Source organism: Rosa chinensis, chromosome 7 (assembly GCF_002994745.2).
Source record: "Rosa chinensis cultivar Old Blush chromosome 7, RchiOBHm-V2, whole genome shotgun sequence".
Lineage (NCBI taxonomy): Eukaryota > Viridiplantae > Streptophyta > Magnoliopsida > Rosales > Rosaceae > Rosa > Rosa chinensis.
In genome coordinates this window covers 63,495,770-63,639,948 of record NC_037094.1, presented here as the reverse complement: position 1 = coordinate 63,639,948, position 144,179 = coordinate 63,495,770, and the positions used below count along the sequence as shown (strand labels likewise).

At 38.4% G+C, this 144,179-nt stretch overlaps 6 protein-coding genes, 6 long non-coding RNA genes and 1 pseudogene across 16 annotated transcripts; 4 read left to right on the top strand and 9 right to left on the bottom strand.

Annotated features, from left to right (window-relative positions):
- The first annotated feature begins 1,576 nt into the window (after positions 1 to 1,576).
- LOC112180341 (probable leucine-rich repeat receptor-like protein kinase At1g35710) lies at positions 1,577 to 6,282 on the top strand. The gene is made up of 2 exons (XM_024318872.2): positions 1,577 to 5,428; positions 5,703 to 6,282. Exons 1-2 carry the CDS (start codon positions 1,636 to 1,638, stop codon positions 6,083 to 6,085), a joined length of 4,176 nt encoding a protein of 1,391 aa, XP_024174640.1. The 5' UTR covers positions 1,577 to 1,635; the 3' UTR covers positions 6,086 to 6,282.
- A 7,016-nt stretch (positions 6,283 to 13,298) lies between these two features.
- Positions 13,299 to 19,014, bottom strand: LOC112179685. Of its 3 annotated transcripts, XR_005803771.1 has the most exons (5): positions 18,650 to 19,014; positions 18,277 to 18,345; positions 17,621 to 17,713; positions 14,537 to 14,663; positions 13,299 to 13,668 (listed from the first exon to the last, which is right to left on the bottom strand). It is a non-coding gene; the product is annotated as an uncharacterized LOC112179685 (long non-coding RNA). The 3 variants fall into 3 exon arrangements; XR_002927851.2 differs by lacking the exons at positions 13,299 to 13,668; positions 14,537 to 14,663 and adding an exon at positions 15,911 to 15,971; XR_002927850.2 differs by lacking the exons at positions 13,299 to 13,668; positions 14,537 to 14,663 and adding an exon at positions 16,464 to 16,711.
- Positions 19,015 to 24,253: 5,239 nt separating this feature from the next.
- Positions 24,254 to 27,144, bottom strand: LOC112179377. The gene is made up of 5 exons (XR_002927732.2): positions 26,058 to 27,144; positions 25,835 to 25,960; positions 25,251 to 25,386; positions 24,595 to 24,658; positions 24,254 to 24,528 (listed from the first exon to the last, which is right to left on the bottom strand). It is a non-coding gene; the product is annotated as an uncharacterized LOC112179377 (long non-coding RNA).
- A 6,046-nt stretch (positions 27,145 to 33,190) lies between these two features.
- Positions 33,191 to 36,127, bottom strand: LOC112179378. 2 transcript variants are annotated; one of them, XR_005802763.1, is made up of 5 exons: positions 35,814 to 36,127; positions 34,100 to 34,627; positions 33,944 to 34,013; positions 33,568 to 33,666; positions 33,191 to 33,472 (listed from the first exon to the last, which is right to left on the bottom strand). It is a non-coding gene; the product is annotated as an uncharacterized LOC112179378 (long non-coding RNA). The 2 variants fall into 2 exon arrangements; XR_002927734.2 differs by having other exon boundaries at positions 33,944 to 34,627.
- A 712-nt stretch (positions 36,128 to 36,839) lies between these two features.
- On the top strand, positions 36,840 to 38,230 carry LOC112176250. Its single transcript, XR_002926873.2, has 3 exons — positions 36,840 to 37,386; positions 37,673 to 37,837; positions 38,171 to 38,230. It is a non-coding gene; the product is annotated as an uncharacterized LOC112176250 (long non-coding RNA).
- Positions 38,231 to 42,321: 4,091 nt separating this feature from the next.
- LOC112178846 lies at positions 42,322 to 44,252 on the bottom strand. Its single transcript, XM_024317091.2, has 4 exons — positions 43,775 to 44,252; positions 43,601 to 43,683; positions 43,271 to 43,470; positions 42,322 to 42,671 (listed from the first exon to the last, which is right to left on the bottom strand). The coding sequence occupies exons 1-4, from the start codon at positions 44,023 to 44,025 to the stop codon at positions 42,543 to 42,545; spliced, it is 663 nt and encodes a 220-aa protein (XP_024172859.1). The 5' UTR covers positions 44,026 to 44,252; the 3' UTR covers positions 42,322 to 42,542.
- Positions 44,253 to 63,334: 19,082 nt separating this feature from the next.
- On the bottom strand, positions 63,335 to 65,158 carry LOC112178845. Its single transcript, XM_024317090.2, has 4 exons — positions 64,729 to 65,158; positions 64,554 to 64,636; positions 64,259 to 64,458; positions 63,335 to 63,607 (listed from the first exon to the last, which is right to left on the bottom strand). The coding sequence occupies exons 1-4, from the start codon at positions 64,977 to 64,979 to the stop codon at positions 63,479 to 63,481; spliced, it is 663 nt and encodes a 220-aa protein (XP_024172858.1). The 5' UTR covers positions 64,980 to 65,158; the 3' UTR covers positions 63,335 to 63,478.
- Positions 65,159 to 76,343: 11,185 nt separating this feature from the next.
- LOC112178384 lies at positions 76,344 to 78,188 on the bottom strand. The gene is made up of 5 exons (XM_024316539.1): positions 78,121 to 78,188; positions 77,138 to 77,237; positions 76,798 to 76,887; positions 76,562 to 76,693; positions 76,344 to 76,454 (listed from the first exon to the last, which is right to left on the bottom strand). The coding sequence occupies exons 1-5, from the start codon at positions 78,186 to 78,188 to the stop codon at positions 76,344 to 76,346; spliced, it is 501 nt and encodes a 166-aa protein (XP_024172307.1).
- Positions 78,189 to 79,627: 1,439 nt separating this feature from the next.
- Positions 79,628 to 81,408, top strand: LOC112179914. Of its 2 annotated transcripts, XR_002927958.2 has the most exons (3): positions 79,628 to 80,311; positions 81,079 to 81,152; positions 81,255 to 81,408. It is a non-coding gene; the product is annotated as an uncharacterized LOC112179914 (long non-coding RNA). The 2 variants fall into 2 exon arrangements; XR_005802956.1 differs by having other exon boundaries at positions 79,629 to 80,311; positions 81,079 to 81,408.
- A 3,028-nt stretch (positions 81,409 to 84,436) lies between these two features.
- On the bottom strand, positions 84,437 to 87,011 carry LOC112180590 (annotated as a pseudogene).
- A 19,178-nt stretch (positions 87,012 to 106,189) lies between these two features.
- LOC112179363 (RING-H2 finger protein ATL54) lies at positions 106,190 to 107,377 on the top strand. The gene has a single exon (XM_024317763.2). The coding sequence runs from the start codon at positions 106,229 to 106,231 to the stop codon at positions 107,276 to 107,278; it is 1,050 nt and encodes a 349-aa protein (XP_024173531.1). The 5' UTR covers positions 106,190 to 106,228; the 3' UTR covers positions 107,279 to 107,377.
- Positions 107,378 to 121,250: 13,873 nt separating this feature from the next.
- Positions 121,251 to 123,474, bottom strand: LOC112178781 (transcription factor bHLH96). The gene is made up of 3 exons (XM_024317001.2): positions 122,701 to 123,474; positions 122,128 to 122,574; positions 121,251 to 121,511 (listed from the first exon to the last, which is right to left on the bottom strand). The coding sequence occupies exons 1-3, from the start codon at positions 123,175 to 123,177 to the stop codon at positions 121,419 to 121,421; spliced, it is 1,017 nt and encodes a 338-aa protein (XP_024172769.1). The 5' UTR covers positions 123,178 to 123,474; the 3' UTR covers positions 121,251 to 121,418.
- Positions 123,475 to 134,235: 10,761 nt separating this feature from the next.
- LOC112175927 lies at positions 134,236 to 136,225 on the bottom strand. Its single transcript, XR_002926711.2, has 6 exons — positions 136,196 to 136,225; positions 136,022 to 136,097; positions 135,666 to 135,726; positions 135,271 to 135,321; positions 134,812 to 134,904; positions 134,236 to 134,502 (listed from the first exon to the last, which is right to left on the bottom strand). It is a non-coding gene; the product is annotated as an uncharacterized LOC112175927 (long non-coding RNA).
- Between the last annotated feature and the right edge of the window lie 7,954 nt (positions 136,226 to 144,179).

The window sequence follows — 144,179 nt, the reverse complement described above, 5'->3', positions numbered from 1 at the left end:
GTTTAGCCGTTTAGAGAATGTGCTCAATGTAGGTAGAATATAATTTATTTATTTTTATTGGAAGAATGTGATTTACAGTTTTGTACATATTTATTAATTTTTTTTGTTAGTTATATTATTAATTAAAAGATTTTTGTGGAAGTTTCAAAATTTACACATTTTAAAAGGAAGGGAGTTTGCTTTCTATTTTTCAAGAAAATTCTATTATGGAGTGAACTACCAATTTCAGCAGATTTGAGCCGTTTAATTATAATAGAAAAATATTTTAATTATAATAGAAAAATATACTTGATGTTATCCAACCATCCATTCATGTTGTTGCAAGTGCACGTCGGTGTACTCAATACTGTCTCATATTTTTCATTTTAAATAATTTTTTTTTTCGAATCAAAACCCAAATCGGATGCCAATATATTCATCACAAGCCAGAATAGGCCGTTACATACCCTTCCGTTGTCATTTTTAATAATTTGACAAAGGTATCCTCGTTTTTAATAAGGGTGCGGTTATTGCCACCCTACCATTTTCTTTGTTCACCATACTTGCTAATTACACCCTACATTTTAATTTCAATTATTAAATTTACTTATCTAAGCCATTTCTCTTTACAAAAATATCCTTATATGACATATCCAATTGAAAAAAAATGTTTTTAACGAAAATCTCTTATTTAATTTATACCAATAAAAAAACTAAAATATATTAAAATTTCCTAATAAAATCATAATCTATTTCATAAAATTAAATCATAATCTAGTTTACCTTCATTTTTTAATTTTTTTTTTTCAATTTCAGTGTTCTCTATTTCAATCCATGTAAAAAATTAGTACGTTTCTTAAAAAAAAAAAAAAATTGTAAGTCTAGAACTATGAGCAAGGAAGATGAGATTGATTTTTTTTTTTTTTTTGTGTTTTAAATTTTTACTTTTGGTATTCACAAATGGTATTACAAAGATTTTGATAAAGTTAACACTAATGATTTTGTGAATTGAATAACGAATTAAAGATGAGAAGGCAACAAAAAGACAAAAAAAGAGTAATAAATTCAAATTTGGGTGGAGAAGATAAAGATTAATGTTATCTAATGAGAAATTAAGTAATCTTTGTATTTAATTAATTACTTATGAATTAGTCATTTTCCTCACATATTTGGATTTTAGAAAATTAGTGTACTTATTAGTCATTTTGCACTTGGGTAATATAGTCTTTCAATAATTCAAATATTTGTAGGATGAACTAAGAAAATTGTAAGGTGACAATAGCCGCACCCTTTTAATAATTTATAATAAGAAATAGACATCATAAAGAGAGTTGAAATTGTTGGACGGAAATAATATTTTCCCAAACGTGAATCATGAAAATGTAAAAAAATGTGATGAGTGGAGACCGGGGTGAACCTGTGACACGCCCCGGGCCCCCACCAAACGTTATTCATATTGTAATTAGTAATTACATTGTTTTTTAATTGAACTTGGAGACGAATTACATGAAATTATAGTTTTATCAGGCTAGTGCGTTATGCTATGGAATATGCATGAAACAAGCAAATATTTAATTATTCGTGCTAGAAGAAAATTTGCAAGTGGCATTATAAATAATGCCTTGAACTACAATCCTGTACCCACAAACGAAAGCCATGAGATCTTCACCTTATAATCACAAAGTATGCTCTCCAGCCTCCCTGATCTTCTATGTTCAGCTGCTTTCCTTGTTACCATACCTTGCTTTTGCTTCTGCTAATTCAACTGAAGCAGAAGGTCTTCTCAGATGGAAAGCCAGCTTTCTGAATCGAACTGAGAATAATAATCTCACCTCCTGGACTTACCTTCCTGGCGGAGTCACCAATTCATCAACCCCATGCAATGATTGGACTGGTATTTCATGCAACAGAGATGGATGGGTGAACCGGATAAACCTTACCAATTTTGGTATACAAGGTACGCTACATGAATTTCCATTCTTGTCCTTCCCTCATCTTGAATATGTTGACCTCAGCCTGAATGTATTCTTTGATACCATTCCACCTCAGATCAGTTCTCTCTCCAAACTCATCTATCTTGATATTTCTTCTAATCATCTGACTGGGACAATCCCACCAGAACTTAGTCTTCTATCAAATCTTAAAGTCCTGCACCTAAATGAAAATAAGTTAAATGGCTCAATTCCCAAAGAAATAGGCCAACTCAAGTCTCTTTACGAGCTTGATCTCAGCACCAACAATCTAGAAGGGTCTGTTCCAGCTTCTCTCGGTAATTTGACCAACATGACCCACTTGTATCTCTCTCAAAATCAGCTTTCTGGTGCCATTCCTCCAGAGATAGGAAATCTATCTAGCTTGATCCACCTGGTCATGGATGACAACCATTTGACTGGTCCCATCCCACATCTGATCAGTTCCATCTCCAAACTCATCCATCTTAATCTATCTTATAATATGATCAACGAGACAATCCCACCAGAAATTGGCCTTCTATCAAATCTTGAAACCCTGCACCTAGATGCAAATCAGTTAAATGGCTCAATTCCCAAAGAAATAGGCCAACTCAAGTATCTTTATGAGCTTAGTCTGGGCATCAACAATCTAGAAGGGTCTATTCCGGCTTCTCTGGGTAATTTCACCAACATGACCTACTTGTATCTCCATCAAAATCAGCTTTCTGGTGCCATTCCTCCAGAGATAGGAAATCTATCTAGTTTGATCCACCTGGTCATGTATGACAACCATTTGATAGGTCCCATCCCTCCAAGTTTTGGAAACTTGAAGAACTTAGTTTTACTGTTCTTGCGATTGAATCAACTGTCTGGCCTAATTCCCAGCGAGATTGGGAATCTGAAATCCATTCAGATGCTGTCATTCAATGAGAACAATTTAACAGGTCCAATACCTCCAAGTGTAGGAAACTTAAGAGGGCTAACCATATTGAACCTGTTCAACAATCATCTTTCTGGCCTCATTCCCAGTGAGATAGGGAATATAAAATCCCTTCAGGTGCTGGTGTTGAGTGACAACTATTTAACAGGTCCAATACCGCCAAGTGTTGGAAACTTAAGAGGGCTAACCACATTGTTCATGGACAACAATCAACTTTCTGGATCTATACCCTCAGAAATAGGAAATTTGAAGTCTCTAGAGAAATTAAGCTTTTCTAGTAACACTCTTCGATATTGGTATACAGATAGACTTGCTAGTTTTCATCTGAAAGAGAAAGGGAATGTGAAACTATCCTTGGCAATGAATCAGCTCAATGGTAATATGAGAGACCTTAACCCTATAAATAAGCTTTCAGGAACTATCCCTAGAGAGATAGGGCACTTGAGATCTCTTGTATACCTAGATTTGTCTGGTCATCGACTCCATGGTTCAATTCCAATATCATTTGGTGATCTGACAAATCTTACCTTTCTCGATCTCTCTGGAAATAAGCTTTCTGGTACTATTCCTAAAGAGATAGGGAACTTGAAATCTCTTCTCATTCTAGACTTCGTCCATAATCAACTAAATGGCTCAATCCCAACATCCTTAAGTAATGTGAGGAATCTTGAAATTCTCCGTCTATCTTCAAATAAGCTTTCTTGCACTATTCCCAAAGAGGTAGGCCACTTGAAATCCCTCACGACTGTGGAATTAAACTTCAATCAACTTAGTGGTTCCATTCCCACTTCATTTGGTGACCTGAGCAGCTTAAAAATCTTAAACCTCATGAGCAACCAACTCTCTGGCTCAATCCCTCAAGAAATAGGAATTCTCAAGAACTTAAGTGAACTACAACTGGGTGATAATCAGTTTGTTGGTTACTTACCCCAAAACCTTTGCCAAGGTGGATCTCTTAGCAATTTTTCTGTAACCAATAACTATTTGATTGGTCCAATCCCCAAAAGCTTGAAAAATTGTACGAGCTTAATCAGACTCCGTCTTGATGGGAACCAATTGGAAGGCAATATATCACAAGGCTTCAGCGTTTATCCGAATCTTGATTATTTAGATTTGAGCAAGAATAACTTCTATGGTGAAGTCTCACACAATTGGGGACAATGCCCACAGTTGAGAACCCTACTAATTGCAGGGAACAACCTTACTGGTAGCATACCACCTGATATTGGCAATGCAACCCAAATTCATGTACTCGATCTTTCTTCTAATTATTTGGATGGGACTATTCCAAAGGAAATTGGGAGGTTGACTTCTTTGGTGAAGTTGAGGGTGAATGAAAATCAACTTTCTGGTCCTATACCTTCCGAATTTAGATCATTGGCTAATCTTGAATATCTTGATCTATCCACAAACAGATTCAATGAGTCGATTATACGCTTTGTAGGTGACTTCCTCAAATTAAACCACTTGAATTTGAGCAACAACAAGTTTGGAGAAGGAATTCCATCTCGTTTGGGGATGTTAAATCATGTTTCCAAACTAGATTTAAGTCACAACTCACTTACTGGTAAGATACCATCAGAGATTAGTAATATGGGCAGTTTGGAGAAGCTGAATCTGTCCCACAATAATCTCTCTGGTTTCATTCCAGCGAGTTTTGAAGGCATGCACAGTTTGTCATCCGTCGACATTTCCTACAATGACTTGGAAGGTCCACTTCCTAACAGCAAAGCATTTCAAGATGCTCCCCTAGAAGCATTGCAAGGGAACAAGGGCTTGTGTGGCGAGGGTGGAGCTTTGCAACTCTGCAATAGACAAAGCTCTAGAAAGCACCAGAAACAGAAATTTCTAATCACATTCTCTCTTCTAGCAGCACTTGCACTTCTAGCTGCTATCTTCGCAATTGTCTTTGTGATTAGAAGAAAGAAGACGCACCGAAATGGGGAAGAAACCAATACGCATGAAGAAATTTGTTTTTCCATATTAGGTTATGATGGAAAGAAGATGTATGAGGAAATCATAAGGGCAACACAAGATTTTGATTCCATATACTGCATCGGAAAGGGAGGACATGGGAGTGTATACAGAGCAAATTTGTCATCCTCCAATATAGTTGCTGTGAAGAAACTCCATCTGCTATGCAGTGATGACAATAATGTTCAGAAGGAATTCTTGAATGAAATCAGGGCACTCACTGAGATGCGACATCGAAACATTGTGAAGCTTTATGGTTTCTGTTCACATAAGCGACACTCATTTTTGGTGTATGAGTATCTAGAAAGGGGTAGCGTGACTGCAATGCTGAGCAGTGATCATGAAGCTCATGAATTGGGATGGAGTAAGAGGCTTAATATTGTGAAAGATGTTGCTAATGCTTTGTGCTATATGCACCATGATTGCTTGCCACCAGTTGTACATCGGGACATATCGAGCAAAAACATTTTGCTGGATTCTGAATACAAGGCCTATGTTTCAGATTTTGGCACTGCTAAGTTCTTAAACCCAGACTCAGCTAATTGGACTGCCCTTGCAGGCACATATGGTTATATGGCACCAGGTAAATATTGTTTTCCCATGTTCTCTTTTAACTCAAAATCTTTATGCTTTTATTTTAGGCCAATGATTATTTTCATGCCTTACTAGCATATCTAAGGTTTCATTTTTCCACCACTTAGTCGCCAAATATTTTATTGTATGTAGTGACTGAATATGTTTACCAATTAAAGACTTTGAACATGTAATTGGGATAAGCAATTCTTCAGCATTGTCTTGTTTAACTAACATTGTTTTAAATACTGATAACTCCATTTTAATGAGCTTTTTTGGCGCAGAGCTCGCTTATACAATGGAAGTAAATGAGAAATGTGATGTCTATAGCTTTGGAGTATTAACATTGGAAATAATTATGGGAAGGCATCCAGGAGATATCTTCGCATCTTTATTACCACAGGCATCGTTGGTGTCATCATCATCATCAACTGCCCATCAAATGCCGGTTATGGAGTTTTTGGACCAGCGCATTTCCCCTCCTTCACATCAAGTTGCAGGGGAAGTGCTTTCTCATTTTAAGATAGCATTTGCATGCTTGAATTCCAGACCAGAATCTCGTCCAACAATGAAACAAGTTTCTCAACTCCTCTCAACTCAAAGTCTGCATTTGTCCAAGCCATTACGTATGATAACTTGTGGTGAATTGCTTGTTCTCAATGCTTAGACTACTTGAGAATCAGAGAATCTATGAGCCCTCTTCCAATGATTGTCTATCCAGGCCATTAGAAGCTACGTACTGTTTCCGGTCATTTTGCGTGTTGTGGTTAATAGTTTAATGATAGTGCTTTCTAGTTAGACTCTTTTTTCTTCTAAGTATGAACAAAACAAAGATTTCCTTGTATAATTTTTGGCTTTTTCAGATGTGATTGTTTTTGGTTTTTGTAATAACACCATGATCAATCTATACCAGCATGAACACATGACCAATGATGTAGATGCACACAAGGAACACAATCCCCAACATACAGCCAACAACACTTATCAGAAAGTACAAGCATGCCTATCTTTCACATATGCCACGTTGATCAGAAAGTATATGCGTGCTTATCGTTCACATGTGCTGCCAAGACTCATATTGTACAGTACTATGCATTCACAAGTGAAAGTATTTCAAAGGGTCTATAGGGTCTACACCAATCTAGAATTCTCTATAGCTTGTATAAATATATGTAACTATTCATTGTAATTTGAGTCAATTCAATACAATATAATTTCTCATCAAATTATCTTTCCAGCTCTAGCTCTGTTTCTTCATGGTATCAGAGCACTAGCCTAACGGCACTGATCCAAAAACCCAACACTCTCTCTAAACTCCTCAACCATGGTTAACCCAGTTTCCAATGCCTCCAATTCTTCTCCCTTACCTTCAGATCCTTCCTCGATTTCCCCAACCCATGTCTCCAACTTTTTCCCACTCAAACTCACCAAAGATAACTATTTGCTCTGGAAAGACGTGCTCACCCTTGTTCTCCAACACTATGACATGTTCAGCTTTGTTGATGGCTCATAGCCATGTCCACCCCCTCAGCTCAATAACCAAGTCAATCCAGCTCACTCTCAATGGCTCAAGAAAGACAGGACATGTCACATCTGGCTCATCTCCTCTTTATCTGAGCAGGTCCTCCCTTTAACTGTTGGCTCCACCACTGCAAGAGCAGTTTGGGTTACCCTTGAGAGGAGATTTGCAGCCATCACCAGATCTCATGTCCTCCAACTAAAAAGGTGCATTTCAACTCTCCAAAAGGGCTCACATTCCATCACCGACTATCTCCAACAAGTCAAAGCCATGAGTGACTCTTTAGCCGTTGCTGGTGCACCACTTGATGACATAGACCTTGTTGCTCACATCCTCCAAGGACTCCCCCATGAGTATGAATCTTTCAGCACCTCTATCCGTGTGCGCGCAGAACCAGTGTCAGCTGATAAGCTTCATGGCCTTCTACTCAGCCATGAAATCGACTTGGAGCAACAAAACACTCAAAATCACAACTTTCTGCCCATCCCACCCACTCATGCCTTTGTTGCCACCACTTCCACCAGACCACGCCTCAATACCCGTGGCCCTTACTCTCACTTTCGCCACAACCCTCGCCCACGACCTCCACCTCCATCTGCTCCTCCTCGCTATGACCCTGAAAATCCCACTCTTCCTCTGCTACCCACTCCTCCTTTTCCACTAAATCCCAACCTTCACAACCGCCCCAGGCCTCGTTGTCAGATTTGTGGACTGAACAACCACAGAGCTCCTGAGTGTTTTCATCGTTAGAACCATTCCTACCAAAGTCGCACTCCTCCTGCCCGCTTCTCTTCTCACCGCTCCTCTTCCAATGGCTCCACCCGCAACAATCACTCTGCCCTATTTACTGAAGGTCTCAAAGACCCAAATGATGAATCCAACTCTCTTTGGTACCTTGACAGCGGTGCCACCAATCACATCACTGCTGACTTGAACAATCTCAATGTGCACAATCGCTACTATGGTTCCTCCACTGTCACCACTGCCAATGGCCAAGGTTTGCAAATACACAACACTGGTTCCTCTATTTTCTCCTTCCCTGACTCCAACTCTCAATTTCGATTAAACAATATCCTTCATGTTCCTCACATCTCTCATAACCTTCTTTCTGCTAATCAGTTTGTATCTGACAACAACTGTCAAGTGACAATAACACCTACTCATTGATTTGTTAAGGATCTACTGGGGAACCTACTGTTTCAAGCCCCTACTGATGGACGTTTATACCCCATTCGTCTCAAGAAACCCAAGTCTTCACCGATTGCATTGCTCACTTCCGCTCCCTCTTCCTTGTGGCACCAGCGTCTAGGACACCCGTCTACTCAAACTCTACAACGCCTCTATTCCAGTCATCAACTTAAAGTCCTTGGCTCTAGTGGTTCTTTTTGTTCATCTTGTCAATTAGGTCGAAAGACCAAGTTACCTTTTGTTCAATCAAGTTGTACCACAACATTTGCTTTGCAATTAATCCATTCCGACGTTTGGGGTCCCTCTCCTATTCCATCAATTACTGGCTGCAAATACTATGTTGTGTTTATTGACGATTGGTCCCGATTTACATGGTTATTTCCATTAAAATGCAAATCTGATGTGTTTGGCACATTTCAAAAGTTCAAGCTCTTAGTTGAAAACCAATTCAATACCAAAATAAAGACCTTACGATCTGATAATGGGGGTGAATACAAGAGCTTAGCCTTTCAAAATTTTCTTTCCCAAAATGGGATTGCCCAACAATTCTCCTGTCCTCACACTCCGGAGCAAAACGGAATGGCAGAACGTAAGCACCGTCATGTTATTGAGCTCACACGCACATTGTTTGCCCAATCCGGTCTCTCATTCAACTACTGGGCTGAGGTTGTTCTCACCTCAGTCTATCTTATCAATAGACTCCCATCTTCTTCCCTTCAATTTCTTTCCCCATTCCAGAGGCTTTTCAATCGCCCACCTGATTATACCTTCCTCAAAACATATGGGTGTGCCTGTTACCCATGGTTAAAGCCCTACTCCACCCACAAACTTGATTTTCGAAGTTGTCATTGTATCTTTATTGGGTATGGGACCAATGAAAAAGGCTATAGATGCCTTGACACGAAAATCGGGAAAGTCTACATCTCACGCCATGTTACCTTTGATGAAGGCTCTTTTCCATTTCAAACTCTCACTCCTACATCCTCACCCACACCACACGCTCTGCCTTCTCCTTCATTACTCCCATTACCACCTGCACACTTCACCCCAACCCTGCATTTACCCCAATCACCACCACCACCATCTCCTAATTCACATCCACCAACTCCACCACCCCCTTCCCCTACACCACCTCCTCCTTCACCATCACCTCCACCCCAACTACATCGCAGACCACAACCACAATCTGGTCCTCCTTCCCACCCTATGCAAACTCGCTCTAAAAACAACATCTTCAAACCCAAGGTCCTCACCACTAAATACCCATTTTCCAGTGCCTTCTTAGCTTCCAAATCTCACCTCCCTACACCTCAAACCTATCACCAAGCTTCTAAGGACCCTAAATGGGTCAAGGCTATGCAAGAGGAAATGGCCGCACTACATCAAACCGGAACTTGGCAACTTGTGCCCCCACACCCTTCTCAAAACGTAGTGGGTTGCAAATGGGTCTTCCGAACCAAACAACGAGCAGACGGCACCATAGAACGCCATAAAGCTCGATTGGTAGCCAAAGGATTTCACCAACAAGCCGGCCTTGACTACCAAGAAACTTTCAGTCCTGTTGCCACCTCCACCACCATTCGTGTTCTATTATCTTTAGCCGTGCAACATGATTGGCCAATCTCTCAATTAGATGTCTCTAATGCATTTCTTCATGGCCATCTCCACGAGGATGTCTTCATGACTCAACCTCACGGCTTCGAAGACAAAGCCCGACCTCACTACGTGTGCAAACTCCAAAAATCACTTTATGGGCTTAAACAAGCCCCGAGGGCTTGGTATGAGGAATTGCATCAGTGCTTACTCTCACTCGGCTTCATTGCCTCCTCAGCTGACCCCTCTCTCTTTGTCAAATCTGATGGGTGCCTCACATACCTCCTTGTTTATGTCGATGATATTATCTTGACTGGTAACTCTCCCTCATATTGCACTCACCTCATCAATCAACTCAGTCAACAATTCTCCATGAAAGACTTAGGTCCTCTTCACTTCTTTCTCGGCCTGGAGGTAACATGCAACTTTGACTGCCTCTATCTTTCCCAGGCCAAATATACCCATGATCTGCTCTCCAAGCATAATATGTTGGATGCCAAGCCTACTTCCACTCCTAAAAGCAACGTTAAACTTGATACAGTCACTGGTCACCCTCTCACTGACCCATCCACTTATAGGTCAATGGTTGGGGCACTCCAATACCTCACCTGGACTCGCCCCGACATATCTCATGTTGTCAATCAAGTGTGTCAACACATGCACTCCCCTCGAGCTCCTCATCTCGTTGCCGTAAAGCGAATTTTTTGCTACTTAAAGGGGACACCAGACCTTGGCATCAAATTCACCAAGGGACCCTTTCTTCTTACAATCTTTACCGATGCTGATTGGGCTGGTTGCCCCATCGATCGTCGTTCAACTTCTGGTCATTGTATATTTCTTGGTAACAATCTCATCACTTGGCGTTCCAAGAAACAATCATCGGTCTCCCGATCATCTACAGAAGCAGAGTATCGTGCCCTTGCTAATGCTGTAGCAGAGGTTCTTTGGTTGTGTTATCTATTTCGAGACCTTCATATCTTCCTTCCTCATGCACCACTCTTCCACTGTGACAATATCTCTGCCATAGCTCTTGCTGCAAACCCCATTCTTCACCACCGTACAAAGCACATAGACACTGATTTTCACTTTATCAGAGAACCTGTGGCCAACAAATCTATTCGTCTCTCTCATGTTTCCTCTACTCTCAATCTTGCTGATGTGTTTACCAAGAGCCTCTCCAAACAGCAGTTCTACCTTCTCATCTCCAAGCTGATTTCCCGGATACTGTTCATCAGCTTGCGGGGGGATAATAACACCATGATCAATCTATACCACATGACCAATGATGTAGATGCATACAAGGAACACAATCCCCAACATACAGCCAACAACACTAATCAGAAAGTACAAGCATGCCTATCTTTCACATATGCCAAGAACGTTGATAAGAAAGTATAAGCGTGCCTATCCTTCACATGTGCTGCCAAGACTCATATTGTACAGTACTATTCATTCACAGGTGAAAGTATCTCAAAGGGTCTACAAGGTCTACACCAATCTAGAATTCTCTATAGCTTGTATAAATATATGTAACTATTCATTGTAATTTGAGCCAATTCAATACAATATAATTTCTCATCAAATTATCTTTCCAGCTCTAGCTCTGTTTCTTCAGGATGCAGGAACTGTAGCTTTTGCAGGGTTCTTGTACTCATTAATTATTCCTTGTATTTTCTCTTGGCAAGGTTTGGTCTAGCCCCCCTTGCTATATATCTTTTTTTCTTGATTATTAATAAATTCGGGTAAGGGCGCTGAGTTAGCTCTTACTCCGCTTCCCTTAAAAAAAAAAAAAGTAGATATCATAAAATCACTTAAATCTTGATCTTTTATTTTCTCTTAGTTTGATTCTATATTTGTACTTCAGAATTCAGACAAATACCTACTTGTTATATGCACAAAGACAACATCATTTATGAATCAGAATTCAAGTTTCTAGACCCTAAGATCTCAAGAGTACGTAATACTAACAACTTCTACTGTTAAAAAAGAAAAAAAAAGAAAAAAAAGGTGATAATTAGGGAACACGAAAATTCCACAAAGTAAGACAACGACAAGAATATCTTGGCAGTGATTTCAGTTTATCTATGCGATGGCAGCTTCCAAATGTGTCTTGGTTGGAGTCAGATTAGCATTTGCACATGGATCATTAACTAATCTTGAACATATTGAGTCCAAGCTTTACTGGTGACATGTCGAAATTAACTACTTCAATGAGCAACAAGTTATCCAGAAAAATCTTGGTACTTGCTATGTGACATTAGTTTTTAGCAAGGTTCTAAAAAATGTTAGGTGCTAGTCGAGCGGAAGCTCGGGGACTAGCGCCCAGGGACCTAGGCAGGAACTATGCGGTTTTTATTTTTATTTTTATTTTTTAATTTTTTATTTATTTCTATAACATATAATTATATAAATAAAAATATAAAAAGTATTATAATGTTTGAAAATAGTAAAAATTTGGATAAAATGTTCCATGAGATATTCAACAACTCAATAAGACAACAACCATTTGTCCATTTGCTACCAATAGTCCAATACATTTGCATATTACCAAAACTGGCACATAATAACAGACTAGGTAAAAAGGCCCGCACGATGCTGCGGGTTTTTAAGTTGCAATAATAATTGGTATATTGTAGCAAAAAATGAATGAGAAAACAAAGAAGAATAGCAAAAACTTTTATGTATATTGATCAGTAATGTACAAAATGTCTGCTATCTTGGTTGATTGTTTCTTAGGGACCATTAACATTACAAAAAACATAGAGAATGGTCCTGACAACCAGTGCTTATATGTACATAGCATGACATTGTTTTTCAAGGACAGTTAGCATTACAAAAACCCATAGATATTGGTCCTTATCACAAAACAAAAAGTTGCATTGCAAAGCAGAAGTGATTAGGTAAGGTATTTGGTGTCAGATTGAACCAATGTAGTTGTGCTGGTTTGATCTGATGGTTCAAAGTTGTCACTGAAATATATAGAGCACATGATATATATAAAAGATTGGGTCATTAATTAAGGGATGCTTAAATTGAATGGACAGAGTAGATATAAAATGCAGAAAATAAGTGGATAGGAAATTTAACGTGAGGATTTTAAAACTTGCCTTTTTGGGTTCTTACTTGGTTTTGCTTTGAACAATTCTTTCCAAACCTAAGAGGATTTCGCATGGAAGTTGTTGGTTAAGCGTGAACATGATAGTAAGAGGCTCCGTCAAGCGTCGAAAGCCATATGAGATGAGCTAGAATCCACTAGCAATTACGGGCACAGCCGTAAGAAACATAGAGAAACTTCTCTAATATTTGGTTTTTTATTGATAACTTGAATAAAAATTACAATCTAAGAGGTACCTTATATAGGGCACATAGCATAAACCTAATACAACTAGAAAACATAAAGAACAATTTATTGTAGGCTAAAACTAGGAAACCTAATTAAACTTGATTAAATAAAAATCAGAAATAAAATCCTAGATACTAAAGAATATTATGCTTGGAATCCCAATCAAGATTTTGCTCGAGAATTCCGATATATCCAAAAGAGTAATTTATGATTAATTCCATCATTAAGAAGCCTATTTGAATACCAATTTCCAATATTCAAATTATTCTTCTTAATGTGAAGACGCTTCTTTCTTTTCAAGATTTTTGGTTGAAATTGGCTAAAATCTCGTCCTACATCATTCGATATCTTGGGTTGGTGTGAACTTGTGAACATCTTTGTATATCCCCTTTATAAGGAAATCTCATTTTGTTCCTGGCTTCAATTTTAGCAGTTTGACTTCCTTCTAATTAAAGAATTTCTTGTGGTCTGATCCTTTGTTTTTTTGCAGCTTTTCTGGATAATCAAGTCTTCACATGAGATTCCAAAGATTTCTTCTGCTTCTTTGCCCATTAAGACTGCATGTGCTTGACCAGTCTCATCTTCAATGAGAACAGTGACTCTGAAGCTGCACTAAGATATGAATCAAATTCAGGGATGTGGGGAAGTAATTGCAGGAACTAAATAGAAATGATACTGACATGAAGCAAAACTGAAGAATAGGAATATTTCAAAGCTAAGAAAATATGAATCTCAGGACCATTCTCGAAGCGATATAGGTTTTAGACCAAAGAACATTGAAAAGAACATTATAGTAAATGGTCAGCAGCATATAAAACAGAACTGAACCGTGGATTTTGCATTGACTATATTTCAGCCCACAAATTGAACCAATACATCACCAATGTTTTGCATAAATTACCAGAAGATAGTAAATGTATTTTCCCCCAAAGCGAAATAGGCTTTAGACCAAACAATGTACCAAGGAACATTATAGTAAATGATTAGCAGCATAAAAAACACAACTGAAGCGTGGATTACAGATTAAGTATATTGGAGGCTACAAATTGAACCAATACATCACTAAGGTTTTGCATCCATTATCAGATGATACCATGTCAAATTAATATATAGTTTGATTTTCGTGTTTTAGCCCAACTAATTGAATCCCCTCCATGGCTAATTAAATTACTTAATTATGTTCTTATAACCCATTCTTACAATGTGCAACCCATTGCAACTCATTCTTACAATGAGCCATGAAGAAATTCATATCCTGGAAAAGTAAACAGAAAAGCACACGATTCCAATGCCTAATGGAAGATTTTGATCAGTAATAATGAGATTAGAACCAAATTGGCACTATTTCTTGAGATGGGTAAAGTTAAGAAATACCATTCTTTCAATACCAGCCACCAAATCATTCGCAGATGATTTTCTAAATTTCAAACAGTAATGGGTAATACAGAAAAAGCTTGATGGAATCTGAAAGTTACCTGGATATTAAGATGCATGGAAAAAGGGATAGGTAATTGCTCTACGGCCTCTACCACACTCGACTTATGCAAAATAGGGCAGCAACTGTGCTTGAACATGATCAGTCCAGCAGTGTTCACAGCAAAACTGAAAACAACCAAAAAAAGATCAGCATGCCAGCAAATTTCCATCCAGAAAATACCAACTAACCAGTATAGTGTTTGAGTGTTCATATTTCATAGACCGGAAAGTCGACATTGTTGAATCCAATCGCACCCAGTTAGTAAAATTTAAATCCCAAGTTAATCTATAGACAATGGAAACGGATTTCATCAAACTCATTCATATCACACACAAACCCAATTCAAAACAGGATATATCGTTAAAGTTCATAATAGTACAATTACTTCAGACATGATCAACATTCTAGATTAGATTACATGTTTTTTTATTGTATTTTGAGGCAAACAATATCCTACCAACTAACAACCAAATTCGGAATCAACCATCATCGCTTCAAATTTGCAATTATTTACTGTCCATGCAATCAAAATTCCAGATTAACCTAAAGACTAAAACTACTATGCTGTCAACAAATGAAAAAATTCAGTATCATCCACCAATTTTTCAAGTTTGAACTGATTTGGAATCCAAATCACGACCTCTCTATGAAACGAATATATCTTAAAAGTTCCAGCTAAGAACATCAGAATTCGAATATGAACAAAATCATTACCAGTATTATCCCTAATCGACTTAAAATACAAAATCAATAGTGGAAAAGAGCAAGAACTCAATTGAGAAGAGCCAAACTAAATGGAACATTAGTCGTAGGTATGCAGGAAATTAAACAAAGATCCACTCTGTAATGACCAATAGTGCGATCATACAATCAATCATCCCAAAAAGCATGCAGACACAAGAAACCCAAAAACTCAAAGGATTCAATGATCCCCAAAAGCATGCAAACACAGGAAACCCAAAACCTCAAAGGAAAAAAAAAAATTACCCATTTTGACTGCTTCCCGTCCCCCTCTTCCTTTTCTCTGAGCTATCTACCTTCTTCCCTTGTCAATTTTATATATTACCAATCAGATGACTCTAGCTCTTCCAATTATGGGAAACAAATGAAATTGAATTACTAACCTTATCAATTAGCAAAGAATTTCAAGCTCATTTATTTTTGATCTCGAGGACAGAGATTTGGGGAGAATTAACTTTGTTGGTCCGGTAGGATACGATTGATGGTTTTGAAAAAGATTTTGGGATGATACAATTCTGGTGTATCAGGTTTGGGAGAGCAAAGAAGGGTGTGCAGATGATGATAGTCTGGAAGAGTCGAGTAGACGACGTCGGTGTCGTCCTTATCACAGAATAAGGACGAAAATATAGTACTAGAAAACCCAGCCGCGCGATGCTGCGGCACAAAAAAGTTTCAATGTTCTCTTGTCCAAACTGTAGGATAGAATTCAGAATAAAAAAATCCTCACAATTTACCCAAAAAAAAAAAAACTACTTGTAGGATAGAATTATCTTATGGTACATAAACAGCTACATAGTTAATTTTTGGAGTTAATACACACTATCAAAGCCGAAAGCCCTAAAAGGAAATTTGCAGCTTAGCTTCATACTGCATTATTTGATTCCTAGGAAGAGAAAGGAAAATGAAAATGAAACCCAGATAGGACCCCAAATGGAATAAAGATAGGACTCAATTTAAATACTTATGTAACGGTAATCAAATGATTTCTTTATTTGGTAGGTGATGAGGATCATTGTCTGACACACTTTTAGACGGTTTAAATTTCCTCTAAGATTCTTAATCATAGTATTGTTCATTGTTGTGATTAAGACAGAAAAGCGAGATTGCAGGAGACTAATGTTCAGACTCTTGCTATCTATACTGTCAAACTGAATTGCAGGCGACTTCGTTAATGCCTAATTCTCCACTCATTAACAAAATGGTAACAAAGACCACAAACACCCTCTTTCAAAAGAAAAATATCTAGGTTTTATTTCCTGCTTACAAATACACTAATTTTAATTGGTTCTGTAAAAACTCATGTGCAGACAATTGCAGGGGCAGTTAGAGACTGGTTCTATGACCGAACTCCATTCCAAAAGATAAACTGTCCTTACTCTTGCAATCCTACTTGCCATGCTCTGAACACCGAAAGCGTACAAACATGTAACCCCTATAATAACAATTTGAAACCTCAGAAAATCATTTACAATTACCACCTAAATACGTCCCTTTTTTTTCTCAAGAAAAAAAAACAGTGATTAAATGGCAATAATATAGAATATAATGGTGAAGAAACTAAGCAGTTTTGTCTGCTATTAGTTTAATTAGCCTAATTTAAATACTATGAAACTTTGTCATTCATAGAATTAATTCTGATACATTTTTGCTTCCAGCTATGCATTCTAATAGCTTAATTCGGATTGCATAGTGATCAAAAAGCTTACATAGCAGACAATATGATAATCAGAATAGCTTTTATTTTGTTTAATGATTGAAAACCTTCAAACTTTGAACTGTTTACAACTTCCGATCCAAGATTTTTGTGGTTAAAAAAAAAAAAAAAAAAGAAGCAAAATAACACTGAAATTGTTTGGAACAAACTAATCTAATTGTCCAAAAATTTGATGCCAGTCAAGAACATTAGATAACAGACACCAGAATGACTTTCATTTGATTTAATAATTAAAAAGGTTCCAACTTTCAATTGTTAGCACAGTATAAAACTATTAATAGGTAGATGCTAGGCTACCAACTAAAAACACGAACAACACTAAAACAAACTAAGAACAAATTTCATATAATCACATGCAATAAGACAAAACCCAAAAAAAAGAACCACCCACTGAAATTGACCAAATCCCACAGATTAGACCAATTCTGATAAGAAGCATGACCTACATTTACATCGAAAATAGAAATTAAGCGAATACAAAACCAAATAGTTTGTGCTGGGATTGATCCAAAAAATAAAAGATTGATCCAAATAGTATGCACTTGGCAAAAAGGTATCAGCAAATAGTAATATCATTAATTCTGTAAGCACTGTTTTATACATTCCTACTAGTTTAGCTACTGTTACCTTTTCTGCTATCAACTGATGTGCTCTTTTCTAAGTTCTAAGATTCTTCTCTAACTGTATTAGCTGCCTCTTTTGATATGCTTATGGAAATCCCTGCAGTATATCATATCTAGAGGTTAAATCCATGTCAAATCTAACTTGAACACAAATTTGCTGTAAACATAAGTGAAAGCAAAAAGAAAAAAATAGAAAAACAAAGGTTTGAAAGTCAAATTGAGCAAACACTGATTAGTTAATGACATTTCTAATAGTAGCTGCACATATTTTCAGCTACCAAGCTCTATTACATATATAGCCAAATAGCCAAGATCCAAAACCCAGCAGAAAGAAAGAAAGGAACCCAGCAAATCATAACTCCAGTTTTCAGAAGATCATAAATAGCTGAGACCCAGAAAATCATTCTTACCTACCACCCAAATTCACCCCCTTCCTCCCCATATCAAAACCCAATAATTCCAATAGCTGATAAGAAAATCTTTGCTTTTATCTTACATCTCTTATAAACTGAATCACATCAAACTCCAAATTCAGCAACCCAATAAACACCCGTAAATAAACATGAGTAATCAGATATGGTAAATAGTATTTCAAATAAGCAAAAGCTGGCAACTTGTTTTAACTGACATATACTGGGCAACAACTCACAGAAAAAGTACCTGGGATGATCAATTTACTCGATTTCCCTCTTCTTCTTCCTCTTTTTGTTCTTCTTCTTTTCTTTTCTTCTGTTTCAACAAAATCCCAAACGAAAAAAGGTTTTATGAGCTCTCATCAAACATAAAGCCAACCTCTATCAAGCCTTTATCCATGGCTAAAATTCATCTCTAACAGCTAATAATTAGTAGCCATGAATCTGAACAAAAAAAACAGAGCATTCGCAATCCAAATTTCAAATACCCACCAATTAAATTTTTGATTGGGTTTTTCAATTTCGAATCGTACTTCAAAACCCACAAAGCGTTCACCATGCATGGCAAACCAACCTTCCAAAATTCAATAAAGAACTGAAATTTCAGGCGAAGTCATTACCTCTTCCCATCTCCTGCTCTTCCTCTCTCCCAGATCGGCCTCACTCTCAGATCGGCCTCACTCTGTCGCTCTCTCTGTCACAGAAGATCGCTATTACGAAATCCAGACGAACCTCTTCTCTTCTGCTTTCGATTCCAACAACCCAATCTCCTCTTCTTCCTCTCTCTCGGATTAGCTTTACTCTCTCGCGCCAGTCTCAGAATGAAAACACCATCGAATAAGAACACTTCTGATACATGGCTGATAGAGGCTTCCCGAAGATAGTAGATTGGGTATTTCGTAATTGGTACACGGCAGAGCTATCCAAGACGTACATCTCCTTCCTCTCTGACTCTCTTTCGTTCTTTCTCTCCTGTATGGCTCTCTCGATCCTTCTTGATCTCTCTGTTCGTGGAGCAAGCAAACAGAGCCACGTGGAAACCAACCAAACCAACCAGAGTGCAAAAAGCAATGGCAAACTGTAATTAAGGAGAAACATAAGGGCAAAAGCGTCACTCCATTTCAAGCCCTTATGAACAGTGGGTTCAACTTTAGATGTATGTATAATAATTACATTACAGAAACATGTCTTGACTTTTTTACTGCTTGACATGGTCTTTCTACTCCGGTGGATCAGTGGATGTACCTATGAGAAGTTGTGCCTTCTCAATTAGGCCAAATGAAGAAAACAACGAATCAACATACAAAATTTCATCGTCCAACAGCCACAACTATAGTAATAGCAACATATATATAAATACCATCCTAGCAAGTTTCACCATACAAAACCATATACACCAGCAGTAGCTAGTACTACTATATTTCTAACCCTTAGAAAGTAGAAACCATCCACCATGGCTATGACGATGAGACTGATTCAATGATTGGTGATCATATCAGTAACTACACACACACAGAGATGAGATAGTAATAACAAATTAACAAATAACAACTATGAAGTATGAACAAAACTGGAAAAACTGAAATCGAACCCAGAATAACAAAACTAGAAAAACTGAAATCGAACCCAGAAATGGAAGATTGGAAGTATCGAATGAAGTCACTGAACCCAGCCTTACCCAGAAATCCAAATCCGAAATCGAACCCTCAAGTCTGTAAGTAAAGTGAGTAACCAAGCAACTTACCCAGAAATCTGAAATAGAACTCAGCCTTCAAGCCTTCAAGAATCTGAAATCTAAGTATCGATTGAACCCAGCCTTCAAGCCTTCAAGTAAGCCTTCAAGAACCCAGAACTCTGCTTGAGCCTTGACTCTTGAGGACACTGCAAATTGAAAACCCAGTAACGCAGTCGCAGTAAGAGAACGATCGATTGAAGTTCATAAAGAGTGAAAAACACAAACCCATAAACCCAGACTTACCAGTTACCACCGTCAGTCCGTCATCGTCGAAGAGAGAAAAGGCCGTGCCGGAGAGAGAGAGAGAGGACCCAGAGGAGAGACGGAGAGAGGATGTGCGCAGTGGCTGATCCAGGATTCAATTGTTGTCTAGGCTAATTAGAAGTGCACAATTTTTTTTTTTTTTGAGGTTTGGAACCCAGTGGGAGGCTCATCCTCACGCCTTTATTATTTTCAATCAAAACATACAACGGATGGGACATAAAACCAAACCCCGTACATTAAAAACTACAAGCATACATTTGTTGTAAAACAACAATAAATTAACTAAATCGTACTCTCTGAGACCCACTCACTTCAAACTCACTAATCACATAATCATTATCAATGCTATCGGCAAATTCTTTTTCGATGTAGAGAACCATCAAATCATCAAAAAACTCATCTTCTATCTTATTTTGAAGTTTGTTTTTTATGATGGTCATAGATGAAAATGCTCTCTCTGTTGTTGTTGTAGAAACTGGCAGAGTCAGCACAAGACAAATCAATCTATAAATCATAGGAAAGAATGCTGACTTTCTTGATTCAACTAACCACCGACACAAATCAGACACAGTAGTTGTGTTGGCAAATCTTGGATCCTTCTTAATATCTGCTAGAAAATACCCACACTCCATATCTAGAGCAAGCATATCATATGATGTAAAATCATGAGGATAAAACCTCAAAGCAAGATTGCAAACATCTTCACATTTAAATGATCGAAAATTATCACGTGGATCAAATGTAGCACTAAGAATAAAGAGCTCTAACGAATTATCTATAAATCTACTATCCAACTCTGCCAACTGAAAGTCTATCACAGCATTAAGTGTATTGACCCGATAATAATGCTCATTTGTAATATTTTGTTCACAAGCCCTTGTACTTTTCTTGTAAGGAGCAGACATATCTGGCATAATAATATCATACTGACAACAAAATGATTCAGTCCTCATAATCAAATCATCCCAACCATCTTCTCTCATATCTTGAAGTTTTGATTTTGTTATTGAAAGAAAATTGAGAGCATTGAAGATGTCTATGGCTTTTTTTTGCAATGACTGACACTCCCACTCCCACTTCTAATCTCATCGACACTATCACTTGATGGAGTACCACTTGTAAACCATGACAAAAGATTTTTGTACCTCTTGGGTTTCCGGTGATCTGTCATTATATTCAATACATATAATATTATATAGATACCATGCCACCATTAGAATTATACAACTACAACTAATTATACATTACTATTAGTTACTAACTAGCAGCAGACTTTAATGTCTAATGGATTTAATATGTGCCTCCTTAACATATATATAATTCTAATGGGTTTGTGAAAGAATATAAAGTTAGTAACACTAACCAGATGGAAAGGGAATCAACAGCAATCTCGGTATTATGCATAAACCCAGACACTATTACCAAAACTCTCAAATAAAAATTCTCCAATCTGCAACACAAAATGCACATCTTTAAATAAAAAAAAATCACAACATAATCAGAAGCCAAAGAAAGCATCAAGAAATCCCAAAGCCCAACAAAATTACAAAAGCTCATTCACTTATTGTTACTTGATTTTTTCTATTTTTTTTTAGCCAGTAATTTATCATCAAAGACATCAGTCATTTTGCATTCAGTCGGTAATTCTAACTAAAAATAGTTACAATCATCAATTCATCAAAGCCTCATAGGCTATCCACCGACTGACCGAGACCAACCATGATCAAGAATTCAAGATCCTCAGTTCGGCAGTTCCTCACTCCTCAGCGGCTCAGCTAACATGGAATCTCTATCTCTGTCTCTCTCCGCCACTGGTAGCACCGTAGCAAACAGAATCGGCGACGGCGAGACTCTCGATCTGGGCCGACTGGGCTAGAGGAGATTTGGGAATCTGGGATTTCTTTGAGAAAGTCATAAAACCCCATTGGGAAAAACAAAGCAGGAAGAAGAACAGACTCACAGAGATGTTAAGATGTATCAAAAATTCAAAACAGGGGAGATCAATAGAGCTTCATACCTCGTTTACTAGAAGGAGAAATGTGTGAACTGCTGTGATTGTGAGTCAGTGAGTGTGACTGTGTGAGGCACTAAGGCTGCGAGTGGTGAGGAGCTGCTGTGATGGATAATTTTTTTTTCTTTGGGCTGGTGTGGGCTGAAAGGTAGAGATATATATATACCTAAGGGTTTTTAGCCCAAAATCTTGTCTAGGCCTAAGCCTATATAACCTTCCATGTCGGTCCGCCCCTGGCTGTGCGGCGAGTGTTTAGGTCTCGGGTTTGGTTTTGTCGAAGATTTATAAAAAAAAAAAAATATATATATATATATATATATATATACACACACATTACCGAAGCACCTAATCGCCGACCGCCTGGCACCTTCTAGCACCGCCTAGGCCGCCTAGGCGGCCGACTTTCTACCCAATGGAGCAGCAGCCATTGCGAATGATGACGAATTGATCTTCCTTAATGTAATGCACTTGGTTGGTTCTCCTCTGAGCTATCCTTGATGAGAGTTCTCTAAATAGGCAGAGCAATGTATTCTCAGATGCAGGTAATGATAGCTAGAGCAGGGACCAAGTGGTTCCTTATATAGGCCAATGAGTCTAGGTACCTTCCCATAAAGGTTTCCTATACCGATTAGCAATAGGAACAACATTCCTGATTCATGTACATAACCTAATGTGTTGAGGTATGATCAATTATGTATGTTCCCATAATAAACTGGGAATCCTAATTGAAATATCAATGACAAGTCCGATTGCTTGTTCTGCATCAAGAATAGCAAGTTGCTTGTTCCTTAAGTTGACATTGATAAGTCCAAATAATCTTACAGTCTCCCACTTGGACTATCATTGTTCAACACAGCAAGAATGCTACTTAAGTCAGATATAGCAACCATGAAGTGTGCGCTGGACTAGCCATGGATTTCAACTTGTTCCTGAACTCAGTCAATCTGCAATTGACTTTAACAGATAATGAGAAAACAGATACTTAACTAAGTACTAGCACCTCAACATCATGTTGAAGCAATCACAGACCATAGGAGTTAAATTTGTGTACATGAAATTGTGCTTAAATAAATGAAAACATATATATTAGCACACATAAGGTCCTTATGCAGGATTCAAAATAGAATCGTTCAAAATTTGCTTACTAATACAAATCTGCAAGTTCATGTCCTATATTATCAAGCATTAAGCTGCAAACCAATAGTCTAAATCTTGAAAACTTGCAAGTCAATAATATATGCTGAAGGCGTGATAAAAGAACTCAAGGAAAAATAAACTTCTAGAAATAATTTTTACTGCATCAAACAATTCTCAGCTTAATTAAAACATGCTTATAAAATAAAAGTTTTTAGCTCCCACTAAACTACTGAATCAAGGCTCTCCAAAATTCCCATGTTTTTGACATGTACCTGAAAAGATGCTACTGCAATGGCCTTTGTGAGTGGGTCTGCAAGTTGAGCAAGAGTGCCGATCTTAATTATTTCTATCTCATGGTTTCTCACACACTATGTCACCAAAGCCATCAGACGACAGATTATATCTGTCGTCTGATTCATAAAATTTCTGTTGTCTCCTGGCGTGATGTCTCTTAGTCCTTCAGACGACAGATATTACCCGTGGTCTATATTTCACTCAAACAACATAGGCCGCCAATAATCTGTTGTCTGATTATGGTGAGATAAGCCGAATTATGACTTTCTGTGGTTGAAAATGTAACGAAACGACAGTTATATGTTGTTATAAAGGATTCTACACAACATCTTTTCATAAATCTCTATCGTTTGTATTTCATTAAGACAACAGAAATCTGTTGTGTGAATATATGGAGATTTCAACTATCTTGGATTTTTTCTGTTGTGTGAATCAATTGTGGACAACATAAATTTTTCATGTTCTATTGTTTCTTTTTTATTAAAATGACAGAAATATGTCGTCCAAATATATAGAAGCTTGTACTTTCTTGGGTTTTTCTGTTGTGTGATTCAATTAGAAACGACAATTCTTGGGTTTTTCTGTTGTGTGATTCAATTAGAAACGACAATTATATATCGATGTATATGACTGTTAACAACATAAATTTGCTTGAATTCTGTTGTTTGATATTGGTTTGGATGTCAGCTTTATTTGGTTTGTATGTCTTAGCAAGAGCAGTTGCACAACACCATATTAAGAAATCTGGTCTGCAAAATTTAATTGTAATTTATGAAAGAGAAACACTTCAATCACATTATCACTATAATTAATTTCATTTGAAAATGTACAAGTATCCAAATCCCATTACATCAATCAATCAAACTATAATTCTACAAGTTAAACCCACATAATATGAAAATACCAGATCATCTAGTGCTCTAAACTGCTCTCTCGACTAGCCACACTTCATCTTTCTTAAGCTTTCGACCAGCCACATAATCCAATACCTTTGCTAAATAAAGCTGATATATGATTGGCACTTTCAAGTCTCCTCTAAAGCACTGCCTGAACCTTGCCTGCATGCACAAAATTGTTAATGAAGAGCAGCCCCCTGGAAATAAATATATTATGTTCCACAATACCTTGCAATTGCAGAAAGCTGACTCTGATCTTCCTTTTTATTCATTAACTTTCCAAGGGCAAAAACTGCAAGTACAAACAAAGAGTTAGAGATCATGTACTCATTGCTCAATTACTTTTTATTCATAAACTAGTCAATTGCAAATACAAAGCATGGCTTAATAACCTGAAATGCCAAAAGATATTCCTAACAGCAGAGCTACATATTTGTGGGAGTATGAATGCAAGTATAAGTATTTAATGTATACTAAACAATTTCCATCCAAATAATACCAAAATGCTAGACGAATTTTCCATAATTTAGTTCAGATGAAAAAACACAACCCGCCTTTGTTACTGATATTGCAGTAAGCTCATCTATGGGTTACATTGGGACTGTTAAGATCTAAAAACCCTCTTATGTACTTACTATGACATACTATAACCCAATATAGAGAAATGACAAAAGCATTTCGTAGCCGCCTATTTCAGGATGTGTGATGCAGATGATAGATAAAGATGGACTAAATCACTTCCATAGCTTCAAGCACTTAACATGGCTAGCTAAAGCTACCATGGCAGTAGAACTTGACGCTGCCAAAGAAGATACTAGCTTGTCATATGCAGCTATTTATTTATCATATAACAATAAATAATATGATGTTAAAGTAGGGTATACCGAGATAAGCAAAGCCAGCTGCAGAGGAAGCCAATTCATAAACATACTAAGCTCATGGTATCTAGATATTGCACATATGTGGCTCCTGCAATGTGATTGTCCAGGTTCACAATCATCCTCACCGATACATCGTGCACTGTATATAATTGTAGGACATGATGTCAAAGTTACCATGTCCTGGTTTGCACTTCTTTTTTAACAGAAATAGTTTATTGGAAACACATCTAGACGCATATACAAGGTTAGCATAAGAGAAGAAAAGAGTAAAAGCTTGTGTGTACTACAAGTAAATGCGGGTAAGAAGACATAAGAAACATCAAAATGAAAGAATGAACAACAGAACTTGAAATTCCACCAAGGAAGAAGGGACCAGACTAGTCAGTAATAATAGGGGCAATATTTACTTTTACACTATATAGTGATAATATATTTGACTACACAGAAGCTAGATACAAGTAACCAGACAGATCTCATCTATATTCCTACTTTCTTTCTTTTTTTGGTTCGGTTGAAATTGCTATTACGTACTTGTTCAAACAGAAGAGTACGTTAATTAACCCTGAAAAAAAGAGGAAGTTGATTACCATGCAAACTCCTTGAATATTTCCACGCAAGTCCAGCAGTTGATACAACTCCAATAGCACTTCCTTGTAACTGCAAATTTTGCTGCTTCCTTAGCTGTCTTCAGCTAAGGACAGTAAATGCTTGTTCTGTACAGATCGGTTATCATTGGAAAAAGTATTTGTTATGATATGCAAATTCAATAACAAATACTTTATAAAATGAAGTGTCCTGAAAAGTACATACATGTTCACTCAATATTCATCATCTATCTTCTCTTTAAACTGCTTTACAGTTTTGGCATCAGGTGTAAACCGACAGACAATATTGCATCCAGTCTTTTGCAAAGAGTCTATCATGTTTCCATAGTACTTGTACCAAATCAGGACTTCCACAATTCTAAGAGTTCAGATTACCAATCTTCAAACGAAAACTGCAAAAGAACTGTCCGATCTTTAAGCTACATCGTTTTTGACAGAAAATCAATTCCAATCGTAGCCTGCAATCTTAACATAAATCAAACCCCCAAAAATTCAAAAGTTTCACTGAGGATCTATATACCCAGAGGCGCAGAGCATAGTTCAACAACAATTTCAAAGCAATTACTATCAGATTTACCGTTCTATATCAACAAATATCAATTCAAAGCAAAACATACACACATAATCAAAATTCAAAACTCATCATCACATCAAAACCAACGAAACGAGCAGTCTCAGAAACTAGCAGATATACAATATATTACTAGTAGATTATTTCACAAAAGAACAAGAATTAAAAACCCAGAATGCTATTGATCGAATCTGAGAGAGAGGAACAGATCAAGTTATTGATTTGAGAGAGGGACTTAGCCGTCACTTGTCGAGAAGAGCGAGCATCGTCGACCGTCGAGGGGAGAGGGAGAGTGCCGGTGCGGTCGAGGAGAGAAAGAGAGAGAGACAACAACGATGAAGAGACACCCAGAGAGAGGGAGAGCATAGGTTTTCAGAGGGAGGTCCCCCATAGGTTTTAGATATGAAATGAGATTTTATTCAGAGCGAGATGGGTGAGGTTCTTCTGGGCTTTCAGTATTATGAGCTGAGGGTGCTGGATTACAAGTGATTGAGCGAAGATTTCGCAAGAAATTTTGGTTGAGGGCGCTAGATTTCCAGTTCGATGGTTTTGGACCTTTGGTCGAGAGCAAAGAGAGAAGTTTGCTATGGAGGTTTTCAGTTTGATAAATTTTGAGGGGGAGGGGGGGATTTTTCTTTGAAGTGTGCATCCAATTCCACTTTACGTTGTGCCAAAAAAACAAATAGGTAATACACAATCAGGACTAAATGAATCTCCATTGAATGTACAACAGAAATCTGTTGTCTGAAACGTACCATTTTTATACACAATCAGGACTAAATGAATCTCCATTGAATGTACAACAGAAATCTGTTGTCTGAAACGTATCATTTTTCTCAAAACAAATTTACTATGGTATATCACTATATTCAGACAACAGAATTTTTCCATTCTGTTGTTAAAATTTTTCAGACAACAGAAAACAACTATTCTGTCGTCTGAGCTCTGTCGTCTGATGAGTTTATTGACGTAGTGACATTTTCTCTAACTGCATAATACTTCACATCTATATTTCTTGAAGCTGTTGACCTTCTGTTGTTCTTAGCAAAGAACACTGCAGCTGCATTATCGCAGTAGATTTTTAAAGGTCTCTCAACTGAATCCACTACCTTGATTTCATTCATGAAATTTCGAAGCCATAAGGCTTGTCCAGTGGCACCATGAATTGCTATATATTCAGCCTGCATAGTTGAAGTAGCTGTCAGAGATTGCTTTACACTTCTCCATAAGATTACACCACCTGCTAACCTATAAATGTATCCTGAAGTAGACTTTAGATCATCAATGCAAACCTTGTAGTCAGAATCTGTATAACCAATTACTTCTAGTTCCTGATCTTCAACCCTTCTGTATACTAGCATGTAGTTTTTAGTCTTTTGCAAATACCTGAGCACCTTTTTACTTGCAATCCAATGTTCATTCCCTGGATTGGACTGATATCTTGACAACACACCAACTGAAAATGCGATATCAGGCCTAGTACACACTTGAGCATACATGAGACTCCCAACCAACCTTGCATAGGGTCTCTTATCCATCTCTTTCTTTTCCAGTGAATTCTTAGGACATTGTCCAGAATGTAGCTTATCTCCTTTTGACATAGGTGACTCACCTTCCTTACAGGTTTCCATTGCAAACCTCTTAAGTACCCCGTCAATATAGCTTCTTTGGGATAATCCCAATATTTTCTTTTCTCTGTCCCTCTTAATCTCTATACCAAGTACAAAAGCTGCCTCTCCCATATCCTTCATATCAAAATTTTTCAACAGAAAATTCTTGGTTTCTCTCAGCAGGTTTAAGTCACTACTTGCCAGCAATATGTCATCAACATATAAGATTAGAAAAATAAACCTACTCCCACTAATCTTCATATAAATGCATTCATCCAACTTATTTTCCACAAATCCGAAAGAACTAATTACTGAATCAAATTTAAGGTACCACTGCCTAGATGCTTGTTTCAAACCATAAATTGATTTCTTTAATTTACATACCTTTTCATTATGTCCTTCTGCAGTAAAGTCTTCAGGTTGCATCATGTATATTTCTTCATCTAAATTTCCATTTAGAAAGGCTGTCTTGACATCCATCTGATGAAGCTCAAGATCGAAGTGTGCCACTAAAGCCATCAAAATTCTGAAAGCATCTTTTGTAGACACAGGTGAGAAAGTTTCTATGTAGTCAATACCCTCCTTTTGAGTGAAACCTTTGGCAACCAATCTCGCCTTGTACAGTTCTATATTTCCTCTGGAATCCTTTTTAGTCTTGAATACCCATTTACACCCTAGTGTCTTGTATCCCTCAGGTTTGTCAACTAAATCCCACACATTGTTAATTTCCATCGATTTTAACTCTGACTGCATAGCCTCAATCCACTTGCCTGCATGTGAAGACTTAATTGCTTGAGAATAAGTTATAGGGTCTTCTTCCTCTCCTAAATCAAAATCAGCTTCTGTCAAGAATGAAGTTTCATAAAAGTCTGGAATTGATGATCTTCTCTCTCTTTGTGACCTCCTTAATTGTACTTGTTGCTGTTGTGGTGGTGGTGGTTCAACTACCTGTTGTTGAACATCATCATCAGGTTGTTGAGGTTCAATGTGTGGCTCTTGCTGCGGCAGAATTTCATAATTGTCATGTTGTTGTGGCTCATCATGAATATTAATGACAGCTTCTGTTGGAGGCAAAACATTCTGCACAACTTGGAAATCATCTTGTCTTGGTGCCTTAGTAATGCTTTCATTATAAACTAGCCATTCAAAAGTGTTGTCAGTTTCCGTATCTTTTCCTTCAAGCTCACTGATAACTGCTATATCTGAATCATCTAGCTCTTGAATAAAAACTGCTCTGTTGGTTTCTAGGATCCTTGTACCACTATTAGGGCTGTAAAACCTGTATCCTTTAGACTTATTTAGGTAACCAATGAAAAATACACTCGAGGTTCTTGAATCTAGCTTCTGTTGTTGAGGATTGTATATTCTTGCTTCAGCTCTGCAGCCCCACACATGGAAGTGATGTAAACTTGGTTTCTTGTTGAACCATAACTCAAAAGGTGTCTTGTTTTCCACCGATTTGCTTGGGGTTCTGTTGCAAATATAGTTGGCTGTTTTCAATGCTTCTCCCCACAAATATCTAGGCAAACCAAATTTGCAAATCATGCTCCTCACCATGTTTATCAAGGTTCTATTCCTCCTTTCTGCAACTCCATTCTGTTGTGGGGTACCTGGTGTGGTGTATTGAGCTTTAATTCCACATTCTTCAAGATAAAGAGCAAAGGGACCTTTATTTTTTCCTGATTCTGTATATCTGCCATAAAACTCTCCACCTCTGTCTGATCTAACAACCTTAATCACCTTATCCATTTGCTTCTCTACCTCTACCTTAAAAATTTTAAAAGCTTCCAAAGCCTTTGATTTTTCAGAAATAAGAAAAACTTGACAATATCTTGAAAAATCATCAATAAAAGTAATAAAGTACTGATTTCCGCAAATAGTTTTGTGAGGAAAAGGGCCACAAATGTCGGTATGTATAAGTTATAATAGCTCTTGACTCCTAACTGAACCTTTCTTTCTAAGATTGGTAGTTTTCCCCTTAAGACACTCTATGCAGACACCAAAATCAGAAAAATCTAAAGGAGGTAGGATATTCTGTTTTACTAAAACTTTCAATCTTTACTCTGAAATATGTCCCAAACGTTTGTGCCAAAGAAAAGCAGATTTTTCATTTAATCTAGGTCTTTTAAAACCAATTGTTTTCTCTGTTAAAAACACCTCAACTGAATTTCTGCAGTTCATATGCCAATAACCATCAAATAAAGAAGCATCACCAATAAAATCAGAATTTTTAAAAAAATCCAAACTTTTATTATTGCCAACAAAAGTACAACCATGATTTTTGACTAAAAGAGAACCAGAAATCAAGTTTCTTTGCATAGAAGGAATACAAAGTACATTTTCCAAATCTAAAGTAAAACCAGTAGTAAACATAAGTCTAACAACTCCTATGGCCTTCACAGCTACTCTATTCCCATTTCCCGAGCTAATCCTAGCCTCATCTTTATTTGGAATCCTCTTTCTTAGAAAACCCTGCATAGACGTAATTACATGAATAGGGGATGCAGTATCAAACCACCAAGAGCTACTAGACACACTGACAATTTTAGACTCTAAATGAAAAACAGTTTTATCAAGGAAATCAGATTTCTTACATTTTTTACTCAACCAATCTTTAAAGCCTCTGCATTCTTTCTTAACGTGTCCAGGCTTACAGCAGAAGAAGCACTTAACAAAGCTTGATTTGTGGTTCTTTGGGTTGTTAGATCCGGTAGAAGTTCCAGCTGTTGCTTTTGAGGTAGCGGGTGCTGAATAGGTAGACTTGTAGGCCTTTTTCTTAAATTGTGGTTTGCTAACCAAGTTAATAGCCACCCCTTTTCTTTTCTTAATTCTATCTTCTTCTTGAACACATATAGAGATCAGCTCGTTCACAGTCCATTTTTCCTTCTGTGTGTTGTAGTTGCACTCTAACTGAGAGTATTGAGATGGTAATGAGTTTAGGATAAGGTGGACTAGGAAAGGGTCATCAATGGTAACCCCTAAAGCCTTCAGTTTTGCAGCAATCTCAGTTCCCTTCAAAATGTATTCCCTGATGCTTCTTACCCCATCAAACTTCATTCCAGTAAGAGCACTCATGAGAGCACCAGTTTCAGCTTTGTCTGATATCTGATATTTTTCCTCAATATTTTTAAGGTACTCTCTGGCCAATTTTGCATCAGGTATGCCACCCTTAACAGCTTCTGACATAGATCTCTTCATAATGACTAGGGCCATCCTATTGTGTTTATGCCACTGTGCATATTTGTCCTTAGCTTCTCTAGTGCTAGTGGGCGTCAACTCTGCTGGGGGATCTTCATTCAACACATGCTCATAGTCACTATACCCTAGACATAATTCTAGGTCTTGTTTCCACTTCTTGAAGTTTGAACCATTAAGTGTTTCCATTTGGTTGCAATTAAAAAGCATATTCAAAGCTGAAATTTATTTAGAAGTTTATTAGTAAGCAACAATTTTTATAACTGAAGAGGCAAAGATGCAGTGCCTAATATGAATGTGTCATGCTTTACCTAGAGTGGCAAAAAGACAATATAGACACTTTTATACTTAATCATATACCCAAAGCTCAAGAAACCCAACTGTTGGTATCTAGAACATGTCAACACCTAGAGTGGCAAGAAGACAATTCAGGTTACCATATTAAGGTGAGCCTTGAACCTTGTTATATCTGATATTAATCTCAGAAACCATAATCTTTTATACCTCCTGTATGGAGCAAGGATTCAAGCTCCTGAAATCAACATCACAATGTGTTGATCCAATATTAAGGTCCAATAAAAATACTTTACATGAGACTGCTATAGACAGTACTATATGTAAAGTTCTTAAGTTGGAACTGGACCAAGACGTTTTTAAGTGTTTTGGTTAAGTTTTATGCACTATGTTTTACTGTGATGTATAGACAAAAGGGGAGACAAGCAATTCATCAGGTCCAATAAAAATAGCTATTCATCTACATAAGAAAACATCAAACCCAACCAAAACAGAACACAAATAAATTCCTGCAAACAGTCACATATATATGGGCCTCAACAAGGCTATCATTAAACTCAATTCAATATGCCAAAACATATATAATACAGATTGTAAAAGAATAAGAATTTCTGGATTTCGGTATTGGTACAGCTGCGTACCTTAGAGCAAAATTCTACTGCAAAATTTTGTCGATGGCAACAAGATGAAAGCAAACTCTTCAGCAATACGATCCCTCGATCAAGATTTTAATTGTAGCTTTAGAATTTAGGCGGAAATTCTACTATTAAAATCCCAATCGAAGAATCCTAGAAAACCAATTTGGGATCGCGTCTGTTGTGATGAAGTTTGAGTTTAGTTTCTGGAAATCTGACGTTTAAAGAAAGCCATTGAAAACATAGGCTTTCATCTTATCACCATTAACTTTGGGCTTTAATTAATGAAGGCCCAAAATTGCAGCAAATTTTTTTTTTTTTTTTGAACAAAATAAAATTTGATAAAATCATGTCGATTCTTAAGTGAGCACAAAAGGCTCTGATACCAAATGTAAATTATATTAATGTACTACATGCCAGTTGATACACATCGGTTCAAAACTGATGTCTTTTTCATTTAGCAACCGATGTCTCGTTAAGTGATGTCTATTATAGCAGTCTTAGACATCGGTGGAAAGCTGATGTATATAAAATACACAGACATCAAAATTTCGAGAGTAACCGATGTCGCACATATGCCAAAAAGCTTTACAATTAAAATATTTCGATGTCTAAACCAAAACTTCTGATGTCTCATTTGGTATCAACATCAGTAATTAGAGTTTTTCTTTGTAGTTAATTGACTTATAGTTCTATTTACTGTGTAATAGTAGCAAAATTAATCAAATTACATATCAAGGTGACCCTAAAACTGATGTTGTACAAACTTATGACAACGAATTTTTAGTAGTTTTTGATGTTAAATATGGATTGCACATCAGAATGTACTCTAGAATTAATGTCACTTGCACTTTAGATCTCGTAGTTCTTGATAAATTATGATGTAAAATGGTTAGTACAACATCAGTTTCTTTAAAAACAAATTGTCTACAGAGGTTATTTTCAATATCAATTTTTATATTATTCAAATGAATGAATCCATTCACATAATAATGGATGCTCTTCTCATTACTCACATGATAGAGAAATACCAAAAAATTATTACGCATATATCTTTCATAAACCAAAAGTTAAAATATCATGTTCTACAATAAGTAAACTACTTAAGTACTACTACATATTAAACAATGAAACTTAAATAATTCTGTCCAACTTAACAAACGATCAACAAAGACCACTTGTTCCATAAAAAGCAGCACTACAAATATCAAGCTTCATCATAAACATCTACAAGTATTTCCTTGTAACAAACTCACTCCATTCAATCCGCACCTCATCAATTTGCTCTTGTGAGTCGCTGGTTCTCTTCGACTTCCTACTCCATTACATAATTATGCAAACATATTTTACAACACAATGTATATATAACATAACTTTGAATAAATTATTACTTAAAAGTGAAATGCTTACCTTCTGTGCAAAAGAAAGCATTGGATCCTCAATCAGTTCCTTCATGTATCTCATGACATAGTAGCCATATTCACCACCACCCACTTGTTTTGGTGCACCCTATTGTAAGTGTGAATGTCAAGAACCGATCAACTTATAATTTATAACAAAACCCATGATAACAAACCAAATAAAAAAGAAAGAAAGAAAAAAAAGACAGAACAATGATAAGGCTTTTCAAAGCCAATTTCCTAGCCCTCTATCGATTCCTCATAGCTGTAGTAGAATTAGTAGTGTAGCTAATCCAACTTGTGCATTTTTCTATATAAACTTGTGGACATAAATGCATATAACAATGGAGTGAATTTCTAGTGAAGAACTAATGAATATTACATACCGAGCGATTTATCCATCGTGATGCTTTTTTGCCATGTCTACCCGTAATTTCATTAAATAATTTTATTGCACTTCATAAAGAAAGAAATTCAAATTAGCATAAAAAATGGTTAAAAATTCTATTTCAATATACATAAAGCATTATAAATAAACTTACTTGTTCACGGTATTGTCTTTCCAAAGAGTCCACAATGTAGACAATGTCTTTTTCTTCAGTTATTATAGTCAACATCCAGTGATCATTGAAAATCCAACAATATATACTTAAGAGTGAATTTTATTCATGACATATACACACACTAATGCCATTTGCTGATGCATTTGAAAAACATTATATGTAATATAATCACCTGGGATTGTAAGGCACCAAAAATATATGATCAGACTTTCCTTGTTGCGATGCGATGTTCTACTAAATTGTTCACTACATTCTTTGAATCTGATACCCCAATAGAGACGACCCTTGCAGGATCCATGAACCCAAATGTATTAACCATGTCAGATTTCTCAAGGACCTCATATAGGTACCTAACAAATGAAGTGCGTCAAAAATCTAGAATACACAAAGTCATTATTCATTGGAAGTGCGTCAAATACAAGGTCCTCTTTGCTTCAATGATCTTTCTTAAAGCTCCATACTGTATGTATTGTTTCTTAAAGCTCCATACTATAAATGTTTGCAGAACTGCAGCAGCATAAAACAATTCAATCATTATAAAAGAATAAGCTATAAAAATTGTAAGAGAACAAGAAACAATGAGATCAGAAATTTTCAACATTGACCATTCCTTCTTCAAATGCCTCACAAGTTGAGATAAAAACTTACGTAAGAGTGATTCTACTAAAATGGAAAATACACTCATAGCTTTCAATCCATATAATGTTGGCTACCCACTGAGTTAAAAATGGTAGCTTGTAAAAGTTCCTAAGCTGGTCTGCAAACTAATACTGACCTATAGTCGCTCAAACAGCTGTTTCTCCAAATCCAGAAGATTAAAAAGGGTGAAATCGCAGTAACAAAAACTAGACACACTTCCCCCTTTTCGTATAAAATTTTACAGTCCAATTTAATCAGAGTAGAAAACTATAGACCTGCAAATTCAGTGTTCTATTATGCAGATTCTGCAGAAAGCTGATTCTGATATTGGTGTACTTGTTAGCCATTGTGGAAGCTACATGGCACGAAATTAAAAACTGTTTTTCAGCCATATGTGAGACATGTATGTCTAAGTTTCTACAAATTTTCAGCTCCATATTCCCACTGGTTTAAGAACTATGGTCTTCCAAAGTCAATCTACAGTAATAATTTATGTTCTGACCCTCCAGCATTCCAACCAATATTCCAGAAGATTTAGAACTCCAAATGCAAAACCCTTTTACAGGGAAACACTAGACATCTAGAACTACAATCTCACAAGGTATCAGAACTTATGCTCTCATGAGGTGAGAACTCTAGGACTCCAAATTGACTGATATTTCTGGCAGAGCTTAAAATCCAAAAACTTTGAGCAAGAATTTGGCAACCTAAGATTTAGCACCCCTCAATTTAATTTTCTGGTTCAAGAACCCCAGATATCTATTTTACCAAATACTCTAGTTTACCCACAAGCTAAAACCATTGCCTAAAAGCCTTCTCGTTCTCTCCAAATGCACACCGTTTAAATCATGATTACAAAAGCTTCCTGATTTTAACCCATTAAACACTAAAACTGGCCTATATAGCACAATCACTATAAAGAAACAGAAATTGGAGAACAAATCATACAATCCAAATTTGATAACCGAAGAATTGAAAAAGAAACTAAAAAATTAAACTTTAGCAGATATGAAACTGAAAGCTCCAACTGAAATTAAGAATGATAGGAACTCACCCAATCCTTCAATTCTTGTTCTTGCACTCAATGAACTCTAATTTCACAGTAGGTTCTTCCGGAGACCGCACGATGAGGAGAGATACCAGGAATATGGTGAAGAGCAGAGTACTGAAGCACGATGAGGAATATTGAGAGAGAAGCCGAAAATTTGGGAAGAAAATCAGTTCGTGAGACATGGAGTCTCATGTTCGCACGAACTCTTTTTTTTTTTTTCTTCAATTAATTTCGTTTTGTTTTGAGATGATAGAAGATACTCTCTGAAAATATGAAGATGTGCTTGGAGATAGATAAAAAAAATAAAGGAAACAAAAGGAAAAGGATAAAGCATCGATACTTGGCGGTTCCTCATTTCATGCTATTCCTCAATCTTTTTTTTTTTTTTTTTTTTCCGATACTTAGTTGAATCTGCAGCTTAGCCTTATCTGTTCACATTATTTAAAAATAATAAAATAATTAATATCAGGTCTTATAAGGACTCATGTCTATATTCTTAACAGACATCAGAAAATATTAAATTCGATGTCTAAATTTTTAAGACATCGGTTTTCTTCTCAAGCGATATCCTTTATGCAAATTTGTACTCGGCTTAAGAACACAAACATACCTGGAGCAGCAGCCATTGCGAATGATGACGAATTGATCTTCCTTAATGTAATGCACTTGGTTGGTTCTCCTCTGAGCTATCCTTGATGAGAGTTCTCTAAATGGGCAGAACAATGTATTCTCAGATGCAGGTAATGATAGCTAGAGCAGGGACCAAGTGGTTCCTTACATAGGCCAATGAGTCTAGGTACCTTCCCATAAAGGTTTCCTATACCGATTAGCAATAGGAACAACATTCCTGATTCATGCACATAACCTAATGTGTTGAGGTATGATCAATCACTACAACAAATATGGCCTATAGATACCATTCAATCCCCACAATTACATCAATGGTGACAGCACCCAAAAAATACTCACCATTCCTTTTTTTTCTTTGGTCCGACACTCACCAAAGCCCACAAACGTGTCCCTGCAATTTAAAACAAATATTTGTCTAACTATTCACAACTCACCAAACGCGTCTTTGTGTAGATAAGCTGATAAGGTGAAATCAAGGGCAAAGCCCTCTCCTCAGAAACAAAACGCTAATTCCTGTTTGGATCTCTCTCTCTCTCTCTCTCTCTCTCTCTCTCTCTCTCTCTCTCTCTCTCTCTCTCTCTCTCTCTCTCTCTCTCTCTCTCTCTCTCTCTCTCTCTCTCGTCCTCCTTCTCCTTCCTGTATCTCTCGATCTCTCAATCATGAACAAGGTAGTAGATCCAAAATCCATGCAGATCCCCCACTATCGATTTTGGATCTGCTCCGATGGTGAAGTTTCTGCTGGAGCATCTGGAGAAATCGATTTTCGATCTGCTCCGACGGTGAAGTTTCTGCTGGAGCATCAGTCTTAATCGAGTTTGGATTTGCTCCGATGGTGAAGTTTATGCTGGAGCATCTGGAGAAATCTGGGTGTGGGATATTAGACGGGTCTTGCTGGGCCGTTCATTGCGAGAAGAAGATTGCCGGAGTATACACCCGCCGCGGATGGGTACTATACATTTGACCTTTTCTCTTTGTTTCGACTACTTTGTGTTGAAATTGAAATATTTTGATTATTACAAATGTGACAAACTTCACTTTGTAGTTGAGAAATGACTAAGTCATTCCTAGGATGAGTGTTTGCGTCATTTGGGTTGCTCTCTAGCTCTTTTAATTTTCTCCTTTTGTGTCTGTAAGGGTGTGTTCTGTGGCGGTTCATAATAGCAAGAAATTTCGGGGATTTGAACAAAATGGCTAATTTCTTTGCTGTGTTTTGTGAATGATTTGTCTTTCAGATAATGGTGTGTAGTAATCACATGAACATGCAAGATGAGGTCAACCAAGTAGTGATACATGAGCTAATTCATGCTGGAACAGATTCGTGCTGGCCATCTTAGTGGTGATTGCCACTGTAAACGTGAATTTTTGCTGTGCCAAGAAGATTCGAGAATTGTGAACAAGTGAGTTTCTCAGCTATATATTTAAATAAGAAATTGAGATACCCTCTTTTGTTTACTTCCTTTGCATACATAGTGGAATACTCTGTTACCAAGAAGATTCGTGAATTTTTCTTTCAAAATTTGAAATAAGGGAGCTCGATGACTTCTTATAATTCTACCTCTCACTTGTTTATAATTTACACCGACTTAGGTATCTCAGTAGGCTGTAGGTGACCATTTTTGGTATAGCCGCGTAACAGTCAAGTTATTCCCTTGTATGTATATAAACAATGAAAATCAGATTATGGCATAGCCTCGTAACTATTCTTATGGGTTTTGTTGTTCCCCCGACAGAGAGGAGGCGACAGTAAAAAGAAAGAGAGAGAAGAGAACAGGGAAACAAGAGAAAGAAGAAAGAAGAAGAAAACAGGAAGCTGTGTGTGTTTTCTTTGATCAGTTGGTATTTGTCTACTGTTCTGCTTGAATTATGTGTTTTTCCTTTTTTTTTTTTTTTCCCTCTCCCATCTTTACTTGAAACTTGGAAGTAGAAGATCAAGGTTTTATCACTTGAGAATTCCTTGCAGTTTGCATCGGCATAGGGTTGGAAAGGGTGCAACTTTTACTAGCTTGGCTTATTTTGTGTGATAAGGCTGAAATTTATACAACTTTTGGCCTAGATAAGATTAATGTCCTTTGCTTAAATTTATACACTTTAAGGTGGTGTCGTTTGTTGGGGAGCTGTATCTTCTTTGCTTTTAAGGAGGAGTAGTTTGTTAGTTTGCATAAATTGGTCTGCAATTTAGTTAGGGAGGAGCAGTATAGTTTTCATGCAAGGGCTTATAGATTTGCCTATTGTTATTGTTTTCAATTCATTATTTGTTGTAAATTTGTCTGCAATCTCTAGGGAGGAGCAATGTAGTTTTTATGAAAGAGGTTATAAATTTGTTTGCAATCTTTGGGCAGTTTAAATTCAGTTTAATTTTTGTTATTTTACAATGAGTTGTTTTAAAAGGTTTTTTCTGATTCAATGATGTCCAGTTTGTATTTGGATTATATTCACATTATATTCACTTTTAGGTAAGATTTTGGTTTTACATTTGAGGTTTGCGATGATTTTCATGTAAGATCGTTTGAGTATTTTGATTTTATTTAGGTATCACTGAATTTCAATTTAGGAATAGGGGAGGGTCTATCTTAATACATGTGAATTGTTTTTTGGCTTTTGTTTTATCTGTTTTATAATTACTTTCATGATCTCATTATTGTTTTTTTTTTGGGTTTTGCAGATTGTGTTCGACGGAATTTTGTATCGTTTCACTGCCATTGTTCTTCTGTCTGTTGATTAACATTATCTTCATCTCTTATTGTTATTCAGGTAGACCTGTCACAGTTTATTATCTTGATTTTTGGTTTCGTCTGTTTTCGGTGCTTTTCTTTTTCGTATTCAGATCATAGTTTGTGTGATAATGCTACTCTACAATTGTCTAAATTCAATTGTTTGATTATGTAGGCACTGGGAACAGTGTGCTATCAGCTTTTGTTACTTTGGATTCAGGTATGAATTTTATAGGAACAATTATTTGCTGCACTGAACATTGAACAGTTATTTGTTTAAATCATAGGTTTTTATGTGAACCATGATTGCTGACATTCAAGAGTTATTTACTTCAGTGAGTAATTTCAGTATTATATGGTTCGGTTCTTAAGATTTGTTCATATCCTGCATTTCTGCTTTATCTAGATCAACGGAAAAAAGAAACAATGAATGGAAGACAAGTAGGTTTGCATTTGTTAATACTAACTACTTCTATTTTCGTTTTCTCTTCTTCATGGTTTTTGTGCTCATTGCGCTCTTCTCTTCTCTTAGCTTGTTGCTCAAAACATAAGGGTAGATCATCATCCTGGTGGTGGGCATTGGTTTGCTCCGGGTCTCTCTCCTAATGTAAGCTCGCTGCTCTAACTGTTTGGTTGTCCACATCTTTAACCTATCTTTTCTATAACAATGCTTGCTCCTCTGCAGATTCCAGGCAGAAACAGGGTCTCCATGCATAGCAGCCCACATTTTCAGGATTGAAGGAGCGGTGAGTCTTCGTTATCCCATCATCATATCAGATTGTACTTGTTTTGTCCATGGCTTTGTGTAACATAATCCCTTGAGAGTACTTGAGAAAGTTAGATGAAGCTCTTGAGGTATATACTTACAAGTCATGTGCTGCCGTTTTCTATATGACAGTCTTTAGCAATAGTTTTTCTTTTAGACACTGTTTGGTTGTGTAATTATTTGATTAAAAGTACTTCCATGTGAACTCAATAACTTTATATGAATGTTAGGTTGCTGCTCATAATTTTGCTCCTGTGTTCATAATCTACAATGCTGGAACTAATATTCTAGATGGCGATCCTTTGGGCAGGTTGAAATTAACATCTTTCTCTGATCTTTTTCAGTCTTGGAGAATATTACTTGCAGTCATGACTATGATCTATGAATTGTAGATGTGATCTTTGTTTATGTGGCTTGTTTATGTAGTCATCCATGGAGGAGAAGTGGAAGTTGCAGATATCATGCCTAGATTTGTTTATTTTTTTCTTTCACAAAAGTGATTTGATAACAACTATTGAGGTTGTATATTAATTTTTTTTTTTTTTAGATTTGAAATATTGCAGTCACCATTGTTAGATAGTGTGTTTTCTGATGATGGGGCCCACAGTTTGAAAGTCACCAAAAAAATGATAGTGCATTTTTGAGTCTTTGTCACGCCAGCAATGGCAACCCTTCAAATTTTGGTGTCTAAGATGGTGACTATTGCCATTAAACACCAATCATTGTTGTCTTTTACTTCAATCCACACCATTGTGAATGGTGTTTATAGCTCAGTTTTGTGGTAGTGAATTATGTATGTTCCCACAATAAACTGGGAATCCTAATTGAAATATCAATGACAAGTCCGATTGCTTGTTCTGCATCAAGAATAGCAAGTTGCTTGTTCCTTAAGTTGACATTGATAAGTCTAAATAATCTTACATTCGGGTGCTGGTGCTATAAGGGAGATTCAGTCATCTCCTCATTTTCATCTCCTTCAGGAAACGAAAACGTATGGCTGAGGGATATGTTGGACCAACGGCTTCTTTCTCCCACACCTAAAGTTGAGGACAACTAATAACCATTGTTCTGCACAATCAAGGCCAAAAATGCAGATGGTTTCTTGTCATCCCAAATGCACATTCCTATAGACAGCAGACATTGCACTTGAACAAATCATTAGGATTTGAACCGTGTAATATACGAGTATAGCAGTAAACGTTTAGTAATTTCATGGGAACTTTCCACAGATATGCAGTGCTTTCACAAAGATTAAAGTTTAGCAGTACTACTCTTTGAGTTTGAGTTCATTTTTTTAGCTAGATTATTTAATCCATGACCAAATGTAGCAACAGGAAAGATAACCAACAAGCCATTACCGATATATATCTAACTGCTGATGAACAATGATCCAATAGGAAAATGTATTAACACAGAAAAGTTTCGCTCTACTATGATTTTAGACCAAAACTAAACCCAGTTTTTACAGAGTCAACTGTCCAGTAACCTATCAGTTGACAGTGTTGAACAGATAAATAGTTGAATAAAGAATTAGAAAGAAGAGGGAAAAGAATGTAATGATGTAATTCCAGATATAATGTAAGGAATTTGGATTTAAAGAGAATGATCAGAGAAAGAACCTCCTTTTTGGGTCGTAAAGTTTTGTCTTAGATTTGTAGAAGCAAAATTTTGTTTGATTTCTTCCACAATTTTCCTGCTCGGTCTTCTTCTGCCATAACGAACGACTTGATTGTGAAACTCTCAGGAAACTGTAAACGACCGCGTTTAGAAATTGAGGTTTTGTGTAATTGGGCTTGTGGGCCATATGAGACTCTTGTGTGGGTATTGGACTTAGTTAATTGGGTACTTTGGTAACTTTAGTATCTGTCCATTATTTATTTATTTTCATGGGCTTGAATTATGATGTTTCTCTCCCAAACGAGAGACCCGATTTCGGTAAAGGTAAATAATTCATACTTGTGTCTTTCAATCTAGAATCCACTAAAAGCACGTACAGTCCCCAAAAAAAAAAAATCCACTAAAAGCAGCGCAGTAGTTGCTTGCACTACTTGTGTATCTAGTGACATACAATAAAACTTTGATAAATTAATAATTTTGGATAAACAATGAAATATTCCAAATCCTTGTGCATGCATGAAATGGATTATGTGATGATATATATGAATAAGTAATTCCACATGAAGTATCATGATGCATGATGTGTAGGATTACCCTAATTATTTGTATTTTTTTCCTTTGAGGAAAAGGTTAATTATAATGATTTTTATTTTATTTTTATTTTTAAAGAAATATTATAATGATTTTGTTGATTTGGATATATATGATGAAATGAGTCTCGACACGAACACAATTAAACACGACACGTTATCATGTATTTAACTGACTAAAAGTCAAACGTATAGACGATTGAATTGGTGGGTTAGAATAGGGTCTAAGTTGCACCCTATACTTCATAGTTTTTATTCTAATACTACAGTTATCTGAAATTGAAACTTACAGCAACAAGCTTATACATTTAGTTAAATAAATTCTATGATATATAAAAATTATAAAATATTGAATTACATCGACAAACCTCATACATACAGGATTCACATGCATGCATTGCGCTAGCCACAAGCTGGCTCAGTCTGCAACCGTCTCATTTTTAATACTATTATCTTGCTCGGTACTCGCTTCTTTGATTTTGTCTTCTTTCTTTTTCTCGTTGGCCTTGTCAGTGATGGAGTCTACCTCTTTCTCCACTTCCTCAACCTGCAATTTCTTCATCAAACAACAATTACATTTATGAAAAAGACAGATATATTTGTTATATATGTTCGTTCGTATTTGTTTTCTTCGAAAAAATAACAAGCAAGAAAAGCATGACTCCCATCAGGAATTTAGGGAATTTGTACCAATAGTTAGGTGCAAAATGTTTGAAAAACAAAGAGCTAGATGTTTGAAACGTGCACATTTGATCTGAGATAAGGTCATGAAGCTAGCCGCCTCATTAGAAAATGTCAAATTAATCCAGATTAGATTCTTATTGTTATTGGAGTAAAGGAATGGTAAAACAATCAACACGTGCTTTCATTTTCTAACATATATTCTTTATTGTTCTTCATGACCTCAAGATAGAGACATATTTATTTAATTAATTTAAGAGCAACTATCATTCTACCGAAGCACATATGTTGGTTTTATCACAGAGCTTAATACATGTCACCCTCAATCGTTAATCATGGATATAATATCATAAAATTAGTCGGTACTAATCTAAGCAATATAATAAGGTGTGTGTCGATTTTACATAGAAGTTAAGAAATTAACCGAGGTGTTAGGTACGTAAGATTAGTTAAAGAAATTGTCACCTTCTCAATAATATCATCCGCCATGGCCGCAGCCTTGCCTGTTTTGTCAGCTAATTCCTCCACACGCATGGCAGCATGTCGAAGTTTACCTTCGGGAAGATGGTTGCCGATATCGTCCGCAACCTCCTCTACTTCCTCAGACACCTTTTCCACGAGCTCTGCCACTTCTTCTGCGGCATCCGTCACCGTCTCCACTCGGTCTACGCATATATAACCACATACAATTAATACATAACCTAATATATAATCACTAGTTAACAAATTAATAAAGCTAATTAGTAATTAGGGTTTGACCAATAATAATAACATTGTGAATATAGTATAGCTTGCCTTTCAACTTGAGTAATGGGTACCATTTGTTCTTCGTTAAGGGAATAATTACTGAGAAAAGTACACCTAAAAGCCACATTTTCCTGCATATATAAATACAAACTAATAAGCACACATACAATCAATTAATCACATAAAACAATTAAGACTATATTCATGAATAGACGAACTTACCAAGAACCACCAGAAGGTTCAGAAGGAAGAGGAGGGGTGCCGGGGTCAACGCTGTTGACCACCATTAGCAGGATCTTGCTGCCAATCTGAACTCTCTGAAGGCTCGTATTGCACGATGGCAAGCTCCGGTTTCCGAGAAAACGACATGAATCTCTCTGGTTTAATCTGAGGTGGTGATGAAGTTGTGATGATCTAGAATTGCTGAGAGTAAGAGCTGTTGTTGTTGTGATTGTTCTGATGGACATGGCCATGGCGCCAAGTTCTGCGTTGAATTGCAGAGAAAGAAATGAAGTAGGTTTTGGAAGATTGAGAAGACGACTGAGGAAACAAAGGTGAAATGAATGCAAAGGAAAGTGTATTTGGAATGAAAGATGAATCTGTTTGTAAAAGGTTTGGTTGACACGCTATTTATGAGGATTAGGCGTAAAGTTAATGACTTATCAATAGTTTCCAGAGCCAATGAACATCTCTTTCTTCTTGGATTACGTTTTTGAACATGTTGGGGGGAACTTTCTTCTGTAGTTATCAACGAGGTTGTGTATAAAATAATAGTCCATTTTGGTTGCATTGAAATAAAAACCGTACGTGTTAAATCTCCACTAGTGCATGGATCCAGATCAATGTCAAGAAGACTAGCAGCTGTAGTCATTTTCTAAGAATAATCACTAGTACAAAAACTGAATTAGACGCGGCTAAAAACTGTCGTCTGATACGGAGCTGACTGTCATATATCTCGCTGCTGTTGATGAAATATGATTTAGAGAACCGTCATCTGAAGAACTCGGCATCCATGTAGACAGCATGTCGACAGGCGGTTGACAACATTAACTATATTGTGTGAACGTTACTCAGACAACGGGCAACTTAAAAACCCGTTGTGTGATTGTGATTCAGAAGTCGTTTTTTTTTAGAACCATTGTGTGATTGTTACTCACACAACAGTTTTTTCATAGCATCCGTGATCTGTTTTGCATTCAGACGACAGTTTTAATTTTGAGGCTATTGTAAATATTGTGTACATATGACAGTTTTGTGTGATTATTGTTGTACTAAAAGAATGATTCAATGCATTATATATGCTAGAAGCGGAATCAAAAATGACCAAATTAACAGTAACTGATCAATATATAGAAAAAATTGTTATAGTCCACATCATACACCAAAATGGATTGTGCAAAGGTAATCTTTTATCCACAAAAGAAGTACATCTAATAGTACTCAACTAGCAATATACGATCCATAAATTTACATAAAAGAGTAGCTTTGCAAGTTTTGCTACTCTCATGGACTCATTAGAGTTTAGCTTTGGAAGCTTCCAAGCACTAATTTTGTAGGACCTTTTTGCACTTGCTTTCATTTAATTTGCTCTTTGTGCCATGAGAATCTGTAATATCAACACAGAAAAACCAAAGTTAGCTTAATAAGCTAATATCCAGTATGCAAGATAGATAAGAAATTGCACATATAGTCAACAGAACATGCAAGTAGACAACAATAAGGCATTAAACCTCAACCAATAGTAATAGATAGTCCTCTGTCTAAGGTAATACAAAACTGATGCTATATAAAACATGAAGCAACAATAAACCAAATTTCTTCCAAGTATAAAAGAAATTTATACTATTCTGGTCCTAAGCATATATATACGCAAACACAAACACCTATATTATACTACATATATACAAAATACATATATATATATATATATTATTAGAGAGCAGAGAACTAATGAAGAGTAGTTAACCCAGTAAATGTTCAGACTTGAAATGAGCACTCATGTTGAGTCATATTTATCATATGCTAACCATAGTTTTGAAGCTCTAATTAGTACACATACCCATTTGTTCTGATAGATCTTGCTCTAATAAGCAAACATGGTATTTATAGCACCCAAACTTGGAAAGATCCAGCTCCAATTCTTGGCTTTCTGATTCAATAGCTTGGGTAACAAACAAAGGAATCATGTTTAGCAACAAATACTCATCCTAAGCCAAGTAAAAAAAATGTATCAACGGAATCCGTATCAATGGAAATACCAGAGATTTTTCAGTAAGAAATAATGGGGAACCATCTAATGGGTGCAGAAAGATGAAAGGAGAGACAGGGATAGCAGTTTCAGAAAGGTAGCTAATGTAGACAATTTAACACAACTATCAAAGAACTTGAAAAGTGTCAACCATGAGACGCAGAACACAATAATGAAGAATATCTGCTGGATATTTTCATCACATAAATACCTAGTATAATAAAGTTGAAGTGTTCACCTCATAAAGCCTCTGAAGGGTAAATGGAGGACCTTCTGTAAAACCATGAAGAGCTGCAATGAAGACACATACTATAAACAGCAGTTCATTCTTCGTCTAAACCTCCCAGTCAAAAAAAAAAAAAAAAAAAAAAAAACCTCTTTCGTTTTTCTTGATTAAAGAGCAATCAACATCAGACACAATGTTGAGCAAATTTCCTCCCATTTAATTCAATGATAACTGATTGTTTATATGGCTTCTGTTCTTATATAATAGGCTTTCATAATTACATTACATGTGAAAAAGAGAATATAGCAATTGTGGTTGAGCTCTCACTTTGTTCATTGATAGGAAAATAATTCAAATACATATAAGTATTAACAGAAAAAGAGATTAGGTTCGATCACCATTGTCCATTCAATTAAGAACAAGAACAATCGAACTAACAAGTCAATAGATTGATTAAAACCATGAATTCGATTGAGAATTCATATACATATAAAAAGACCCAAAACAATATAGCTTTTCCGGATAAAATCAGAAAAGAAAGTCTCCAATAATTGATAGGAATTGCAGAAAAAGAAAATTGAAGAAGGAAGAAGATAGATTGCAGGGATATTGGGTTCCCCTGGGAACCCTTCACTGGTGAAAAGGAAAATTAATTAAAAAAAGAAGAAGGAAATTACTAAAGCAAGAGAAACAAGAATTGAAGAACACAGCAATAAAAGGGATCGACTGATTCAGAGTAACGAGCAGGATTTTAATAAAACCACTAGATCAATTAGAAGTGTCGATTGAAAATCTACAAAACTACACAATCAAATCAAACAATCCTTTCACAATTCCTCAGTACCTAAGAGCAATTAAGAAACAAAGATTTCAGAAACCCAATCATATATGATCCAAATCAGACACCCAAGGTAAAGAAAAAGAAAAAACAAAGAACAAGAACAAAGCTTTCAATAGCAGATCATCAAATTACCAGCAGAGAGAAAGAGAGAGATAGAAAGAGAAAATATGATTCAAAAAAGAAACACCCTTTCCATGAAAATCAGGCAAACCAATTACCCAATAATCAGATTCACATTCAATCCAACATTCACTAGCCATATTCATAGAAGATCAACCATCCGAAGACTTCAGAATGAAGAGAGATTGAAAGTTGAGTGGAAAGAGAGGTGATTACCTAAGTGACCCCTTTCAATGACCCAAGGCAGGAACCCGAACCCTTATCAAGCACAGTACTTGAACCGAATCCCGTAATCGCGCCATAGCTTCTTGAAACCAATGCCCGTGATTCTTCGACCTCTAACAACGAAAAGGGATTAGAGATAGGATTTCAATTCAATAAGTAAAAGAATCAATCTAATATGCGAGATGTATCATACATTTATCAATTCTTCTCTGACCCCCAATTCTTCTCGACATTTCCTTCAGCTTTCCCAAAATTTTGATATCCAAGTGAAACTGGCGAAGAACACCATCATCAACAATAAGATGGGATTTTGGGTATTGGGTATTGTTTTTGAGAATGAAAGATGAGATTTCAGGTTTAGGGAAATCTACCGTCAAGCTTTCAATTTGATTCGGTTTTGGCGAGGCATGAGTGAAGAGGAGCTAGGTTTTGGTTTTGTGATGACAGGACCCGCCCCGGATTTCATCTTGAAATCCAAAGTGGCCCTGCGGGGCCCACCTTAGAAGAAATTCTACCAAAAATTTGGCGGAACTTCTTCTAAAAGTGGACTACCCAAAACCTGTAGAAAGACACTTACACTTCTAAAATAATCCACCATTATTCTTCTGGAGCCACCCTGCTTCCTATATCACAACACCTCCCATTTCACAACTAATTCTGAACTTAAGAATATTAATATCATGGGTTATCAGAGCAATCTAATGTACAAGCGTATAAAATGATAAAATACAAGATAAAGGACCAATACTTTTATAATGCAGAAACTATGACAGCTATGCATCAACCCCATGTATGCTCGACCTCAAGCTAAACTGGCCTGCAAACTGGGCATTTAAAACCGAAGGGTCCAGGGGAAAACATTTAAAAATCGTTAGACTGAGTGGACGAAAAATAAGTAATTTCGAATGAATAAGTAAAACTTAATGCTTTCCCAAGTTATTCTCTAAAACCTTGCATGCAGTAACAATCTTGGAAATACTTTTAATCATCATCTTTACTGCAATCTCTTAAAATCTCATACTCAATCCTTTTTAAAATATCATTTTCAAGAGGTTCATTTGATAACTAGAAATGACTGCTGTCTAGTCATCTCATGCCATCTGGGAGGGACTGCCACCCAAATGACGCATCGGAAGGGACTGCCAACCGGAACAAGAGGCGGTGGATAGAAGGGACTGCCAACTAACCACAGATAGTTAGAAGGGACTGCCAACTAACTACAGATAGTTAGAAGGGACTGCCAACTAACTACCTCATGTCATTTGGAAGGGACTGCAAACCAGGTGACGCATCGGAAGGGACTGCCAACCGGGATGTAGTCTGGAATGGACTGCCAACCAGACTATTACCTAGAAGGGACTGCCAACTAGGTAATGCATGCAAGCACTGACTGATAGCCTCCTCAATAAACTGGAAATAACCTCTTTCAATTACTTGCTTTCGGAAAGAAACTCGCTATTACTTCAATAAAACATTAATAATTCACCGAAATCATAACTCAGAATTATCTCGCTAACTCAAACCTCAATATCTCAATAAATCCTCGAGAGCATAAATCAAATACTCTATAAATCAACAAATGCTTTCGGATAAGTGCGGAGCTCAAAGCTCAATAAATCTCGATAATTCAATCATGCTCAAATATTTGCTAAATCCTTCGTACTCGTATATCATCATAAAAACTGATATTCGAAATCAATAATTCTCATAATATTTTCTGAATCAGTCACTTCCTGAAAATCATTTCCCAACTCAATAACTCATAAATAATTAGCTTGAAAATTTATTGAAAGCCCTCGGGAAGGAAATCCACTAAAAATCCCGTAACTCATAGAGCATAATAAATCTCAAGAAATCAAGCTAAAAAAAAATCATAATACTCAATAATTCAAATAATAAATTAAACCTCAATCGGAAAATAATAATATACTGCATGCACATTTAATTTAAAATAAATGTCCACTCACAGTACTATTTAGGCGACCACGCTACCGGTTTCCTACGTCGAGCAGTAGCTCGGCACGTCGCCCTGTATACAATTATAATTCGTGAATAACAATCCGGAATTTAAATACGATTCCCACATCAAATCCTCATAAATTAACATTTCTATTTCTTCTCTGATTAAACCAAAACTTTATCATTTGTACCAATTCTTTAATTGAAGGTTCTAGGGCAAAACCAAGAGAAATTCGGCTGTCGGATTCTCGTAATTCAATGATCGACAACCTAAACTTCGAAATTAGACAATCGATACAAAACTCCTTCAATTTCCACCAAACTTCACATACAAGCTACTCAACATTTATAGGATTTAAGTGGGCTAAAACAAGAATTACAAACCAGCCCTACGAGCCATCCACAGTGGCGGCGCGTGGGGCCCACGCGCCGGTAGCCACCACCTCCAATGGTCACCAAATTTTGGCAGCACCACCTACTCAACAGTCCAACCATTTTTCACAACTACAACAAGTTCCAATTTTACCTGTAAGTGATCGAAATTGACCAGTGAAGTTTTTCCAGAAAAACCCAAGAACCCTAGAATTTGAAATCGTCGATTCGACCTCCACACTGCAAATCGTGGCTCAAGGATAGGGGCGAAATGATCCTGGCCAAAAACCGAACCTTTGACACCAGTTTGGTGGCCGGAGAAGGCCGGAATCACCGAAAATCGATGAAAATCCCGATCTGCTACAGTAAACTTCACAACTCAAAATCGAGCTCCTCCGGTTGAATCATTGCAAAACACCACCACAGACGTGACAAGGATGAAGAGGCGAGCCTGCTGGTGCCCGGATTCTGTCATGGGTCGGCCGGAGAAGGAAGAAATCGGAGGAGGAAGAATCGGACCGAAGAGGAGAAAAGATCGGGGAAGAAGAGAGAGAGAATTGGGTAAGTTTCCAAAAATGGCAACCTACCACAGTAACTTTCTATATTTATAGAAACTTACCATGAGCAGTAACTTTAGTATTTTGGCCATAACTTTAGCATACAAACTCCGATTTTTATGTACCACATATGCACGCGCTCGGTTTAGCGTCCTCTACAACTTTCATGAAGAATATTTTCTCAAATTTTGACCCGAACAAAAAGCCAACTTTTAGGGCTACTAAAAGCACTAAAACGATAGTAAAAGTGAAAGTAGAGATCGTTCACCGTCCAAGTGACTAGTAAACCGGTGAATTCGGGTTAGGGACGTCACATGTGAGATACGAGTGAATAGGAGGTTTCGCTAGCTATTGAGAGGAGTAATGAGGTCGGGTGTATGTCGAGATAGAAGCGCTAGCTGTCCAGAGGAGTGATGAGGTTGGGTTTGTATCAAGAGAAGATTTAGTTTTGACTTTGCTGTTTTATTATTTTTTTGTTTGAGTGCTAGGGTTTCAAGCCTCTTTGGACATGCCCTATCAATTTAGACAAGGACTCGATCACACAACAGAAATTAAAAATAATGTGCTCTGAATGCATGAATTTTAAATTTGGGATTTGTCTCGTGTTAACTTGACTTCCCCATCTGGCGAGTTGGAGAAAACTGGTGGTGGGAAATCTCCCTTCTTTTTGTCAAACTATTTGATCAGACCATAGTTATATTATTTTTTATCGTCTGATCAATACATGTTAGAGAAAAATTTGGGTTTCATATGGGGTTTGGCACCACTAATACGGTGGGAAACTTGCCGCTCAATTTTTTTGAACGTCACACAACAGTTTTTATCTTAAACGTCTTCTGAACTCATTTCTAAGTCCCTATCACACAACAGCTCTTACAGAAACGACGTCTGAAAAAAAAAATTTCAATCACACGACAGAAAATTGCATACTGTCTTCTGAAAGGTGTCGTCTGAATCAATTTTTGTAGTAGTGAATTTTTGTCAAGGCTAGTTGCTGCTGTCATTTTTGTTTTTGTTTTGACTCTTTTGGTTTTTGTTTTTGTTAAGAAAGAGATGATAAATATGTATCATGAATTAAATACAATATATGTGATGGAGCTCATGATAAATAATTATTCATGAATTAATTACAACATATATGGAGATCAGCCGAAACAAGCGGTGGTGATTAAAATAAACTTAAAGTGCAAGGTAGATCGAGTTTTGGGAACCAACTAGTGCGCAACCTAGTATGTGTGTGTATATATATAGGCCAGTTCTAGAGAGGATCTCTTTACTTTAAAATTTTAAGGATTTTTGCTAATTTACACATGTGTGTGACCTAATTCAATGAACTCAACCAATGTTCCTTTAGATTCCTATGCAAGAATGATGTCTACAAAAAATCAACCAAATCTATAATCATTTGGTCATTCAAAATTGTATAAACAAATGTAATCCGTTAGATAAAATTAAAACGAACATTGTGCTAATCAAATGGTTAAACATTTTCTAATTTGACTATTTTTTTGTAAGATTCATATGTGTGTAAGTAACTAAAGCATGAGTGGTTGTGATTATTAAAATACATAAAAAAAAAATCCTCACTTTTCAAGTTTAAGGAGGTCATCTCTTGATCCTTCTAGTGGAGGGATCTTTTTTTTTTTGGCCATTTGAAATGATTGCTTATTAGACCAACTTTTCGGTCACATATTGGGATCTCAACCGTTCAATTTTTAGGTCCCTATGAGTAGATCATTTTTGTAAGTTTTTAGCCAAATTGATGATCGTTAAGGTATCAAACTAGATCAAATCAACAGACAAACTGAATTTGTACAACCTGAACCGTTCATGTTCATAATTGTAAATCATGATTATGAACACCCAAACGATCATCAATTTAAATGAAAATTTGCATAAGTGATTTACTCATAAAAACAAAAAAATTGAACGGTCGAGATGCCAAAATATGGTCGAAAAGTGGGTCCCACAAGGGATCTCTTAGTAGAAGGGCTCTTCGAATTAGGTATGTATGTGTGTGTGTGTGTGTGTGTGTTATGTAATGGCTCTTCTAGTGAGGGATTCCTTTTGTTTAGCTATTTTAAGGAATTAATTATTTTGCTAACTTTTTGATAACTTATCAACATATCACCGTTCAGTTGTTAGGTCTATGTGAGTAGATCAATTCTGTAAATTTTCAGCCAAATTGATAATTGTTAAGGCATTCGATCAACACTGTGATTTACAATTATAAACATGAACGGTTCAGGTTTGACAGATTTGGTTCGTCCATTTCTTTAATCTAGTTCAATACCTTAACGATCACCAATTTGGTTGAAAAATTGTAGCAGTGATCTATTCATGGAGTCCTAAGAAGTGAATGATCGAGATGCCGATATGTGATCAATAAGTAGGTCACACAAAGGATTCCTTAAAATGACAAAAAAAAAGGGATCTCTGTGTGTGTGGTGAAAAGATGACCTGAGAAACTCCAGAATGTGTCTACCAAAATCCTCGTATAAAGATTCCAATCGTGACCTAGAAGATCAGTAGATGTCAGGACCTGAACCAAGTCCTAACAGTTATCTTTCGAAGTTAGCCCCAAGCCCTTCTCAACTTCCTTGCCCAAGCCTCCAATGCCCTGGTACAAATGTTGAACAACTAAACATCAAACCCATGACAAAGAGTCTAGACACCACTTTAGTCTCTCTCGCTTTATAAGATTCATTTAAAGTATCATTCATAGTGATACTACAGATTTATTTGGGATTATTTCTAAAAATTCTAAAATGCGCTTTTCAAATTTAGCAAACACACTATTAGATGAGAATTCGAAAGCACTTTACATGTGCTTCTCAAAACCATTTTCAAGTGTGCCTCATTAAGTTTTATAAACACTTGAAAGCAAAGTTTAAAAATTCGTTAGGTGGTAGGACGGCGGTAAAGAGGGGCCTAGCGTCTAAGTGCTTAGGTGGGCACATAGGCAGATGTTTATTTCATTTTAATTTTATTATTCAAGTGTAATTAAAATAAAAAATCATACTTAGTAGTATATATAATTGATTGAAAACATATATAAGGAAAAAAAAAAAGATATTGAATAAATACTTAAAAATAAAAAAGTCATTTTTAAGTATTTGACTACAAAAATTAAATTTTTTTAACATTTTAAACCCAACCCACTTAGTCTCCGCCCAAACTAATCGAGACGACTGACTAGCACCTAAATGGGTCACCAGAGGGATTTTTAGAGCACTGCTTGAAAGTACGAGGTAGTAAATTGAATTTAGTTATTTATTTTCTATGGAGGCTTGAACTGCCAAATTTGTCATCCGTAAAACCATGTCTGTTTATTTTTTTATTGTTTATAGTGGGCTTTGTTCGATAAAGTTTCAGCAGCATTTGTAATTTATCTCTTATAGGATGTTTTTGGCGACTAATGAGTTATCACAAAGGTATTTCAGTTTATATTCTATATGTTGTTTTATGGTAAATTTCTGCCAACTGTATTTCTTTTGTAATTAAATCCTTATGAGAGGCTTTTGCCACACTTAATCTTTGTATGTTTCTTGTTGGGGGTAAAAGGTCGAGTGTGTACGTTTGGAGCGAATTGCTGCCTCATTGGCTTCTTAGAGCAGTGGGATTTGTGTTGTGATTGAAAAATTATCAAGGTCACGAACTCTTTCAACAAATCCTAAACCCTAAACCCTTTAAAGAAGAAAAAAAAATATGTACGTTTTTGACAATGAATAGGTTGTTGATTTAAGGATATAATTGATCTTGCCAGTTTGCTTACTTTAACTGCTTTGTTCTGTTATTGGAACAAAGCAGAGGAAACCCTTGAGGCAGATGATGGCTTGCTCGTAAAGGTGGTGATTTTGAGCTGAAATTTAGCATTAGCTTTAAGGAATTTAAGGCACAGATAAATTTAGTGACGGGGAAGTTATTTTACAAGAGTAGAAAAACTTGCTAATATAGGATGCATGCTCATTTTGAGTAATTCATGCTTTCATATGAACAAGAAACTTCTGCAAAAGAGTTGTGGAAGAAATTAGAAGACCAATATATGATCAAGAGTGCTGAAAATCCGTTTTACCTGAAGAGGCGGCTTTTTCGATTTAATTATCGACAAGGTGTTTCTGTGTCTGAACACATCAATGATTTCAATAAGATACTTGCAGATTTGGCTAATTTGGATGTGCAAATTAATGATGAGGATATATAAAGCTTTGTGTTTGCTAAATTCTCTTCCTGACGAGTATGAGCATTTGATTACAACTTTGTTGCATGGAAATAATGATGTGAAATTTGACGATGTGTGTATTTCATTGATAAATAATGAGTGCCGAAAGAAAGAGAAGCAACTAGAGAATATGTCAAGTGAAGCACTTATAGTAAGGAGCAGATCTGATGAGAAAAAGCCAGTTGGAAAAAGAGGTAAATCTCGTTCCAAGTCAAGAAGTAAATTTCCTGCAAAAGATGAGTGTGCTTTTTGTCGCAACAAAGGTCATTAGAAGAAAGATTGTCTTAAGTTGAAGAATAGAGACAAGAAGGGTTCTGAAGTGAATGTTGTAAGAGATGATGAAGACAACGATTTTGATTTTGCTTTGAGTTGTTCATCAGCTTTTGAAGATTTTGAAGAAGATGAGATTGAGTTTGCTTTGGCTAGTTCATCTGCAGTTGGTTATTCTGACATGTGGATTATGGATTCAGGTTGTTCACATCATATGTGTCCTAATAGGGAATGGTTCTCTACTTTCAAGGAGTTGAATGGTGGAGTAGTTTTGATGGGAGACAACAGTCCTTGCAAAACAAGAGGGATTGGTACAACTCATCTCAAGATGCATGATGGAGTAGTCAGAGAATTAACTAATGTTCGGTATGTTCCAAATTTGAAGAAAAATTTTATCTCTTTGGGAACTTTAGAATCAAAAGGGCACACAATTACATTGAAAAGTGGAGTTGCTAAATTTATCTCTGGTTCACTTGTGATGATGAGAGGTGAAAGATTCAGAAATTTGTATTTTCTACAAGGGAGCACAGTGACAGGTGAAACAACAATATCTGAGACTATAGATGATGATGCAGACAATACAAAATTATGGCATATGTGTCTTGGACATGCTGGTGAGAAAGCAATGCAGGGATTAGTGAAGCAAGGTCTATTGAAAGGTGCAAAGACCGGAAAAATAGAATTTTGTGAACATTGTGTCTTGGGAAAACAGACTAGAGTTAAATTTGGCACCGCAGTTCATCAGACTAAAGATATTCTAGATTATGTTCACACTGATGTATGGTGACCTACCAAAACTGCATCTTTGGGAGGTAAGCATTATTATGTCTCTTTTGTTGATGACTTCTCTAGAAGAGTATGGGTGTACACCATGAAGCATAAAGATGAAGTCTTAGATATATTTGTGAAGTGGTAGAAGATGATTGAGACTCAGACCGGTTGAAAAATTAAGAGGCTTAGGTCAGATAATGGTGGTGAATACAAATCTGATCCATTCTTGAAATTATGTCAAGATGAGGGCATTGTGAGACGCTTCACAGTTAGAGAGACACCACAACAAAATGGGGTGGCAGAGCGCATGAATCAGACTTTATTGGAGAAAATTCGGTGTATGTAGTCTAATGCTGGATTAGGGAAAGATTTTTGGGCTGAGGTAGTTGTGTATGCAAGCCATCTCAGGTTACCTACTGCTGCACTTGAGGAAAAAACTCTCATGGAGGTATGGTCTGGTAAACATGCTACTGATTATCATTATTTACATATTTTTGGTTGTCCTGCTTATTTTCATGTCAGGGAAAGCAAGCGTGATCCAAGAGCCAAGAAAGCTATATTCTTGGGATTTAATGAGGGTGTTAAGGGATTTAGGCTTTGGTGTCTAGATGTGAAGAAAGTTGTTGTAAGCAGAGATGTGACTTTTGATGAGGCTATTATGGTTGATCAGAACAAGTAGAAAAATTCTGAAGAGCAGGGAATGACCGTAGAGAGTTTGCAGCAGGTGGAGTTAAAGAAAAAAATTGTTGAAATTCCAATTGATCCAGTGAGTCCTGATGTTGATTCAGATGATTTAAATATTGAGGACATGAGTATTGAAGTAGAGGCTCCAACCCAAGAGCCTACACAGCAAGATGGACAATTGCAACTACAAAGGGAAAAAGGAATGCTCAAAAGCCAGCTTGCCTTAATGATATTGTGACTTATGCACTTCCAGTTACTGAAGAAGAAATTCCTACTACTTATGAAGAAGCTGTCATACATGCAGATTGTGTAGAATGGGAAAAAGCTAAAGGCTTTGGTGAGGAGATGAAGTCTCTTCACAAGAATAAAATATGGGAGTTGGTTTAGTTACCGCATGGGAAGAGAGCAATTGGTTGCAAGTGGGTGTTTGCTAAAAAGGAATGATCACGGTATACGGCTACATTGGAAGCTAAAGGCTACACACAAAAAAAAGGAATTGACTACAATGAGGTATTTTCTCCTGTTGTTAAGCATTCTTCTATTCGTATTTTATTGGCCTTGGTTGCACAGTTTGATCTGGAGTTAGCATAGCTTGATGTAAAAACTACTTTCTTACATGGTGAATTAAAAGAAGAGATATTTATGACTCGGCCAGAAGGATTTAAAATTGCTGGTAAAGAAAATTGGGTCTGCAAACTGCATAAATTATTGTATGGTTTGAAACAATCTCCAAGGCAGTGGTACAAGCGGTTTGATAAATTTATGTTTGGTCAAAAGTACACTCGGAGTCTTTATGATCCATGTGTTTATTTTCGCAAGCTACAGGATGAGTCCTTCATTTATTTGCTCTTATATGTTGATGATATGTTAATTGCATCTAAGAGCAAGGTGGAGATAAATAAATTGAAATCACAATTGAGTGGTGAATTTGAGATGAAGGAGTTGGGAGAAGCTAAAAAGATTTTGGGCATGAAAATTGAAAGAGATAAATCAAGAGGCAAAGTTTGTTTGTCACAGAAGCAATATTTGAAAAAGGTATGTACTACATCGGTTTGGCATGAATGATAAATCTAAACCTGTAAGTATACCGTTTGCTTCTCACTTTAAGCTTAAATATATTATGTCTCCTAGCACAGATGATGATATGAAATCTATGGCCAAAGTTCCTTATGTTAGTGTTGTTGGTAGCTTGATGTATTGTATGGTGTGTACTAGACCGGATATTTCACAGGCCTTAAGTGTGGTGAGAAGATATATGCATAACCCAGGTAAATATCATTGTCAAGCAGTGAAGTGGATTCTAAGGTATATTCTTGGTACTGTGGATGTTGGATTGATTTTTCAGCAGGATAACACAAGTCAGTATGTTGTTGGATATGTGGACTCTGATTTAGTAGGTGATTTGGATAAGTGCCGATCTACGATAGCTTATGTGTTTACTCTTGCTAGTGGATAGGTGAGTTGAAAGTCGAATTTGTAATCTACAATTGCTTTGTCGACTACAGAAGCTGAATATATGGCAGTAACAGAGTGTGCAAAAGAAGCAGTTTGGTTTCGTGGTTTGCTTGAGGACTTGGGAATTATTCAAGAATATGTGGATATTTTTTGTGACAGTCAAAGTGCTATTCATTTAGCAGAGAATCAAGTTACTCATGCTCGTACTAAACATTTAAATGTCAAATTTCACAAGATTCGTCAGACGGTGGAGGATGGTGATGTTCAAATCCTCAAAGTTGGAACTGCAGATAATCCTGCTAATATGTTGACAAAGTCAGTTCCATTGATCAAGTTCAAGCATTGCTTGAACTTGATTGGTGTTTGTAGAATTTGAAATTCCCTATGGGGATGTCAGAGCGGCGATTGGTTTTGAAGTTCTACTTTGGAGAATTCACATCAAGTAAAGCCAATGTGGAGATTATTGAATATTGGCTTCAATTGAATTGGTGGACAAAAAATCCAATGTGAATGGCCCATGGTGAACATCACGTGGGCAAGAGTCACTTGGTTAATTAGGAGATATATGTAAGCCTAGGTTAACTAGGATACATATAATATGTTTGCTGTAGCCAACTTAGTTTGGTGTGAGAGAGAAATAATTAACCTAGAGTAATAGCCTATTCTCAGTTTTACTAGGGAATTGGTTGTATTGGGGTTTGGGTAGAGAGTTTATTCTCAAACTCTAATTGTATTCTCTCCAATTGATTATAGTGGAATTTCTCACCTGCTCCGAAAGTGGATGTAGCTCAATCACATTGATTGAGTGAACCACTATAAGTTCTTGTGTACGTTCTTGTGTTTTGCTTTCTTTTTCGTTGTTTGGTTGCTCATCTAGTTCCATATCAATATTGTGTTTGTTAGGTTTCCGCACAACGTTTGTTGTGCGGATGCAGCAAATGAGTCCCACACACACGGATCCAATAATGCCGATACTCCCCCCACTTTAGCCACCCGATGTAGAACGGGTATGAGGTTTTAATACAAAAGGCTTTGGCAATAGTGTGTGTGGTACCATTCCTTATAACCCAAGGATGACTCTTCACATTTATGATGTGGGATTCCAAAGGGCTCTGATCTAAGCCACACTTTTCCAACAATCTCCACCTTGGCATGATTCGAGCCATCTTCAATTGTCTCATGATCCGAATTCCAATAGCTCCACCTTGACCACAAGCATCCAATTCCAAATCTTGTGATCCCAATCCAAACGGGACCTCCTCCAAATTGCAACTTGACCATATGAGACACCAATTCCCAAGTGTAACCTGGGCTCTGATACCAGTTTGTTGTGCGGAAGCGTAACAAACACAATATTGATATGGAACTAGATAAGCAACCAAACAACAAAAGAGAAAGCAAAACACAAGAACTTATAGTGGTTCACTCAATCAATGTGATTGAGCTACGTCCACTTTCGGAGCCGACGAGAAATTCCACTATAATGAATTGAAGAGAATACAATTAGAGTTTGAGAATAAACTTTCTACCCAAACCTCAATACAACCAATTCCCTAGTAAAACTAAGAAGAGGCTATTACTCTAGGTTAATTATTTTTCTCTCACACCAAACTAAGTTGGCGGTAGCAAACATATATATATGTATCCTAGTTAACCTAGGCTTACATATATCTCCTACTTAACCAAGAGACTCTTGCCCACGTGATGTTCACCATGGGCCCTTCACATTGAATTTTTTGTCCACCAATTCAATTAAAGCCAATATTCAATAGATATCATGTCACCTTCCTTCCGATGTGGAAGTTAAAAGCACATAATACTCCAGTTGGAATGCCGATAAGATAATAAGCTCCCAGATTAACATATGCACCAATCTTCTGTTGCCCACTTCCTCTTATGATACCTGAAATGTGAAGCAACTTATTTCTAGGTCTGGGACTGTTCGGGTTTGCCGGAAAAAAAGCAAGAACCGAGACAGAACCGGCGGGACAAAATTCGGGTCGGTTTGATGATTTCTAATCTCTGAAACCGAGCAAAACCCGAACCGACAAGAATCGGTTCGGTTTCGAGTTTATTCGGTTCCATTTATGCTTGAATCTCGATATGAATCTATTTGAAAAACTAGAATAATTGCTACGAAGAAGAAGTGAAGAAGAAGAAGAGAAGAAGAAGGAGGAGGACAGAAGAAGAAGAATAGTTGTGGCGAAGAAGAAGAGAAGAACAAGGAGAGAAGGATGGTTGCGGTGATAAGAGGGAAGAGATGGGGGAGAATGATTAAAAAAAAATAAAGAACAGAGAAAGAGAAGAAAAATGGATGTAGTGGGTGGCTGGCCGACAGAGACAAATGGGAGAAAGAGAAAAAGAGAGGGGGTTATCAGGTTATGTGGGTGGAGGCCGACAGAAAGGATAAGTTTAATATTTCTTTTTTGAAAGGAGGATCAGTTTGATTCTTTAATCAAAGAAGAAAGGCCTGCGCGGCAGAGAAACAAAAGAGAGCCCACTTACTGATATCAAACAAGGTAAACATATACAATAATATAATAAAAACACCTCAGTTTGGGTATAGACGGAAATTAAATATGAGAACCGGAACCGAACCGGCTATTACTCTACGGAACCGAACCGCAAAAAAAAAGGCTAAATTGTGAGAGAAAACCGACCCGAACGGGCCGATTCAGACCGGTTCCTCGGTTTTTCGGGTCTAAAGTCCCAGCCCTACTTATTTCAATGAATCTGTTATAAAATCTTTTTTTTTCTTTTTTAATGAGAAGACTTTGGAATGATTGTAAAACTGTTTTTGTTTTTTTTTTTTCTTCCTGAATTCATTTAGATGCGGTTATGGAGAAGAATGTGTAAATATGGAGAAACCTGACAGAACAAACTGAGGCCCATCAACAAAGTGGGATATAGCTACTAAAATCAATATTTTTGTAGCATAGTTCACAACTTCTTTTTTACTGCTGTAACAGTAGTCCCAAACTCTTTGACCCAATATCAGGACAGCAGCAACAACAATGCCTTCGGTAACAACAAGGCGAAGTGCAATACATGCTGCTAGACGTGCTAGTTGCGGTTGCCCAGCACCAATTAATTCCAGTGATAATGTAAGGAATTTGGGTTTAAAGAGAATGATTAGAGAAAGAACCTCGTTTTTGGTCGTAAAGTTTTGTCTTAGATTTGAAGAAGCAAAATTTTGTTTTATTTCTTGGATAACTTTCCTGCTCGGGCTTCTTCTGCTATAACGAATGACTTGATCGCGAAACACACCTATTATTCTCAGGAAACTGTAAACGACCACGTTTAGAGATTGAGGTTTTGTGTAATTGGGCTTGTGGCCTATATGAGACTCTTGTGTGGGTATTGGACTAGGTACCCAACTAACGAGGGTAAATCGGACCGCGTTTATTGATTGAGGTTTTGTGTAATTGGGCTTGTGAGCTATACGAGACTCTTGCGTGGGTATTGGACTAGGTATCCAACTAGCGAAGGTAAATTGTGTATTTGGGTTTGGCTTTGCGTTACATTAGTATCTGTCCATTACTCAAACCCGAACGAGTAGAGACCCGACTTTTGTAAAGCTGAAATTATATCATTTCCTTTTGTTTCTTTCAATCCAGAATCCACTAAAAGCACTGCTGCTGAAGTGGTTTGCACCACTAGTGCAGTTGTGTGCGAAATGACATATAGTAAATATCTGATAATTATAATTAATAACTTTGGTTAAACAATAAAATCTTCCAAATCTTTGTGCATGAAATAGATTATGTGATGATATATATGAATGAGTAATTCTATCAAGTATCATGATGCATGAATAAATACAATCAATATATATCACAAACAACTGATTGGGATTAGGAGAATTTTTTCTCTCGAACCCTAGTTAGCCTAAGGCGCCCTTGCCTCATTCGGTAAACCTTCTCTACCACTTCTCCCACTTCCATGGCTTTCATCAATGTTGTTACAGTGAGTTTTGCTGCCTCTCTTGCCCTTGCCAAGGGCGACAGTGCCCCTGATCTGGGAAAGCTTGGTGATGGTCCTGTGGGCAGGTCCTCCCAATCCTTTCTTCTTGGCAAACCATTGACCCGAAAGCAGATTGATCCAAAGGTGTTTAAAACCCATTTCCACCGAACCTGGACGGTGGACAAGGAATTCAGGATCTTGGAGAGGGAGTGGGATCTGTTCTTATTCTCCTTCGAATCTGTTCAAGATCGTAACATAGTACTCCGAGGAGGGGTTTGGTTCTTTGATAGAGCCCCCGTGTGTTTTGCAGAGTATGATGGAGTCAAATCTATGCACGAAGTCTAGTTCAAGCATCTCCGAATATGGGTTAAGATTTCTGGAATCCCACCCCTCTATGAAGAGCTTGAGAATCTCACCCTAATTAGGAACCTCTTAGGGGGTTTCTTGGATTATGATAAGGAGTTCAAGAAAGGTTTGATTAGGCTTTTGTTCACTCATGATATTTCTAAACCAATCTTGCTTGAACGTAAAGTTTTTCTGGATGTTGGTGTTAAACCTATTCTTCAGTTTCAGTTCGAACATCTGAAAGGGAGATGTTCTCAATGTGGACTCATCACCCATGTCGGAATTTCTTGTGTGGAGCCAAATATGGCAAACCCTACACCTAGGGTTTTGCATTTCCCTGGACCATCAACTTCTGGGGGTTCTTTTTCCTTCTCGGCTAAGGACAAGAGTGATATTTTCACTACCTCCTCTTCCATCCCTTTGAAGAGGAAACTAGTCATACGTTGAACGCAGAGGCCAAATCCTCCTCTTACTTCTCCTATGGGTTCTGTACCTATAGTGGATACTGTTGTGGCTGATGTTCCTTCGGAGCATGAATTGGAGAATGATCATATCCCAATCTTGGAGTCTATCACTGAGCCTTGTGATTTGGATGGCTCTACCGGTATGCAGGTGTAGCAAGAAGCGGGCCTGTCTTCCAAGAAGTGGAACCACACTAGTGTTTGTAACCTTTCCCCCAAGAAATTTAAAACCATCTTGGGTGGTAAGATTCCTACCTTACAGTTTGATGCATTGGGATTGATCGAAGATGATAATGATGTTGCTTTGGTCACTCTGAAGAAGAAGGCACTGGCAGGCCTCTTGGCAGTAAGAATAAGAACCAGCGTTCTAACAAGAAGATTAGTGGCGGTTCTTTGAAGCTCACCCATCCTATAACTATTGGTTCTGCTCCCAGCCCTAGCGACAAGGGCAAAGGAAAACTTTGATTTCCTGGTTTTCCTTGCCTAATACTAGAAGTCGAGTCTTCTACTACTTTCATCTTAGTTATCTAGTTGTACACCAATTGAGGTCTCTAGGTGACGAGGTTACTGCGCGCTTCATGAGAGGTTGCTAGGGAGGGTTTTGTTTCTTATTGTTAGACTCAATAAGTGAGTGAATATGTTACTAATGAGGGTACCTGTCTTTTGTTAGTTAGCTTATACCATTTATGATTCTGGTATGAGACAGCATCTGATATACGTGTCTTCTGGCCAATGATAAGTTTAATATGAAATTATCCATTTCTTCAAAAAAAAAAAGTATCATGATGCATGATGTGTATAAAGACCTATTTTTTTCTCAATAATTATTATGACGTGTAGGATTAGCCTAATTATTGTATCTTTTTTCTTTGAGAAAAATGTTATAATGATTTGGTTGGTCTGGATATGAATGATGAAATAAGTTTCGATATAAGCACAATTATTATATTTTTAATTAGTTAAAAGTCAAACTTATAGACGATTAATATTGAATTGGTGGGTTAGAATAGGGTCTAAGGTGCACCCTATACTTCATAGTTTTTATTCTAAAACTACAATTATCTGAAATTGAAAATTACAGCAACAAGCTTATACATTTAGTTAAATAAATTCTATGATATATAAAAATTAAAAAATATTGAATTACATTGACAAACCACATACATACAGGATTCACATGCATGCATTGAACTAGCCACAAGCTGACTCAGTTTACAATTGTCTCATTTTCAATACTATTATCTTGCTTGGTACTCGCTTCTTTGGTTTTGTCTTCTTTCTTTTTCTCATTGGCCTTGTCAATGATGGAGTCTACCTCTTTCTCCACTTCCTCAACCTGCGATTTTTTCATCAAACAACGATTACATTTATGAAAAAAGACAGATATATTTGTTATATATGTTCGTTTGTATTTGTTTTCCTCGAAAAAATAACAAGCAAGAAACGCATGGATCCCATCATGAATTTAGGGGATTTGTTGAAACAGTTAGGTAAAAAATATAGAATTTCTTGAAGAAAAACAAAGAGCTAGATGTTTGAAAAGTGCACATTTTGATTTGAGGTCGACAGTATAGCAGGTGGGAAGCATGAAGCCGCCTCATTAGAAAATGTCATATTAATTAATCCAGCGAATTGGAGTACAGGAATAGTAAAACAGCTAACAAGTGGTTTCATTTTCTAACATATATATATATATATATATATATATATATATATATTCTTTATTGTTCTTCATGACCTCAAGACAAAGACATATTTGTTTAATTAAATTAAGAGCAACTATCATTCAACCTAAGCACATATGTTGGTTTTATCACAGAGCTTAATACATGTGACCCTCAAGCGTTAATCATGGATAAGATATCTTAAAATTTGTTAGTACTAATCTAAAACAATATAATAATTAAGGTGGTGTATGTCGATTTTACACGTAGAAGTTAAGAAATTAACAGAGGTATTAGGTAAGATTAGTTAGAGAAATTTTCACCTTCTCAATGATATCATCCGCCATGGCCGCAGCCTTGCCTGTTTTGTCAGCTAATTCCTCCACAAGCATGGCAGCATGTCGAAGTTTACCTTCGGGAAGATGATTGCCGATATCATCCGCGACCTCCTCGACTTTCTCGGACACCTTCTCCACGAGCTCCGCCACTTCTTCTGCGGCATCCATCGCCGTCTCCACTCGGTCTACGCATATATAACCGCATACAATTAATACATAACCTAATTTATAATCACTAGTTAAGCAATAATAATAACATTGTGAATATAGTATAGCTTACCTTTCAACGTGAGTAATGGGTACCATTTGTTCTTCGTAAAGGGTATAATTAGTGAGAAAAGTACACCCAAAAGCCACATTTTCCTGCATATATAAATACAAACTAATAAGCACATATACAATCAATTAATCACATAAAACAATTAAGACTACATTCCTGAATAGATGAACTTTACCAAGAACCACCGGAAGGATCGGAAGGAAGAGGAGGGGTGCCGGGGTCAACGCTATTGACCACCATTAGCAGGATCTTGCTGCCAATCTGAACTCTCTGAAGGCTCGTATTGCATGATCGCAAGCTCTGGTTTCCGAGAAAACGACATGAATCCCTCTGGTTTAATCCGAGATGGCGATGAAGTAGTGATGATCTAGAATTGCTGGGAGTAAGAGCTGTTGTTGTTGTGATTGTTCTGACGGACATGGCCATGGCGACAAGATGTGCGTTGAATTGCAGAGAAAGAAATGAAGTAGGTTGTGGAAGATTGAGAATACGACTGAGGAAACAAAGGTGAAATGAATGCAAAGGAAAGTGTGTTTCGAATGAAGGATGAATCTGTTTGTAAAAGGTTTGGTTGACACCGTATTTATGAGGAGTAGGCGTGAAGTTAATGACTTATATAGAGTTTGCAGAGTCAATGAACTTCTCTTTCTTCAAGGCTTTACGTTTTTGAACATGTTGGGAACTTTCTTATGTTGTTATCAACGAGGGTGCGTATAAAATAATAGTCCATTTCAGTTGCATTGAAATAAAAAAACTGAGATCCTGGTTCTCAATGAATAAATTTCAAACCGTGTTAAATCTCCACTTGTGCATCGGTCCATATCGATGTCAAGAAGACCAGTAGCTGTAGTCATTCTATAAGAATAATTTTTGTCAAGGCTAGATGCTGCCGTCATTTATTATTATTTTTTTTTGTTATGAAAGAGATGATAAATATTTATTCATATATTGTAATTAATTCATGAATTAATTATAATATATGTGGTAGAGCTCATGATAAATATTGGGTGATGCTATTTCCACCCTATTAAATACTTTGTTCACCGTATAATTAAACTTTTATCCTGAAACTTCCAATTTCACCCTCAAATAATTTAGAAAAGACAAAAAAGATATCACTATTGAAAACGTAAAATTGGAAAAGAAAAAAGTGCTACCATCGTGGTGCAACCCCATATGCCCTTTTTTTTTCCTCTTCTTTATCTTCTCCATTCATTAGCTATTGTGACATAGAATCAAACACGAGTCACATGAAGTAGAACAAAATAATATTAACCAACAATTCTTTTCACTTGCTGCTATAGCTTGAAAATTTCATCTAACTAATTGTTTGGTAGACTAGCGATGAAGAAGCTAAGATGATAATTTTTTTTTCAGTATAGAAAGCTGAGATGATAATTGGGATGTCTGTTGGGTGAAATTTTATTTATCCATAAAATTTGGGATGTCTGTTGGGTGAAATTTTATTTATCCATAAAATTGTGCTCAACTACAATTATTTTTTCTGTTAATAATTGTACTTAAAGACAATTTTGAGATTTTAGAGAAAAAATTTGATTGTAGGGTGAACAAAGCATTTAATAAGGTGGAAATAGTTGCACCCTAAATATTTATTCATGAAATATTACAACATATGTGGTAGATCAGCCAAAATTAGCGGAGGTGATTAATTACAATATATATGTATGTGTGTGTGTGTGTGTATATATATATATATTGTAGAGTTCAGGGAGCCAACTGGTGCACAACTAGTTAGCTTCATGATACACACACACGCACGTGTGTGTAGTGAGACGATGACCTATGAAACTCTAGAATGTGTCTACCAAAATCGTCGTATAAAGGCCCCAGTCATGACCTAGAAAGATCGATAGATGACTAGATGACAAGGCCTGAACCAAGTCCTAACAGTTATCCTTCGAACTTGCCCCAAGCCCTTCTCAACTTCCTTGCCCAAGCCTCCAATGCCCTGTACAAATGTTGAAGTTGAAACTAAATAGCAAACCAATCACAAAGCATCCACACAGCACTTCAGTCTCTCTCGTTTTACAAGACTCATTAAAAGTATTATTCATAGTGATATTATAGATCTATTTGAGATTGTTTCTAAAAATTCTAAAAGTGCTTTTCAAATTTAGCAAACACACTATTAGATGAGGAATTAATTGACATGTGCTTCTCAAAACCATCACTACTAGCAAAACAACAATTACCCAAAGATTAAAATCTGTGGGTAATAAGACTTTCTCACACGGATTTCAGTGTGTGATAGCTTTTACCCACGGTACACGCACAGATTGAGTTACCGTGTGGTTTGGAGGGGGGGTAATACTCATCTCACACGGATTATTTTGTCCGTGTGAAATACTTACGTGGGCCCCATATAATTCCACAAATATAAATTACCAGAATTAGCTGCAATCCGTGTGAACAACTCTATTTCACACGGATTTCTGTGCCAAATACGTACTTATCTCACACGGATTTTCTGTGTCAAATACATACCTATCTCACACGGATTATTTTGTCCGTGTGAATATTAGAAGTGGGCCCCACTATCTTTCCGTAAATATAGATCACCGTAATGGAATGCATCCGTGTGAACAACTCTATTTCACACGGATTTCTGTACCAAATACGTACCAATCTCACACGGATTTCTGTGTCAAATACATACCTATCTCACACGGATTATTTTGTCCGTGTGAATATTAGAAGTGGGCCCCACTATCTTTCCGTAAATATAGATCACCGTAATGGAATGTATCCGTGTGAATAACTCTATTTCACAGGGATTTCTGTACCAAATACATACCAATCTCACACAGATTTCTGTGTCAAATACATACCTATCTCACACGGATTATTTTGTCTGTGTGAATATTAGAAGTGGGCCCCACTATCTTTCCGTAAATATAGATCACCGTAATGGAATGTATCCGTGTGAACAACTCTATTTCACAGGGATTTCTGTACCAAATACGTACCAATCTCACACGGATTTCTGTGTCAAATACATACCTATCTCACACGGATTATTTTGTCTGTGTGAATATTAGAAGTGGGCCCCACTATCTTTCCGTAAATATAGATCACCGTAATGGAATGTATCCGTGTGAACAACTCTATTTCACAGGGATTTCTGTACCAAATACGTACCAATCTCACACGGATTTCTGTGTCAAATACATACCTATCTCACACAGATTTCTATGTCAAATCCTTTTACCCTAACTCTCACTGATTTCTGTGTGTAAAAGTAACAGCATGTTAAAAAAAAAAATTTCTGCTAATTAATTTGCAACCTAAACATAATAATACTTTTATTTTTTATTCAAAAAAAAAAAACTTTTATTTTTCTACAATTTAAATATATTACAAATATTTACAATAAAATGAACAAATCCACAACTCAATCGAAAATATTCAAACTTTACATTCATAGCAAGATATTTTTTTACATTTCATACCAATAATGCTAATTAGAATAAAAATTAGTACACGATCATCAACAATGCAAGTACTACTAATTTCATTGTCTGCCCAAGCTGCAACATTCCAAGTGAAATGCGAAAAGTTTGGATGAGAGCTTGACATAACCGAACTTTGTCTTCGATTACCGGTATTCGACTGATGGCAACCAAGACAATGTCATAGAGTAACACGTCTCAAGCAAATTGAAAATCAATATAGGTAGGTAGTTTCTGCAAGACCCACATTTGTGACAGTCCTACGATCATCATATCAAGATTACAAGTCTAACGGATGGTCCGATCTTCACATATCACAAATCGAACTATCAAAATCGATCGAAATTGTAAAATTCACAACTAAATCATACGATATCCAAAATTCACATGCTATATATCAAAATGATCGTATCGACATGTAGAATCTAAAAATGAGCAGAAACTGCTCTTAGGACCCCCGGAACTGGCCGAAAAAGGTCGCCGGAGTTAGGGGCAGAGCCGCCGCCGACCACCTCCAATGGTGTTGGGGCAGGGCTGTTCCGCTTCGTTTTATCATTTTGAGAAACATTTATAACTAGCACGAAGTCAGAAAATGAGTACAAGTGATCGAAAATTACCAAAACAGTCCGGTTTGGCCGGAAAAACTGCAGTTTCCGATAGCTGCTCCGTTCAACGTAAAAACGGTTGCTTCGGGTCCGGTCCTTCTTTCTGCGTGTTCTACTCCTTGATACTAGTTCAACAAACTAAAGAACTCGAGTTTTGGTGGCCGGAGATAGGAGAAATCTCGGTTTGAACCAAAACGGCCGAAAATGGAAACGTGGTTACCGCCGCCGATACAGGCCGTGCCGCCGCTCAAGGCTACCACAGGCAGCTGCACAAGGAAGATACGAAGCTGTAGGATGTGGTTTGGCGTCAAACGGTGGCCGGAGGAGGGAGAACGGAGCCGGAGACTCCATGCTCTGTTTTCAGCTCGGGGAGAGGAGAGAGAGAAATAGGGATCGATATGCTTCAGATTTGGATCAATTTGCTGGTTATAAGCGGAATTTCCACGGATATCCGTGTGAAATACATTTACCCTTGCTACTGATATTCGTGTATATGGCTTAGTAATCCACAGAAATCCGTGTGTAGTACTACTAGGGGAGGAAAATTGAATTTATTCCAAAAAAATGAGCGGGAAAAAAATTTACCACAAAAATCCGTGTGAGCTACATATCTGTTAGTATTTCACACGGATTTCTGTTAGTATTTCTATTTCACACGGATTTCTGTGGCTTTTAAGTACAGTAAATCCGTGTGTGTTGTTATTTTGTGGAAAATTTTCTGGTTTTAAGCAGCATTATGCACGGAAATCTGTGTGTTTATAGTATTTCACACGGAAATCCATGTGAAATACATTTGCATTTACTACAGATATCCGTGTGAATTTACCTCGGTAACCCAATAGCTATCATCTATTGTTATTTAAATATTTACAACAGCACCCACAGTAATCCGTGGGAATATCCAAATATTGAGCGGGAATAAATTGATTGGCCCGCATTGGCCCGCCCTTGTTTTTTGAAACTAAATAATTGTCATTCAATTGCAATTTGCTGGGTATAAGCGGAATTTCCACGTCAATCCGTGTGAAATACATTTACCTTTGCTACGGATATCCTTGTGTATGTACTTAAGAAATCCACGGAAATCCGTGTGTAATACTACTACGGGAGGGAAATTGAATTTGTTCCAAAAAAGTGAGCGGGAAAAAATTTACCACGAAAATCCGTGTGAGATACATATATATTTACCACTGATTTTCGTGTATATTTATCTCGGTAATATATAACTGTCGTGTTAATTATTGTTTACACTGAATTCTGTCTCTATTCTATTTTTTTCACACGGAATTTAGTAGCTAATTTTTCTTTTCACACAGATATCCGTGTCTACATTTCACACAGATATTCGTGTGTTGCTCATTTCACAGATAATTCTGTATTAAACACTTGTTGTAACGGAATTCTGTAGCTAATAGAATTTTTCACACAGAATTCTGTAGCGAATGGTTCTTTTCACACGGATTTCCGTGTTAACATTTCACACAGATATCCGTGTGTGTTACTTATTTCACACAGATGTCTGTACCAAAAACCGGTCAACCCTTTAAACGCTACTACTTCCCTAAGGGGAGCCGACCCTTGAGGAGATAAAATTTCAGAAATTTTTACATTAGTTGATATAGCTTCTACCCATGAGAGCATGAGAGTTTACAGATCAAAAAAATAAGTTACGAGTGAGCGGTTATGAGCTTATTAGTTTTATGTAGTCTTTAAAATTTAGGGTTGACCTACTAGATCGAAACCCAAACGACAACGAAAATAGCTAAAATTTTGAACACAACTATTTATTCTTATCATGATAACATCCTACGGTCGATTTTGATAAAGTCTATTTCCTACGCATTGTTGCTTATGGAAGGTATACGCATTATAACTAATGAACTAGTTATACCACATTAGTAGACATATAAGAATTTTGTGCAATCCAAAAAATAAAAATAAAAAATTAATAAATTTGACATTACTCATCTATTTATAGCGTATTAATAGGTACGATGTAAAAAAATTAACTCAATCCGCCGTTCTTTCAATATCAAATAAGTGGTTAACTTTATATACACATATACTTTTTCACACGAAATTCTGTAGCTAATTGTTCTTTTCACACGGATATCCCATTTCACACAGATATCCGTGTGTATTACTCATTTCACACAGATGTCTGTACCAAAAACCGGTCAACCCTTTAAACGCTTCTACTTCCCTAAGGGGAGCCGACCCTTGAGGAGATAAAATTTCAGAAATTTTTACATTAGTTGATATAGCTTCTACCCATGAGAGCATAAGAGTTTACAGATCAAAAAATAAGTTACGAGTGTGCGGTTATGAGCATATTAGTTTTATGTAGTATTTAAAGTTTAGGGTTGACCTACTAGATCGAAACCCAAACGACGACGAAAATAGCTGAAATTTTGAACACAACCATTTATTCTTATCATGATAACATCCTACGGTCGATTTTGATAAAGTCTATTTCCTACGCATTGTTGCTTATGGAAGATATACTTTTCATTATAACTAATAAACTAGTTATACCACATTAGTAGACGTATAAGAATTTTGTGCAATCCAAAAATAAAAATAAAAAATTGATAAATTTGACATTACTCATCTATTTATAGCATATTAATAGGTACGGTGTAAAAAAATTAATCCAATCCGCCGTTCTTTCAATATCAAATAAGTGGTTAACTTTATATACACATATACTTTTTCACATGGAATTCTGTAGCTAATTGTTTTTTTCACACGGATATCCGTGTGAATAGGTTTTAGTTTTTACACAGACATCAGTTACTGTTGTTTATTCACACGGATTTCTGTGTGTAGTCTCCTTTTTCACACGGAATTTTGTAGCTCATTGTTCTTTTCACACGGATATCTGTGTCAACATTTTCACACGGAAATCCGTGTGTATTACTCATTGCACACAGAAATCTGTATCAAATACTTATTATAACGGAAATCTGTCAAAATTAATGACAGATAACAAACAAACAAAATTAATGATCGCGAAATAAACTAATTTCGGATTTTCACACAGAAATCAGTGTGAATTGATCTGCACACAGATATCCGTGTAAAAATATTTTATCATTTACACAGACATCTGTTACTATTGTTTATTCACACGGATTTCCGTCGATATTGTTATTGTATAAATCACTGTAGGGCTCAATTATGTTCTTTTCACACAGATATCTGTATCAAATGCTTATTGTAACGGAAATCCGTCCCTCCATAATTCACCTAAAAAAAAAATTAATTATTTCGAAATAAACTAATTTATAATACGTACAGAAATCAGTGTGAATTGATTTTCACACAGATATCCGTGTGAAAATGTTTTAGTTTGTACACAGATATCTGTGACTGTTGTTTATGCACACGGATTTCCGTTGATATTGTTATTGTATAAATTATTGTGGGCCCGATTATGCTCATTTCACACGGATTTCTGTTAGTATTTCTATTTCACACGGATTTCTGTGGCTTTTAACTACAGTAAATCCGTGTGTATTGTTATTTTGCTAGTAGTGCATTTTCATGTGTGCCTTGTTAAGTTTTATAAGCACTTGAAAGCAATGCATGTTCAAAAAATTGCTAGGTAGTAGGTGGGCGGTGGAGAGGGGCCTAGCATGTAAGCACTTAGGTGGGGTTTAGGCGGGCGTCTACGCAGATGTTTATTTCATTTAATTTCATTATACAATATATAAATAAGTGTAAGTAAAATAAAAAACTATACTTAGTAGTATAATTGATTGAAAACATATAGAAGAGAAAAAATAATTAGATATTGAATACATACTTACAAATAAAAAGTCTTTTTTTTTTTAGAAAGCCCAAGCGGCAAAATGGTATATTCATCACAAGTCAGAATAAGCCGTTACATATATATATACCCTTCCGCTGTCATTTAAGGACATAGACAGACAAGAAGGTAGTGGTAGTACCCACAATGGTACGTAGAAATAGACCTACTCATTATACATTTCAAGACCGTAGAGATAGCGAAGACCCTCCATTGGTACAAGGGTTGAGCCAAAGGCCTAAATCCTAGATCAAATTTAGAAGCTAATGGACTAGGGTAAAAACCTTAGCCCAACAACCTGAAGCCTCAACCAATAAGATCCCCCGGGCCCATCATCCTGGTTCGGGCCCAGTCCACCATCTTCTCCCAACTCATATGTCACATTCCGGCCGAGTTTGGTTCGACCCATGCCTCCAACCCGCCTCATTGTGATCTACATCACCATGGCAGCAATCCAATTGTCCCAAGCCACGTCATTGACCTGCGTCACCACCAAAACAACACCATCCCCAATCTAGATCTTCACAACCCCACACCGCCACCGATCGAAACCCATGTCGGCTCTGCAGGTCCAAGAAACCATTCACTGGGACTGATTACCGGCCTATAACAACACAACCACTGCCTCCGCCACCAGCTCAGCCAAACCAAACTGGCAAAAACTGGGAGAACCCTCTCCGACAGAGCCCTATGAGCAGTAGATATGGATCTCCCATCCGGCAGCAAACCCCAAGACGGCAGCGAGGCTGGAGGCCACCTGGAAGTCCGGGCACTGCCGGACGAGACCAACTTTGCAACAATGGAGTACACGGCCTTAGGGTTTCTCTAAGTTGCTCGATATCATAAAAAGTCATATTCTAAGTATTAGACTACAAAAATTAAAATTTTTGAATATATTTTTTTAAACCCAACCCACCTAGCCTCTGCCTAAACTAATCAAAGCGGCTGCTCAGAGGGATTTTTAGAACACTGCTTGAAAGTACAATATAGTAATTTGAATTTAGTCATTTATTTTCTAGGGGAAATGATCATTTACCCAATTTTAGCTTAAAAATTGCCCACTTACTCAAATACTCTAAGAGATTATTTCCCTAATACCCAATTAAGTATTTTTTAATTCATTTTTATTTATTTTTGGGACATTTTTGCCCTCTCCTTCTTTGTCACTTAGAGAAAGAAGTCATTGGAGACCTTGCTTGACTCCGGTGGCGGTCCGGTGACCCGACTCCTGCGACCGGTGACCGGAATCCTGTAACCGATGACCAGAATCTGGCGACCGGTCACCTGAATCAGAATTCGGCTATCAGACTAGTGACTGGATTCCGGCGTCTGAATTTATTGCCCCCTAATAATACCCAGTAACCATATTATTGCCCCCTCAGTAATCATATTATTGCCTCCCAATAATCATATTATTGTCTCCAATAATCATATTATTGCCCTCCAGTGAATTGTATAAACTCCCAAAACCAAAATGAATACACTACAAGCACAATTGATCAATTTATATGCATATTATTGCCCCCCCAATACTCATATTATTGCCTCTCAATAACATGTCGACCGAGCCCTGCCTGCGAAGCCCACACCCGATTCTGGTGTGGATCTTTGAGCTTCCCAGACCTCTGATGAACAAAAAAAAAAAGTACTCTGGGCACCCAAAAATTGCTCCACAATCGCGTACAAAAGGAGGAGCGTGGAGTTGACATGCGACTGGGTGAGGTCGAGCTCGCGGACCTTGGCGTTGACGTGGCCGGCGAGGTCACAGGTGGAGGAGACGTTGGAGAGGACGTGATCTGCGTCGAGGACCTGGGAGGATTTCTGGAGATTGGAGAGGTGCTTGTCGAGGTCGGAGCACTAGGAGAGGAGGTGGTCGAGGTTGAGATCCAGGGCATGTTGGTAGGCTATGCACTCATGGAGGAGGCGCGTCATGGATATATGGGCCGTCGGAGCTGCCATGGTTGAGAGAGAGAGAGAGAGAGAGAGAGAGGAACGTGCATATCGGAATCAGAGGATGAGAGAGGGAGAAAACGCAGATTGGAGGGATGAGAGAGAGAGAGATAGATATGAGTGTAATTTATAAATTAAAATGAGGGCAATACTGTCAAATACTGTTGGATTGGGTAAATGGGGTTAAAAAACTCTTAGTGGAGTAAGTGAGTAATTTTTAGGCTAAAATTAGGTAAGTAGTCACGGCCCCTATTTTCTATGGAAGATTTGTACCGCCAAATGTGTTTAGGAAAAACTATGTGCATTTATTTTTTTATTGTCAATAGTGGGCTTTGCCTAACAAAGCTTCAGCAACATAGGTCTATCCCTTCTAATTTAACTTTGGACTAAATCCAGTTTGCCCCCTCAAACTTTGGGGCAAATATCAGTTTGGTCCCTGACCTTTTTTTTTAATCATGATGGTCCCTGCACTTTCATTTTCCCTCAGCTTCGTCCAAAATTCAAAATTGGCTCGAAAAGTGATATCAGATACTGAGTTGGACCCGAAATCAGAGCCCACTTTTTAGATTTTAAACCTTAATATAGATGAAATGTCCAAACTACCCTTATTACCCAAAAACCAAAAAAAAAAGGCCGACTTCCTTTCTTTTCTTCTTCATCTGAGCCCACTTTTTAGATTTTAAACCTTAATATAGATGAAATGTCTAAACTACCCTTATTACCCAAAAACCAAAAAATAATGGCCGACTTCCTTTCTTTTCTTCTTCTTCCTCTTCCTCCGCCCTCGAACTCCTTCTCTCTTCTCCAGCAGAACTCGGAAGCACAAAAGGCCCAAAACTAGGGCTGGGCACGGTCCCAAACCGGCACCGGTTTTACAGGGACCGGGACCGGTAATCCCACTTCGAGCCGGTTTTGCAGTTGCACAAAACAGGGACCGGGATAAGCCCGGACCGGTAATTGTTTTATAGGGACCGGGACCGGAACCGGGATCAAAAATCTTACTTCGGGCCGGGACCGTAGTTGCATATAACAAGGACCGGGATAAACCCGGACCGGGACAAAACCGGTCCTTTTTTCGGGTTTCCGGTTCCAGTCAATCTTTGTTGCTTGGCCTGCTTCTGTTTAGAGAGTATAAAGAGTAATGCAATATGATTCTATGAACTAGCAACATTGCTGCAATGCTGGAAAAAAAAAAAAAAAAACCAATAAACCATTCTGCAAAGTGCAATCTGCACTAGCAGCAAGGTTGCAAATAAATCCATCTTGCAAATAACCATTCAAAGCAAGCAACCCAACACAATTACACAGCAAGTTCACCAACACATATTGTCTTAACAACATAACAAATTAAAAACCGAAACAATGTTCAACAAGACAACAAGAGCAGTTTAAAAAGACATGCAGCTGCTCCATGCTATTGCTACCATGCAGCTGCTCCTCCAGTCCTCCATATTCACGTTTGAACTTTGATTTATTCATTCATAGCTCTACCTCAAACACAAAAACAAATATAGTATCAAGTCTGAGTTATGAATTGCATATAATCATATATCAATATGGGTGCCCCCAATATGTTAATAATGTTATAAATTGCATGAACTCTGATCAAATATCAATGAAAGAGTAAAACTATAAAAACACATCCATACACATTTCACTGATTTCAATCCAGTATTTACTGTATTCACTCTTCAATCTCATGTTCATATCTAACCACTCTGTCAGAGGAAAAAGCGCGCACCACTACAGAACTGGTAGAAAAAAAAATCTCGCATATATGAAGAACAGAATAGAATAAAGATGTGCAGGAAAGAAAAAACAGGGTTTCTCTTCCTTCCTCTCATAATCAACATAACTTCACTGGGGGGCACTTTTTTTGTTTAACCAGTATGACGAAAACAGAAAAAGGGCATTCAGCTTTACCAAAACAAAAGAAGATTGTAAAATACAATATTCAAGCCCATGTAACCATGTTAGCAACTGATACTAAAGAGCTAGAATCTACCTGAGAACTTTGAACTTCGGATTTGAACTTGGACAAGTTCGAGTCTTGGATCATCTCATTCTATTCACACAATACACACCAATTAGCATAACATGCAGAAAGCAAAACTGAACGCATGGGGTATATAAAGATGTGCAGGAAAGTCACACTAAACACAAAGTCCTTACTTTCTGCTGCTTTGCCTTGGAAACAAACGACTGAGACACATTCTCCAAGCTGTCATTCAAAACTTCAGTGATGGCAGCTGTTATGGCCTCGGCGTGCTTCGAGGGCACCCCTTGCCCCTCTAATCTCCTAACCTAAATGCAAATGCACCACATAATTAGTTAACACCCTAATTACGAAAATGACTTTTAGATATATTGAACAAGAGAAAAGCAATGTGAATGACGACGATGATTACCAAAGCTAATGTGTCAACAATAAAGATGTGTAGAAAAACAGATATAATTAAGAGAGGAAGGAAGAGAAACCCTGTTTTTTCTTTCTCTTCCTAAGATCAATATTAAAAGAGACTCAAACCCCAAAATAGCATGTATATATGCACTTTTAAACATGAAAGAAAAAAAAAACAAACAGAATCAAGGATAAGAGACTGTGAATTATATTGATCACAGGGACACACAACCATAACAAACTAAATGTACATTGATCACAGGGACACGAACACAAAAGGCACAAATTGTAACCAAAAGCAAAAACAATTTCTCAGTCAGTTAAGAAAAAGAAAACATACCAGTGACCAAAAGCAAGCCAGAACACAGCTGCTTCAAAAAGACAACCCTCTTGCCCTTGAACCTTCCAGCCAGAATGATCAAAACAGTTCCGGGGGTGATGCTTGCCCTGCATGATATCAAGTATGTTATGATATCAAGTATATCAGAATGATCAAAACAATAACTTCTAATCTCTGCTTTAATTTCATGGTAGCAGGGAAGTCACTAGTTTTCCCAAATCCAAAACCAAGTTGAGATTTTTACATGAAAGTGAGTAATTCATGTAAAAAACGTGCTGAACCAGAACCATATATACTTGATAACAGAAACACAACAGAAACACATATATACTACAGCAATTCATTTCCAAACCTGGGAGCAATTCACAACAGAAACACATATATACTAGCAAAAAACGTGCTGAACCAGAACTAGCAAAAAATGTGCTGAACCTCAGCGCCGGCGTCGGCCCAGGCTTGCTCGGAGGCGTATAGGACGACGGCGAGATCTTTCTCTCTCTCTCTCTCTCTCTCTCTCTGTCTCTCTGTGTGTGTGCAGCTGGATCTTTCTCTCTCTCTTTCACTGTGCAGCAGGATCTTTCTCTTCCCTGCAGAAAAAAGGCAAAGAATGAGAGAGAGAGACTGAAGAGACCAAGAATGAGAGGCCGGACCGCCGGAGGCGATGTCGAGGAGAAGACCAGAGGTGAGGAATACCGATTTGGCGATTTCTGGGGGCTGAGTGAGTGAGTGACTGAGGGCTGAGGAAGATCGAGCAGTCCGGATCGATTGTGACTGAGAGAGTTGGAGGCGGAGTCGGCCAAGGAGCAGTCCGGATCGATTGTGAGGAGAGAGTGAGAGACTAAGAGAGTTGGAGCCTTGGAGGCGGAGTCGGCCAAGTTAGAGATTGAGTTTAGCCGTTTAGGTCTATTAACTAATCAGTAATCACATGTGATGGCGTCCACGCTAACACAATATACTTCGAAAATAAACCTATAATTGGACGACACGTACATAAGCTCGGTTTTCCGGTCCATGCAATCAAGAACCGCCAAGAACCCAACCCGGACCGCCAAGTTCATTTAGTGACCGAACCGGCCATAACATACTTATTTTCATGAACCGGGACCGGACCGCCACCAAGTGTATAGGGACCGAACTGGCCCGAAAACACTTATTTTCCTTCTAAAACCCGGACCGAACCGGCCGGTCCGGATCGGTCCCTTCCGGTCTTTCGGTCTTTCGGTCATTTTTGCCCACCCCTACCCAAAACAATTGCTGAACTTCATGCTCTATCACACTGATTTCAAGAAACATAGTACCTTACTGGGAAACAGAAAACTAGTTATCACTTTCAGGTAAAACCAATTTCTCTTACACTTCAATTTTCCTTACTAACAGACAAGAAATAATGCCCTTCAATTTCATAACACAAACACACAAATACACACATAAAAAATGATACCCAAATCGATTCCGAAATTTCTAAATCCCCAAATAGCCATACCTAGAACAAAACCCAAACTTTCAATTTCAAATTCAAACTCATTTCCTTAGCTACTAACAGCACCACAGAAATGTAAGAAACAACAAAGATCTAAGAATCCACAGTGCTTATAACTCAACAACTTGAAAAGTAACTGTCGGGAGCTCGACTCGGCTTCCAAAATCTAAGAATCCTGCGGGGGCTTTGTAATCGAGTTGGGCTTCGAGTCGGAGGTTTCGTTGCCGGAGCTCAACTCAGAGGTCATGGTGGAACCAACTGTCGAGAGCTCGACTCAGCATCCAAGTTCTTTGACTGGTGTTGATTCGGCGGCTGCTGTTGAGGCTGCGTAACAGAGGATTGGAGCTGAAGCTGTGTGTTTTGGGGGTTCGGAATCGGAACAGGAGGTGGAGGAGAAGGTGGTCAAAATTGGGTCATTTGGATCTAGAAGATCTCACAGGGATTTGAGTGTGAGGTGGCTTGTAGTTGGTGGGCAGTGAGGGAGAGTGTGAGTTTTGAGATGAAGTTTCCATTTTGAGAGTTGGTTTTGCTGACCTCACTTCTTTTAGAAGTGCAGTGGCCTGAATCTCGGGCTCGACAGAGGACAGAGGAGGAAGATCGAGAAGTTGTTTGATCGATTTGGTTTTAGGTTTTGGATAAGTGGGCAGAAGAGAGAGGAAATACAGAGAAGAAAGAAAAAAAATTAGAAATTAGATTAAATTTTAATAAAAGAAAAAAAAGATTAAATTAGAAATGTCCATTTTGCCCTTCTTGTAGGTTTAAAATCTGAAAAGTGGGCCCAGATGTCGGGTCCAATGCAGCATTTGACATCACTTTTCGAGCTAATTTTGAATTTTGGATGAAGGTGATGGACATGAAAGTGCAGGGACCATCATGATTAAAAAAAAGGTAAGGGACTAAATTAATGTTTGTTCCAAAATTTGAGGGGGCAAACTGAATTTAGTCCTTTTATCTTTTATAGGATGATTTTGGCATAACTAAGGCTGCATTTGGGGGCGCTTTTAAGCTCTCTTGCTTGTAAGCAAAGCACAACCAACTGTTTGGTAAACTATGAACCGACTTGCTTTGCTTTGAAGCTCAAGCTTTTGTCTAAAAAGGCGGAAGCAGGGGAACCTCTCCTTTTAGAAGCAGAAGCTGGCACTGTAACGGAGTACTGTAGAGCTGTGTTTTAATGAAATTTACGAAATACTAGAAACTACCCTCATTTGCTTCAGAGTAATTACTAGCCAATGCCAAGAACTACTCTTTCATTCGTGTTTCTCCCTCAATTGAGTCAATTCTGCCTCTCCTTCATAGAGAAAATCTATGGAAATCTATGAAAATATTCTGATTATGGGATTTAGTAGCAACTGGTCCTTCTTTGTAGGAAAAGTTGTGTTCCTTGGAACTACTTCTCCTTTCCCCCTTCCAATTACTTCAATTTCTTCTCCGGAGCTTAAGATTTAGGGTTCCATTTCGGACATAGAGAGCTTCGGAGAGAACGTCATTGCCGTAATCATGGTTGGAGGCCAACTGAAGGTACCTGGGTCATCTCAATTTTCCTCAATTACGTTAAAGTTTTGATCTTCTTAAAGCTTTTCTGGGTTTTCAATTTTCTGGGCAGGGACTAGATTTTAGTCTCTATCATTCAACACGCCCAAACCGCTATTCCCATTGGCTGGGCAAGCTATGGTTCATCATCCAATCTCAGCTTGTAAAAAGGTTAGATTTTCTTAATGGGATTTTGATTTTGCAATCAGTACTAGTTTACTGGAATTATTGTTGGTTAGAATTATGGATGAGGATTGAGGACTGATTTAGGGTAGAATGATGTTGGTACTGGTAGGATTCTTGAAGCCCATCATTTTTTGGTCTGTTTTTCAAGTTTATACTAGTCGATTGATGTCTAGTGTTCAAGTTTATACTATTTTTTATCACATTGGTGGATCATTACATATGACACATTGAATACTTAACCTTGTTGTACATGAGGCTATCCAACTAACTAGCTATTCTGCAACTTCATCTATTCTTGGATAATGTGGCTTTTGCATTGTTTGAAAAGAGGACTAGTAAACTGCACCAATCCTTAGAATCAAAGAATATTTTGGTTTTTATTATCAGCTTCTAGCATCCAAGCACATCCAAGCAATGTCTTTTTTTACACATCCAAGCACATCCATGTCCTTCGTTAATCGTACCAGCATGTTGAATTTATTTTGAATCTGTCAATTATTGCTTAACAACTCCAATTATAGCTTCCGTTGTGGCAAGATTCATTCTATATGAAACTTATAAAATTGCAGAAGTTACAGGTATGTAATATTTACTACTGTTGCTTCTTCTATTTTCATAGTAATGTTGCATGATGTGTAATATGTGTTAGGTACTTGGGTCCTTCATAAAGTTGTTAGCTTCTGAAAAGTTTCTTAGTTTAAATTTTGTTAGGCAGGGAGTGATTGCTTTGTTAACTGTCATTCATTTTTCAGGTCTTGCGTGCAGTTTCTTTGGTGTGCTTTTCATTTTTCTTTTTCGACAATTGCTTACTACACAATGTACAAAAGTGAGTTAACATAATCTATATTAGGCACTGGATGTGATGTTCTGAATATGTAGGCATGTAGCAAGAGATTGATCAGAATCTGTTTTGCCCAACTTTCATCAGAATCTGCTGCCGAAGAAGACTAGGAAAGGGAAGGGAGACATTGGATCAACGTCGCAAGAGTTTAGAGTTCTTATTTGATTATAATTTGGACTGATTGTTTCTAAACAAAAAATTAGGAAATTTTTGGTTAAAATATAATATGGTTTTTGGTATATTTGCATAGCGTTGTTGATGAATGGTTCATGTTTGTGATGGGATAATCGATTGCTGTGTATAATGTGCTAAATGGCAATTGAAATTGTTCTTACTAAGTACTCCCAATTGGCAGCAACAAATCAGTATGATTTGTTTACTAAATCCTAAACTTGATGATCAACCAAACAATCAAGGCAAAATAATCTTTCATGTCAAAATTGGTCATTTTACACACATAAAGCACAAACTAGTTTTGAGTTTATTAGACACTTTGCCATTGCTTTTACACTGACATTGCTTATAAAAAGTCAGTTTACCAAACATGCAGCTATTTTGCTTTTCAGCCATTTATTCTTATAAATAAGTAAAAACTAAGCACAACCATACTAATCACACCCTAAGATGTGTCGATTTATATTCTATATGTTGTTTTATGGTAAGTTTCTGTCAACTGTATTTCTTTTGTAATTTAATTTTTATGAGAGGCTTTTCCACAATCTATGTATGTTTCTTGTTGGGGGCTAAATGGTTGATTGTGTTTGGGGTGAATTGTCGCCTCATTGGCTTCTTAGAGCAGTGGGTGTTTGTGATGTGATTGAAAAATTATCAAGGTCACAAACTCTTTCAACCAATCTCCACCTTTAAAGGAAAAAAAATAATTTGTACATTTTGAATAATGAATAGGTTGGTTTTTTTTTTTTTTTTTTTGAATAAAGGGCTAGTGCGGCTGCCTTCAAGCCTTCATTGATGAAACTATCGAGTACAAGAGGTGGGGGGGGGGGGGCGCGGGAGGGGGGAAGGGCATTGAGCCTAAATGCTTGAGTACAATAAGCATCTAGAGAACATCCTGAAATACTATCACGAGTCTCTATCAAATAATTGTATTCAATTAGGCACCAACTAGCAAAGAGCGCTCTTGGCTACTCTATTTACTTTGACATAGCAGTGATATAATGGAAAGATAACTCAATATGTAACTCGATTATAACGTAGCATAATTACCGTAAGCACAACTTTCCTACTATGTTGCCGCTGAAGGATAAATCAGACAACACTTAGCTTCACCTTACCACTAGGTTGGAGCGAGTGAGCGACCATTTGACAAAGTAAGAAACTCACCGCCTACTTGGAGCAGACAAGACACGTTGAGTGCACACACAAGCACGAAGACCGACTAGCCCTACAAAATCTATGTAGGGACTCATTACTCACCTGAGGTGCAAATAAGAAACAACTAGAAAAATAAAACAGCTGTATAATAAAACAGGGCCTAACTGGGCCCAATCAGCAAAAAGGTCAAAACAGCCCACTAGCCAAACCCACAAGCCAACCACCAACACCAACACCATCACCATCACCGTGGCCAAACCGGTCCGGTCGCTCCACCTCCTGTCCACCATCACCTCGGGCGGACAACCTCCGTCGTCACACCATCGGCACCCCACCCACCATGACCTCAGCCTATCAACCCATCTTCTGGCATCCAAATCAGACCTGGAACTCGTGCGCAACCTCCCAGCGAAAAGAGGGAGCCAGGCGCCCAGGTTGTTGATTTAAGAGTATAACTGATCTTGCCAGTTTTCTTACTTTAACTGCTTTGTTCTTCTATTTTTGATTCAATTATGTTATTGGAACAAAGTAGACGAAACCCATAAGGCAGATGATGGCTTGCTTGTAAAGGTGGTGTTGTGAGGTGAATTTAGCATTAGCTTAAAGAAATTTAAGGCATAGATAAATAGCGCAAGTAAAATGGTTGAAGAAGACGGGAAAGTTATTTTACAATGGTAGAAAGACTTGCTAATATAGGATGCATGCTCATTCTGAGTAATTCATGCTTTCATATGAACAAGTTAAATTTCCCGTGTGAAGATCATGTGATGAAACTGGCATAACAGGCCATATAAGTCCAGTACAAAATCATTTGAGGCTTGTAGCCTCATGGCTTTTTCGATATGGAATGAGATGTCTTCCTAAGATGAAATAATTTTGAACATGATCAAAAAATAGAACCTTAACAATTGATTTCTTCAAAATTTTCAAACATGTCTCAAGATCTACATATGATCATCACCTATGCAACAGCTTTATGATGCATCGCCCCCGCTGATTGTGTTGTGCACCCTATCAGATGCTTTCTTCACCTATAAAAGGAAGTAAAATGGAAAATGAGATCTATTTTAACAATGAAACAGAGACTGCTATATGAAACATTACATAACAAGCTACTTTACTTCTTTATCCCAATCAGTCCGTAAGACTATAATCGCAAGAAACAGTGACTGCACACACAGCGCCAGGATAATTCCTATCCAAAGACCCTGTTAAGAACATTTTAGCTAAAAATTAGTACTTACTAGTATCAATCATATTTCCATGAAAGATTAGGAAACTACAAGGATATCATGTCACTTTCCCTCCGATGTGGAGGTTAAAAGCAAACAATAATCCAGTAGGAATGCCGATAAGATAATAAGCTCCTAGATTAACATATGCACCAATCTTCTGCCGCCCACTTCCTCTTATGATACCTGAAATGTGAAGCAACTTATTGTCAATGAATCGGTTATGAAATCTTTTCTTTTCTTTTTTTTTAATGAGAAGACTTTGGAATAATTGTAAAACTGTTTTTGTTTTTGATTTTTTGTTTTCTTCCTGAATTCGTTTAGATGCAGTTAGGGATGGCAAAAATCTCCAGTAGGACAGAGCTTCATTGGATACCCGCCCCTAATGGGGGGAGAATTCGGGGACAAATGGGGAATGAGGATGGGAATTCTCAATCCCCGCTATCTAAGATTAGGGATGGGGCGGGGATGGTAGTGTGATCCTCATCCCCAAACCCCCCCCCAATAATATATACATTTATTAATTTATATATATATATATATATATAAATTTATTTTGTATAATATAAATCACAAATATATATATTTACTACTTTACTTTAATAGCTACACTTTTACTTTAATAATGTTTTGACTTTTGCATTCACTAATTTTGATTAATGAATTTAATCATGTTTTAATTTTATTTGTTGTAGATTTTGATTTTAAAAAATGCAATATGAGAAAAAATTATCTTATTTATTAAATTCTTATTGGGGATTTGGGGCGGGTTTGGAGGCTTAGTCCCTAGAGGGGATGGGAACGGGGAATCCCCCATATATTTTTATTGGAGATTGGAGCGGGGATGGGACTGGAGAATGACCCCGGAGATGGGGATGGTATTGTAATCCCCAACCTGCTCCATTGCCATCCCTAGATGCAGTTATGGAGAAGAATCTGTAGACATGGAGAAACCTGACAGAACAGACTGAGGCCCATCAACAAAGTGGGATATAGCAACTAAAATCAATCCAATATCATGACAGCAGCAACAACAATGCCTTCAGTAATAACAAGGCAAAGTGCAACACATGCTGCCAGACGCGCTAGTTGCGGTTGCCCAGCACCCAATTGATTTGAAACTCTTGTGCTATCGGACAATATATAGATGTAAATAAAAGATTAAAACTGGTAAGTGAAAAGTACGCAGTATATATATAAACTACTAAATGGTTAATGTAGGTTTAAACTCACCTTACTGCCCCACTAAATGCCAGGGGAATCATGTATGCCATTGCACATGTGTTAAGGCTGAGATATGTGATAATCGGTTAGTATCATAGTTTTGCTAGCTGCATATATTTTCAAGTTTAATCAGCTACCAATAAGGACTTCTATGTATTGTTCTTGAGTAACTGTTAAGCATCAAATGCAAACCTGATTGACAGGACTGATGTTTCAAGTTTTGGATTCGGAAGCAAACCAGATACGAGGACCAACATTTCAAATGACCACATTTCTAAGCTGTATAAGGACATGAAAGCAACAAACCATACTAAGTGCTATTTATACTGTTTGGTAGCTCTCCAAAGTCAATATAGTCAAGTAAAAATTACCTGGACATTAAAGCTGAAGGGATAGATAGTTTTAGAAAAGTGGGAATTACATGGAAGGCCTCCTTTGAGAATCCAGTCCATGTGTTCTTGCAAGAGGGAGAAACTCTGACATAAATAAACAAAAACAATGCATTGATCCAATAGGTGATGGCGTTTGCCACAGCAGCACCTCTAGATCCAAGGCTGGTCTTGTATACCATAACCCAACAGGTAAGCAAGTGCAGTAGTGTTGCAGTTCCTGTGCTAGCAATCATTGGAATCACATTTCTTTGAGTTTGCAAGAATCTAGCATGACATTGTAGGATGGCATACGCAAAAATGCAAGGTATCATCAAACGAGCATAATCTCCTGCAGCAGAGGATATCTGTGGATCTTGACCTAAGCACTGAAGAATATTGCCTGCATTAGCCCATATAATTGCAAGAGGAACGCTGACGAGCAAAAGAATAAGCATTGCCCTCTGCATATGTATACCAAGCATCCGATACTGTTTTGCTCCAAAGGACTGACCGCAGAAAGTGTCCAAGGCGCTATACATTCCCAGCTATTTAACAAGTTAAGGGGAAATCAAGATATCACCATATGTGACAAGGAACACAATGAGCTGCAAATAACTTAGAGTAGAAGCCATCTTACTATCAAGCTCAAACCAGTGACTGAAGCGAATGAAGTAGCCATTGAAGCACCAGCGAGCGATAGCTCTCCAAGATGACCGACATACATGACTGAAATAACTTGCATAACAAATAGCAAGAAATTTGATGACACAAGCGGCCATATTAACAACAGCTGCTTCTTCACTTCCTCAAAAATCTCATCTTTGTTCAGGAATCCCTTTCTCGATTCGATAGCATGTTCTTGAGAATTAGGAATCAACAGTGATTCAAGATCATATCTTTCTTCTTCTACATCCATTGTATATATTTATCTTTTGCAAGGCGTAAAGTGTCGAGGGAATCAACTAATCTATGAAGAAAGAATTATATCGTCGATTGATGAATAACCATATATTACAAGTTTTCCAAATACACACTGACCTTAAAATATGCTAGCTTTAATATATAGAGAGTGTGCCATTTCTCTAAGAAATGAAAATTGTGGCAGTGACAACAAACGATTACTATAATGTTCGATAGCAAAGCAATTTAACCATACAAATATAATTTATCCTCAACTTTTACCCCTCATCAGTCCAACTTTTCAAGTCATACATTGTTGGATATCTTTCATCTTTCAATTACATAAATAATTAATGATGAGCAAAACTAAAGCAAAATTGGGTCAGATGCATAATATTCAGAATTTATCATTTTTGACTATGGTGACAAACCCAAATTTCTCATTAATAATAGTGGGTTTCTTGCTAAAATTGAGATTCAGTCCATATGCATATTTATGATTACAAAATGCAGATTTATGCAGCATTTCCAACACTCGTCCCATAGTAAAATTGGCATAAAATGAGAAAAAAAAAAACAGAATCCTGAACTTGCCTGCTTGTTGGGTATGCCGATGCGAAAACCAAACATATCGGATGGATTGGTATTGGGGATTCAACCATTGACATGCAATAAGGGTAGTAATCAATCAGAATGATTACAATATTGGTTTTCCATTGACAGAGTTTCGATCGTCCTAGGTGCAATAAGGAAAGACTTCATCACTGTGTTGCTACACGTTCTGAATAAAGCTGAAAATATGGAAGAAGTATCTCTCCAAAACAAAAAAAAATGAAAGGTGAAATCGCAAATTAATTTGGGTGCATCATAGAATGTTTTTTTAGCCATAAGGCCCCCAACTAGTTTTTTTTCCTTTATAAAACCACTAGATTAAAAAAAGTGTTATATTTTGGATATTGAAAACCAATATATTTACATAAATGCCAGTAGAGTTCAAAACCAACATTCATTCTCTCACTCCTCTCCGGCGAGGTCTTCGGTCAACTCCGGCGGGTCTCCGGTCAACTTTGGCGACCACAAAACTACTGTCACTGACACCAAAAGTTACTGTAGCTAGCAACAAAAACTACTATGATGAAATTTCCGGCAATCTCAGGCGAAGTCACAAAAGCTACTATCACTAGCAACAAAAGCTACTGTCACTAGCAACAAAATTTACTCTAGTAAGATTTCCGGCAACCTCCGATGAGATAACAAAAGCTACTATCACCAACAATAAAAGCTACTGCTTACCAAATAACCTATGCTCCCCAAAACGAAAAGCTACTATCCCTACCAACAAAAACTACTGTCACCAATACCAAAAGCTACTCTCACCAGAAACAAATGCTACTCTCACCAACACCAAAAGCTCCTTTCACCAACAACAAAAGCTACTCTCACCAACAACAAAAGTTACTGTCACTAACACCAACGAGCTACTCTTATATCAAAAACTACTCTCACCATCAACAAAATCTACTCTCACCACCGCAAAAAACTACTATCACCACCACAAAAAAACTACTTTCACCATCGATAAAAACTACTCTCACCAACATTAAAAACTACTATCACCACTACAAAAAGCTACAATCACCACCACAAAGTTACTCTCACCAACAACAAAATATATTCTCATCAACATCAAAAACTCTTCTTACCAACAACAAAACGCTACTTTCACCAAAACTAATAGCTACTCTCACAAACTCCGAAATCTACTCTCACCAACATTGAAAACCGCTTCACTTGCTCTCTTCTGCCAGAATTCAACCACAAAAACAAAATTACAAACCAGAATAAAACACCATCAGAAACAATGAGGCATAAAATTAAGATCCAATTTCATTACCATAACTCAAAACAATACAAAAGCTACTCAAAAATCAAAACAATTGTAAAATTCATAGTAATTACCCAAATCAAACCAAAACTATCAAACTGAATGAAAAAAACAATACAGGAGTTTCTGTCATTTCAAAAAACAGTAGCAATTCATGATTCAAACCACAAATCTATAAGAAAATCAAAAACTTAGCACAACGAAAACATAGACCGATCAATTCCAAATGCAGCAGAAGTTACCCTGGTCGAGATCGTACTGTATGGGTCGGAGTGAGCCTGGAACAAAATCTTCACAACCACAGCAGCCACGCCCTCCCTGATGTGCTCGTCGGTGACCTCTTCTCTATAGGCGGTAGCCGCCGTCAGAGCCTACTGAAAATCCAAGACTCCGACTAACCCCAGCCGTGCCAATTCGCTCACATACGCCCTCACGCATGCAGGATCTTCTCAGAGGACTCGGAAATCTCCTGGAGGACCTTGCCCGGTGGCTGGAGACGATTTCCAAGAAGAAGAAGAAGAGCAGGCGATTAGTCGGACACCGATCTGGAATCCTCTCAGGCTGAATTAGAGGACACCGATGACCTCGTATCTTGATGAGGAGCGTAAGGTCACCGGAGTTGAACGACGCTGCGATATCGAAGACACCGATCAGATCAGATCAGCTTCAAGATGGTGGCTGAAATTGATGCTTTCCGGTGATTGCAGAGGGAAGAGAAGAAGAAGAGAGATCGGGGAAGAAAGAGAGAGAGAGTTTCTTTTTGTTTTGGCCAGAGACAGATCATAGAGTTAGTTTTCTTCCACGAAGGGTAAAATTGTCAGGATGTAAATAATTTAAACATACAAGTGGCCATATGTGTACAATAAAACTTTGGTGGCCTTATAACTAATTTAAGTTTCAAACTGACACTTGTGTGTAATTTTCTAAATTAATTTCTTGTGTTTTGTACCAAAAATATATATATATATATATATATATATATTGTTGTGATATTCACATGTCTTACCATCTTGTCAAGGGATAGTTAATCCTACACGGATTAGTCTCTGAGCCCAAAAAGCGTTTAGAGTACTATGTAATCTTCAAAAGCAAATGTCAAGATTTTTTTTTTTTTTTTTTTTAGGACAAAGGATCAAAAGGTAGTTTTAAAATATACAACTGCATATACCCTATCCATGGATGGATGATGTTACAGTAGTGGAGCTAAGATTTTATATTAAGTGGGGCCTTTAAAAATAATTTGTTTAGTTGTTGATATAGAAACTTTTTTTAGAGTAATCGATAGAAAGAAGAAAACATACTGTATCTTTTTTTTAAATCGAATGAATCAACCAATTTTATAATTCAGCAAGCAGTACCAGAAACGACACACCCTTGAGAAGCGGACAGAAAGAGCCGTCCTTTAGTACATATAAAGGACCTATTCTAAACAAACAGAACCTCTCACTCTCGGCTACACCCACCTTTTAAGGAAGTTTACACACCTTTATTTCTGTTTGGCTCCAAAACCAATCTGGCGTGCAAACAGTCTCTTTTGAATAAGCGAGCATGCCAGCACCATGCAGTGCAGTCATCAGGGCGTCCCTTGACCTGACTTCTTCTCAAACGCGGTGGAAGAGGAGAGCACTAACCTCGTCACCAGGTTCTTTTTTATGCCTTTCGGAAAAGAACTTTCGCCCTACGGATAAGGACTTGTGGTGTGATCCCTTGCGTAATCGAGTCGACACTTAACGTTGTAGGTTAAGCAAAGCAATCACCAAGAAGTAGGAGAAAGCACGAGTTTGCTAAAGCGTGACTTTAGCTTCGCTGGGTTGCGAGGGTGTTACCCTTGCTTCGCTGGTTTTCAACTAGGTTGAAGGTAGGTTTGCTCCGGAGAGACTTTGATAATCTATGCAATTAGTTGATTGAAGAGTTGTGTCTTTGTTTGTCCCTGAAACCCAATATTTATGCCTTAGGGTTTCGACTGTTCCTTGCCATATAAGGATTATTGATTGAAGATTCCTAATCGGCCTCTGCTACTTGATTCTTATAAGGGCTCTTTTTCCTTATGGATTTAAGAATGGGCGAAGTTATAACCTAAACCCAAGTAGACTTCATTTTAGGTCGCAGGTATCGGCTCGCTATGTTGAACTCCCTCAAGGGATCTTGCCAAAAAAACTTTTGGGCTCAAACATTGCCCCCCAGGCCTCGAGATTAGGCCCACGAATACATAACTGATCAAAGAGGACTTAAGCGACACGACTTATGACAGAAACCGAGGCCATAAATGAGGGTTTATGTCTGCCCAACTGCTAAACGTCTTTTCGCCGCATCGTTTCCCTCACAAAATCCTCTATTTAAATCTTGTAGCAAATATTCGGATCTGTCACATCAGAAACTCTTTCAGTCTCTTTGCTAAAGCTAGAACTCTCTCTCTTTCCCACACTTCCTTTCTCAGAAACCCAGAAATGGCTCCTCAAAAGAAAATTTTCATTGATCAGGAAGAGGAGATCAATGAGGAAGCCGCGCACGCCTGGGGAACCGGCGTCGGCGCACGATGCTTCACTTAGACCACCATCCAGAGGCCTCTGTTACTCAGTTTCCCCAATTCTCAGGCCGGACTAGGTCCTGCCCTACGAGATGCCATCCTGGAAGTAGTCATGGCTCTGTATGTCCTGCCCATTCATCATCCTATCCCCATCCTCCGAAGGACTCCTGGAGACTTCGGTAGTTGGGGCCAGCGCCAACACAGAGCCAAAATAGGGTTTTGGCCCTCAGTGAGTGCGGAGGAACTCGCTTGGTATCACGAGTTTAGAGACAGGGTTCTAGCTCACTGGGACGCGGTGGGCATCACCCACACCATCGACTTATGCTTTCAACTCCCCAGTGGAGGCAATCGCTCACCTCTAGCCGCGATCCTCTGCTTCTAGAACACTGCTAGCAACACCTTCAACTTCAGGTTTAGGCAGATGAGTATAACGTTGCTGGACGTTCTCACCATCACAGGGCTGCCTATTGACTACGAGCTCTATGTACATTGCTAATTCGACGCTGTCGAATTCCCTTCGCTAATGGTTCAAGTTGGCCGCGACTCCCACGGCCGCTCTTACCCACAGTGGCGATCCCATTATTGCAAAGAGCACAATGCGACTTGTGGCATTGCCTTCTTGGAGAACTAGCTTTGCAAGTACATTTTCTGCATCTCCTCCAACAAGCCCACTGGTCCTTGGGCCTCTCTAGCTACTGCCCTCTACAACGGCAGCCGCGTCGGCCTTAGGCAACCCATATCGGGCTCAATGTACCGTGCCTTGTATCAAGCCACCATGCATCCTTTTGAGGTTGGCATTTCTGGACCTTTATGGATTCTGGACTTCTGGCTTCAAGTATACTTCCCTCACTTCCCACCAATCAACGCGCTTTTGGGTCAGTGGCACTGCCTGGAAGAAAGGCACACTTCCCCTCCATACTTTGAGTGTTTCTCCTACCTGTACCTTCTAGACGAGATAACAGATTTGGACCTGGTTCTCAATAGGAGGTTCCTGCCTCCCCTTAAACGAGGATTCCTGCCCAGCGATCCGAATTATAGCGACCACAAAAGCCTGGCCTTCCGCTGCGCGATCTGTTGCTCAAACATTAAGCTCGCGGCTGATGATATCAGTTATGAGCTCTACACCCCCAACCACTTCGCTCGCCAACTTGGGTTAGCCCAATTGATACCTTTCCCTCTCTACGACTCCTGGAACTACAACACCTCCTAGTGAAGAATAGGCCTCGCTACTGGGCCCCCTCCAGCCCAAAGCATGCTTATCTTAGTCAATCTTCCCGCTTGGGCTTATGAACTTTGTCCCATCAACAGAGTCACCAAGGACTATGATCGATGGTGGGCCAAGTTCTTTGTTAACTGCTGGGATCTACCGGACGACGAGCTCTTCACGATACTCGTCCGCCATTTGAACTACCTTGACGACATTGATTCTCAAGTGCTCGTCCACTTCCCTGTCCACGGAGCACAACCCCCGCGACCTGCGTCAGCTCCGCATCCTGCATAAGCTGGAATCATAATCCGCAAACCGGCACAGGAAACAAGTGCTTTCCTGGGCCGACAAATTTCATCCCCCTCGCCTTCATTATCCTAACTGATCTTTTGTTTGAGCGGACAAGTCCCAGGGCCAGCGGTGTGCCGCCATCTGGTGGTCAGCTGGCCGATGTCTCATCCACGGCCATTGGTCAGGCCACGAAGCAATAGGTTGTGGCAATGGAGCCTGAACTCGCAGACTCTCCTGGGGAGGTAAGAACCCTCGCATAATCTGTCTATACTTTTTTTTTTTTTTTGACACCCTCTTTTTGGTCTCAAACTTGATTCCTCAACCCTTGTCAGGTCACCACCGCTCTGGCCCGCAAATTCAGTCATTCTGACCCTTTGAGCTATGCCTGAAAAATGACGAACCAATCGCCTATCTATTGGTACCTTCGTGATTCAGACAAGTAATGAAGTTATTGTTTTGCTTCACATTTCGCCTTATAACCAAACGTTCCTCGTTTGTAGGTTCGTTGTAGGACTACAGGCCCTTCTAGGCAGAGTGGGGAAGGCCTTTCTACTACTAGAGGGGAAGCAACCTCTTCGCAAGCCCAAGCGCCCTCAAGTCTAGTCATCTCCCAACCTCAAATTCGCGCTGCAGACCATCCACCTCCGTCCCCTGTGCCGGTTCATATTATAGATGATAGTTCGCCTGAGGCTAAGGAGAGGATGCCCCCCCCCTCCCGACGTTCCTAGTGAGAGTCAACCAGGGACCGGCATTCTGGAGCAAGTAGCGCCTGTGGACCTGTTGTTGTTACGGTCAATTAAGAACAGGCGGTGGCGGCCACGCCGGTTCTCCCAATCATAACCCAAGATGTTCCCGTCGCTACTCATGAGCAACTTGCTGACGAGGTATCCTTCCTTGTACGTTTATCCTCTTTTTTTATAGTTTAATTTTGATTTTCTCGACATCTGACACTCCCCTCTCAGGGTCAGAGCCCTGTAGGCATCAAGGAAGTGGCGATAACTGCTGAGGAAACCGTTGGCGAGGGTCACAACAATCCAAACCTGGTGGATGAAGCCAATGGCGATCCTGCTCCCCATGCCCCCCCCCCCCAAGTGCATGAAGCAGCAGCAGAAGTAGGTCCCCAGCTAGTACCTGAAGTGGTAGGTCTTGTCGTGGAACCCGTCGAGGCCCCGATCATTGTCGCTCCTGCCTAGCAGCAACCTCCTCCTGGAGAACTTTCCAGATTAGAGCTGCTAGCTCGTGCCCTTGAAGTAACCCTTCCTAGAGTGGTGGAAGATGCTAAGCTTTGTCTTCGCCGACTTCTGGGTCCTGACTTATTGGCGCCTGGCGCATTTGCAAAGGCCTTGGAATATCTCAGAGTACTTCTTCACGAAGTTGCCATTTCTGATGCTCAGTTTGGTGCTATAGACAAATTGCTAGGTGATCTTCCTAAGTGGTGCGAGCGCAAAGCGACAGTTGAAGCGTGGGCTCGTCAAACCCAGACACAGCATCAGGCCCTTGCCCAACAAATGGAAGCTCTGCGAGACTCCCTGGGTGAACAAGTCTTTCATCTCAGGGATATGGAGCTTGAGGAGAAACACCTCGAGTCCCAGATCCAGGATCTTTAGGCCCAATTAGCTACGGTAAGGGCTAGGATCGCTCATGAAGAAGCCCAACTGGAACATCCATTGGCCGCCTTCGAGGTGCTTTCTCAAAACTTGGCCTAGGCCTACGAATTAGCCCAACAGGCCGAACATGCCGCCGTTCAAGTTGGCTACCATCTGGATGATCATCTTCTTCACCTGTCCTACGCAGGCCGGGGGCTTTAGGCCTCTAGCATTAGGCCCATTATCTTTTATATTATGGATATTATGGATACTATTAACCCAGTAATAATATTATTTATTTGCTCTAGTCCACTTATCGGCCCAAACGCTCCTTTGTCTTCGTAGCCATCAATTTCTTTAAATTTGCCTTAATTACGTATTAAAGTGATTCAAAAAAGATAATCTCGAAACTGAGCGATTACCTCCTTGAAGACCGTTCTGTTTCCCATGCGTCTTCAATTCTCCTTCATTTATGAGATTATGGCATTTAATCTCATTGATGGCGTTGATTACGACTTTCAACTGTCCATCCAAGGGCTGAGGCCACTTGGATTAGCCCTATATATACCTATACTTTGGGGATGAGAAGATCAGAACCATGGCCTACCCAAAAATGGCTTCGCAAGCCCTACTCCTCTTCCTCATTTTTTAGAAATCTTCTCCCCACGATCTCACTTCTAGCCCCTAGATCTTAGGCCTTATGGCGAAATCTCAACCCTGAGATAGGCCTTATGGCTTAATCTCAGGCAACCTCGTGTCTTTGGCTTCTGAAAGCCTGGATGGAATGTCCTAGGCTTCGGATAGGTTGAAGAACACGAAGAGCTCCTAGCTTAGGAAATCTACCCCAAAAGGTTCATCCTCTTCAGGTTCCCTCCCATGGAGCATGTCGGAGGAATGTGGAAGACCATCAACGGTCATCCGCTCTTCTTCGGCGCCCTGACTCCTGGGCTTAAGGATCGAACTTCTGTTTTGTCCCTAAGATAAATGGGGTAACTTGGCTTCGCTGACCTCTGATGTCTGTCTGTAATGAGGCCTTTAGCTTGAAGGACGGACAACTGGGAGGATTGGGATGAACTCGAGCGCTTCCCATCCTTCGAGTACAAACGATAGTAGCTGCCAAGGTTCAAGAGAGAAGGGTGTAGAGACTAAAGCTGATTGTCAAGTCCCTTTTGAAAGAAGATCCAGAAGACTTGAAAGTTTACAATTTTTTTTTAACTTAAATTTGTAATTTCGCAAGTGTAATTTCGTGAATGTACTTGTATTGCTTTTGGCTGCAAAGCCACTTTATGAATACAATAATATTTTGTCACTTTCAATCTTCTAATGTATATTATAGAGCCTCTGGTATATGCCTTGTTATATGTATTTTTAACACTCGATTGTCAAAAAGGAAAAAGAGATGTGAAACAAAAAAAATAAAAAAATTCACCCACATAGAACAAAGTCAAAGAGTAGCGAAAACAAAGTCCAAAATATATAAAGTATTGCCCCCCTAATCTTGCTAGGCAAAGTGAGTACATTAGAGTAAGGCCACAAAGTAGGCCCTGATGAAGATGAGGACGCGAGCAGAGAAAGACTATGGTTGCCCCTTCCCCCTAGCCCCGATGGCTGGGGTGTCAGGCGGATCTTCAAATTCCCAGACATTGGGGTAATATTTCTTCAATCTGCCATTGATAGGATTCCGGTGGATATCGCCGTCCAAATCTTTAAGGTGAAAGTCCCCTCTTTCCAAAACCTTATGAATAACAAAGGGTCCTTCCCATCGTGATGTCCATTTGCCGCGGCCGACCAATTTCTCCCCAAGCTGCAGAACCACCTTCCAGATGAGCTCGTCCTCCTTGTAGCTGCAGTCACGCGTCCACTTATCATAGGGTCCAGCGACGCGCTGCTTTTCCATCACCAAACTGTCCAGAGCCTCCAAGCGTTTCTCGCTAAGGTCTTCATGCTCTCGCCACATGGCTTGGACGTAATCTTCACCAATCAGATGATGTTGCTCTTGGACCCAAAGGGATTGAACATTAATCTCCAAAGGTAACACCGCATCATTACCAAACATGAGAGCGTAGGGCGTCGTGGCAGTGGGGCTACGTTTGGAAGTGCGATAGGCCTAGAGAGTCTCATACAACGTTTCGTGCCACTGGCCAGGATTTTTTGTGAGCATCTTCTTCAAGAGTGTGATGACAATTTTGTTATTGGCCTCCGCTTGGCCATTGGACTGAGCATAGTATGGGATGGAATGAATGAATTGTATTCCCAAGTCAGCTACGAGCTGTTCAACCTCACGACCCATAAATGCTGCCCCTCTGTCAGACACCAAAACCTTTGGGATACCAAACCTGCTGTTAATGCTCAAGTCCGGCGGTAGCCGAGTTGAGGGGTAAAATGGTCATTTTGGACCACATTGTGTGAGATTTGAATGTCTGAGGAGTAATTTGTTACGATTAGGATACCATGGACTGAACTGTCGACGCCCTGAAAGTAGAGGGGGGGACCAGTAATTTCCCCATTGATAAATTGATAACTTATTAGTCTTGTGCCATCTAGGATTTAAGTGTGGTGACCATTAGCTAGGTTAATTGTAGCTAAGCTTGCTTGGGTCTCTATTATCTTGCTTTCTAGGCCTCTAATTTAGGATATTGCGGCCATAACTGGCGTAATGCCTAAATTAGAGAGTTGATTGTGGCCTTAACCGGCATAATCAATACACCGAAAAGATAATTGGTTTAGTAGCCTTAACCAGTACTAGATACGGGACTCGACACATATAGGAAATGCATGCATTTGTGAAATTGACATCTATATTTGCAAGAGAGTTGGTGTGAATCATCTGACACTCTCATGTTCCTATTAATTTGAAAACCCAAATTTAATTTTCTAGTTCGTTAATTAGTTGTTTAGTTTACTTTTCTGTTGCGTTTAATTTAGTTAATTCACAATTCAAAACTTCCTACAATTTTTGACTCATTTGTACATATCCACCACTAGGCTCTTAGTTTTGATTAGGCTTTGGTCAAAACTAAAGTCGAGCATTGCTAAGGCTTGGTTCCTTAGAATAGCATTTTTATTTTTTTTCTTTTTTCTTTTTCCTTTATTTGCTTAGTGACTCTAGTTCCGACTATCCAAGGATTGTGGGTTAGCCACTAATCCCCGTGGTATGATAATTTTGGGCTTAATACTTCCCTATCTTGACACGATTCGTACGCTTGCGAGAGTTTATGAACCAAGTCAACTGCTTAGGAGACTTAACTAATTGTGAAGGCTTAATCAGGTCTTGATCCAAATCTTCTAATGTTCGCTTAGCCTCTCCAAACCTGCACTGCAGCTTCCTCTTCTTGGAGGGGCTAATCTCCACAGCCTTCCCCTTTTCCCCGGTGTACCACTTGCCTTCCTTAATGGCGAATGTTGAAGCAGGTGGGATGTATGGCTTGGTCAGGATATCTTTGTGCTCGCTTTTCCCTTCTTCTCTTTTTTCTTCTCATCCACCGTAGCTTTCAATTTCTTGAACAAGTTGGAATCTTTTGGAGATGGCGGTGACTCTATTCTATCTTTCCTCTGGGGCTGGAAGGCTAGAAATTTCGGGAGGGAGAAGCCCATTTGATTGGTGGGAATGTGCCAAAGCGGAATGTTTGCTCGACCTCTTCATGTGACACTTGGATGCCACATTCCTCTTTACATCGCGAGCACAAGACCACTGGTGAGGCGTCGTTGATAGACTTAGGTCTCTTCCTTTTTGGAACCTCTTCCTCTTTATCCTTTTCGCTCTCGATAGTCAAGTCAAGAATCGGCTTCCTTTGGCATTTTCTATTCCAGGTCACATCAACCATTTTCACCCTGGTATCAGGGAAAGGATTTAGATCCACCAGCGCTACCGCGATCGTTGGGGATTCAACCTGCAGACTACCATTATTGAGCCATACCTGAATCTGATCCTTCAGCTTGACACACTTATCCGTGTTATGGTTCCACAAATTGTGGAACTTGTAGTACTTTTTCCTTTTCAGCTGCTCTGGTATGAGGAAAGGCCCGAAATATGTATTTACCATCTTCGCGGCTATCATCTTATCTAATATTTCATGCACTTTGTTGGCATCATACGTATATGTCGTGAATTCAGGTTTGGTGAACGCCACCGACTTGAGCTTGACTGGTTCCTTAGTCAACTTCAATTGTTTGAGAGCTGTTCTGAGCTCTTCCTTCCGGTTAGCTCGAAGGCAGAAATATCATTCGCCCGGATAGTAAAGGTCATAAGTGGTTCACTGATAGTTTAGAGCAGCCACTGTCCAGTGTTTCCCAAGGACATATGTTCCTTTGGATGCATTCTTCCTAGCATCCGTCTCTTTGAGAAGGTATTCAAAGCTACCTACCTCCGTGATCAGTTCTCCTATGGATTTGATCACGCTGCCATGTTGTTTCTTTCGTTGGCATGGCTCTAGGCCCTTGATTTCCAACTTAACCAATTCTCTTTCTGGCAGAACCATGTTCAGCTTGGCCTTTTGGATCTAGAATCGTTGAAGATAAGCAACAGCAGACTCAGTGGGTTGTTGGGCCATCTGGGTAAGGGAGGCCAAATCAACCTCGGAAAAGGCGCGAGCATTATATGTGGCAGAAAAGGCCCCTTATAAACCTCATCAAGGTGCGCCCTTGGATTAGCCAATCTGATCATCTCCTCTACCTCTTCACGCCTCACATAATCTAGACCGAGAGGAGGAGGTGTTGCCACAGTCTGGCGAGTGGTCTGTAAAGTAGGAGCAGTCTGGCCAGCGGCCACCATTCCTTTTCCTAGGTAGATGACCTTAGGGATATTCGACTGTTAAAGAGTAGGAGTCGGTGCAGACACATCCTTTGCCAAGGCCATTATTCTGACCGGGTTGCCTGCCTGCTCAATTCCATAGTAGTTTCCTGGAAGCTCTTGGTACACATTCTCCTCTCTGTTGCTGATTTTTAGAGTCTTGCTCTTTTGCCCGACTGGCGAAGTAGCTTTGTCATTGTCGCAGATTACCAGGGCCTTCTCCTTACTCTTAGCCAATGCAGTGTAGCAGCTGTAGAGGGTGTGGCAGTATTACTGCTACTAACCTTATCTCGAGCATTTAGTGGCACGTATTTGCAAGATCCGGCGTGCTAACCAAGAGAACCAAGGATAGCATTGGGATCTCCCAATGTCTTATTCAAAACCTCTTTAGCCTGATCCAGGTCAACTTTCTGCATGGCAACTTGGGTCATGAGATTGGACCCATCATTGTGAATAGTCGCGACCTCTGTAGCGATATTCTTGCTCTGGGCGGCCTGGGCATTTATCATGTCCACGAGTTGCTCGTGATTGTCCTGAGTTTGTCGCATTAAATGCCCTAAACGCCCATGCGTTTGCCGTGTATCATGCTCGAGTTTCCGGATCATGCTCATAGCATCCTCAAACCTTTGTCGTTGCATCGCGAAACCTTTGTTTTCTTTTCCCAGAATGAGGCATTGTTCTTTTGCATGATGGCAAGTCGCTCCTCTATGTTTGCATTCTCTAGGATGGGGATGGGCACATAGCCATCTGTTATCACCTCGTCTTCAACCACATTGGTGGTATCAGAGGCATCTCCACGCTCACTAGGCTGGATGATGGGAATATTCTCACCCTCAGTGATGGGCTGGTGATTTCCTCCCCGTTCAGTTAACATCTCAGATGATGGCGGGTTGAGAGAAAATCTTTGGATTGCTTGTTCGTCAGAAAGACCACGACAGTCTGCACGAGAGTGCGGCCTGTAACTGGAGGTCTTGTGTTTCGGGCAGTTAACGTAAACCTTTTGGTAAGGGTTTCTGTTTGACTTCCCAATGGTGGCGATCGCGAAGAAACTCTAGTACAAGTCCCATTGGGCGTGCCAAAATGTTTGGCTCCAAAACTATTCTGGCGTACAAACATTCTCTTTTGAGTGCACGAGCGTGCCAGCACCGTGCGGTGCAGTCGTCGGGGTGTCCCTTGACCTGACTTCTTCTCAAATGCTATGGACAAGAAGAGCACCAATCTCGTCACCAGGTTCTTTTCTTTGCCTTTCGGAAAAGGAATTTCGCCTTACGGATAGGAACTTGTGGTGTGATCTCTTGCATCACCGAGTCGATACTTAACGTTGTAGGTTAAGCAGAGCAATCACCGGGAAGTAGGAGAAAGTATGGGTTTGCTAAAGCGTGACTTTAGCTTCACTAGGTTGCGAGGGTGTTACCCTTGCCCTTGCTTCGCTGGTTTTCAACTAGGTTGAAGGTAGCTTTGCTCCGAAGAGACTTTGATAATCTGTGCAATTAGTTGATTGAAGAGTTGTGTCTTTGTTTGTCCCTGAAACCCAGTATTTATACCTTAGGGTTTCGACTGTTTCTTGCCATAGAAGGATTATTGATTAAAGATCCCTAATCGGCCTCTGCTACTTGATTCCTATAAGGGCTCTTTTTACTTATGAATTTCGGAATAGGCGAAGCTATAACTCAAACCCAAGTAGACTTCATTTTGGGCCGCAGGTATCAGCCTGCTATGCTGAACCCCCTCAAAGGATCTTGCCAAAAATACTTTTAGGCTCAAACAATTCTAGCAAAACCTAAAAACTCATAAGCAAGTTAAATAAATGTAATAACCGAGTAAACTAGATTTTACGACCCAAAAGAAACTTAAAAATTGCTAGTAGAAGATGCTGCACCTGCATCCCCAACATCTCTACCATCTTTAGGCAACTTCCAGCCCCCAGAAAGGCCCAAGCCCCAACCAAGAGCCCAAAAACCGGAACCTAGGGAAACCCTAGCACGCCTGACGACCTCAGACCTTGCAAAGTCGCCACCACCGGCCTCACCTCCATCGTCAATTCCAGCCGCAAATCTGGCATGACAGCCGACAATAGTATCGCCACCACAAAATCCTACCTGAGATTGGTCATCTTCCACTGCAGCACCGCCACCACCATCACTCGGCTCTAGCAAAACCCCCTGCAAACCCCGTCGGTCATTATCCCAGCCATCAGCCTAGAAAGCAACCCCGACCGGACTGCCAATCCACCAGCACCCCCTTCAACAACCGATCTTTTATGTACCGTATATTTTATGTACTAAAAGCATAAATATTGTTTCAAACTATTAAAAAAAAATCACTCTTAAAAAAAAAAAAGGACACAGTTGAAGTAACTTGGGTTTACAAGCGATAAACCCTAAAAGACATAATTCTAGAGTCCACCACTGAAATAGAGAAAATTTTCTGATTTATTAAATTTGATATGAAAAATTGTTCCTAACACAAAGCATGATGGTGCTTATCCAGGTATCCAAATCCTAATCATAATCTAACAAGAAATCCTAAAGAATTCAAATTAAAAAGAAAACTAAGATCCTAAAAATAAAAAGAAAATGTAAAACTAGCCTAAAAATATTAAATCTCAAATCGGATAATTAATACGATATATTTTGGCCTAAATCTAGTAGGTCTCACTAAAGTGAGTCTTGTAGATTTCGTCGTTCCCATTCCAGAAAAGTATAATGCGTCTCAAACGGACTGCAAAACAATTCACAATCCAAAACCTAACTTTTCTCATGAGCAATCCGAAAAGTCCAAAACCACATCTTCTGGAATATTCCAGCAGCTAATAACCTCATTATGCAGGAATTACATATTATTTAATTATTTTTCTTGATTCTACACCGCTTCTTTACTTAAATCGTTTTCCGGTTAAACCGGTCATATTCTCGCCCTACATAAATTAAACCAGTTATAAACCTTTTGAATTAAATATTGCTAATGTCAAGAAACACGCTCCCACACGCTTCACTAAACCTAAGTTTTCCTCTTTGCTATTTCTCATCCAGTTGCTCTCTGCAAAGACGTAGGCCCTTGGCGTAATCTGTTTGCAGCGAGTGCAGCCGGACGGGTCATAGTATTCTTTCCTCTTTGGCTTCCCAAGAAAGGACTTCAGTAATTGGTTTAGTGTTCCAACCAATGGTATTGATGGAGGCAGTAGGATCTCATCTCAAATGTCGACTTAGCTTGCTTTTGAGGTTGGTTGGTGGGAGTAGCGAAGGGTCATTGTTGGATCAGATTGATGTGAGGGTGGTGGTTCAGATCGAAATGCAGGGGTCGTAGGTGGGATAAGGCTGTGATTGTGCTAGCTATGGTGGGTGGCAGCCCTTACTTTTATGACAACAACTGGAGTGTGAGAACACTAACTATGCGACGGCAAAAGACGATGGCAGCGGCAGTGTTGACAATGTAGTGCGGTAGGTTAGGTCTTATCTATGGGATGTAGTAACCCTACTATGCTTTGAGCTACATCTTAGGCTTGGGCTCTATCCTTGGGCCCTAATTGGGTTGCTTGTTTTTTAGTTTTTTATTTTTTATTTTTTCTTAGCTTAGGTGTATCTTGCTACCAATAAGTCTCTATCAATATTTGGTAGGGTTAGGTGACTTGGCTTGGATTTACTTTTAGAGCCAGACTATTTTACTTTTTTACTTTATGTTTACCAGGAAACAATGATGGTTCCTTACCTTCGGTGGTAACAGGTCAAGGGCGGGGGTCCTTTATTAGTTGTTGTATGGGTTGGTTACTTATGTTTTAACATGGTTTAGTTGAGTATGGGATTCCTGATTTTTTGTAGTATGGCCATTGTCGGCTTTACCTTACTTAATTGTTCTGTATACTTGGACTTTAGGCGTTGAAGTGTAAGGTTAATTTTTAAGGGACTTATTTTCAATATCTAGTGGGTAACAATTTCTTCAATAATTAATGAAATTTACATAGCTCCTTAAAAATAAATAAATAAATAAATAAGGATATTTGCATCGACTATTTGAATTGATTACTTTTTTTTTAAAGGGAATTGATTACTTTGGATTGTCTAAGAAAGTAAAATTCAACAGGAGTTTAGAGTAGAAAATGCAGCCTTAAAAAGTTACAAGCCTTTAACTTTAAGGAAGACCAAAATGAGACACAAATCTCAAGACACGAGATCTTGACTTCCTTAAGATATGCTCTGAATAAGCCCAAGGTCATGATTGGGACAACCACCAGGTGATAAATTTGGCTGAAAAAAAAAAAAACTCATCCCTACTCTATATCATTACCGTGCCGTTTTGAATGTTTTGGTTGAACTCATTAGATAAATTGTTGTTCTGGTGCTTCCACCTTGCATTTGGGAGGAAAAATCAAATAATCAAACTACATTTAGTTTTCTGTTGTTATCCATCAAGAATCACCTAGAAAAAAATGACACGATAAGCTGTTCCTCTAAGCGGGCAATTGTGGTTCGGACAAAACATCTGTATCTATCTATAGCAGGAGGATCAAAAAGCTTTGAAATGTAGAACGGACGAGGTCCAAAACATTGACGTCTACTCTAAAGAACCCGATAACTAAATGGTCAATAAGGCTGACTCTACCCTCTGTAATAGTCTAAATAACCTGAACGCCTGATTTAGGGCAGTGCAGCCCAAAACAACAGCCACCCTTTCCAGGATCTGAATATGGGTTGGGCTAGATTTAAGTGCATAAAAATTTTGCAAGCTCGTAAATTTTTTTTCTTTTGAGGTTTGGAACCCAGTGGGAGGGTCATCGTCATGCCTTTAATTCATTCAAAACATAAAATTGGGGGGGGACATAAAACCAAAACCCTTAAATTAAAAGTTACAAGCATAAACTTGTTGTGAAATAATAAAAACTAACTAAATCGTACCCTCCGAGGCTTACTCATTTCAAACTCAGCAATCACAGAATCATTGTCAATACTATCAGCAAATTCTTTTTCAATTTTGAGAGCATCAAATCATCAAGAAAGTCATCTTCCATCTTATTTCTAAGTTTATTTTTGATGATGTTCATAGCCGAAAATGCTCTCTCTGTTGTTGCTGTAGAAACCGGCAGAGTCAACACAAGACAAATCAATCTATAATTCATAGGAAATAATGCTGACTTTCTTGATTCAACTAACCGCCGACACAAATCAGACACAGAAATTGTCTTGGCAAATCTTGGATCCCTCTAAATATCTGTTAGAAAATATCCACACTCCATATCTAGAGCAAGCATATCAGATGATGAAAAATCCATAGGAATAAACTTCAAAGCAAGATTGCAAACATCTTCAGATCTGAATATATCATTATTAAAATTATACATATATACAAAAACCAAAAACCAACATCAAGATTCAAGCACCAGGTTATAACTTATAACCAAAACAAAAACAACAAAAAACAAAAACTAAGAAACTGAAGCAAGTGAACAATATTTATATAAACAGCCTAATATTCTAATGACCAAAACAATGGACACCAGGACATGGCATATTGGCATATATAAAGACCTCCCTAAGTTGGCAGAAATCTACCAAAGCAACCACATATAATATTGCATATTTCAAACATCCATATTTAATATTGCAAGCTTCCAATAGCCACCGCAAACCAATTAATTCACTGCAAAACAACTAATATACTAATTATCATTTATCAATAGCCCATCCGTCATCCCTATCACATATTTCAAACATCCACTAATCCACAGATATACCAGAACATCCACCGGCCACCTCATGACCTCAAAGCAATTAAGCAAAGAATTAGAAAGATAGAACTCACATGAATGATAGGATTTGGAAACATTTCAGACTTCTGCCATTCAATGATCTCTTACGAAGTTCCAATCTTCCGAATACTTCAATTGAAGCCTCTGAAATTCAAAGCTCACAGTCAATTGCAAGCAAAACCCATCAATGGGGCTTAGGAGAGATGAAATTAGAACTTAGAAGTACCTTTATGTGGGTGATCTGGAGCTAATCAAGTTGGAGGAACTGAGGAAGAGGAACTTACGAACTGACGAACTCGGTCGGAGGAGCTGAGGATTAGGAACTAAGGAAGTCAGGAAGAGGAATGTTGTCGGCTACTCTCTGGTAAGGAACTAAAGGAAGTCGCGAACTGAGGATTAATAATTTAATATGATGTGTGTGTGTGTGTGTGTGTATAATTTTTTTATATTTTTTTTTAAAGTACTATGGGCAATACCTAGGGCTGTCACTCGGTCGGTTCGAATCGGTTATAGATATTACCAACTTCAAAACCAAAGCTTTCGGTTTCAAAACTGAGTTACCAATTACCAACCAAAATTTTCGGTTGTTAATTATATCTACCAAATTCAGTATTTTGATTTTCGGTATTACCAACTTTAGAACAACTAATTCTTTATAATATAAATTAGAATGAACAAAACTAGGTTTTTGAATTTTATAGTCATAAACTTTGTATTCATCTCCTAATTATAGCTTTCTTTTGTATATATGACATCAAGTTTTAGCAATTTTCAATAAAACTAGGTTATTTAACCATCGTTGACTAGGTTACTTAAAATACATATACTATTAATGTAGTATATATAGTAATGTTCATACTATTATAAAAGTTTTATGTTTATTTTTTAATATACATGTATGTGTATTGAAAACTGTAGTATATAAATCTAATATTTAGATAATCGATAGATTCGATATTTACCAAAACCAAACCAACTTTTTCGGTAATTTTCGATTTCAGTTTTATCGGTCTCGATTACCAAAAAGTCGATTTACCAAACCTAAAACATCGGTTGGTATTCGGTCGGTTTGGTAATTACCAAACCAAGTGGCAGCCCTAGAAATACCGATGGTTGGGGCTTTTTCTCCTTGATTCTGGATTGGGCTATAGCCCAACCAGCCTTGTGACTAGTTACGCCCCTGACCCTTTCCCCATCCACTTCTCATCAGTTGGTCGATTCAATTATTCAGCCATTTACGCTTCCACTGAATTAAGACGTGAGCACATTTGTGTCAACATCTCCCAACAGTTAAGATCTAAAGGCTGAAACCACACTGTAAAATCGTTATATGCACCAGACTTGGCCGCTGAGTACTTCAGGTCATGAGTGAGATAAGTATAGGACAAGCAACCGTTGCAAGCCAATGAAGTCACGATTGGGATGCCGCCGCCGTTACTAGGCACAAAATTTCCATTAGTGTTTTTCTTCTTCTTTATGTTTTTTATTTATTATTTTTTTTTTTTTCAATCCATCATCTTCTTTCTAATTTCTATTCCCATTTTATGAATAAATGTTGTTAGCTACCATGAAGAAAATAAATTGAATTTTGAAGTGGCAAAGGGATAATAACTGAGAGTGATGGATTCATATCAACAAATACAACCAACTGTCCCTAGCTATATTGGGCAGCGGTATATGAAAATGTAGGCAAGACACCATAATAGTAATAACAAATGCATCACTCAACTATGCATGGGTTTGTAGGCAATAAAGTTCCTGACATAACACAAATACCAAATTACAAACACAACATTACCTCCCACTCAACCTTGAAAAGGATGTGTTAATTTCTTAACCAGGTTTATTGGTTTCTTCTCTTCTAATTCAAACAAAAAGTGACACTTTACCTTACTCCACTCTCTTTCCCTAATTTTATCTTCTTTGACAAATTCCATCTGAAATTCATGAATTTCTTCACACACCCATTTTAATATGGCGGTGATCAGACACAGGAAACTCTTCCCAGCACCATTTTCCTCAAACCAAACTGACTGCCCAGACTGCCCAGATTGCACATATGATTGTTACCCCTATACAGATATCTATATTCCCCCACCACCACCATTTCCTGCCATTGATCAAAGTGACCAAAACCACCATATCTCACCTTATGTGATTCTGTTCCTCTCTTTGCTAGCTGGGCTTTTCCTTCTCATTGCCTACTATGTCATTATAGTAAAGTCCTGTTCAAGTTTCTGCAGTCCTAATAGAAACAATGGATCTCCACAGTCCGAATCAACCAGCGGAGATGAGGAATTTCTTGCAGAGAATCAAGTTGATCACCCAATATGGTTCATCACCACCGTTGGATTGCAGCAATCTATCATAAATTCTATCACAGTTTGTAAGTATAAGAAATGTGAGGGCTTGATTGAAGGGACAGAGTGCTCTGTTTGTTTAAATGAGTTTCATGAAGATGAGATGCTTAGATTATTGCCCAAGTGTAGTCATGCTTTTCATATGAATTGTATTGATACTTGGTTGAGGTCTCACACAAATTGCCCTCTATGCCGTGCCTATATTACTTCTGAGACTCTCGGTAATTCGAACATTGTGAGGCTTGATTTGGGTTCCGGAGATCAAAATGGGGATGGCATAGACACAAATGGAGAGACCCTGATGGAGATTTCTGAGATTGAAAGTGAATTGGATGTGAATAATCAAGTGGGATATGACAATCAGGTGTGTGAAAACAGAGCTGGAACAGAGGATGACGGTGAAGAACACCAGTTTGGCAATGGAACTACATCAAAAGAGGTAATAACTCTTAATGAAGTTCCATTAAGAAGGTCTATTTCGATGGATTCTTCGTCGGCTGAAACCAAGTTCCATTCAGATGTTGCTCGAAATCGTCAGTCTTCAATTGAGCAATGTCTTCATATAAGTCCCGTTTTGATGAAAAGGTCTTTTTCTTGTAGTGGAAGGTCGAGATTGTTGTCTTTGAGACATAAATGGGGGATGAATTCAGTTGTTCCCCTCTGAAGTTTATGGTCATATATGTTTTAAAGTGAAATGTTTGTGCTGTAATATAGAGATTTATAATCATGTACTCTCAATAAGGAGAGGGTCAAGAAAATGGGATGAGTTCTAGCTAGGGTAAAATCTGCTTCAGATGATCTTGAAGTTTTGTATGTTTGGCAGCAATGGTCTTAAAGCAGACCTCGAATAAGGCTTTTAAACTGCACGATGTGACAGGCAATACTCAATTGATGTCTGCATGGTAAATGTAAACACTTTGTACATCCTCTAATAGAACAATGAATTTTATCTTCATATAATTAGAGATCGGTAAATATTAGGCCTGGGCATTTTAGCCCGAAAGCCCGGAAACCCGGATCGGACCGATCCGGACCGCTAGGTCCGGGCCGGGCTTTGAAATAAAAAATACACAAAAATGATAGGCCCGGACCATTTAGAAATTTATGGGCTGGTCCCGGGCCCTGTAATCCAAATATTCTAAAGCCCGAAAAGCCCGATCCATTATTCATTTATTCCCTATTTCCCTGATTCCTTCCAGTTTTTTCATTCCCCCCCCCCCCCCCCCCGAGCCTTTTCTCTTCTCCAACCTCTATTCTTCTAATAAGAACCCTAATTCCTTTAATTCCAGATTTCCCAATTTGAAGAGAATGAAGAACCCAGCCTTCTAAAGCCCCATCCTAAATTCCCAATTCTAAACCCCTTCATTCTAAACCCTAGGTTGACTCAGATCCCAAAATGGAAATCGAAGCTCCAACATTTTTGAGAAGTTTGATTGTCCAATTACAGAAGTTTTGGATGGGAAGAAGGTTGAAGTCAGCCATTCCAGCAAAGCCCGATGTCAATATTGTGATTGTTGGATTGAATTTGGAATTCTTATGGACTGGTTGCAAGCTTTTATTGAAGTGGTTTTTACTTTTTTCCTTTTCTGATATTGTAGGGAACTAAGGATGAAGTTGGGGAATTGGGATACTGCCTCAACCCAGAAGGTTAGAATCAGAAAGAAATCCTTCAAAAAATCTTGTCGGCAAGAAAGCTCTAGATGATGTTGATTTGGTACCAATAATCGCCCCAAGGAAACTGACTCCTTCAATTTTAATGCAATTATCTATTTCATTTCCTTGCTTTTTCTTCATTTCATTTGGTTTGGATGTTATTTTCTTCAGTTTGAAGCTTCCTTTGTTGCATTGTATGATGGGTTAAGCACTGCTCTAAGCAGAATGTCAGAATCAGAAAGAAATCCTTCAGAAAATGAATATCAGCATAGAAGCATAATTGAACGTTTGGGACCGAAATAACCCGCAGGACCGGCCCATTCTTTTTGGTCCGGGCCTTTCCGGTCCCCGAAGTTGGAAAATGAAATTTGGGCCCGACCCGAATATTTCGGGCTTGGTCCCGGGCCTTGATAAATGCATGTCGGGCTGGGACCATGCCCAGGCCTAGTAAATATGATACAAATATATATATATATTTATGCCTTCAAATGAGGAGATTGGTATTATGATGCAAAAATGCATATCATGTCAATATCTCACCTAATAAGTAGTTAGTGTTGTATTTGTTTGGCTTAGTTCTAACTTTTATTTTCAGAAAAGAGAAAAATCCAGCTACTGTCCCCAAACTATTTTGCCAAGGCCAATTTGATACCCGAACTCTCAAAAGTATCAATGTGATACCCAAAGACCTAAATTGGTATCAACGTGATACTTTCGTCCAAAATTTCTGACGGCGCCGTCTGTTTGCTGACGTGGCAAGCACATAGGTCCCAAAAAAAGTGAAATGACCAATTTACCCTTCTTCTTTTTTTAGAAAAATTCATCTACCGTCCCCAAACTATTTTGCCAAAGCCAATTTGATACCCGAACTCTCAAAAGTATCAATGTGATACCCAAATACCTAAATTGGTATCAACGTGATACTTCCGTCCAAAATTCTGACGGCGCCGTCTGTTTGCTGACGTGGCAAGCACGTGGGTCCAAAAAAAAAGTGAAATAACCAATTTACCCTCTCTTTTTTTGTTAAATCATTTTTTTCCTTTTCTTTTCATTTCTTTTTCTTCCTTCTTCTTCTTCTTCTAAGGGTTTCGCGGCGCCAAGCAGCTTGGGGCTGAAGCTTCCAATCGAACCCGATACCGATCGAAGAACCTACTGGTGCTGAGATGATCAACAACCCGTCGGCGTAAATTGGGGCCACCGAGTTGTTGAACGAGACGAGGCGTTCAGCTGGAAGGTACCGTGAGAGAGTAGTCGTCGAGCATGGTAACGATCTTGGCGCCGAACGGGAGGGACTTGAGTGATCAGACAGGGAAAGCGATGGGAGGAGGTGGTTAATCCACAAGAGTGCGAGGGAGATGGATTTGTAGCAGGAATTGGAGAGGATCTCGGCAGCGTTAGTGATGGTTTGGGCGGAGGAGAAGGAGAGGAGAGAGAGAGAGGAGGAGAGAAGAAGAAGAAGAAGAAGAATAGCTAAAATGGCTTCCCTAGAACTGGACAGCCTTCCCTTCAGAGACCGTACGTACTCCGCCTCGACGACCACTCTCTCACGGTACCTTCCAGCTGAACACCTCGTCTCGCTCAACAACTCGGCGACCCCAATTTATGCCGACCGGTCGTTGATCATCTCAGCACCAGCAGGTTCTTCGACCGGTATCGGGTTCGATTAGGAGCTTCAGCCCCAAGCTGCTTGGTGCCGCGAAACCCTAAGAAGAAGAAGAAGAAAATCCCAGAAGAAGAAGAAGGAAGAAAAAGAAATGAAAAGAAAAGGAAAAAAATGAATTAACAAAAAAAAAGAGGGTAAATTAGTCATTTCACTTTTTTTTGGGACCCACGTGCTTGCCACGTCAGCAAACAGACGGCGCCGTCAAAATTTTGAACGGAAGTATCACGTTGATACCAATTTAGGTATTTGGGTATCACATTGATACTTTTGAGAGTTCGGGTATCAAATTGGCTTTGGCAAAATAGTTTGGGAAGGTAGATGAATTTTTCTATAAAAAAAAGAAGGGTAAATTGGTCATTTCACTTTTTTTTTTTGGGACCCATGTGCTTGCCACGTCAGCAAACAGATGGTGCCGTCAGAAATTTTGGACGAAAGTATCACGTTGATATCAATTTAGGTCTTTGGGTATCATTGATACTTTTGAGAGTTCGGGTATCAAATTGACCATGGCAAAATAGTTTGGAGACGGTAGCTGAATTTTTCTCTTCAGAAAATAAATAACTTCAGTACTTATCCATGGCCAAAAGGCACGTATAAGCTATCAAGCAAAAAACAGATGACCCTCACTGTTAACACATACGCTCACTTATTGAGCCTAAACAACAAGAAATCAAGTCCTCACTATCAACCCCTCTTTAAAAAGTAAACTTAGTCGCCTAGAGACCTCAATTGGTGTACAACTAAAGTAAACTAAGAAGAAAGTAATAGAAGACCCAATTTTTAGTGGTAGGCAAGGGACCAGGAAATAGGCTTTCCTTTGCCCTTATCTCTCGGGCTAGAAACCAAACCTTCAATTGCAGTTACTGGGACGCTGGCTCTTGTTCTTACTTCCCGTCTTCTTCTTCTTCAGAGTGACAAGAGGCACATCATTGTCATCCTCGATCAAAGGTTTGCCGAGTAGAAAAGATTGGGAGGACCTGCACACAAGACCACCATCGATCTTTCCCAGATCTGGGGCGCTACCACTCTTTGCGAGAGTAAGAGGAGTAGCAAAGCTTGCTGTGACAGCATCTATGGAGGCCATGGAGAGGAGGAAGTGATAGCAAGAGGCTAGAGGCCAGAGGCTAGGGTGCTGTAGAAGACTAGGTTGAGAGAAATACTCTCCTAGGGTTTTAAATTTAAATGTAGGATTGATTACTCATATATTAGTTCTAGCTTCTATTTGGGTAGGAATAACTTCAGTAAAGATCAAAGGTAGACAAAACTTTTCTCCATGTCGGGCAAGACGATGTGGCTTATCATGTTTCTTGTTTTTAGCTTCTTTTAAAAAAAAAAAAAAAAAAGGGTTTGGAACCCAGTCTAGCTGGGAGACTCAGCCCCACGCCCGGTTCCATTTATTATATTAATAGTAGAATTTGCAACTGGGGGGATATAACACCTGGACCCCGTGCTACAGAAGAACAGTGACAATAATCTTCGTAGAGTACATCCTGAATAATAGCAGGAGTCTCATCTAACCAAACATCATCAATAGAAAATGAACTAGCAAGGTGGGTCGGGCTGGTGTGTTGAAGGTGGGGCTTCATGGTTTTGGATCTGCTCTCTGCTCAATGGAGGACGAACTGGGAGGTTTGGTTCGTAGGCTCATTCTGACAGAGGAGGAGGCGCAAGAGATTATCCTGCCAGATGATCCGGACCAGTGGAAGCCGAAGAAGTTCTTGATTGTGGGGAGATTATTGACTAATAAACCCTATCGTATGGAAGCGCTGATTGGCACAATGAGGGCGTTGTGGACACTGAAGAAGAAGGTGGGAGAGAAGCCTAGGGTCTCAGCGTGTGTACTAGGGGGGAGTGACAGAGTAGTTTTCTCGTTCACCCATGAGTACGACCGCAATAGAGTGTTATGGGGTAGCCCCGGACACTTTGATAAAGCGTTGTTCGCTGTTGCTGCCACGGATGGCAGGGAGGATCTCCTTCGAATTGACCTGAGATGGCAATTCTTTTGGATCCGGGCTTGGGGCATTCCGCCACTTTACATGGAGGAAGAGACTGGTCAGAGAATTGGCTTATCATGTTTCTTGTTTCTCGTACTATTCTTTTTAAAGCATTTCTACCAATATTTTGCTCCCTAACCTTGCAAAAGATAAACTATTTTGGCTACCGAAAAATATTGAATGGGGTAGTTACCAACACTCAGCCTCTGAATCCGCCATTAAATTGGCAGCAGCCTTCATGATCGTGGAGTTCTAGCTCTTTTGGTTCCAAATTTGTGATCCTCTGGTCATTCAATGATAATGAATGATTTGATCAGCGTAACCAACCTAATCTAACTTAATGTTATTAAAATAAGAAGTCACACCTACCACTATAAACTTTACTAAGTTTGGCGTGGGATAGCGTAACAAAGACCATATTTGTGAGACAATGAGGTTCCAAATCTTTATTGCATTCCCAATAATCACTTGGTAGGGCATGCATAAGAGGGGTTGTCTGTGGACTATAGTGTTATGAAGTATTGAAATTATAGAGACTAGAGTCGTTGGATTAGCTAATAAAGTATAACACATTTCAAATAATTTGCATTTTAACGATTTCTAACTTCAAAATTTCACTTCGATACTCTAACGCTCTGTTTGGATGAGACAATAATAAACCCTTGTGAAATTTTGACATGATGTGATATACAACTCCATTATTAATTAAAATTCCATTAACTGCAATTTCCATGGTTTGGTTATATCTATTTACAATTTGGAATGTGTAAAAATTTAAGAAATTTTAAAATAAATTAAAATATCAAAAAAGAAAAGAAAAGAAAAACTTGTTTTGTAAACTTTTGCAAAGAAATTCGAAATGACACCTATTTTGATGAAAATTGAAATGAGGAATTTGGACAATCAATTCCTTGTTGTAGAATAAGAGAATTTGAGAGGAAAATTGAGTGTTTCTTCATTGATCATAAGACCCTTTATATACACAGCCAAGAGTGCAAAGATTACATAATATTACAAGGAAACCTATTCCGCAAAGACATAGGAAATCTATGATTAAATATACTCTCCCTATTACATAAGGTATCTCATTTCTATTTGGACTAGCTAGTCACACCAAATCTAGGTTTCCTACAACACTCCCCCTTGTGACGTCCAAATGTGACACTTCTCACACTGCCTCGTTAAAAACTTTGTCGAGTAACAAAAACCCTTTGGCACAAAACCAATCTCGATGGAAGGGAAAATAAGAACGAGCATACCATGTAGACATCAAACCTCCCCCTGATTTTACAATCTTTGGAGCTCGAATAATTTGTATAGACCAATGCTATGCTCATGTTTCGCTAATGTGAATTTGGGCAATGACTTATTGAATAAATCTGCCACATTATTCTCATATCGAACTTGCTTCACTTCGATTCTGAGGAGGACTTGTTGTTGCTAACTGTAAAAGAATTTTGGTGATATATGCTTGGTGTTGTCATCTTTGATGAAACCTTGCTTTATTTGTTCAATGAAGCAGCATTATCCTCATATATGCACGTAGGTTCATCTGTGGTTGACTTCAAACCACATGTACTTCAAATATGTGCAACTATGGATCTAAGCCATTTACATTCACGTACTGTCTCATGAATAGCAATAATCTCTACATGATTTGAAGAAGCAGCAACGAGGTTCTGTTTAGTAGACCTCCAAGATATCGTGGTATTTTTCATTGTAAAAACATAACCAGTTTAGGAACAACTTTGTGCGGGTCAGATAGGTACCCGGCATTAGCAAAATCCATCAAAATTTCACTCGAATTTTGATTTGGAAAAGCTTTAGAGTTTAGGCACATATCTATCGTATCTCTTAGGTATCGTAAGATGACCTTTACACCAGTACAATGGCAATGCGTTGGAGCAAAGCTAGATATAGATAACAAGTTCTTTGTGAATGAGATATCTGGTCTTATGTATTGTGCTAAGTACAATAATATGCCTATTGCAGTTAGATACTGCATATCTCTAGATCCCCATATAGATATGCAGTAACACGTCCACAAGCTACATATTCAATATTTTTAAAACTACTAAACTGATACGGTATCTGAAGGTTATAACATCCATTAAGAGAGAATATGTTTTCTCATAGTCGATACCAGGGCGTGGAGAGAATCCTAGTGCCACGAGTCGAGCTCTATATCTTATGACCTAGTTTTTCTCATTACGCTTGCTAACGAAGACCCAATTATGTTCAATGGGTTTTACATTAGGAGATGTCGGCATCACTGGCTTGAAAATCTTCCTCTTCGTTAGTGAATCTAATTCAGCATGGATCGCATTTTTCCATTTAGGCCAATCTGCTCTGCGTTGCCATTCATCAACAAAGCGGGGTTCGATATTATTAGGATCAATGATATCGTGCGTAACAAAGTAATCGAATATATCATCAATGATAATCGTATTTCGATTGCACGTTCCATGTACACTAGTGTAATTAATAGAGATCTCTTTATTTTCTATATATTGGTTCCCAACGTTGAAGCGTCTTCTAACAATGTCTCTTGGACATAACCGTAATCCGAAATATTATCATGAGGTGGATCATGAACATCGATGTTTAATGAATTAGTTTGTGCCAAATTTGTCATTTTTCTTAGACGAGAATCCATCAAACCCAAATATCTCTCACGCAAAAACCATGGCCTAATTGGCCACCACGTCACTATTTTCAGTGGTGACATCATGCTCGGCTCTTCCCGGGGCTACACTACATCTTGTGATAGAGATATCTATCCTTGCAGGCACGTTTGCAGTAGGTATGTGTGATCTCGTCACTTTAGCAATATTAGAAAATCTATCGGGCAATGAATCTGCCACGTTTTGAAGATTGATAATTCGCCGCACTTCCGTTTCAGACTATGCAGGTCGGGAATCAAGATGAGACAAAGTGGGGACAGACAACAACAATTTACTTTGTTCTTGTTGAATGTTGATGTTCTTATCCCGTTAATGACTAAAAGACTGTCTCATCAAAATAACAATCTACAAATATTGTGGTAAAAAGATTGCATGTCAAGAGTTCTAAGTAGCAGATGATTGAAGGAGAATCAGTTCCAACATATATACCCACTCTTCATTGAGGACCCATTTTGGTACATTATGGTTGTGCAATCGGCATATAAACCGCACACCCAAATATGCATAAGTGCAAGATGTCAAGCTCGTACGCAGATACCAACTATGACCTAGAAAAAGGCTAGGTGGCAATAAGCCACAAACGAATGAGCATAACTGCGTGCAAAATTGCATAGCCCCATGTGAAAGTTAGAAGGTTGGTGCGCATAATTAACTTTCAAGCAACCATTTGTAATCTTTTAATGGTAACTTATGCGAGATCATTTTGGATGTGAACATTGGGAACTAGATGTTCAACGTCAATCCTATTGGACATACAATAGTCATTGAAAGTTTTCGATGTAAACTCACTAGAATTATCGAGTCAAATCAACTTAATTGGATAATTCAGTTGATGAGCCCGTAATTGAATGATTTGGGCCATGAGTATAGCATAAACAGCATTGCGAGTGGACAAGAGTGAGACATGTGACCAGCATGTCAATGTGTCAACCAACACCATGAAATATCTAAATGGTCTGCAAATTGGTTGAATAGGTCTACAAATTTCCCCTTAGATTCTTTGTAAGAATGGGATGGAGTCTATGGAATCTTATGTAGAGGACGGTCACAATCCTAATTTCCCTAAGGGACAGGGTTGTAATTCGAGCTAAGGGCCTTGGCGATAACCGATGATGATGTTGATTGGGCCAAAGAGGCATAATTCATGACCAAGGCACCGCAAGGGACGCGAGAAGCATGAACAGGCCAAGAAGAGTCATGGCCGAGCAAGCAAGTGGCCCGCGGAGTGTGACAATGGTGGCGGCACTGAGTGTCTTGGCGGCCATCGAATGAAGTACGAAATCACGTTTTGTGGTTTGAGGAATTGCCTTAAGATTCTTGATTTGTGTAGCTCAAAAGAAAGGATGTCTGTGTAAAGTATTAAGTATACGAATCATAATATCACGACCAGGATGACCTAATCTATCGTGCCAAAGTCAATATGTGTCAGAATCTAAGAGATCATCTCTTATAACATTATTGGATTCAATGGCTCAAATAGTTGTGGCATATAGCCCGCTTAGAGAGACACATAACCTTCTCTAAGATGCATTTACGGCCGCAATTATTAGTGGTGATGCAAAAGAATTCATTCTTATTTTCACAATGCGTTTCCGCAAGATATCTATTGACTCGAATATCCCTAAAGCTCAGAAGGGTCCTTTTGACTTGAGGAGTGTAGAGAGCCTCTGTGACGGTAAATATGATGCCATTAGGCAAAACAAACTGGGTCATTCCACGGCCTTTGATAAGATTTGATGGCCCTACCATAGTGGTTACAGTGGAGTGTGTAGGCAACATCTCCAAAAAATAGTTGCCTATTTAGGAGAATAGTGTGCATAGTCGCACTATCCGCGAGACGTTGTAATATTTCTCTAGAGACCATTCCTATAAGCCAACAAATACACCAAAAGTCTCAAAAATTTCTAATCTAAACTAATTCAAACAATGGTCGTCACTCAATTCTTTCAGTAACTCCAATCAGCCATGACTAGGTATGGAGAAATGAGGTTTAGGTGGAATGAGACTCACTTAAGTACATAGCCTTTTCTGAAGCTTACCTAGACATCGCATTTAATTAGATGAGTTAGTTGTAAAAGAGTTATGACCAATGTTAATAGAATGTGGCAATATTAGTATTTTGGAGCAAAGAAAATACTTCAATGAAAATAGATAATAAAATAAGTTTTAGAGCGAAAGTGCTACCAAGAGATGTGAATTTAAAGGAATTGGATTAAACCGAAACAATGATATTTCAATAATGATTGGGAACAAAAATCGTTCAAGGTTTCGATGAACAGGAGTTTAGAGCAGCGGGAACCCCCACAGTTCTACTTGTATGCCACAAGAAAAAAAGATAGGTATAGGCAAGGGATATTAGAAACCCCGAGTACAAAAAGCAAGAAAAAGAGGAAAGCATGAAACCTTTATAAAAACTTATTGGGTTATTGATGCTTGATTTTTCTTGCATAAAGTAGTTAGGAGAAGCATGTAATTAGCATAAGCAAGATGCACTTTTAAGGATGCGCGGAGAACCAAATAAAGATGCAGGGTCAAAGGAGGCGTCGGGGAGAGCGTAGAGATGTTGGCGCAGAAGCGCAGGGGCGGCCCATGCACGGCAGGGGGAGCAAGGGAAGATGTACTCTCACGCTGATAACGTGTTGTAGAATAAGAGAATTTGAGAGAGAAATCGTGTGTTTGTTTACCAATAATAGGGCCCTTATATATATATATATATATATATATATATATATATATATATATATAATGTTAAGAGTATAAAGATTACATAATATTATAAAGAATCTTATTCTAAAAAGAGATAGGGAATCTATGATTAAATATACTCTCCTTATTACATAAGGTATCTCATTCCTATGTAGACTAGTCACACCAAATCTAAGTTTCTTGCAACATTCTTTCATTTCTTTGTACAGAGAAATTCATAATTTTCAAGCTTAGAATGTCAAACGGGGTAATTCATGTGTAGAAATTATAAAATCCTCATTTTTTATTTAAATTCCAACTTTTCTTCCTTCATCCAAACACACCAAAGGAGCATAGAATTTTCAATGTGTAATTACCGGATGGAACAAAATTAATAGAGTTTGAGTAATGACAGTTATTCAAACAAGCAACAACACAAATAAAATAGCACACGAATTGCTGACGCAGTGTAAACCTCTCCACTGAGGAAACTTCACTGCGAGGTTGTTTACATAACCTACACGAGAATCAAATCCAATATGAATCAAGGTTGTTACAGATCATAAGTAGTGATATTCAACTCAACCACATTGACTGGCAACAATGCTAACTTGCTCACAACTATAAAAGTCCTATTCTAAACAACTATGAAACAATCTGTATAGATGAAGAAATCTGGACACGCCTTCAGATTCAATCTTGCCTTGAAGCCTCACTGATCTTAATCACATATGCAAGTGATAAATGCAGTGAACAAGCAGTATGATCAATCTCAATCAAACAAACAAACAATGAGAGTTTTGTAAAACAGTTAGTGCAGACTATGTAGCATAATTAAAATTCTCAATCATAAAACTCTGCATGTAAAATGCTGTTTCAAACCCTTTTATAGAGGAGCAAGACTCCCCCTCAATCAAATCTCTTTTAGCACCACAAAATAAGATACGTATGTGAAGGGTTTAAAACTGAAATCAAATCTTCCTATTGTTATGCACATCCGATCTTTATCTGATATGCTTGTCGAAAACCTTTTAATGCAGATAAGTATATCAGTTCAATCTATTCGATATGCAAATCAATTTAAATCATGTTAAATGATATGAAATAAATACACCTTCATCTTAAGATCAGTGAGCATGATTTCCTTGATTTCCTCTTGATGATCCGATTCTGCAATCTTCCTTTATAGCCTTGAGTCACCGGAAAGGTAGGAAAAATATTCTCCTAAGCCTTTGCGACTTCTGATCTCCTAGTAGCCTTGGGAGAGCATGTGTTGAATGGTAATAGCCCAATATACTTACACAATGCGTAGGATAACAGCAGCTTGTGTTGTAGAAAACCACATGTAACATCTTTTTTTTGTTTCTGGTAATCATCACATGAGTTCTCTCGACCAAGATCTAAATGAAGATCTTTAAACTGAAAGAGTGAAAGTAGTAACATGATTTCTCTGAATTGTATGCTATGCAATAGGCCTAGCGCCCTAGCCCATTCCAGAAAATAGTAGCTTGTTGAGCCCACTTCTGCTACTGAGTCCTTTATGTCCTTTATCTTCTTTAAAACATGTGAGTTCTGCAGCACCATTATTCATTATTCTGGTTTTTGATAGTAACTATAATATGATTTTATGCTTGTTATGAACATGTACCCAGAAACCCCTAGAACCTTTGTGTTTGTAATTGTAAAGTTTGGTTAACGCTTTTATCTTTTAATTAATTGGTCCCATTCGTTTCTCTTTTACGCTTACTACTGAAAAGAGAATAACTTTAATTTGAATATTCCCATCATTCTTTTCTGGTACAAGTAATTGCCATCATTTCTTTTACGAAACTTCTTCTTTCTTTGTATTTTTCTGGTAAATGAAACTTCTTCGTTCTTGCTAAGAACTTTCAACGCACGTTGCATATTGAAGAATCAAAATAGCTTTTGTATATTGACAATTTTGTGTTCCTTGAATCTGTCAATTATGTTCTCTCTCCTATTAAATCATTTTTGAAATTTCTTAATGTATTCTTGCTCAGAACATGCCAAGCAGCTAAAGCTTTCATAAGGCGCAATCTAAGGAATTGGAACGACGTTATAAAGATTCTTGTTAGTGATGAATTCAGGAATTTTTCTATCTAGAGTCAAAGATTAGACTGATAAAATTTTAATTGTTTGTGCCTCAATCTTTTTAAGTCATTTTATCAAGAAACTTGTCTCTCACGGTCTTGCCTTTAGAGAAAAAAGATAAATGAATTGGTGAAACAATGTAATGAGTAGAATAAATGGTTAGATCCACATATTATATATTTAAGTACTATATGTATATTCCTATTGCATTTGGGATGTTTTGTCCCCCATAAGTTAATAACATACTCCCCACATTCAATTCTCAAGGAAAATGAAAATACCTAGCACTCTGCTAGGGCTGAGAGAGCGCCGCCTCTAGCCTCTCTGTACCTTTCTCCATCATCGATGGAGTATTGCTCCGATGTCGTCCTCGGTGTCGGTTGTTGTGCGCATGGCTCCCGTCGTGCCCTGTATCGAGTCGTGGTTCGCATTTCGGCCTGTGGTAATTTCTTTTGATCAGATTCATTATGATCGTGTGTCGCGTCAATGGGAAGAAGCCATGGCTGTGGTGCTTTCCCAGATCTGGTCTGCCTGTAGTGCTTTTCATCACAGTGGGGAAGAGGCTGCGTTCCCGTTCTGGTTTGGGGCAGCGTTGAGATTCCGACCAAGCCGGGCATGACTGAAATTGGGTTTAGGGATGGCGACGAGGTGGTTGGGCGAGGAACTCGAGTTAGACCATCGTGGTGGTGGGGAGCTGCTGCCACGGGGTTTGTCGGAGTCAGGCTCGACTATTCAGAGTCCCTCCGATCTGAGAGGGGACTGGGTGTGGCGGAGCTATTGCGCAGTCCCGGGTCGAACCAAGATCCGCGCCACGGAGGGCGGCGCCGGTGAAGGTGTTTGGCGGCGAGGTGACGAGGGTGGGATCGGTCTGGGCGAGATCTGCGTTTCGGCTGGGGGTATGGGTGGTGGAGGGCGGCTTCGAGTTAGTGGGGCTGGGATACCCTTTCTGCGATGAAGGATGGTGGAGCAGAGGTCAAGGCCGAGGTCAGGGATGGCATGGGTGCCAAGAGTGATTTTGGGTGCCCATAGCAAGCTGTGGATTTGGGCCTTTGCTCTATTGGACTGCCCAAGGGTGTTGGAGTGGGTCTTCATTCTTAGGGCTTTGCAAATGGTGTATGAGCCCATTGCTGTTCGGGTTCGCATTTGGGATCCCGGAGACATTCTATGGATCTTAAATTGTTATGAGTTTTGGATCTGCTGCTTTGGTTCCTTAGGTAGAAGATTGCTCTCTATTCAGCGCATTTTTTTGCGTGGAGTAGGCAAGGTCAGTCACACTACCGGCGGTCACCTTGATAGAAGGTTACCCTCTATTCGACGCATATCTTTGCGTGGAAGTATGGTCGACCATACTATTCGTACCGTTTTACATAGCCCGGACTCTGTCTGGTGCCTCATCAAATGCTTAATTGCATCCCTTCGTACCCGTGCTAGGTTTTATTTCCGATGCTTTATTGCATCTAGTATTTTTCTTACTATTTTATATTTTGATGTAGTTTCTACATCTATCAGTTGTAATTTTTATTCTGTTTATTATTAATAAAATTGAGTTGACAGTTTCTCAAAAAAAAAAAAAAATTCTCAAGGAATCATCCTAATACTCCGGCCGATTTGTGTATAAAAGAAAGAAATTATTAAAGATCGAATGTATCTAGAAGGCTACCATACTAAACAAAATAAGCATCAATTTAAAATGCTCTAGTAGTTTTATTTTAACGTGTTCACATTATTTGAGAACGCGTCATTTTAAGTTAACAAACACCATAAAATACATGCAAAAAAAAAAAAAAAGTGAGCAGCTTAATATAATTTTCTTGTTGGTTTGAGAAAGATGCTTCTGTTGCAGTGGATCATCAATAATCATGGTCATTTCACAGTTGAGAAACATACACCATACACATTGTACAGTATATAAATCAGAACAAGACCTTACAAAAGAGAAGGGTAAAGAACAAAGGAAAATGGAATCCACTCAGGGGGGGAAAGGAGGAAGATTTTCAATTCTCGAAAATAAATTCAGCTAAAACCAGCTTCTTGAATTCTGCGCAGCATTTCATTGACAGCAGCTGCAATTTCATCCACAGTGTTTAGCAGGCACCCTTCTTCAATCTGTCCCAATCCACCACCAAAGATGAAACAAAGTTAGTTAATTTTCTACAATAAACTTTCACTAAATTTAGCAAAAGAACAAAGTAATGCAGATCTATTTTTAAATTATGCAGAATTTTTTAACATGCATGATTTGTATCATTCACCATATTCACTTTATGCACAACCAGTGCAAAAGCATATGACAAATAATGTGTTGTGTCAAATCATAAAATAAGAGGTATAAACTGATTAGCTGATAAAGTCTTATGTCGGCCTAGAATTATGAAAAGTATGACATAAAATCTAACCTTTATTAAAGGTAAGTGAAACTATTACAACTCCTCCTTTTACTCTTTCACCATTTTGGCATTTTCTAATAATCTTTTCACTTAAATTGCCAAAAATTAAAGAGAGTTGCTACGACAGTGCCAGGAAAAAAAGGCACTGTCAATTTCGGTGCTGTCCCCAATAACAATATTAATGAGTTATTGATGAGTCGAGAACAGCACCGGAGAATGTCTATAATGATTAGCATTGTTCGCAATTAGTAAAAAGATTAGGGTAAAGAATATTTTTCTGGGGATTCGGCTCAATCAAGTAAGTGAGAAGATGAGAGCACTTTTGAATTAATTACCTTAACACTAACAGAGTAGAGGACCATTTCATCAACAGTGGTGACATTGAGGTGAAGGACGCTGAGCCCAAGACTTTGAAACCCGGCCACCATCTTCAACAACTGCCTAGGCCTCTTCTTGGACAATATCTTAAGATTGGCATGGCTGTCCACCATGGTCACTTCTATGTCTGCAGCTGGCCACTGGTTGTTGTTATTGTTGCTCCGAGGAGCCAAGGACGGCTCGTCGTTTATGATACCCTCAGATGATGACGAAGACGATGATGAAGTGTTGCTGTTACACTGTGTAGTCGCAGGTGTGGAGAACTGTGGAAAGGTAAAGAACTCTGCCAAAGGTACTTGTTCTGGCTTAGTAGAGCTCTTATGGCTGCCGTCCATGGACTGCAACAGTTGCTCTAGCTCCTTCACAAAGTTAATTGCTCCCCCAATAATTGATGCTTGATCCCCCTATAACGTACTGTTAGCGTTAATCATTGCGTACAAATCCCAAAAGTTATAATGCAAAAAACGAGGATTAATTAAATATTGTAAGACTCCGAGTCTCACATCGACGACCATGGAAAGTATGCTTACCCTTTGAACATAAGACGTTGGCATCAAAGAGCGGAGGACGGCGAGGTACTCGTTCATTTGCTTGCGGCGGTTGCGCTCCACTACAATGTGGGTCATGCGTTGGTTCTCCATTTCTTCTTTGTTCTTGCTGCTTCTGGTACGACGGCGTTTGCGTCTACCTGTTGTTGCCGGTGGCGGTGGCGGTGGCGGGGTTTCCAAGGCCTCAGGTGAGGAATGAGGATCCCATTCCTTCACATTTTGCAGAAGTGAAGGAGGAGATGATGAGCAGTTATACTCCCAATTTTCATTGAGACTGCCTTGGTGATGGTGTATGTTGTTATACTGATGATCAAGAAGTCCAACAAGGGCTTTGTCTTGAATATTTTCTTGTAAGCTAAAATCATAGCCCCAGTTAGAAGGTGCAAGGGAGTAGAAATCTTTGCACACATAGCTAAATGGGTTGTAGTCTTTTGGGTAAACCACGGCTTCTAATGCCATCACTTTACACTAGAATCACCTTTCTTACAACCAATAAGTATAAAAGAAGATGATGAAATGTATGAGAGAGGCTTTTGTGTGGCTCTGGTGAAGGGAATTGAAGGTTGGAAGAGATGATGAGAAGCTTTTTGGGTCCAAAAGAAACCCCCAAATTAATGATGAATAAGAAATTTGGGATTGAAGAGGAAAGGAGGCTAAAGCACTAAGGAACCAAAAGAGCAAACAAACTCACCCTTTTATCATCTCCAAATGAGAAAGCCTGGATCCTTTTAAAAGAGCTTTAAGCCTAAACAAACAAAAAGCTACATTGTGTTGCACGTGAGACTTCATGTAGACCAGTCACTTGCTCAAAGACTAGAGAGAGAGATTCTCTTGGCTCTCCAAGACATGGCAAAATACTATATACTTATCGATGGACCGTCTTGTACATCTTAATTAAACAAATAAGATAGTTTAACATAGATTAATTAGCATGGATAGTTTGTACATGTAATTTTTATGGCTTCACAAGTGATGTGAAATTATCAAATTCAAAGGAAAAAGAGTATTGTGCTCTCGTTTTCTCTCTAATAGCCAGGGTTTCCCCTCGTTGACAACTTCCCTCGTCCGGTGGTGCACTCGAGTCGGCATGAGCCTCTGGTCTCGTCGGTGTATGGCGCGTGCAGCCGGACGGGCTCTGTCCTTCATGGGCTTGTAGGTTCCTCCCAATGTTTCTCTCAGATGGCGAGGGTGGTGGTGGCCGAGTTTGGCTGTTGTTGAGACTGAACCACTCGATTCCCTATCTGATTGAAGATTGGGTGTGTTGGATGGCGAGATAGGCAGCATGGCTTGGCAAGGGATAATTGGGGACAGGCAGTTTGGAGGGATGAGATGGAGGATTAGGGCCGTTGAAGCTACGGTGTCGATTTGTGGTTCTAGGGTTTCATTTTCTCCATTGATGATTTGGCTGATTGGGTTTAGATCAGTCGACGATCTGACTATTAGGGTGGCTGGGTTCTGAATGGAGATCAGAACAAAGCAGAGGTGCGATGATGGTGGAGCGGTGGCGGCGGCGACGTTGATAGGTATGTGGTGGCGCTAGATTGGGCTAGACTCCTGCTTATTCCTTGCTGGGCCTAACGGTTCTTGGGCATGGGCTTGAGCTCTGGCTCCAAATTTATTTTCTTATATATTTTATTGTTGTTTATTTTTAGTTAATTGTGACTTTATGCCGGCTATAAGTCCCTATCACTTTATGGTAGGGTGAGGTACTCTTGGTCTTGATATGCACCTTCAATGTGCTTTGTCTAGCCTAGCAAGGAAGCGAGTCGTTCATTTGATTAAATGGACGCAACCTTCCAATGGCAAGATGAAATGGAGTATCGCCAGATTTGTTTCCGTGCGGCAACATATATATTTGGAAATCAGTGCTATTTGTAATTATGTTTATTCGTGATATAAAGATATGTTATGTCACCGCTTTGTTAAAGCAAATAAAGTATTCACTATTCAGTTGTGCACTCTTTGCTAATTGATGCTTGTTAGAATACATAGATTTAGTGGAGACTCCTGATATTATTTCAAGATGTTCTCTTTATGTTTAATATAATCTGGGGTTCAGACTCTACGTCCTCCTCTTATATTCTGCAGTTTCATTAATTAAGGCTTGAGGGCAGCCACACCAACCACCTTTTAAAAAAAGAGATGGGAAATTCATATATGTAATTCATGTCATTCAATATGAACTATATTTATTGATCATGTTATTATCAAGTGCTATAAGTGGCAGAAGATCAATAGTAAGAAGAAAAAAGAACAAGGGAAGTGAAATCCACACTCCCTTCTTTTTTTGGTTGAAATTTTAACAATGAGACAAATTTCAAGCTCAAGCTACTAAAGACAAACTTTAGATTACTAAAAAGAGAAACATGGAATGTAGATTTCACTCCCGAAGAACAAGCACCAATTGCATCAAAAGTCTACTAAATTTCCTTAACAAGTTGATTTGTATGTTTTTTCTAAGAGAAAAATTCAGCTACCGTCCCCAAACTATTTTGTCAAGGCCAATTTGATATCCGAACTCTCAAAAGTATCAATATGATACCCAAAGACCTAAATTGGTATCAACGTGATACTTTCGTCCAAAATTTCTGACGGCGCCGTCTGTTTGCTGACGTGGCAAGCACATGGGTCCTAAAAAAAAAGTGAAATGACCAATTTACCCTTCTTTTTTTTTGAGAAAAATTCATCTACCGTCCCAAACTATTTTGCCAAAGCCAATTTGATACCCGAACTCTCAAAAGTATCAATGTGATACCCAAATACCTAAATTGGTATTAACGTGATACTTCCGTCTAAAATTCTGACGGCGCCGTCTATTTGCTGACGTGGCAAGCACGTGGGTCCCAAAAAAAAGTGAAATGACCAATTCTGGGATTTTCTTCTTCTTCTTCTTCTTAGGGTTTCGCGGCACCAAGCAGCTTGGGGCTGAAGCTCCCAATCGAACCCGATACCGGTCGAAGAACCTACTGGTGCTGAGATGATCAACGACTGGTCGGCGTAAATTGGGGCCGCCGAGTTGTTGAGCGAGACGAGGCGTTCAGCCGGAAGGTACCATGAGAGAGTGGTCGTCGAGGCGGAGTACGTACTGTCTCCGAAGGGAAGGCTGTCCAGTTCTAGGGAAGCCATTTTAGTTATTCTTCTTCTTCTCTCCTCCTCTCTCTCTCCTCTCCTTTTCCTCCGCCCAAACCATCACTAACGCCTCTGAGATCCTCTCCAATTCTTGCTACAAATCCATCTCCCTCGCACTTCTGTGGATTAACCACCTCCTCCCATCGCTTTCCCTGTCTGATCACTCAAGTCCCTCCCGTTCGGCGCCAAGATCGCTACCATGCTCGACGGCCACTCTCTCATGGTACCTTCCGGCTGAACGCCTCATCTCGCTCAACAACTCGGCGGCCCCAATTTACGCTGACGGGTCGTTGATCATCTCAGCACCAGTAGGTTCTTCGACCGGTATCGGGTTCGATTGGAAGCTTCAGCCCCAAGCTGCTTGGCGCCGCGAAACCCTTAGAAGAAGAAGAAGAAAATCCCAGAAGAAGAAGAAGGAAGAAAAAGAAATGAAAAGAAAAGGAAAAAATGAATTAACAAAAAAAGAGAGGGTAAATTGGTCATTTCACTTTTTTTTGGGACCCACGTGCTTGCCACGTCAGCAAACAGACGGCGCCGTCAGAATTTTGGACGGAAGTATCACGTTGATACCAATTTAGGTATTTGAGTATGACATTGATACTTTTGAGAGTTCGGGTATCAAATTGGCTTTGGCAAAATAGTTTGGGGATGGTAAATGAATTTTTCTAAAAAACGAATAAGGGTAAATTGGTCATTTCACTTTTTTTTGGGATCCATGTGCTTGCCACGTCAGCAAACAGACGGCGCCGTCAGAAATTTTTGACGGAAGTATCACGTTGATACCAATTTAGGTCTTTGGGTATCACATTGATACTTTTGATAGTTCGGGTATCAAATCGGCCTTGGCAAAATAGTTTGGGGACGGTATTTGAATTTTTTTCTTTTTCTAATGTACCTCAATGGAAATCTCTCAAAGAGTAGGTAGAATTGTTCTTGTATTTAACCCTAGATATAAAAACTTTTAGATTCACATATATATTAATAGCCACATTTCTCCCTGAAATTCCACAGATTATGAATAACTTTCATAATTTTCTTATTACTAGGATGCAGAGTATTGGTTGCTCAATCCATTTAACCTAAACAATTGGGTTAGGATTTGAAATTGCAATTAATAATAGTTCACACGATATTTGATGGAAACAGGAAAGATAAAATTAGATTGTGTTATTAGTTTGCTATGTAATGCTGTGTTTTCATACAAATAAAATATTACTATTATGAATGGTGATAGTTTACTATTCAAGCTCAAATGCTGCGAAATTCGCACAGTACAAGTGTTTTTCAGAACTTATAGCTACATTTTTTTTCCCTTAACAATTAACTCTTTTTTTGTTTTTATATGAAAGAAGGCAATATATTAAGAATGGACATTACACATGATGACACGCTACTTTATAGCACAATAATCTAAAGAATTCTAAACCTTCTTTGGGCTAATTTGGAATTGCTGTGACTTTTAAAAGAAACTGCTGCTGCTGTGTTGTAAGAATAATCAGCTGTAAATAAAAACAGTTTCATGTTTGGTAAATAATATTTTTAAAAGTGCTGTTAGTTAATAAAACAACTGCAGAGTGTGTTTTGATCCATAGTAACTTCTAAAAGCAACATCTAGGCTGTTTCTAAAATCTGCTGGCAGTGACCTATAACTTTCAATTAAAGTTGTTTTTTATTTATTTACCAAGCATAATAAAATTTAAAATTTTGAACAAAAGCTGATTTTTTTTTAAAGTGAAGCAATAATAAACAGGGCCTGCATCATTTCTTAAAAGACCATTGACTTAAACATATGATGAAAGAGGGACATAGCAAGTATGCACCCTCAGTGATTAGAGCACCCACTACTTAAGATCTAGGTCATAGGTTCGAGTCACCATACGAGTATGAGGGAAATCCTTTGATTTTCCTTAATAAAATTTAAAAAAAAAAAAAAAAAAAAACTCTCTGAAGAGGTATAATACCCACAATTGTTGAGTCGATGAACGCAACACCTTGGTGATAAGACCCGGGCATATCTTCAATATTAAAATTCCTTCAAAGAATAATTATTGAACGAGGATCTTATATTTTGTTCATTAAAAAATAACCAACTCTTAAACACCTGTAATGTACTTGATAAACTAATTAAGCTCTAGGTAAATAATACAAATAGGGGGACCCTTTTGAGAAGACATTTTGTTGGGCGTGGGCCAAAAGGCATATATCCTTATGTCATGAACAGTATACGCTTTTAACCGTGAGGACAGTCTTCTCCCTATTCAACCCTCGCTTTTGATTCCGGTTACGCCGTGCAACCCTAATTATTCAGAACCATCATATCTCCCATGGGAGGGCCAATTTGGTCTTTGAAGCATAAGGAGAATAATTTCTGAATACAGATGTGACTGTAGTTTCATTTGGTAATAATATGGTCGGACACTTGGACGTCGAAAGGAGAAAGATGACGAAAAGCTGGTGATGACCCAGAGAAAGAGATTCTGATGATCGAAGATCTACAACTCGGAGAGAAAAGAGCAAAACAACAACACCAACCAGCGTCGGTTCAGGTGTCAGAGGAATCCATGTGACCTCACAAACAGCCAGCTCTGTTTCTGTGTAATAATCATCTCCGACGACGACTAGGTCTCCATATGCTCCCTTTCCCAAGAACCCTTCCTATTTTAATTAGTTTCATCTAATATTTAACTTTTACCAATAATTTTGTTGATGCTAATTACTAAACTAAACCCCATTTCAACAATAAGACATTCTCTAGTCATCAAAAAAAAAAAAAAAAAAAAACAGACATTCTCTAGGGCTTCCCTTGTTTCTTGGGGTTTCGTTCCAATGGAATTTTGCTAACACCCTTTGTCCTAATTTTTTAATTTTTTTTAAATTATTTTCTGTATGTGGAATTGTTTTTTGAGTTATTCCATTGATGGGTTTTAATTACAATCTTGCCACCCTTTCGATCTACTAAAGAAATGAGAGAAATCCAAACCCAACTGGCATTCCTTTGAATAGATCATGAATAATTGTAGTTAATAAGATTCGATTACCAATTAAAGTCTTAAACAGAATGCAACTTGGGTTCGATTAGACTATCTTTTCCGTAATTTTGTGTTTTCAGCCTTAATTAAGATCTCTTTCACAAGCAAGACCTAGCTACTTTTGAATATTGTTGATCTGATATCTACTAAATTATGAGTAAAGCTGTAAGGGTTGTTGTCAAATATCAAGTTACTATTTCAAATATCACATTACGTACACTTGATTCACGCATGTTGCTGCCTATCTCACTCTGAGCAAAATATGTTCAACAAAGTATTAAAGACTAATTTCAGTTTACCCCCATAAGATTTGGGTCTAACATCATGTTAGTTCATGTAGTTTTAATTTAATCAGTAACACCTTTAAACTTTTTTTCATCAGTCATGTCCAATTTTACTTGCTCAATCCAAATTAGATGTTAGATCTGACGATATGGCCCACTTTAGAAGCAAAAATGATAATTTCAAGACAAAAAAACCCAACGACAAAAGAAACTCCATATTCGTCTTCTTCCTCTGCTCCTCCACTAATCACATTTCTTGCCAAAAACAAAATAATTTAATTCAATGAAAACTAAACACGTTCATTATCAAATCCAATGCTAATTGCAAAATCAAACACAAAAGTGCATAAATTTCTAAGAAAATGGGGTTGGAGAGACGTACTTCTTGTGCCTCTGCACTAAAGATGGTTCCTTACATCTCTTTTGTAAAATTAGACCCCAGAAGGCCAGAAACAAATCAAATAGAAGTTGTTGCTAGGTAGTGGTGGTAACGGTCCTCGGGTAAAACCACCAGCATCGAATACTTGAAGCTTTTTTGCACCGATGAGTTGCCTCCCAATGCCAAACCCGGATGCAGGTCCAGCCCCAGCTTCATCCAAGACCCCAAATTGGAAAAACAGAGACCAAAGGTCAGATTGAGCTTTGGTTCAAGACGGGGGCCAGCAAGGATCTCGTGTGCATTAGGTCATTTCAGCTCACCCCGAAAGCCTCCAAAATGGAGTATAAAGCCATTAATTAAGAGTGTCCTTAAAACAAAAATCACATGCATTTGTTGTGCTGATGCTAGGTAGTGGTGGCAAAGGTCGTCCTACTTGTCGTTGTGTAATTTAAGGGCGGTGGTTTTGGGCACCGGAGATTGAAATGATTGATGGGGAGAGAAGGATTAGAGAATAATAGGATGGAGTTTTTATTATGGTAGGGTCTTTTGTCTTGAAATGACCATTTTAGCCCCTAAAGTGAGCCACATCATCGGAGTTAATGTCCAATTTGAATGAAGCGAGTGAAATTGGACACAGCTAATGAAATTAGAAAGTTTAGGGGTGTTACTGATTAAATTGAAACCATAGGAAATAACATGATGTTGGACCCAAACCGCAAGAGGGTAAGCAGAAATTAGTCCAAAAATAAACTAGGGTTAGGCCAAAAAAAGACTGAAAACTCGAAAAACATGCCTGACACGCCTATTCAATTCGATTTTTAAATTTTTTTACTAAATCAGTATGGGCTTTGTTTAAACCGAATCAGACTCGGTTCGATCTCGGTCCTACATTTTAGAAAAAGAAAAGGCCCAGTTCTTTTCCTTTTTTTTTTTTTTTCCATTCCTTCTCTTCTTCTTCTTCTTCTTCTTCTCTCTAGATGCTTCCGTTATCTTGTTCTTCCTCCCTCCCTAGCTGCGTCAAATTCTCCACTTGCTTTCCTTCTTCCCCATCAACTCGCAACCCAGATAGAATTTTCTTCAGCCTTCCGCTCAGGTGATGATGAAGCTGAACCAATTGTCGAAGATGGAAGCAGGTCATCCAATCTGACACTGATCTAGCTAAAGTCAAATTCTGAAGCAAAATCTTAACCCCACCTTCATTATCATTGTCATAGTCATCACCATTCCCTCCACCATCCATGTTCAACCCTAGATTGCTCTCTGTTTCTATATCCATCACCCTCTCTCTCTCTCTCTCTCTCTCCCCATCACTCCTCAAACTCACTGACAAAAACCCTGGAGTGAGATTATGGGAATTTGGTGGTAGTTCTAGGCCCGAATGACCCCAAATACTTGGGATGATTATGCTGCGAGTCTATGTAGAGGAAGGTTCAGTCACCAACTTACCGTCATGTTAGACACAAAGTAATTATTATTTTTAGGTCTATTTGGGCCTAAATTTTTTTTATCCAAGTTTAATTCAGGTCCAGACTCTGGATAACACGTTTTGGGTCAGGCTTGAAAAGTTCAAGCTCGGTCTTGTACTCAGTATGTTTGCACACGGCCCCGTTTGTGCCTAGACCCAGAATAATCTCCAAGCAAGTTACAATTGATTATTATGTGGTTTATATAGGCTTTGAATATCTCGTTTGATTCAATTTTGGTAATGTTAATCTAAAAAAAGGTCTATAACACAACGTTATTTGAATGGTACAGGGGCGGCCCTGGGGGTGTTCAAATGGAGCAGCCGCACAAGGCCTCCGGTTTTCGAAAGCCTCTAAATTCAATTTTGTAATGGCTTTAGATAAATATATAGGTCAAGAATGTTGAGAGTTTTTGAATTGTTATTCAGTTCAGTTGGGCACTTTACCTTAAGTTGTTAGGCTTGATTGGTCTTGGGTTCAAAACTCATGGGTGCTTAGCTCGATTTAATTTTTTCTTTGCCTATTTTGTGATCTTCTCTCTTCTTTTAATATTATTTTTTTCATTTCATTCCTAAGGCCTCTCTACTTTCTTCTCTGATCTTCTGTTATATTTCTTGACTTTTTTCTCTCTCAATTTTTCCTTCCTTGTTGATGTTTTTAGGTGTCCACTATTTTTCTTCTTCTATTTATACCAAACATTTTTTCTTAGTTCTTCTAATTGAGATCGTGATTAATAAGGCATCATTTAAATTTTCGCATTAGGCCTCTTAATTTTCAGGACCGACCCTGGAATGGTAGAATTGTGTATGTGTGTGTGTATATAATTTTTCACTATGGTTTTAATTTTATTATGTTTCTGAACTGTACAAATGGAGAGGTGACAAGAGTTTAGGTAATATTTGGGCATAAAACTCGTAACTTCAAAAGATGATTTGTGTTCTTGCTATTGTCGGGTGACTAAGAAATTCAGACTTATCAATATATGTGATATCAAAAGATTTTTTTTTGGATAGGATATGTGATATCAAAAGTTGAGATTAAATTGTATATGTCTAAAAAATGTAGAAAAAAAAAAATCAATTAATTATTTCATTACCATCCAAAATTGTTGTAATCAAACCCTGTTTGAACCTCCTGATCCCTAGCTAGGATCCAATAGATGTTAATCAAACAACACTACACCCTCCCCTAGCGAACTAGTGTTGCCAACACAACACTACACCCTAGCTTTCATGTCTAACTACATTAAGCTCTGGTCACTTGTGGAGTAGAGTGGAAGCTAGCTAGAGGAGGGTAGACCTTATTTGCATACAACTCATCACCTAACAAAACATCAAGATTAATCCAGATTATGTCCCTTAATCAGTAGTACCTCTTTCCCTGATCGCATGTGCTTCAACCGCAAACTACGGTTTACCAGATCACCTTTTAGCTCACGCCAAGTTGGCGTGATCACAATGTACCAGAACCTTTTATATATTATTTGACTGTGGGGTGTTTTAAACGTACAACTTGTTTTTAATCAGATATATATATCTGGGTTATTAATTAAGTACTTAAATGGCTGGCTAAAACCTAGTAGAATATTGTTTGTTGACTTGTTCATGAAACGATGGATTTTGGGACCTCAAATTCTGGGAACCTGCTGCTAATTGTTCTTTGTTGCTAGCTAAGCTAATCTAGCTGCTTTGCAATGTTTTGTTAAGATTCAAGCAGTGTCTTGGATGCTTGTCTTACTATAATGATATGAGATTTAGGCATTGAAACGATCGATGATGCTGTCCTGATGTCAATTTATGAAGTTCGCACATGCATGTGAGCTCTTGTTTTTTTTTTTTTTTTTGGGTCTGGATTATATGAGCTCTTAAAAAAATTATTTTCGAGAGTTAATAGATTATATTACTTTTTGAGTTATGGGTAACGTTATTACATAATTTGACTTCATTTTCGATTATCTCTAAAGGATGATAATTAATTTCTTAAATTTCATCTTATCCCGCACAAACAACATTTACCCTGACTCCCAAAAACAATAAAAGCTCAACCCGCTCGTTTATGAAAATTATAAAAAAAAAAAAAATTGCCACAACAAGGCTCACATTTTTTGGATCCTCCCTTGATTAAATTAACACATTGTGTAGCTCAAGTAGTCAGGACAAGTGGGCGAGTGGAGGGTTTTCGTCTCCAAGCTTCTCGGAGTGAGTGACCTTGGTTTTTTTTGAAACCTAGGTTTCAACTGGCGGCGGCGGCGTTATTCCTTCAGGCAAGGCGATGATCGTGGACGACGGCGACGCAGGGAAGGCTCTCTGCGGCGATCGTGGGTGCAGCGGGGGGCTTCCTGGTTTGGAGGCTTCTCAGATTGTGTTGGTGGGTTTCGATCCAGGCTGTGGCAGGCATTGATCGCGGCGAGGTCAGTGGTGGTCCACGACGTTGATCGATCCAGGAGTGCCAGGCTCCGATCGCGGTTGTCTCAGCGAGGAGGCGGTGGCTTGTGTGGTGTGATCCAAGCCGGAGATCTGCTGTCTAGCTTTTGAATGACGGCGGCAGAGATTTGTGATCGGAAGTTCTGAGGCGGATCGCCGTCTGTTGAGGCTCTGATCGCGGTGTGACAGTGGAGGGTGCAAGTTCGGGCAGCTTCGAGAGAGGGTGCTGGTGGTTTCTAGGCTCCGTTGATCGGCTTTTGAAGTTGGCGTTCCGGCCGGTCTCTAGGAGGACCCAGTGATGGTGGAGGAGAGATGGAGGCTGCCAGAATGGTGAGCGGCGGGGCTGCCTTCTGAGAAGGCCGGTCTAGTCCCGCTGGTGTGAGCACTACAAGGAAAACCCCCTTTAGAGACAAAACTGTTTTGTCGCCAATTAGTACAATTTTGTCACTAACTAGTATGGGTGACAAAATGATTTTGTCGCTAAATTTGTCTCTAATACAGCGTGACAGATTCTCATTAGTGACAAAAGGTAAATTTTGTCACCAAAAAAGATCATAGACAAAATCTTGTTCGTCTCTATTTTCCTCCATAGTTGTCTCCCTTGCTATCTACAATTCCTGGGAATTCATGATATATGGCGGGAAATTGACTGGATCCCAAATATAATATTTTCTTCTTCAGTTTTTATTAAATTAAATAACTGAAACATAATCGAAACCAACAACCAATTAAAAAAAAGAATGAGCATTATGGAACACAATTAAACTTCTTTTATTAGATTAAAAAAGAATTTTACATTGTACCCATCATAGTAAAAAGAACATTCGACTAAAAACAAAACAATTGTATTCAAACTTCATCTCCCTCTTTGCTCAGCAAAGCCTCGTCTCACAAAAGTGTGTCTATGATTAATCATGCAACCTCACAGAAACACACTTGTTCGTTTGTGTAAGCCATAAGGTGGGAGCTTTCATCTACCCTCATGTGAGATCCTTGTTATAGCAGAAGAGAAGCCAGGTCGTAAGCACACATTCGAAGAAATGCCCATGTCACAGATGGCAAGTACTTAGGATATCTCTGAAATAAACAAGGTAACAAACAGTTTACAATTTACTCATGGTAAAAAGGAACAAATTCAAGACATCATTGAACTTTACACGAAAGTTATTAGGCATAATCAAAGAAACAATGGAGGAAATTGTACATAACTAAATAGGTGGGAGAAAAAAAAAAGAAGCAAGAAGAAGAAGAAAAAAAACATCTCAATTAGAGCTGTAGGCTATCCAAATCAATGAATCATAATTAGTTAAAAATGCTTGTTTATTTATTATTTAATGGTGGCTTAACATACAACCAAAATGACAATGGTTCAGTAAGATGAGTGACCTGGAAAATGTGTGCAGAGAAGGCTGATGCATGAGAGCTTTTCCTTTAAACGATAAGCATACCACTTCAATTGAAGCGTGTAGAACCAAGTGCCTGTCAATATAGACAAGAAGACCTATAAATTAAAAACCTGCCAAATTAACTTTAGATTCTCTTATCTACAATAGCAGATTTTTGCCCCATGGATGAACAAGCATGGATAGGTTCAGCCTACAGTCTAATGAGTAAACTTTCACCCAATAGATTCACCAAATGCTACGAACCATAACTACTAATAAGACAAGGGTGGGACTACAAAAAGACAAACACAGTTCAATGCCATGGGTTGAATATGATCTAACGGTCTTAAAATAACATAACCATTAACTAAAAGCAATTAATGAAGATATAATTTTATTTTCATGATACAAGTAGCACAATTGGGAATAAACAACAATAGAAGTGCAAGAAGAGGCATACCATAGCAGTATGTCTTTCACATCCCTTGACTGCATGCTCAATTTAAAAAACCTTCAAGATTAGTGTCATAAATAATTAAATCCAGAGCAAGAAAAACTGAAATAACATGTAGAGCAAGAAAGTCCCTCAAAAACCCGATAGAATATAAGTTGCTTTTCGTAAGAACACATTTCTACATTGTTAATCAAATTGGGCATAGAAATTGTAGTGGTGCTTATTGCTTCAGCAGAAACTACATGATAGTACAACCAAAAGAAAAAAGCAAGAAAATGAATAACTTAGGAGCGCAATCTGCATTCATACAAAAGTCCAGTCATTGTTTTAGTTCCTAGTGATACCCAGTGAACAACAAACAAAGGCAATCTGATAATGTCAAAATACAAAAGTTTGAGTACCTTTTGCTGGGTAGCTGGGATCTTCTGTCCTTTAGATTAGAACAACAAATTCAAGTTGGCTCTGCACAAGCATTTGCCAAAATTAATTAAAAATATTTACATAAACGACTAAGAAATTCTTATGAAAGAATGTTCTATTAAGATTCTTACCGATTCAGTTTAGACATCTAATTCAATTTAGGAACAAAGTGCACTGTTCATACAGCAAAAATTTAACTGAGGATGAATCCCCTCGCTAAAGCCAATAGGACTTTTCATATAAACTGCATAAAGATCCCTAATTTGGGTGAAATTTATGATTTTCAGTTACATGATCTCAAAAATTTTGTTCATGAATGAAGAATGATGAGAGTTACCTGAAGTGGATACATCATCGTCCTGCTCAGTTGCTCTAGAACACACAATTGGCAGACTGTCGACCATGGCCACCACCTACAATCCAAATTCAATGAATACAAAAATGTAAAATCGGGGATGGCTATCCCACTGTTAGCTAGAACAGCAAATTGAAGGAAAGAGAAGGGAAAGACCTGTGCGGTGGTGAAGAACAAGATGGTGACAATGAGGCCTACTCCATTTTGGGGCTGGGGATCGTGATGAAATCCTAGGAAGGTCTGAGTCAAATTTTAGGGGAATGTGAATGCCGTTGTTGATGACGGAAGCCCCCGCCCATGGCTAAGAGGAAGAGAATTGGTGCCAAATTCAAATGGGAAAGAGGAAGAGTAACCTCGTGTTGTAAATTACTTCCTGGTAACAGGAGCCCATCCCAGCACTTCAATTGATAGCAACACTCTGATCCCTGGAAAACCTAGAAAGAAAACAGAATCGAAATTTGATTTGGGGCTCCAAACCATCCCACCAAAATATACCCAAACTAAATCAAATCGCACAATAACAAAACTACAATTGACGAATATGAGCGAGGAAAGGAGAAAACAATGGCAATATCATTTTCCATGGAGGTTGATTTCTGGTGGAGGCCGAGGTTGAGCGTCAGAGAGTAGGCGAGCAGTTGAGACGGCAGAGAGGAAGACGTGATGAGTGGGGAGCAACTGAATTACTTATTTTCTAAACACAAGCACCGGACGACGTCGTATTCTTTTCCGTTTTCAGTGACAAAAATAGTTGTCCCCCATTTTGATAATTTTGTCTCTGAAAAAACAGTGAATTATGTTTCTTTAAAAGACAAAACTTTAGCGACAATATCAATATATCGTCACCCATGAGAGGTTAAGGAGACGAAATCTAGGTTTGTCACAAATAGTTTTGTCTCTAAATGGGTAATTTCTTGTAGTGGAGGAAGTTGGATCTTGGTAGTGGGCTCGGGCCTCTGCCATACTGGGTTGTGGTGCAGCCTAGTGATATGGGCCTTTGGCTCAGGTCTCCTTTTTCCTTTTACTAGTTTGGGTTGGATTGGGCTTTTGGGGAGGTAGATAGTTTATCTTCTAGCCCTATTTTGTCTTCCGGATGTTACCCCGCTCTGTGTTGTTGTGTTTACACCATTTGGGTCTTAGGCGTCAAGATGCTCAAGACAGTGGTTCCATCTTTGGATAGGGTAGGGTTAGGGGAGTTTTATTTATTTGCTTTTCTTTTCTGCAGTTCCTTTAGGTTTTCGATTTGTTGGGTAGTAATAATTTAGCTGCTTTGGGCAGATTGGTTAGGAGTTTTCTGGCTGCCTTGCGCAATATGTATTGTGCTTGTACTTGTACTATGAGTGGTTTCATGAAACCCTCTAGCTTGACGCAGTGACGTCGTAATATATTTGGAACCTGATTCCATTTCCCTTAAAAAAAAAAAAAAATTAACACATTGTGTTTGTATTCATATTTAGATGGCCAATATTATGTCATTGAAGTCTTTGCTGAACTGAATAGATTCCTAGGACAAACGTCTTTAAAATGAACAGTTTCAGTAAATAATTAGGCATGTACATTATTCTACATTCGATTAACTCTAATCCAAATTTCCAAAATGCTTGCATGTGATTGGAATATTTACAACCTTGGCATGTGGATGTGAGGTCTGCATCAATTAAGGTACTAAATTCGATGATCAAATACCTACCCAACTTGGGCTAGCTACATATATTCATGACACGCGTACCAAATGCACCATGCTTGTATACGTCAGGACCAGTCAGCCAGAGCTTAAGAACCTCTTACTTAGAGCAAGTTCACCCGTTGGGTCACTAGGTCACGGTCACCAGGTCACCAGGGCACCAGGGCAGGAAACTATTCACTGCCACTGGATCTTTGCTTCCACCCGTTGGGTCAGGGTCACCAGTCAGTTACTGTTCATCGAATATTTTATTATTTTTTTAGTATAAATAAGAAATGTAGGATGTAAATAAATACTATTAATGAACATTTTGGAAATCCAACCAAAGAAAATTTTATGGATAGAAAAATGATATATCCACCGACGAGTCTTTTTTTTTTTTTTTAATAACTCCATTGACATTAAGTCTTATGTACACAACCAACAATTTGTTTTTAAAATAGTGAAAATCTACTGAAACTTTTATTTGCATGAAAAATTTCAATAAATAGACATGATCTTTACACTACATCATTTGTGTGTGAGAGGTAAAATAGGAGATGAGGTATTTATACTTTTCCCTAAATTTTTTTTCTGCCCCTTTTTTTTATCTGCAAACCTAGATCATGGGTCCATAATTCCATAATTGTAAATTGTCATCCCATAATTAAACAAAACAACGGTCCAGATCTATGGACCTTACATTCAAATTCCAAAGGAGACCAATGGCTACTTGCCACGTCGGCCACCCCACATGCTGCTACATGACAAAAACCTGCACTTCATGCGCATCTGGGTTTCTCAGCACTACGCTCCAAGCGAGTGAACCACATGCATTTGTCCTAGCGCGTCTGTCCTCTTCGGCCACGTTGGAGCCCTGGGTCACGCCCTCAGTCACCCTGCTGCCCGAGCTCGTGTCCTGGGCCACGCACTATTCGCTTGCCCAAGCCCGGTGGAAGCTTCAATAGTTAGATTTTGGTGACTTTGGTCACTTTTTGACGTGGTGCCCGGGCATAATCAAGCCCGGTGAACTTGCTCTTATGGCTAGGCAGGATGGAGCTTGATTAATATTCAGTACTATAACCTACTTGTTCATGCAAAGGAGTTTCATGTTACCATTGCCAAGTGAACTGGTTTGTTTACTAACGGTATATTACATAGGGATATATATATATATATATATATATATATATATATATATATATATACACATACTGTGTTCCTTGCTAGTCTACTAAAATTGTATCAATAACGTTAAGTGAACATCATATTTAGATACCACGCAGAAATTATCTTTACATGCATAATGAAAAGCTTAAAATTATTAAAACATAAGTTTATAAAGACCTAAGGGTTTATGAGAAGATTTGAACCCGAGCTTAGAAAACTTTCTCATTTTGAATGTCTCTCCTTAGTTACTTTAGAAGTTTTATTATTTCAGGCTACCCTAGGATTTTAGGCGTGAATTTTGTTATATGTATCGTTGGAACTACAAATTTGTTTTCCGACTTAACAGTGTTGGAAATAAAGTTAATTTAGAATTATATTTAGAGTTATGATGAAAATAATGGTGAGAATAATTGTGTGTTAGTGACTTTAATTTATAGGTTATGGGAGTTAGAAATGTTTAAGTTTAATATAATGGTAATACTTAGTCCATTGTAATTGTCATACTTAATTATAACATTGTCTAGTTTAGGTCTATATAAGTAGGTTAGTCTAGTTGAGTAAGGGGCGGAGGAGTATTTTGCATGTTTTTGAGCTGTACATCTCCAATATTGTGTGTCATTCATGCAAACTATCTCCCTACCTAAAATAAAGTTTTCAATATTTACGCTTCCGCTGGTGATAGGAAAGCGATTTGTGGCCTCAATCCTAAGTGTCATGTCAGCTACACATGTCACCTATTTGCCAAATTATGTCATGTAATTTTTGAGAAAAAGACAATTTTATCCTTCTAAAATCTAATGGTTCTAAATTATTTTGGTTTTTCTTTCTTTTCATTAGACTCATGCTTAGATTTAATCATTTAAATAATAAATTTTTTTCTTCAATCAAGAATAGAAAAAATTTCATGTAATTCAGTTAATAGATTTGTACATACATTGATTAATAGATTTGCATAACACATGTATATGAATTTAAAATTTGTTGGATTCCTGCAAATTTTGAAAATATAATATGAAAAAATACATATTCATATAATAGTATATATTCTTTTGCTCATTTTTTTTCTCTATCTGTAGTTAGGGTTTAAACGTTATATTTGAGTTTATTATTTTTTTTTATGGAAAATAGGTCAGCCCATTCATTAATATTCAGCAAGTAGTACAAAAACGAAACACCCCTATGGGGTCGACAGAAAGAATCGTTCCTTAGAACCTCCTGAAATCCTATTCTAGAAGAATAACACCCCAAAAAATCTCGAGTACACTCACCTTTTAGGAAATCCACGCACCTTTATTCTAACAAAAACCAAGAACCTCGAAGCAGACATTAAAAGATTCAACTAAGGTACTGGTTTTTGAGACCCAAATAGAAATTAAATTAAACTAGCCCTAGAAGGTGACACGTCTCCTTCCATTTCTCCCTCTAGAGCAAGAAACTCCTTACCAGCCTCGTCCTCCCCCAGCTGTAGAAGACCTAGCTCCCCAACAGCCACAGTAGCCGATGCTTCAGTTATTGAGTCAAAACTCAAAGTCTTCCCCTACGCTTATACTTGCGTATCTTCTTCACTTCCTGTTCATCTGTATTCTTAACCTTATTTTTACTACCCTTGGGATGTCTGCCTTTCTTCTTCTTTGGGTGAAACCAGAAGCTTACTATTCTTGTGTTGTAAGATGAAGGAGACAGTCTCACCAACCTCCTGCGTGGAATCAGGAAAAGCTAAGTACTTCTTCCTAAAACGATCCAAATGAGACACAACCTTCCTTTTCCTTCCTGCCGGCACCATTTGCATGGAGGCAAACTCCACTCTAGCCGCCTCTTTACCTATCTCAGTTAACATAGGGATCACAGCTGACGACCCCGAGTCTATCTCTTTTCGAGTAGCGAGAAAAGGAACACTCATGTTCAAATCCCCCATATGGTGGATATCATTCAAACCCGGGACCAGAAGTCTAGGTATTCCCAACATCTTGGAGGACATGAAACCAACAGTTGTCGGCGTTGCATGGCCTTCCTTCCCAAATGGCACAGCCTCTGCTCCATTCCCAGAAAAAACCCGACCCAATCTCTCTACCCACTAGAACAGTGTTGCCCAATTCCAAGGCCCTATCAGTCAAGGAATGACCATCCTCTTTCCCCGAGGTCAAAGACAACCCGGCCATAGCTAACGCCGATGGCCTAGCCTGTAGTTCCTTCTTCTCTCGGACCAATAGCTTATCACAACCGGTTGCATCATGACAGAACAAACCACAATCCCGACAAACTCCCTTAACCTTCTCAAAGATGAAAGATAACTCCGGTTTCACAACTAGAGAAAACTCAAAAACCTTCCAGACATGAACCCGACGACAAACATCAAACACAATCTTGATCCTCTGTTCTTCTTCTTTCCTTTTCAGAGCATTCAGATCCACACGAACCATCCTCCCTAGCGAGGCACCCACCATGGCTAGAGCCATCTTGTTTCTCATAGCCAAAGGGAGGCCCTTCACGACCACCCAGTTCTCCAACATATTCAAGGAAACCTCCTCCACTGGGCTGAGGCCATCATATTCTCCCACCACCAGTATAGTATTACGATAGAACCAGGGGCCTCCATGCAAGATACGATTACGTATAGCTTCGTTCACGAATTGAAACACAAAACGATCCCCTGCATCTTGAATAGTAAGTACTGATCACCTTTGAAGCCCGACATCTTCGCTTTCGGCGCCAACAAATGCCCAACCATATACTAGTACCCATCCCGAAACGCCTCAGCCCCTGCAGCCCCCAAAGCCACCAGACTCAAATCCGCTTGAAGCAGTGCCGCCTCAGCACCATTCCTGATGTTTGCCATCAAACACAAACGTAGATCTGCTGGAAAGAGATGAGTTTTGGGAAATTTTATCGAGAAACCCTAGCAGAGACGGCTAGGTCTATTTTCTATTTAGTTTGTTTCAATAAATTTTTTTCTTTCTTTCCCTTATCGTTAGATTGTAGATGATAATTGATGGCGGCTACTAACATGGAATATTTCTTAATTACCTCTTCATTTAGACATACGTATTTTTCAAATTCAATTTATTAGTGCTATTTTTTGGATGAAATTAATCAATGTTTGGAAACAAAAGTTAATGCCTATTTCTCGACACCTACTTCAATATATTAATGCTATTTGGAAATAAGAAAAATTATAGGAAAGAGTTTAATTAAATGAAGGAAAAAATATTGGTCAAAGAATCTATAGACATATCCCTTAAATTAATACATAATTAATAACTGATATTTTGTTTCGTCACCTAATTAAATTCATTAATGTCATTGATTTACCCTCTACCATCTAAAAGCAAATACAAAAGGGTAAAGTTGGTGTTGCAATAGTATGATATGACAAGATATATTATGTGGAATTGAAAATAAAATTTCTATTTGTTTATATGGTATGACACATAGGATTTGAGATCATAAATCTTAGGCCTCATTGAGGCCGCCTATCATTGCCCTCCGCTGATATCAATAAACAATAGCACATGATCCGGACGTCCAATACAGTGGCCACCATCCCTAATCAATAATTCTAGTGTTATGATTTCATGTGGGACAGAAATTTTTTGTATCATTCTGTCAGTAGCAGTCAAGGAAGACAATGAGAACACAATGCACAGAATTTTTTTTCTCCTTCAGGCATTATAAAACCTGTGGCTGCATGCCCTAATATGTCAGGCCAGGAAGGGTATCCCCAGCCCTAAGCAGGCTACTGCTGTCGTCATCGAATTCAAACAAAACTTCCCAAGTATATTTACGATCGATGGAGACTCATCAAACAAACAAGACCTTACTATTGTCGATTATAAACAACCAACACTGAATTGTATGTGGTGATGCTGGAAACCAGAGACAATGACAAGTACGGAGTCCACTGGAAATGCAATGAACCCAAACCCGCCTGACAACTTTAAAAACCAACAAGAGCATCAGACGAAGATAGAAAAAGACCAATTTTAATTAAAATCGTCAAAGATTTTTGTCTTGGTATTCTATAGGCAACAAACTGATTTTGTTCTTTTCTGCTATGAAAATCCAGGCTTCTACACACTTCTACCTGACCAGAATAAAACTAATGCATGCCTCAATTATATATTTATGTTAACTGGTCTGGTTGTTCAGGAAACCATATCTTTGCGAAGCTTGTATTAAATTTGAACCAATGGGACAGAAAAGGACCTACTAATTCCTGTAAATTTTCTAGTCACGAACAAGAACAAAAGGTGCTTTAAGATTTGGACTGTGATCAATTTCTTTGTTATCGAATGCATGAAAAGGATGTAAAATACTTTGAACCTCTTTCATGCAAATTAGAAAAAAAAAGAAGAAAAAAAAGGAAGACAAATGCTAGAGAAAATTACCGTTGAACAAAATATATATCTAACTTAGCACCTTAAAAAATGCAAGGACTGTGGGGCAACTGTTTCTTCGTAGGGGTGGTGCTGAACTGAAGAAGGAATATTTTGTACAGTTCCGATGGTTGGTAATGATCTGAAGGTACATGTTGGAGCTTTCTGTGTGTGTAATATTTCACGTCCGCACGTTAGGTGGATGATTGAGGTCGCAATCTATGTACAGCCCAGTATTGCTCGAGATCTTTTGATTTGAAGTAATATGCATATTTCGAGTTTAGGCGAATTTCTAATTAAGAGCTTACAATCTCTGCTAGATGGTGCATTCGAGTTGGACTTTCAACTGGAGCTTTTCTTGTCTGTAGTTAGGTTAAATGAATTTTGATTTGTATTGCTGTGCTGTTGTTGACTTTTCCGGCCTCAGGTAGATATGTTGCAATTGATTGACGTATGATATCTGGTGTTTTCTCTTCCAACCTGAGAGGGCTTTGTTGATGCACCGGCCCATGTCTCGTTTTTACTGTCTTTCTTCCATTTGGCCTAAATAAACTTTGATGATTTATCTTAAAAATAAAAAAAAGTAAAATAAACTGAGATGAATACTAAAAATCAATTGAGACTTTCTTTATATTGTGTTTCTAGTTTATGCATCCATTATCGTTTCTTTTCTCTATACATGTCTCGTATTTAGCCCTTCCTTTCTCTTCTCATATCTCCTGGAAAGTTGGTGCATGACAGTCAATTTAAACATAAAATCTTTCTATACGATTTGAAGTTCCTCTAACAAATAGTCATGGACGTTCTTCTTGGTTATTCAAGCAAAATATTCCATTCTTACATCACGAGTTCCCACCATATACACAAAAATATATGTCAAAGAATATTGCGATAATTCGTTCAAAATATTCCATTCTAGCCTCATTGAACATTG

Bases quoted from the DNA above. Each gene is read 5' to 3' on its own strand.
- LOC112178384 (XM_024316539.1), bottom strand. From the start codon at position 78,188: ATGAACTTGGCGGTCCGGGTTGGGTTCTTGGCGGTTCTTGATTGCATG. The intron at 76,888-77,137 runs GTCACTGGTATG...TATTGATCTTAG, and splicing joins TGTGTTCTGGCTTGCTTTTG to GAAGAGAAAGAAAAAACAGG. The intron at 76,694-76,797 runs GTAATCATCGTC...ATTTGCATTTAG, and splicing joins TTGTTGACACATTAGCTTTG to GTTAGGAGATTAGAGGGGCA.
- LOC112179363 (XM_024317763.2), top strand. From the start codon at position 106,229: ATGGCGGTGATCAGACACAGGAAACTCTTCCCAGCACCATTTTCCTCA.
- LOC112178846 (XM_024317091.2), bottom strand. From the start codon at position 44,025: ATGGCCATGTCCATCAGAACAATCACAACAACAACAGCTCTTACTCTC. The intron at 43,684-43,774 runs GTAAGTTCGTCT...TTATATATGCAG, and splicing joins GAACCTTCTGGTGGTTCTTG to GAAAATGTGGCTTTTAGGTG. The intron at 42,672-43,270 runs GTGACAATTTCT...AAGAAATTGCAG, and splicing joins CGGATGATATTATTGAGAAG to GTTGAGGAAGTGGAGAAAGA.
- LOC112178781 (XM_024317001.2), bottom strand. From the start codon at position 123,177: ATGGCATTAGAAGCCGTGGTTTACCCAAAAGACTACAACCCATTTAGC. The intron at 122,575-122,700 runs GTAAGCATACTT...AGTACGTTATAG, and splicing joins CAACGTCTTATGTTCAAAGG to GGGGATCAAGCATCAATTAT. The intron at 121,512-122,127 runs GTAATTAATTCA...GGATTGGGACAG, and splicing joins TCTACTCTGTTAGTGTTAAG to ATTGAAGAAGGGTGCCTGCT.
- LOC112180341 (XM_024318872.2), top strand. From the start codon at position 1,636: ATGAGATCTTCACCTTATAATCACAAAGTATGCTCTCCAGCCTCCCTG. The intron at 5,429-5,702 runs GTAAATATTGTT...TTTTTGGCGCAG, and splicing joins ATATGGTTATATGGCACCAG to AGCTCGCTTATACAATGGAA.
- LOC112178845 (XM_024317090.2), bottom strand. From the start codon at position 64,979: ATGGCCATGTCCGTCAGAACAATCACAACAACAACAGCTCTTACTCCC. The intron at 64,459-64,553 runs GTAAGCTATACT...ATATATGCGTAG, and splicing joins CCCATTACTCACGTTGAAAG to ACCGAGTGGAGACGGCGATG. The intron at 63,608-64,258 runs GTGAAAATTTCT...AAAAAATCGCAG, and splicing joins CGGATGATATCATTGAGAAG to GTTGAGGAAGTGGAGAAAGA.